Raw genomic sequence first — 121,896 nt, 5'->3', positions numbered from 1 at the left:
ATCTTCTGCCCTCAAGAAGTCTGCAGGCCAAAGATGATATTTAAAACTTCCCGCCAAAGTTTTTCAAGAGTGTGTGGTAGAAAGTAACAGCCATGACTATGTTTCTCTTTTTAAAATTTTTTTAATTTATGGATAAATCCTGTTTTATTACTCCTTTTACTTAATTATCTTGTGTCTATAGTTACATGACACAAATTCTTTTAAAGGGTCAGTTATCTTCACTCTGAGCTTCATAAAATGTTTGAAAAACACCCTTGTGATCAGAAAGTCAACCTTATTCACTCCATTGCCCCCTTGCTTCTTTTTTGGGGAGTTGGGGGAGGGGGGCGGCATGCCACATGGCTTATGGGATCTTAGTTCCTTGACCAGGATGGAACTCAAGTCCTCAGCAGTGACAGCGCTGAGTCCTAAATATTGTACCACTGGGGAATTCACCAGCTTGCTTCATCTTTGATCATACTGGTCTCCTTGTTATTTCTCTAATATGCAAACACCTGAGGGCTTTAGTTCTTTGCATTTCTCTCTGCCAGAAACTCTTTTCCCTTAGGTATCTGCTTGAAATCCTCACCCCCTTCAGGTCTGGGCTTAAATCACACCTTTTCAATGAGTCCTTCACTGACTACCCTGCTTAACAGTGTCACCTGCCTCCTGATCTTGGATGGCTGCCCACAGGCTGGCTGTACTCGCAACCTTTCACCCTGTTTCAGGTTTTGTGTTCATAGTCCTTATTCCTTTCTAACACATTATATATTTTTTTTTTAACTTTTATTTATTTATTTTTATTGAAGTATAATTGGCTTATAATGTTGTGTTCATTTCTGGTGTACAGAAAAGTGATTTTTTTCATATTCTTTTCCACTATAGGTTATTACAAGATATTTAATATAGTTCCTGGTGCTATGCAATAGGACCTTGTTGTTTGTTTATTTTATATATAATCATATTTTGTTTATTTCTGTATTTATTTTTGTCCCCCTGGTGCCTCCCCACTAGAATAAATCTCCATAAGGACAGGAATCTTTTTTTTTTCTCACATCTTGAGCACTTGACACAGTGTCTGGCATTTAGTAGGTTCTCAGAAACACTTGTTGAGTCAGTATATGAAGGATTATCACACTCACCCATCCCCCCACACACACTCCCCCACCTCCACATCAGCAGTATCTTGAAGTGGTTTTATAAATTTGTGGATATCAATGAATGTAATCGTTTTTGTTTGGAGCAACCAAGGCGAGGAAATTGGAAAATGAGTACTGAATGTGTACTAAATAAAAGTACGCATATGCGTGCATGCTCAGATGTGTCTGACTCTTTTGTGACCCCATGGACTCTAGCCCACCAGGAGCCTCTGTCCATGAAATTCCCCAAGCAAGAAAACTGGAGTGGGTTGCCATTTCCTCCACCATCTTCTTCCTGGGGAATCTTTCCAACCCAGGGATCAAACCCGAGTCTTCTGGAGTTTCTTTCATTGCAGGCGGATTCTTTACCTCTGAGCCCATCAAGGAAACCCAGTCATAAGGTGAGAGTGGGAGTTAAATACCATTTTGTTAACTATAACCATAACAGAATGAATTTGTCATTTTGCAGAAACTAAGAATACAAGTTATTAAAATGCAAGTGGCTGTATACCTTCTTTCTTTCTTTGGCTATCAACCCTTGGCTATATGTCAGGCATCCTTAGGGTGCTATCTTGACCAAGAGAGACAGCTGAGTGTGGGTGGACTAATACAGAAAGCTGACAGGTGTGTCAGGAGTGTTGCTTGAGTATTAAGAGTAGAACCCTGCCCCCTTTACTGAACATTCACTGAACTAGTATCTTCCAAGAGTCTCTTTAAGCAACTAATTTCTTCCAAATAGAGACACTGGGATGGAAATAAAGTTCATTAATCAGTAAACATGTTATTATCCGTATTCAGAAATATATTTATATATGTGTGTCTTTCTGTCTGCAAAGGTCTTTCTGTTTATAAAAGTTTCCCACAGCCTTTAGTCTCTGACTTGAAGGGAAAATACTCTCTGTAACTAATTCTGCTACTTTTTCCTACTCTGTCAAAGTCATCAAAGCAAGGTCTTTAGAGCTTGAATTTCTCTGAAGTGCCTTGTAATGAGCTTATTGTTAGGGCAAAGGTAACTTGACATTCCCATTTTTAATCAATAGCCAGCATTCATAGCATTGTTAGTTTTGAGTGTCTCTAATTGAATCTCCAAATGTGTCCTGCCCTGATCAGAAGCTTGAAAGACAGGCATGCTTCTTTCCTTCCTGCATATGGGTGAAATTTGGTGGAGTTGCTAACCTCTTCAAAAAATCAACTATAGGAGTCAGGCTGATGCCAACCAGTTGGGGAAATGATTAGTCAAAGAGAGTATGAAGCCTAAAAGCCCAAGATGAAGATAACAAGAGTCTCCTGAATTTAGAGAGAAAAACCAGTGACTTGAACAGAGGTTAACAGCCCAGCATGCTTGCCTTAAGAATTACTCACCAAGAAGCTGGATTATTATGGAGTCTTCCCCGATGGCTCAGCGGTAAAGAATCTACCTGCAATGCAGGAGACATGGGTTTGGTCCCAGGGTCAGGAAGAGCCCCTGGAGGAGAAAATAGCAATCTGCTCCAGCATTCTTGTGGAAAATCCCATGGACAGAGGAGCCTGGTGGGCTACAGCCCATGCGGTTGGAAAGAGCTGGACACGACTGAGCATGCACACATGCATGGCAAGCAGGCCTGGATTCCAACTCCTGCCCTTCCAGCTCCCTCACGAACTCTGAACCTCAGCTCCTCATTCATAAAATGAAGATGGTTGTGTATACATCATAAGGTTTGAGTGAGGAGATCACATCAGATAATATTTGGACTCCCCCCCCCCCCTTTACTAGGTCATCCAACTTGGCTCTTCATGATCACAAGAGCCACTGCCCTTTCCTGAATGTCCTCTTCATTCCTTTCAGTCATTCCTTCCTCTCCTTCAAAACTGATTTCTGGATTTCCCTGGTGGTCCACTGGTTAAGAATCCACCTGCTAGTGCTGAGGACGTGGGTTCTATCCCTGGTCTGGGAAGATTCCACATGCTGCAGGGGCAATTCAGCCCATGTGCCACAACTACTGAGTCCTTTCGCCCTAGAGCCCTGGAGATGCAACTAGTGAGAAACCCAAGTGCTGCAACTATAGAAAGCCTGGGCCAGCAACAAAAATCCATTATAGCCATAAATTAATTAATTAAAAAAAAAAAAACCTGATTTCTTCCAAGAGGTCTAACCCTAGACCAGTCGTTTCTTAATTCCATATTCTTCTAGATCAAGTTCATCTTATCTATTAACCTATCTAATTTAGAATGCATTATTCTGTCCTTGTTTATGAGTGGCATTCATGGCTTTGATTGCCTTTTATTTTCATGATTTACCTTTGAGGTTGAATAGTAAATACCTTGAGGACAACAACTGTCTCTTCTATTTGTCTGTTTGCATTTTCTGTCCTTTTGGGCCTATTACACTAGCTTGCACGGGGTAGATGATTCCCTAATGGGGTGGCCCTAAGCCCCACCACTGTCTTGGACACACATATATGAGGATTCCTATGTATTTCCCGTGGATGAGTACTAGGAATCAGGTGTTTTATAACAAATTTTAAGAGAAGTTTTGCCCTAAATTAGATCTTTCTCCCTTCATCTCTAATGAAAATTCAACTCCTTTCCTAAACGTTTTCTGCCCTTAGAGATTAGGGCCATTATCCTGCTTATTATCCCATATGCATGGTCTTGAAGAGTTGTTAAATTCAGTTTCAATCTTCTTTTCTCCAAGTGAAAAACAGTTTCTTTAAGCTTCTCTTAGAGGTTCTACCTTATAACCACTTATTAATGCTGCCATTCTTCCTCTCATTTCTTCCCTTAAGCTGTGATCCTGTTGAATACAGATCCCTGGGTAAGATCTGATCAGTGTCACATAGGAATTATTTATGCGGTGCTGAGATGGCTGGATGGCATCACTGACTCGATGGAGGTGAGTCTGAGTGAACTCCAGGAGTTGGTGATGGACAGGGAGGCCTGGCATGCTGCGATTCATGGGGTTGCAAAGAGTTGGACACGACTGAGGGCCTGAACTGAACTGAACTGAATGTAGCTTGATCAAGGATAGGTGATCTAGGATAGGCGACCATGGAAACCTATGGGATTAGCCCCCGTTTGTCTGGATTGGGAGAGGTACCTACCTGGCTGAGTAGTGCACCCCAGAAATCTGAACAGGATTGGGGGGCTGGGTTCTTGAACCCGGGAACTCACATGTTAAAGCATTTTGAAGGCTTTCAAAGAAAAGAAGCAATGTTAGAGTCACCTGTGACTGGGAAGTAATCTGTGACACGGAATCTGAATGCAAATAGAAGGGCGAGCACAGGGTGTGCGGAGGAGGCACAAGCCAAGGGAAGCCAAGGAAATGACCCCCGCCACGCTGGTGGAGCCATCCTAAATACCCCTCCTGTGGGCCTCAGTTTCCTCTTCTATATTACGAAGGGCTTGGATTAAACATTCTGTTTTGAGTCCCTTCCAATTCTGAATTTGTATTCACAAAATTGATTCAGAGAAAATGTGAGTATATCTGTGAAAAGCTACCAATGTCCCAAACTCAGACTGAACTGGGTGAGTGAGTGCTGCCCGGAGAGCCAGTCTGCTGGGTGGGCACTGGGGCTCTGGGGCTCTGGGGTCAGCTGGTGGCAGGTGCTGCTGGGGTGGGACTGGAGTTTCTTGCCTTCTGCCAGGAGCAATCCTTCTGCCAGGAACAAGTTGCTCTTCTTCTTAGAACTGCAAAATCTTCATTTGTAAAATGGGGAGGATACTAACGCATTTGGAATTGTAGATTTAAATTAGATAATGCAAGCAGAATGCTTGTATAATAATATCTAAAAGGTTCCATTTATCAAACACATAAGCAGTATTAATATTCTTGAAATGAGAATTTTTAAACTTTTCTCACCCTGTTATTTCTATCTCTATTAAATTTGTAGAAAATATTGCAACCAAATCAGGTAATTTGTTGTAGTGGAGTTTGTTTTTAAACACACTTGCCTTTTCTCGTTTTAACAGAATGAATCCTAATTCATTCAGCCTTCCTGAATATCCTATTAAGATACACACACTATCCATGCTTACATCTCTAGCTGCCATCACTCATTCTCTGTTCTTTTTCATTTGTGAAATAGAACCGAGAGAGTAATTATTTAGCAGCTCCCTTGTGCCAGCGGCAGCCAGTCGGGATTCCTTATTCCGTTGATGTCACCATTTAGATGCTGTTCTCTACACCTTGGCCTATGCCTCCGCAACTTCACTTTGCTCCTTTCAGCAATGTTTTCACGTCCACCTCGTCCTCCATCTGACTCGTCATGAGGCTGGATGCCCCACTCCCAGCTTCGCACCGGGTTGATACAGAATTCAGCTCCACCAAGCTGAGGGCGCGCCTCCCCGGGCCAGGGTGGGGCACCAGGTTACCAGCGGCCTCCTGCCTTTTGGGTTTACTTCCCCGCAGGGGACACCGTAGGCGGCTATGCGGTCCGGCCACTGTCCCCCACCCCTCGCGTCCGGCCGCGCCGTGGGTTGCGGTCTCCGTGGGGGCGGCAGCTCCTGTACTGGAGGTTTGCGCCTGGCGGGGCACCCCGGAGCCGCGGGGAGCCCAGAGGCGAGGCCAAGGCCGGGTGGGGCGCGTCCGGGCGGGGAGAGCACACTCAGGCAGTGCGGGGGGCGCAGAGGGCAGGGGCGGGCAGACGCACGACGGAGGAGCGAGCGGAACGAGGGCTGGCTAGTGCCGGGGCCGCCCGCCCGAGGGGGAGGAGGCTGCGCTGCCCTTGCCGCAGGTTTGCTGTCGAGCGCGCAGGAGGCAGGGACATGGGTAGGGTGCGGTCTGCGCGGGGCCCGAGCCCGGATCTCTTCCATTTCCCCTCTCACTCGGCCCCGGGCTGCGCCGCAGACGGCAGCAGCTCCCGCTCCGCCCCAGCCGCCTGACCGCGGGGCCGGGGTGCTAACCGCGGGGCCCGCCAGCCGGCCGGCCCGGCCAGCCCAGCCCAGCCCGGCGGCCCGCAGCCCCGCCGCCCGCCGCCCCCCGCCGCCGCCGCGTTGCCAAAACAAACGGGCCGGCCTATTTATTGGCGGCCGGCGAGCCGGGCAGCTCAGAGTCGAGGCGCCGAGGGGGACAGCGCGTCGCCACCAGCCAGGGCCCCGGGCCCCCGCCCCGCACCTGAGTCCCGCCGGCCGTGCGCCGCGACGCGCAGCCCATGGCGCCCCCACCTGGAGCCCCCAGGAGCCACCCGGACGCCTGAGCCCCCGCAGCGCTCCGGTCTACTCGTCCACCCATCAGCCCACCAGGCGTCCTCGCCCGCCGCTCCTCGGGGCTCCCCGGCCATGTCTCCCGCCCGGCTCCGGCCCCGCCTGCGGTTCTGCCTGCTCCTGCTGCTGCTGCTGCTGCTGGTGCCGGCGGCGCGGGGCTGCGGGCCGGGCCGGGTGGTGGGCAGCCGCCGGCGGCCGCCGCGCAAGCTCGTGCCGCTCGCGTATAAGCAGTTCAGCCCCAACGTGCCCGAGAAGACCCTGGGCGCCAGCGGCCGCTATGAAGGCAAGATCGCGCGCAGCTCGGAGCGCTTCAAGGAGCTCACCCCCAACTACAATCCAGACATCATCTTCAAGGACGAGGAGAACACCGGCGCCGACCGCCTCATGACCCAGGTGAGCGCGACCCGCCCTCGCAGGGCGCCGCCGCCGAAGCACCGCCACCTGCCCGGCCCTACCCGCCCCCTGGCACCTTTCCTTGACTGGCTGGCACGCCCCCTGGCACCTGCCCCTCTCGGCAAGATGGGCCGGCTGGGGTCCCGGCGGAGTGCTGGCATTCCCCGAGCCCGCCGGAGGCTGTGAGAAGAGCTCCCCTTTGCCAAGCGCCACAGCCCAGCGGGTTGGCGGTGGCCCCTTCGGCCCTGGAGTGCTGGCAGCTCAGGTCAGACGCGGCACCTGGAGGTACCTCTACCCGACTGCCTCCCGCGCCTGCAAGATGCACCAGTCCCTCTGGCCTAACCTTCCGCATGGCTGCGCCCCTTTCATGTCGAGGCGATTCGGCAACCCGAGAGGCGAAGCTCCGGGCGTGGAGGGTCCCACTGGCCTTTCCTCCCCGCGCGCTCTCGGTTCGCTGCGCGGCCCGCTCCGGGGTCCCGGGCAATGGTAGAGCCAGGAGGCGGAGGTAGGGAAGGGATCTTGCAGGGGAGCCCACGTGTCTGTCCCCAGAACCGAGCGGCGCAGCTGCAGTTGAAGGGTAGGGGTGCCGGGCAGCCGGGCTCTGGGACCGAACTTGGGAGAATCCCTGGATTTGGTACTGTGGATAGATTGAAAGAGAGGGGCTGGGGTGCCGGCTAGTCCTAAGTGCTCCGAACAGGAGGCGCGCTCAACCCAAGGACCTGGGGGAAGGGTTGGGTTGGCGGGGCGGGGAGCACACTTTCTTCCTTGAGGCCGAGCTCGAGGGAAGGGGACCTAGGTCCCTTTCCTCGGTGGGCCTCCACTGCAGGTATACAGCCTGCTTTCTAGATGCTTTGGGGAGGGCAGTTAGACCACGGCCCGCAGCACGCGCCCAGGCGCTGGGGCTGGCCCGCGGTGTCGGGCGAAGGTTGACTGGTGGCTGGGCCGGGCCGTGCGCCGAGGAATGCAGATAAGGATCCGGGCCACGGACTGGGCAATCATTGACAGCGCGTGCCCGGGCTCTGGACCCGAGTAGGGGAGGGGTGGGGTGGGGGAAGAGGGGCGGGGAGCAGGGGCCGCGGGACAGACATAGGTGGGTGGCTAGAAGCCTGGCGGCCAGAAGCACGCGGAGCTCCCTCTGGGGGCAGTGAGCGCCCCCAGCTAGATTGCAGCCTCGGAGGACCGACGGGGCCTTGGGTTTTAGCCGCTGTTGGCTCCTGGGAGACCGAGTCCAAGGGTTTGTGGAGACCCTCGGCTCTGAGGGGTGGAGTAGGTTGAGAGGTGGGCTGCCCACACCTGGCAGCTCCTGGCACCTCAGAGTCAAGGACTGTGGAAGGACCCCTCTTCCCAGGCCCCTCTCAGTCAGCTGCGGGGTTCCTCGGGCTCCAGGTAAGAAGAGAGCCAGCGCAGACGATGGTCTCTACCGTCCTCCCCGCAGCGCGGTTCGTCTCCCACTTCATGGGAGGCGGAGCATGAAGTAGGCACCCCGAGGTCAAACGCTCCGTTTCTCGGGTCCTTTCCCAGATAGGGGCGGCGCAGGGGTGCTGAGTGCTCTTGACTCAGGGAGAACGCTACTTGGTCTTTATCAACCCAGAGCCCACCCCTCGCAGCGGGAGACAAGCCGCGTGGTCCTCCATCTGGCCGGGTCATCTGGCCGGGTCAGGCGCTAGCCGATCACCAGCTCTGGTTCCCGGGCTGCTGCTTCCCCGGAGCGGGCGTGGCCGGTTTGGGATCGTGAGGGTCCCAGCGGGAATGCCTCTTGGCGCCGAGGAATCCCGGCAGGCTTGGGATTCCCCTCCAACACACCTCCCAGGCTGCCGAGGCGCTCCGCACCTGCCGCGCCCCGGCCGCTTCGCGGGCCTCAGCCCTGGGGCTACGGTGACACCTACTGGGCACCTCGAGCCTTGCACGCCTAGCAGGCCGGCCGCAGGCAAGTTAGCTCCGGTACGTCCTTTACCTTCCAGGCAGCAGGCGATCCCCTGCTGGTCCCCTGGTGAGACAGAAGGGCCCGGCGCTCAAAAGGTGCAGTAACTCCAACAAGAGAGAGAGAGAGCTTAGAGACAGGCCCCCACGGGTGAGAGGATGGATGCGCCTTCCAGATTTGTGGCGCCACTGCGCAGTCCAGATCCCGGTGGGGTCAGGGGATGCTAGAATGGAAGGAAGCACTTTAGGGTTCTGTGTTCCTAACAGAGAAGGACAGAGCACCCTCCCCGGTTTCCAAGCTCCAGCGAGTGCGGTAGGAGAGTAAGGGGCGGGGCTGCGCGCTCACCTGCACACGGGCCAGCCCCTCCCCCAACTCTGTCCCCTCCCCTCCCGCAGCGCTGCAAGGACCGCCTGAACTCGCTGGCCATCTCGGTGATGAACCAGTGGCCCGGAGTGAAGCTACGGGTGACCGAGGGCTGGGACGAGGACGGTCACCACTCGGAGGAGTCGCTGCATTACGAAGGCCGCGCGGTGGACATCACCACGTCGGACCGCGACCGCAATAAGTACGGCCTGCTGGCGCGCTTGGCAGTGGAGGCCGGTTTCGACTGGGTGTATTACGAGTCCAAGGCCCACGTGCATTGCTCCGTCAAGTCCGGTGAGCCGCTGCCGGGGGACTGGGCCCGGGGCCGGGGCCGCAGGGCGTGGGCAGGCGGCGCTGGGCCAGCGGGAGCCAAGAAGGTGAAGAGGCCCGCCCAGGGATGGAGGCGGGGACCTCGGGGACCAGGACGTCAGCGGCGCTCCCCCCTGCTGCTCTTGATCACCTGCTCGACCCGTGCCTGATAGTGTCATGGCAGGAGCCTAGGGAGACAGGGTCCTGTCCCAGCGATGCTGGGTGCTGACCAGGCGGTCCACAGTCCAGAGCCTGCTGCAAATGGTGCAAGACAGAGCAAGCTGGCCAGATGGAGAAAGCCAGGCTGACAGAGAGACGGCCTCCCCATACAGAGTGGTGCAGAACTGGGAGGTGGGGGTGGGGCCAGGGGCCAGGCTGTGCCCAGACATCAGCATGACTGACTGGGAGCCAGGAGCCCAGAGGTTCAGAACGCACAGCCTGGCTGCAGGTCAGGCCTTTTAAGGCACTATGTCTGCTCCTCTCAGGGGGCGCAGGCGTCCCCAGCCTCATCCCCGGGGCCCTGAAGCTGGACTTTGGGGGGCAAGGACAGCCGTGAGGGCAAGAATAAACAGAATGGACTTAATAAAGTGGATTTTCCCATATTGGCCGCTTTGTTGATCAGAATTGGCAGGCACTGGAACCTCGCCCCCTCCCTCAAATCTTGTCTGCATCCCTGCCACGTGCACTGAACCCGGTCATGGATGCTTCACATGGTTCCTGTGTGGACTGCCTGCGGGGTCCCCTGACTGCAGGCTCAGCCTTCCGTGCTGGCCCCATGCAGCGATCACACTCACAGACCTGGCACATTGAGACCAGGCTCTCTTTTGTTCCTCATTTCACCAGGCTCACAGTGGTGACCCCATCCGGACCTTTCCCCTCTGCACTTCCCTGTCAACTGTATTTACTTCAAGTCACATCGACCCCTCACTTGCAAACATAGAGGCCCGATGCCAGTTCCCAGAGGGGTCACTTCCCTGCATTACTACTGACTCCCAAATAGTATCTTGCCTCCCACCCACTGATGCCATTGTGTCCTGTCCCTACACAAGGACCCAGCACATGAACTGAAGATGGTGATTTCATCCTGGCCACTGAACTACACCCTGGCCTGGCCATTCACTCTGAGTTTCCCCAGGAGTCTGTGTTCTCGCCACTGACTGGCCCTCCTCTCGATTGGTATATAGATGCCAAGGGCCAGTTCTGGCATAGAACTTGGGATGTCAGTCCAAGAGGACAATTTGGGGGGAGCATCTGAGAAATGGGTGAGAAATAATGGGACATCCAGACCCCAGAAGCATGAAGTGACTTACCTTCTCAAGGCTGCAGCTTTGGGGTGTCAAATCACAGCTGGCCACTTCCTGACCCAGCTGACCCTCAGCCTCTCTGACTGCTTCAGTCTTATCAGGATTGGAAGCGGCGGGGGAAGGGCTTTACCTGGGCTTCCGAAGAACCCTTTCCCTCATGCTCCCTGGGCTTGGAGCCTCAATATGCTCCTCTCATGAGCAAAGCATTAGACTAGGGAGGAAGGCAGATCATACTGCGGGCTGGGGGTGGGTTCAAAGCTGCAGAGAAAGTGGGGGGCAGGGAACATGACATGGTGAAGGGGGAGCAGCCTGGGAGCAAGGGGCACCTTCTGGCTGTGCTGGGGAGGATTGCAGTGACTGGGAATCCAAACTCCACCCAGTAATGCCTTCATGTCCCTTCTTCCCACAGAGCACTCAGCCGCAGCCAAGACAGGCGGCTGCTTCCCTGCTGGAGCCCAGGTGCGCCTGGAGAGCGGGGCACGTGTGGCCTTGTCAGCTGTGAGGCCCGGAGACCGAGTGCTGGCCATGGGGGAGGATGGGAACCCCACCTTCAGCGACGTGCTCATTTTCCTCGATCGTGAGCCGGACAGGCTGAGGGCCTTCCAGGTCATCGAGACCCAGGATCCCCCGCGCCGCCTGGCACTCACACCCGCCCACCTCCTCTTCACGGCCAACAATCACACTGAGCCAGCTGCCCACTTCCGAGCCACGTTTGCCAGCCAAGTACAGCCTGGCCAGTATGTGCTGGTGGCTGGGGTGCCAGGCCTGCAGCCTGCCAGAGTGGCAGCTGTCTCCACGCACGTGGCCCTGGGGGCCTACGCCCCATTAACGAGGCATGGGACACTGGTGGTGGAGGATGTGGTGGCCTCTTGCTTTGCGGCTGTGGCTGACCACCACCTGGCTCAGTGGGCCTTCTGGCCCCTGCGACTGTTTCACAGCTTGACGTGGGGCAGCTGGACCCCAGGGGAGGGTGTGCACTGGTACCCCCAGCTGCTCTACCGCCTGGGACGTCTCTTGCTGGAAGAGGGCAGCTTCCACTCGCTGGGCATGGCCGGGGCAGGGAGCTGAAAGGATCCTTCTACTGCCCTCCCAGAACTGCCCACATGGGTCTAAAGGCCTCCCCACCAGGAGGGCATTGGCCTTGGAAGGGACCTGAGTGGGGACACTGGTTCCCACCATCTCCTCCACCACAAAGATACATCATTGAGACTTGTACTGGACGATGCCAGTGTCCCCCAGCCCCATCTTGGTGTAGTGACAAAGCTGCAAGCTGAGCTGGTGATGGGGGGGTGGTCTCTCCTTCTGTCCTTGAGGCCAGGGGGTCCCAACCCAGCCAGCCCTCACTACGATTTTTCATTCCTGCCTCCCCCAGTGGGGAGGGCCCATTCTATCCATCTTAGGCCCCTCTTGGGTGGGCTTGCACCTCAGTTGATGCTGCTAGATTCCCTGGGAGCCGGCAGGGAGCTGGCTGGACTCAATGCTGCCCAGAACTGAGCAGGCTGCAGGGTAGGGCAGCCAGCCTGGCCATCCTGAGGCATGACCTTCCTCTCTGGCCACACTCCTCGGGACACATCCAGAGACTGTTGCTGTCAGTACACAGAGCTGTGTGTTTCAGCCAATGTGATCACAGTGCCCAGGACAGGGGCAGTGGGCTGGATGTCCTGCCCAGCCTCTGCCCAGGCTATACATTCCCATTTCTGCTGAACCATGACCCCCACCCCCTCCTCCGGTCAGTCTCCCCCACCTTATTTATTGGCACCGAGGGGGAAGCCCATGGGAAAATTTGGGGATGTTTTGGTCTTTTCTTCCTTTTGTAATAAAAATTATTTAAGTTGTTAGAGCCCTGGAGTCCAGGACACCAAGTAGGGCTGATACACTGTTAGCCTAGAACCGTGGGTGGGGCCATCCAGGGCTGTGTACACCTTCCTCCAAAGACAAAACCTTCAGCGCTCCCACCCTCTTTGCAGGCCCCTTCTCATCCAGTAGGTCTGCCAAGTCGCAACAGAGGGCTGTTCAGAATGGGCTGCAAGGCAGATGTGAATTCTACAGAATCTCTTCATGATCCACAGTGAAAAGTTAGAGACTCATGCCCCGAGAAAGACCAGAATAAGTACGGAAAGCCCCTTTACTCAGAAACAAGGAGATGTTTCTAGATAAGTAAAGTGATCACCGAATTGTTAGATCAGTTCTTTCTCTGGTCTAACTGTGTTTAGGCAAACTTTGGGGTCAGCATGCAGAGGCCTTGCCTGGCCCTAGTTAAGGTGCCTTCCCTGCTGATTCTGGTCTTTCTCAGGGCCTGAATCCTGATTTGTGGTCCCACTTCTAGGATTCTTCTTTAACAGATCTAGATCAGGATGTCCCTTGTGATCCAGTAGATTAAGACTCTGCCTGCCAATGCAGGGGACATGAGTTCGATCTCTAATTCAGGAAGATTCCAGATGCCTCAGGGTGACTAAGCCTGTGAGCCACAGTTACTGAATCCTGAGCTTCTAGAGCCCATGCTCTGCAACAAGAGAAGCCACCATGGTGAGAAGCCTGCACACCAAACTTGAGAAAGCCCATGGGCCACAACGAAGACCCAGCTCAGCAAAAAAAAAAAAAAAAAGAAGATCCAGATCGAGGCCTAGGAACTTATTTTTACAAATACTCCAAATATGGCAGATAGTCCATAGCTTACACTTTGAGAAACATTGCTTAGTCGGAAGGACACCAGTTTATTGCCAAAACAGGATGACCCCTGTCTTCATTTTTTCTTGGTCTCTGCATCCCACAGCAAGTTTTTCTGTACTCATTATAGACCAGCTGAGATTCCCAGGTCCATCGATAAAATTGTTAAATAGTCAGGAATACTCTGAAGCAGTTGAAATAGGCCATAGTGGGAATATTTACACCATAGAAATTGGCATATGCTACAAGTAGGGCTCCGCTGACTGTGGAGAGCTCATTGTGAAAGCACACCCCTGGGCAGGTTCTAGCCTCTGATAGAGATTTCTGTCAGAAAGTGGCAGGGGGATGACTGCCCTGACTCTTACCTTACCATCCCCACTTCCATGGAGGAATGCTCTAGAGAAAACTTCATTGCTCTGGAGACTGTCATCTGGGAGGAAGAGGCTCCCACAGGCTGTAATGACAACTGCTATCATTTAGTGAAGACTAACCATTGTCAAACATTGTTCTAAGTGCTTTACATGTAGCACCCGCTTCATTTTCATAACAACCCTATGTGGTATATATTATGCATGCATGCTAAGTGGCTTTAGTCATGTCTGACTCTTTGCGACCCTATGAACTGTAGCCTACCAGGGATACAGTAATCTTTTGTCCGTGGGATCTTTTGTCCGTGGGATTCTCCAGGCAGGAATACTGGAGTGAGTTGCCATGCCCTCCTCCAGGGGATCTTCCCGACCCAAGGATTGAACCCACATCTGTTGTCTCCCGCACTGGCAAAAGAGTTCTTTACAACTATCACCACCTGGGAAGCCCAGTATATACTATATTCTTACCATTTTCCAGATGAGAACACAGAGGTTCAGCAAGCTTAAGTAACTTGCCTAAGATGATGCAGCAAATGACAGAAGCAGGATTTGAACCCAGGTGTCTGGCTTGCCTTTTCATACTGTTCATGGGGTTCTCAAGGCAAGAATACTGAAGTGATTTGCCATTCCCTTCTTGGAAGAAAAGTTATGACCAACCCAGACAGCATATTAAAAAGCAGAAACATTACTTTGCCAACAAAGGTCCATCTAGTCAAAGCTATGGTTTTTCCAGTAGTCATGTATGGATGTGAGAATGGGACTATAGAGAAAGTTGAGCACCAAAGGATTAATGCTTTTGAACTGTGGTGTTGGAGAAGACTCTTGAGAGTCCCTTGGACTGCAAAGTGATCCAACCAGTCCATCCTAAAGGAAATTAGTCCTGAATATTCACTGGAAGGACTGATGCTGAAGCTGAAACTCCAATACTTTGGCCACCTGATGTGAAGAACTGACTCATTAGAAAAGACCCTGATGCTGGGAAAGATTGAAGAGGGGAGGAGAAGGGGATGACAGAGTATGAGATGGTTGGATGGTATCACCAACTCAATGGACATGAATTTGAGTAAACTATGGGAGTGGGTGATGGGCAGAGAGGCCTGGCGTGCTGCGGTCCATTGGGTCGAGAAGAGTTGGACACAATGACTGACTGAACTGAACTGATCTGGTTCGCAGGTCCACTATTCTCACCAGAGGCTTTTCCTTTGGTAAACTTGGGTCCTTTCCAGAAGGCATACTCAGCATTTCAGGACTGGAAATCTGCTTTGTCAGGCCACTTGGAGTGACTACATGTCGCTTTGTGGAAGACACTCACAGACCAGGTCACAGGAACCAGAACATCTATGAACACATTTGCAGTGAGAAACAAAATGTCAAGGTCAGGAGGCTCTGGTCCATTCATTTGCACATTCTGTCTTTTACAGAAATTTTGCATGGGGGTGGGGGAGAGAGTGAAAGAGAGATTGAGGCTCTCCCTTATGGGAGGCCTACCTGCCCCTCTTATGGGGCCTGGGGACACTTTGTCCTGTAGACACAGAGCCATTTGGTGTCCCTAGACCTTCTGTTCTAAAAGAGCTTCCTCAGGAAATACACTTATCTTCAGAGACGGCTGCAGAGATTCAGAAAAGCACTTTGAATCCAGACCCTGGAAAGACCAACCTTGGGATAGAGGTGAGGCCCTGAAGTTTTTCAGGGAATCCTGACCCAGAACTGTGGTTGATGGTACCAGCTGGATGAGTAGAGTCAGCCTGGAAAGTTATCCTTCACTTCTGCAGTGCGATAGTCCAGTTCCTCCCACCAGAACCAGCTTGCTTATCCTCCTTAAGATGCCGAGGCCCAGAGGAAGGTCAAGCATGCTGCCCAGACCCAGGGAGCTACTGGTCCTACGCCTGCTGTTTTTCACAGGCCTAAGCTCAGCCCTGAAGGCCGTTGCATCCACAGTGGTCATTGCTCTCCCCCAACTCTTGCCCGTAGGGGCTGCCTGCAGAATGGCTTCTGACAGTGAGTGGCAATGTGCTGGAAAAGGCTGAGCCAGTGCAGCGGTCCTTTAGGCAACCAGGCCTGCTGTTGGCACTTGCAGCCCCAGGATGGGAAGTGGAAATAGGTGAGTGAAAAAGTGAAGTGCTAGTCGCTCAGTTGTGATTGACTGTTCGCAACCCATGGAGTATTGTCTGCCAGGCTCCTCTGTCCATGGAATTCTCCAGACAAGAATACTGGAGTGGGGAGCCATTCCTTTCTCCAGGGGATCTTCCCAACTCAGGGATCAAACCTGGGTCTCCTGCATTGCAGGCAAATTCTTTACTGTCTGAGCCACCATGAAAAATCTTAGTAAAATGCCCCTTCAGGAGATCCAACTAGAAAAGGCAACACTTCTGGCCTGGCACCAGGAAGTCTGTCTAGGAGAAAGCCTCACACCAAGGGCACTGAGCTCACAGAATGTCTGGATTTCAGGCCCCGCCCCCTTGCCTGCCCAGCCCTTGTGCAGTGTACAACTTGTACAGCCTTCAACTCTGGCCCCAACTGGTCTGAGTTTCTGCCAGGCTCAGACAGATTCTGCCAGTGGTGACAATTGGGAGAGAAGTTCCTACAGCATCACGCAAGAGGAAGTGGGGAGAAATAAACAGGGGTAAGGATGGGATGTGCAATGTCTGGAGACTTCCTGGAAGTGGTTTGGGGCTTGGCATAAATGATTTGGGCAAGAGGAGGTGGATGGATCATTGGGAACAGGTGTGTGGAGGAGATGTGTAGGGCATGCTCAAGGACTAGGAGCCAGTGTGACTGGGGCTTAAAGGTGCCAGGAGGGGAATGGAAGTAGGGGAGGAGAAACACTGCACCCCATAAAAGGGGCAGAGGTGAAGGCCTGGTGAGAAGTGCTGAAGCAGAAAACACCCCAAAGAAGGAATGGAGGCCCTCAGTGTGGAGCACAGGCTCTGCTGCCCACCTGAGAGGGTGTTCCTGCCACAGGAAAACTTTTTGGCAGGTATTGGTGGCAGCAGCTCTTCCAACCCATGCCCCATGCCCTCTGCCCCCTGGGTGGAGCAAGCCTCCTGGATCTTGGGCCCACATCCCACACCCCAGCCTAGTTCTCAAAGCCTCTTTGTTCCATTGGGCCAAGCTTCGGCCAGCCCAGATCTGATAACGCCAGGTAGAACAGATAACGGCCCCACCCTGCAAGCCTCAAGCCACACCCAGGCTGCCTCGCACGCACACATGCACGCACATCTCTTCTGCCCCAGAAGGGCCTAGATGCAGGGACCTTCCCACCCACACCAGAGTTGGGGAACCTCAACCTCTGGGCTGGCCTCCTCCTGCAGTCCATTCAAGACCCCTCTCATATGCATGCGTAAGCAGGATAAGCGAATTACCTCCCATTTCAGAGAGAAATAAATGAAATGTCCCAGAGGGAAAATGATTTGCCTGCAGTTATTTCTTCCACAATCAGGAGCATCAATTGCTAGCTCTGCTCTTTATGAAAGTGAAAGTGAAGTTGCTCAGTCATGTCCAACTCTTTCGATCCCATGGACTGCAGCCCACCAGGCTCCCCTGTCCATGAGATTCTCAAGGGAAGAATACTGGAGTGGGTTGCCAACCACCCCAGGGACCGAACCTGGATCTCCCGCATTGCAGTCAGACTCTTTACCCTCTGAGCCACTAGAGATGCCTCTGCTCTTTATATTATTTTTTAAAACCCTAACATTATGTGAAGTGAGGTTATTCTCAGTTCTTTTCTGGCAGAGAAGAAACAAAAGCCCAGAGAGGTGAAGTTACTTTCTTAAGGTCACACAGCACATTCCAGAGCAGAATTCAGATCCCCTGCAGCAGCAAACTGAGAGAGATAGGAACTGACGAGTTACCCACCCCAGAAGGAGAGGCATGCACTCCCAGCCTTCATCTAAAAGATCTGATGGGGCTGGGGGTGGCCAAGAATCTCCAGGAGGGTGGTCCTGGAAAAACAACACTCTAGATGCTATGTGTGTGTGTGTGTTAGTTGTTCAGTTGTGTCCAACTCTTTGCAACCCCATGGAGAGGATCTCATTTTTATGCAAGTGGCAATGTTTAAAATATGTCCATGAATTATTTGATACTCGTCTCCCCTTGAATCTGGCCTGAGACTAAGTTAGGAAAGACCATATAGCTTCTGTCTGGATCTACCCTGAGCTTGCCAAGTTTGAAAGGCTATGGATAGGTGTTCCCAGCCCTCACCTAGCTGAGCTCCCAGCCAACAGCCAGTATCAATTGTCAGCTGTGTGAGTGCACCATCTTGGATATCCAGTCCAGTGGAGCCTTCAGGAGGCTGCAGCCCTGGCCAACTCCTAACTGCAATGGCATGGGAGAGTCCAATTGAGAACTGCCTGGGCAAGCCTGTCCTGAATTCCCAACCCACAATATCACAAGCAAAATAAAACGGTTGTTTGGAATCTTGGTGTGCTTTCTTACACAGCAATGGTAACCAGAACAAAATGCAAAGAGGAAATGGGATTTGGTGAGGACAATTTTGGAGGCTTTCCAAAGCCTTTAATACACTTTTACATGAAAGCTTTTTAAAAAATGAAGTGTGCATGAGGCTGGGAGAGGGGCAGTGCTTCTCCATCTTCTAAAGGGGCAGTGTGAGAAGACACACTGACGGGATAAACTCGGAGCAGATAGAGACAAAGGGAGGGGCTGGATAAGCTCATCTCCACACTCAATTGGTTGAAAGAATGCTCCATACCTACTCTGGTAGCAGGTCTCTGGTGACAGCAAACTTGGAGGAGTGGAGAGCCTCTAGAAGGAAAGGAGTTTCTGCATGTGGGCTAGTGGGTAGCAAGGAGTCATACACAATTATAAGGAAGGCTACTAGAAGTTTTAAAAACCCAAATGTTAGATGCTGAAGAAAGTGCTCAAAGTTTGGGGCCAGACCTGAGAGAGGGGCTGGACATTCCCATGGATGGCTGGACGCTTACAGGGCCTTGACAAGAAGGTCCATGAAAATGAACTGAGAGGTGCACTGTTACCCTCATCAACTCCCCCTGTGTCTGCATCTGGTTTTTAACATATGCCTCTGAATGCCCAACATAAGAAAGCTACTCTGGGCATTCCCTGGTGGTCTCTGCATTTTAGGTGGTTAGAACTCTGCCCTTTCACTGTTGAGGGCCTGAGTTCCATCCCTGGTCAGAGTACTAAGATTCCACAAGCTGCATGGCATTGCCAAAGATAAAGAAGTAAGTAAAGGTGTGTGTGTAAAACTCAGAGGAAGGTGACCAGGCAGGTCATAGGGAATGGTATTTCTCCATGGAGTGATTGGAAGAGTATAGATGGATAGGTTTCTTGGTTCTGAACGCTTAATTCTAGAGAGGCAAAAGATAGGTGTGTTCAGAATCTAATAAAGAGGAGGAAAGTGCAGTTTATGGTACAGAATCCTAGCAGACACCACTCTAGTCAAGTGATCAAGCTCATCACCAGTAATACATGTCGACAAGGTGTACCCTCTGATACTATGCGCTGAAAAGGGCTTATAACTCTGTTATGCTTCCCAATAATGCACATCTTACCCTAATCACAAGAAACGAACCCAGATTGAGGAATATTCTACAAAATAATTGACTGTACTCTTCAAAAGAATCAAGATCATGAAAGACAAGGAAAGATTCAGGAAATGCCCAAGGTGGGATCCTGGATTGCATATTGAAACAGGAAAAGGACATTACTGGATGAACTTGTGAAACCCAAATAAATTCTATACTTTTCTTAATCGTATTATTATATCAATGTTAATTTCTTCTTTTTGATAAGTGTCCTATGGTCATGTAAGAGGTTAACCTAGGAGGAAGCTGGATGAAAGGTTTTAGAGAACCACCTGCACTATTCTTGTGCATGTCTAAAATTAACTCAAAATTTTTTAAATTAAAAAAAAAAAAACTAATAAAAAGAGAATCTCATGGACCAAAAAAGGTAGGCTTCCTTACCATCTCTAAGTCCAAGTCAACTTCCATAACCAAAGGAAGCCAGTTACACTAAATTGGTGGTCATGCTATAACATCTTTACTTGAGAGAGGGCTCTAGTCAGATAGGGATTGGAAAAGGGTTTGAGGAATTAAATAGGGTGGAAAGTCACAGAATAATGGTGTTCTTCATTTATTCAAAACATATAATGAGTCAGGCTCTGTGCTAAGTTCTGTAAACCTTTTATCCCACTTAAACCTCATGACCTTTGAGGCAGCTGTTAGAAGTTCTTGCTGTTTACAGAAGAGGAGGCTGGATCTTACAGAAATGAAGGAATAAGATCAGACAGCTGAGGGCTGATGGAGTTGGGGTTTAAATCCAATCTGATTTACTCCAGAGCTTGCTCTGAACCACTCCACTGTACTGTCTTCTCAGCTATTATCTGCATTCAAATCATGCCTCAGGGTTTTGCACTGGTGTGGGTGGGGGAAGAGGAGAGAGGAGGCAGGAGGAAGGGGATGACCTAGGATGGAGCTGTCCATGGTTCTGGACAGAAGGACGTGGAGCTGGGGAGCCTATTCGGAGACGGTGCTGAGGAAGACAGCTGGGAGATAGTGCAGAAAAGGAGCCTGCTCAGACTAGAGGGAAAGAGCAGTCAGACATGGTGGTAGCTACCAACAAGGAGGAATGAGAGAGAGACTCCAAGCTTTGGCTTAAAATAAATAACCACATATACAATAGCTGGTAAGGTAGGATTTATCCTCAGGTCTCACTTGCAGCCAATACACCAGTATTATCCTGTGTAGCTCTACTGGTTGTTAAAATCTGGAAGTACTGTTAGTGGGTGCCCTCAGTCGTGTCCAACTCTTTGTCACCCCATGGACTGTAGCCCACCAGGCTCCTCTGTCCCTGGGATTCTCCAGGTGAGAATGCTAGACTGGGTTGCCATTTCCTTCTCCAGGGGATCTTCCCAACCCAGGGATCAAACCTGAGTCTTCTGAGGCTCTTGCATTGGCAGGCAGATTCTTTACCACTGAGCCACCTGGGAGAGACCCACTTTGTTACTAGTTAGCAGATAGTCACTGACTTGAGTTCTCCACTACTGTGGCTGCTCTCCACACTTCACAACCTAACACCTGAAAGGTTAAGGCTGGCACAGTATGGGTTCTCAGGACCCAGCTCTGGCTCTAAGGCTCCCTGGTATCCATTCTCATAGGTCAGTATGCATACTGTACCAATTGTATTTTGAATACTGCCCCTGTTTGCCCCCTTTTACTGATGGGGAAAATGAGGCTCTGACATGTTTAACCATTTGCCTCAAATTGTTCAGTTCTTAAATGGTAGAATCAGGACTTGAACTTAGTCTTCTGGGATTGAGCCTCATATCCTTTTCCCTCCATCCCCCCTACTGTTGGCCTTGTGCCTATTTACCACTTGGTATGGGGTCGCACAGAGTAGGACACGACTGAAGCAACTTAGCAGCAGTAGCAGCAGCAGCAGCAGCAGCGGACAATGAGGGAGCAAGTTGAACAGGTTTTTTGGGTTGGCACAGGAGAGTTAAAAAACCCTATGGGGTCCCAGGCTCTTTCCTTTGAATTGTATTGCCATGTGGCATCTTCCCCAGCCCCTGACAATGTTGTATCCTGGAAGCCCTTTCAGGCTGGGGGTGTCATCAATCTCGATGCTCTCTCTCCACACCCAGCAACTTTAGGGGGCCATGGCAGCTTAAGTGAAGAGGAGCTAAAAAGCCTCTTGATGAAAGTGAAAGAGAAAAGTGAAAAAGATGGCTTAAAGCTCAACATTCAGAAAACAAAGATCATGACATCTGGTCCCATCACTTCATAGGAAATAGATGGGGAAACAGTGGAAACAGTGTCAGACTTTATTTTTCTGGGCTCCAAAATCACTGCAGATGGTGATTGCAGCCATGAAATTAAAAGACGCTTACTCCTTGGAAGGAAAGTTATGACCAACCTGGATAGCATATTTAAAAGCAGAGACATTACTTTGCCAACAAAGGTCCGTCTAGTCAAGGCTATGGTTTTTCCAGTGGTCATGTATGGATGTGAGAGTTGGACGGTGAAGAAAGCTAAGCCCTGAAGAATTGATGTTTTTGAACTGTGGTGTTGGAGAAGACTCTTGAGTCCCTTGGACTGCAAGGAGATCCAACCAGTCCTAAAGGAGATCAGTCCTGGGTGTTCATTGGAAGGACTGATGTTGAAGCTGAAACTCCAATACTCTGGCCATCTCATGCGAAGAGTTGACTCATTGGAAAAGACTTTGATGCTGGAAGGGATTGGGGGCAGGAGGAGAAGGGGACGACAGAGGATGAGATGGCTGGATGGCATCACCAACTCGATGAACATGGGTTTGGGTGAACTCGGGGAGTTGGTGATGGACAGGGAGGCTTGGCGTGCTGCAGTCCATGGGGTTGCAAATAGTCAGACACGACTGAGCGACTGAACTGAACTGACAGCTTAATGCAGAGAATGCTACATGCCTGCTCCTAGATGCCCTCTTATCCATAGTCTTCTCTTCACCTCTCAGGCTGGGCTTATAAGATTTACCCTACTAATTTTGGAGGTCAGGAGCTTCTGTGGGAGGACCTACCACTTCATTTCCTTTCCCAAATGTAAATACATCTTCTGATTTCAGAAGCAACACTGGAAACTGAGTCGGAGTTGTAGGTGAAGAAAAGTGGGAGAGGGCTCTTCAAGTACTGGAGCTGGCTGCTTTGCCAACTGGACAGTAGATCATCCTGGCATGTCTTTCTGTCTTTCTCTACCCTAGAGCCACAGGCAGCCTCCTTCTTGGAGAAACAAAAGAGGAGAATGTGTAGAGGAGACAACACTTTTGACCTCTCCTGTGTGCAGCAGAGAGACTGGGAGATGGGAGGAGGTGAGGATGCACAGAAAGCTGAGTAGCAAAATTATAGGGACCTTCCACTTAGCAGGGAAGCCCTAGTGGCTCAGTGGTAAAGAACCTGTCTGACAATGCAGGAAACACAGGAGATGCAGGTTTGACCCCTGGGTTGGGAAGATCCCCGGAGGAGGAAATGGCAACCCACTCCAGTATTCTTGCCTGGAGAATTCCATGGACAGAGGAGCCTGGTGGGCTACAGTCCATAGGGTTGCAAAGAGTTGGGCACAACTGAGCAACTGAGCACACACCCACTTAGCAAGTGACCTTCCAGTGTGTGTGTGTATATGTGTGTGTGTGTGTGTGTCTATCTCTGTTGACAAAGTATGCATCAAATACTTTACATAACTGACCACTCAGTCCCTATGTGGGCCTTTTGATAATTATCCCCAGGGTAAAAGATAAGGCTCAGAGAGGTCATGGGACCTGCCCAAGGTCACACAGCCAGTAAGTGGCAGTCAGTCTGCCTGATGAATTTATCTCAGATCTGTCTGATTTCTCAGCCTGAAGTCTTCTGTATTTCACGGGAGGGATATGGGGGGGAAAAGCTTAGAAAAGATATTTTTGTGTGTGCTGAAGCCCAAATCACTGAATGTGCTTTATCTTTATCACCCTTGGCTTCTAGCCAGGAGGATTAGAGTCTTCCCATCCTCCTTCCTCCCTTTCTTCCACATCCTGGTCTTCATCCAGGTACTGAATCATCACCTACCCTCGTTCACAGCCTTGAACAAAACAGCGCCCACCCTGTCGTCTTTCTTGAGTCCACGAAGGAGATGGTCCCCAGGACCCAGCACCCATTGTTCCCCACAGGTTCTGGAATCCTGAAATGAGGGACTTCTGAGGCAAGCCCAGCTTCCTCTCCCCTTCTCAGTTTCATCCATTGCCACACCCCTTTCCATGCTATTTGCTTCCTGGAGCTAAGTTCAGCTTGGGCCTTTCCCTGGGAGTCCACCATGCCGGTCAAGGTCACTCATCAGCAGAGTTCCCAGGAGGCAGGCAGAACCTTGTAGAAGTAGAGCCCATAAGGGACCAACCAAGAATTCCCTCTCACTGTCCCAAGCCCAGAAGCCACCACTGATTGGACAGACCAGCTCTGGAGGGACACTCCTTCAGTGAAGAGGCACAAGGGTGTGTGGCTCCTAGAATAAGCTTTTCTAGCTCTAGTCTCCTTAGGGTTTTCTCGCTGGGATTTCTGAGGCTACCACCGAGCCTTGCCTCCAGAGTTACTGCTCCTTATTTTTTTCTGGCCTAAGAATAGACAAACAGGTCCCTTTCCCTGTTCTTCAGGTTCAGCTGAGTCAGGCTGACCATTTCAAAAAGAGCTTAAAGGAAAACAAAAAGGAAATCATTATAGAAACCACAAACAACATAGAAGTGGTAATGTCCAAAGTGCAGGTTTCCTATTCTGAGAATAATGTTAAAACCAGTGAAAAACTCACCGAGTTCCACATTCCTCAATCCCAAGAAAACTCCAGACCTAATTGTGCTGGCATAACGTAATAGGCCCCTGGCCTGACCCTTCATTTCAGCCTCTGGCCATGTGATCTCCCAGGCCAATTAAGGCAGCATTGTCATCTAAGTGTATCTTTTACCTTTAAACTCCAACTTTCCCAAAATGAGAGTTTATTTTCTGGGTTTACCCCTAGAGTCTCTCCCTCTAACACCCAGCCTTCAGCACTGTCCTGGGTAGTGAAGCATCTTTAATTGCCCATAAATGATCTCAGATTTTCAGCTTCAACCACCTAAGGAGTCTTCACCAAATGAGACTCTTCCCTTCAAAGGACAAACGAACAAATGAACCAGTGGGCTTCCAAAAATCCATATTATGTGAAATAATGCCTTCTTCAAACATCCACCTTCAGATCCCTTCAAAAGCGTTAGCTTTGTGCTGGGCTGGAGGAAATGCCAGGAGAAAATGCCTAGGAGACATTCCCTTCCACCTGCAAAAAGAATTCATTTGCAATGCAAGTAAGAAATAACTACTGCTTTTAAGTTAACAATTGTAATCACAGAACGAAGTTCTCGGAGAGATTCTGACTCTGTCACCAAGGGGTATCACAAAAGAACAGAAACGACTCCCACTGCTCTGACAAGTCCTTGGATTACCCTCCTCCGAATTTGCTCGTCAACTAAAGCCAAGATTTCGGGGACGTCCCAACAACTGTTGCAACTGGTAGAAGACAGTTACAGCCAGCAGGGAAGTTGGAGAATAAAAAATAAGGGTGAACGTTGAAGTTGGGCGGGGTCTTCGCTTTCTCTGATCCATGACTCATGAGGGTAGCCGTCGTTGCCCTGGGAAACCAGGAGACGCCATGACGCTTGCGTCTTGTATCTATAGAAACGACAACATGGCGGCGGTGTGAGTTCTGAGCGTTGGTCCCAGCGACCCGGCGAGCTGCGCGAGTGGCCAGAGAAGGTATCTGTCTTAGGAGACTGTCTCCTTTGGGAAGTCGTGACGGGGTGCCCTCAGTGTCCGTCGGAGAGCCCTGAGGTACTAAGACTTGGGTGAGATCAGCCTGGAGATCTCTTAGAGGTTAGTGAAACCGCTCTAAGTATATTTTATTTCTTCTTGGCAACCCGCCACTTTTTACACTGGTCATCTTAGGAATTTTTAGGTTGGAAATTAGGCAAATAAAGGAAGCTGATGATTTTTTTAAGGTTCTCAAGATATAAAAAAGAGACGAAAAAAAACACCTCCCTTGCCCAGTGTCCTTGCAATGATCGCAGTCTTTGGAAGAGTAGCACATGCTAGTGTGGAAATTATCATTGTTAGTTATAGTAACATAGGTTTGCCTAGGGCTTTTTCAAATTCTCTGTTTCTTTCAAACTTAGAGTCAATTTTGTGAAATAGGATAACCTTCATTTTACAGGTGAGGAGACTGAGGCTTGAGGAGATGGAGAAACTTGCCCATTTCAAATGAATCGGAGCAGATGCTGGAACCCAACTTTTCTTGCTCCAGGACCAGTGCTCACTTCCCTAAGCCCTAAGCCCTGGTCTGGACCAGGGTTTTACCCTGTTATCTCTCTTTTTTTTCCAGAAATGTTGATCAGAGATTTTTTTTTTCAGAGTCCAGAGGCAGAGGCTGTTTGTAGAATGCCCTATGGTTACAGCCATTACTGAGCCAGGGAAGTACTACAAAGCCATCCAACAGCAGAAAAGTAATGGGGCCTTCCTCCCTGTCTCACCATCTTGCATCTCTTTGATTCCATCTGAATGTTCACTTCCAATTGAAGGTAGGAGCCTTACCTGTCCTGTCTGGGCTAGCACTGGTACATAGCAGGCATTCAGTAAATGTCTTGTGAATGAATGAATGAGTGAATGTAAGATAGTCCCCTGCAGAGGGTTTGGTTGCTATTGTTTAGTTGCTTTGTTATGTCTGACTCTTTTGTGACCCCACGGACTGTAGCCCACCAGGCTCCTCTGTCCATGAGATTTCCCAGGCAAGAATACTGGAGTGGGTTGCCATTTCCTTTTCCGGGGGTTCTTCCCAACCCAGGGATTGAACCCACATCTCCTTCTTGGCAGGCAGATTCTTTACCACTGAGCCACCAGCGAAGCCCCTAGACGGTTTGGACTTGTTGCCAGTTAGGAAAAGAGTACATCAACAGAATATTTTGGTCTGGATGAATGGTGAGAAGGGTATGGGAGAGTGTCTGATGGAAGTGTGGAAATTTCTAAAGGGTGACCATACAATTGTTTCCTAAAGCAAACTATGTTATAATAAGGGGCTGAACCCCAGACTTGAAAATAAATAATTTCAGGCCAAATAAAAGATGACTCACATCTAATCATAAATTGTTATAAGGATTAAAATACATGTGAAGGACTTACAGCACTGCTTGGCACATGATAAATTCTCAGTAAGTTTTCTTAGAAGTTGTTATTATTTTGGAAATTGTTATTCAAAGAGGTGGGGGAAGATACTGAGTAATCTTAAATATGCACATATGTTCAAAAAAGGAGTACATTAATGCTTTCAAATATGGTAGCCACACCAGGGTGTATGTGCAGAAGGAAGGGGGATTTGAGATGGAGCCAGAGCCAGTTTGGGACCCTTGTGTGTCCAAAGCAGGGCCAAGCACCCTTTTGAGCATTTGTTGAAAGCTGTGGACACTCTCCCTAGAAAAGAGCACATGCCCATACCCATGAAATTTGCATATAATTTGCCTATAACATTTGTATATAATTTCCAAACACAGACTGTGACTGGATCCCTCTGCTTTAGAGGTTGATTCATTTGTCCTTGGATTGAATCATCATTTCAGTGAGTTCAGTTCAGTTCCGTTGCTCAGTCGTGTCCAACTCTTTGTGACCCCATGAATCGTAGCATGCCAGGCCTCCCTGTCCATCACCAACTCCCAGAGTTCACTCAGACTCATGTCCATCGAGTCAGTGATGCCATCCAGCCATCTGATCCTCTGTCGTCCCCTTCTCCTCCTGCCCCCAATCCCTCCCAGCATCAGAGTCTTTTCCAATGAGTCAACTCTTCGCATGAGGTGGCCAAAGTACTGGAGTTTCAGCTTTAGCATCATTCCTTCCAAAGAAGTCCCAGGGCCGATCTCCTTCAGAATGGACTGGTTGGATCTCCTCGCAGTCCAAGGGACTCTCAAGAGTCTTCTCCAACACCACGGTTCAAAAGCATCAATTCTTCGGCGCTCAGCCTTCTTCACAGTCCAACTCTCACATCCATACATGACCACTGGAAAAACCATAGCCTTGACTAGACGGACCTTTGTTGGCAAAGTAATGTTTCTGCTTTTCAATATGCTATCTAGGTTGGTCATAGCTTTTCTTCCAAGGAGTAAGCATTTTTTAATTTCATGGCTTCAGTCACCATTTGCAGTGATTTTGGAGCCCAGAAAAATAAAGTCTGACACTGTTTCCACTGTTTCCCCATCTATTTCCCATGAAGGGATGGGACCAGATGCCACGATCTTAGTTTTCTGAATGTTGAGCTTTAAGCCAACTTTTTCACTCTCCTCTTTCACTTTCATCAAGGGGCTTTTGAGTTCCTCTTCACTTTCTGCCATAAGGATGGTGTCATCTGCATATCTGAGGTTATTGATATTTCTCCCGGCAATCTTGATTCCAGCTTGTGCTTCTTCCAGCCCAGCGTTTCTCATGATGTACTCTGCCTAGAAGTTAAATAAGCAGGGTGACAATATATAGCCTTGACATACTCCTTTTCCTATTTGGAACCAGTCTGTTGTTCCATGTCCAGTTCTAACTGTTGCTTCCTGACCTGCATATAGGTTTCTCAAGAGGCAGGTCAGGTGGTCTGGTATTCCCATCTCTTTCAGAATTTTCCACAGTTTATTGTGATCCACACAGTCAAAGGCTTTGGCTCATTTCATTGAAGGCTTCCTTTAAACCTGGATTAAAAGCAGAGACATTACTTTGCCAACAAAGGTCCGTCTAGTCAAGGATATGGTTTTTCCAGTAGTTATGTATGGATGTGAGAATTGGACTGTGAAGAAAGCTGAGCACCGAAGAATTGATGCTTTTGAACTGTGGTGTTGGAGAAGACTCTTGAAAGTCCCTTGAACTGCAGGGAGATCCAACCAGTCCATCCTAAAGGAGATCAGTCCTGGGTGTTTATTGGAAGGACTGATGTTGAAGCTGAAGTTCCAATACTTTGGCCACGTAATGCAAAGAGCTGACTCATTTGAAAAGACCCTGATGCTGGGAAAGATTGAGGGCAGGAGGAGAAGGGGGCAACAGAGAGTGAGATGGTTGGATGGCATCACCAACTCATAGGACATGAGTTTGAGTGAACTCCGGCAGTTGGTGATGGACAGGGAGGCCTGCGTGCTGCGATTCATGGAGTTGCAAGGAGTCGGACACGACTGAGCGACTGAACTGAACAGGTTGTGTACTGATAAGAGAAAACTCAGAAGCCCAAGAAGCCTTCAGTCTCATTTGCCTTTTCTTTGTTCCTTATTTCTCTTCTCAGAGGAGGCCAGCCATGTTCAGAGGCAACAAGTAGAGAGTAAAAGCCAGGTAAAAGCAATGCATATGCTTCAGTGACATGCACTGGGAGTTTACTGAGAAATGCCACGTGTGGCTATGGAGGGCAGCGCTGCATGGGCCTCATCCCCAGTTCCCTTTTCCAAATGGCCTTTCCTGAATGGTGAGCCTCTAGGCTCCCAGACGAAGCCCTGGGTCTTGTATTCAGGCTCGTTTCTCACGTGCCACTTCACACCTGTTGCCAGAGCTCGGAAGCAGACAACTCTCCATGATCACAGTGCCCATGGTGAGTCTTCTCCATTGATGTCTCTCTCATGCCCCTCCTGTCTCCTCTCTGGTCTCTTTCCAGCTCCTGACTGGCAGGAACTCTTGGCTTAGCCAGAGAGCTTCCTTCGGACTTGTGTTCCTGGCACCCAGTGCTCATTGAAGCAGCCCTCAGCCTCCTCATGAGGACTAGGGACAGCGGGGACTGCACCACGAACTCCGGATCATGCCTGAGTGCCAGCACGGTGGCCTTTCCCACCATCACTGGCAGCAGCATGGCCATGAGTGCCTACAGCAGCAGCAATGCCAGTGCCTTTGTGAGGACGCCTGTGGGGCCAAGTGGGGTGGATGGGCAGCAGGGCAGCAGGGGTCGGAATCTGGGAGCACCCCTCTCTCCTGTCCCAACCCCATTACTAGACGCTACATACACGGAGCCCCAGGCCAGCTGGAGCGGTGGCAGCTGTGAGCATGACGACGGAGAGAAGAATGTTGGGGAGATGGGAGTTTGCGGCTGATAAGAGTAGCCTGTAGTTCTCTCTTCCTTCGAAAAGCTCTTCTGATCTTGATGCCTACCTAGGGCCTTGCATTTGTCCAGTGGGTGGATGTTTGCATTTTTGCAGCTCTCAGGGTTCTTTCTGTGTGACAGCAGCGGGTCAGGGTGGCCAGTGCTCGTCTAGGGAGGTAACGTAGGGGTCTGACTGCGTTTTGTGCAGCACGTGTCTGTCATGTGGGAGTTCTTGGGTTGCCTTAAATGTGATGGTGGTTGCATTTGCCTCCCTGTGGACCATGGTCATCTCTCCCCTGCATCTGTGCCGTTCCAGGCCAGTTTGCACACAGATTCATTCACTGCCCTTCCCGACTCTGCTCTGAGCTGGCTGAGAATAAAGGTGGGAGGAGGGGAGAAGCCCAGATACGTCTCTTCTTCCCTCCCTGCTTTTGACAGTGTCTCGGTCGGCTGTGTCGCGCTGTGACTCCCATCGGCACCAGACAGTGCTCTGGGTTCTGAGACCCCCACCTACAGCAGCACCTTCTTTTTAAAATTATATTAATTAGTTTATTTCTTTTTGGCTGTGCTGGGTCTTTGTTGCTGCACGTGGGCTTTCTCTAGTTGCAGTGAGCAGGGGGCTACTCTTCATTGTGGTGCACGGGCTTCTCACTGCAGTGGTTTCTCTTATTGTGGAGCCCACGTTCTAGGTGCACGGGCTTAGTAGCTGTGGCACCCGGGCTTAGTTGCTCCTCGACATGTGGGATCTTTGTAGACCAGGGATCAAACCCATGTCTACCGCTTTGGCAGGCTGATTCTCAACCACTGGACCACCGGGGAAGTCCCTGGTGGCAGCTTCTTGATGTTGTTAACTTTGAGGTTACTTCACTAGCCCCTCGTTGTGCATTGAATTCCTTATTTTAAACACCCAGAGGGGCTTATGTTTTTCTGGTTGGACTCTGATCAATGCATCAACTGATGTTTATAATAAATGACCTTCGGCCACCCATGTCACCTTTCCTCCGTGGGCAGTTCAGGCCATCTGACATTCTGTATATTTTGAAACAGATGTAAGCTCCTAGAGAGAAAGGATTTGATGGTCTCATTCACTATTATAGGCCTGGCACTAACCTCTACAGTGTCTGGCGCATCATAGGTAGTGAAGCACATATCTGTTAAACACATACATTTATCCTCTGTTGTTGCTCAGCCATTAAGTCGTATCCCCACGGACTGCGGCATGCCAGGCCCCCCTTATATAATGATATAAAAACAACCCTTGGTCAAAGCTAAAGGAAAATGGCAGTGAATGTAAATTCACTGCAATGAATGGTATAAAGAGACACCTGGTTCCTCCTCCCTCCATCTTGCTGCCCCAGAAGTTGTCCATTCCCCTCCCTCCTCAGATAGTTAAGGGTTAGGGATCAGCCGGTGAAAAGATTTGCTGTTATAGACAGGGAGTGTTGGTACAGTAAACCTCTAGCATCCTTAGGAGCAGTGGTTGGAGTGGCCTCAAAGCCAAGGCATTGGGTGTGGGTTGGCCCCAGGCAAGTTGGCTCTGTCCTTTGCTCCACCAGCTAGGTGAGGGATGGGAGAGGAAATGGTGGAATATCCCTGTGCCCTGGAGAAGTTCCAGTGAGGGACGTCTTAGAGAAGTTCTCTACAGGCTTCTGTAGAGAAGGGGTAGGATGGGGAGGATGAGAAGGCAGCATCTGAATAGAGCAGTGTCTGAGGGCACACGGGAGACAGAACAGGCCAGCTAAGGCTGCTGAGTGTGCTGGGCTAAGGGGCCGATAGAGCGGTCCAGGGACGGCTTCAGGGGCAGTATCTCAGTGAATCTAGTTGGAAAACCATTCGAGTGACCTCAGAAGAGGTAATATCAGACTCCAGGGCCTCCCTGCCTCTCACCTTCTCTCTCCAGACCATCCCCCATGGGGCAAGAAGTGGTGTAATTCATTACCTTCTGGAGGTGGGGCGATCCTAGCCCATTCTCTGGGTCTTTGAATTCTTCTCTCCTTTCTCTCTGCCAACCGGACAGCCTGCCAGCTCCATGGACACTCAGTTGTGCTTCCCAAAGAAGCAGGACAAAGTGAAGAAGAGGGTCATCTGGGACATTGAGGTGGCTGAGGAGCTACAATGGAAAGGCTGGGTGTTGGGGAAGGAGATCACCAAAAACCTGGTTCTGAAAAATCTCTCCTTGAAAATCCAGAAGATAAAATACAGGTACCAGTATGAGGGATCAGAGACTAAGTCCCTGAGCCCTCAACCCCTCAAAGCAGCCACTTTAAAAAATAAGTCATACAAAACCAAAAGAGTGTGTAGAACATGTATAGTTTGAACAATTGTTGAAAGTGGAACCCGTGTGACCAGGTTAATTAATGGAGTAATAACAGTGTCTGAAGCTCACCTTCTCTCATCATGTGTCCCCCCAGCCTTGGAACACCTTCCCTACTGATAAAGGTAACCACTGTTCTGACTTTCATGATAATGATTTTCTTGTTTTTCTCAAAAGGGCTTGCCACTTATGTTTGCATCCCTAAATGATATAGTTTGTTTACCTTCTTATGAGCTTTATGTAAGTGGGATAACACGATATACTTTTGTTGTTGTTGTTCAGTCACTAAGTCATGTCTGATTCTTTGCAACCCCATGGACTGCAGCATGCCAGGCTTCCCCATCCTTCACTATCTCACAAATGCTCAAACTCGTGTCCGTTGAGTTGATGATGCCTTCCAACCACCTCATTCTCTGTTACCCGCTTCTCCTCCTGTCTTCAATCTTTCCCACCATCAGGGTCTTTTCCAGTGATTCAGCTCTTCACATCAGGTGGCCAAAGTATTGGAGCTTCAGCTTTGACGTCAGTCCTTCCAATGAATATTCAGGATTGAATTCCTTTAGGATTAACTGGTTTGATCTCCATGCTGTCCAAGGGACTCTCAAGAGTTTTCTCCAGCACCACAGTTCAGAAGCATCAGTTCTTCAGTGCTCAGCCTTCTTTATGGTCCAACTCTCACATCCATGCATGACTACTGGAAAATCCACAGCTTTGACTCTACTGAGCTTTGTTGGCAAAGTGATGTTTCTGCTTTTTAGTATGCCGTCTAGGTTGGTCATAGCTCAGTTATGTTCATAAGACTCATCCACACGCGTGTGTAGTTTATCCTCTTTCATCACAGAGTAATAGTTCAACGTATGCTTCTGTGTGTTTATGAATTCTTCTGCTGAGGGACGTTTCGGTTGTTTCAAGTTTGAGACTGTTATCAACATTGTTCAGCTATTGCACAAGTTCAAGTTTTTCTAGGGTAGCTACAAAGGAATAGAACTACTCTGACTTAGAACATGTACCCGTTTGCTTCTTACAGATGTTTGTACATGTTTGCCAAACTCGTTTCCAAAGTACTTATACCCATTTATATTCCCACCAGCCACATATGAGTATTCCCATTCATCTTTACCAACAATTGATGTTGTTTAAACTTAAATTTTTTGCCAATAATGCTAATTTGTTGTAGGTTTAATTTTCATTTCTCTGATTACTATTACAATTAAGTGTTTTTTTCCTGTGTTATTGGCCATTTCATTTGTGAAATTCCTGTTTAAGTCTGTGCTCATTTTTCTGTTAGATTATCTTTTTTCATTTTTCAAAAAGAATTAAAATGTAGCTGATTTGCAATATTATATTAATTTCATCTGTATAGCATAATGATGTAGTACTTTTATAGATTATACTCCCTTAAAAGTTATTACAAGATAATGGCTATCATTTCCTGTGCTATGCAGGATATCCTTGTTGCCTAACTATTTTATTTTATTATTTTAAGTTTAGGTTTGTTTATTTATTCTATTCTTGGCTGTGCTGGGTCTTTGTTGCTTTGCATGGGCTTTCTCTAGTTGCGTCGAGCGGGGCCTACTCTTCCTTGCAGTGCTTGGATCCTCATTGCAGCGGCTTCTCTTGCTGTGGAGCGCAGGCTCGAGGCACATGGGCGCAGTAGTTGCGGCTCGAGGATTCTCGAGTGTAGACTCAGTAGTTGTGGCACAAGGGCTTAGCTGCTCCTCGGCATGTGGAATCTTTCCAGGGCAGGGATGGAGCCTGTGTCCCCTGCATTGGCAGGCAGATTCTTATCCACTGTGTCACCAGGGAAGTCCCGCTTATCTATTTTAAATTTGGTAGTTTGTTTCTCTTAACCCCATACTCCGATCTTCATCTTGCCCCTTCCCACTTCCCTCTCCCCACTGGTAACAACTACTTTGTTTTCTGAATCTTTGAGTCTGTTTCTGCTTTGCTATAAACATTGGTTTGTTTTAGATTTCACATACAAGTGATATCATGTAGTATATGTCTTTGTCTGACTTACTTCACTAATTATAATATTCTCCAGGTCCACCCATGTTATGGATTTCATTATTTTTTGTGGCTGGGTAATATTCCATTGTGAGTGTGTGTGTGTGTATGTGTGTATGCCACATCTTCTTGACCCGTTTGTCTGTTGATGGTCGCTTGGGGTGCTCCAGTATCTTGGCATTGTAAATAGTGCTGCTATGAACATTTGGGGTACGTGTATCTTTTCCAATTAGTATTTTTCTTTTTTTTTTTTCCTGGACATATGCAGAGGAGTGGAATCGCTAGATCATATGGTAGTCCTATTTTTAGTTTTTTTGGAACCTGCATACTGTTTTCCAGGATGGCAGACCAATTAACATTCCCACCAATAGCATACCAGGGTCCCCTTTTCTCCACATCCTCGCCAATGTTTATTTGTAGACTTCTTGATAACAGTGCAAGGTGATATTTCATTGTTATGATTTGCATTTCTCTAATAATTAGCAATGTTGAGCATCTTTTCATGTACCTGTTACCTATCTTTACATGTTCTTTGTAGATTGTCTTTTTTTAATAAATGTTCTTATTGAAGATACTAATTCTTTATCAGTTATGTGCTGTGAATATTCTTCTCCCACCTTGTGATTTGTCTTTTCTTCTATCATGTATTTTGAAGAAAAGGCATTCTTAATTTCAAAGGAATCGAATGTACCAATATGTTTTCTTTTATGGTTGATATTTGCAAGTTCTTCTCTACCCTTATCTAGTTCATGAAGATTTTCTCCTATAGTATCTTCTAAAGACATTATAATTTTGCCTTTCATATTTGTCTTTTATCTACATGGAATTGATTTTTGTGAATGGTTTGAAGTAGGGATCCAATGACTTTTTTCCCCTCAAATCAATGTCCAGTTGTCCCAGCACCATTTATTGAAAATTTGATACTTTGCCTTATGATCTCCCTACCACTGATGTTTATCAAGTGTCCATACATGTAGGAACCATTTCTGAACCCTGTTTTGTTCTCTTGCTCTATTTGTCTCTCCCTGGGCCAATAAATATCATCCTGAATTGATTATTAAAGCTTATATATAAGTCTTAATTATCTTGTAGTGTAAGTCCTCCAACTTCACTCTTACTCAAGATTGTCTTGCTCTCATTGGACCTTTTAACTTTCATAAATAGCTTCAAATCAACTTAAATACATACAAGTAGACAACTTTTTGGAGAAGGCAATGGCAACCCACTCCAGTACTCTTGCCTGGAAAATCCCATGGGCAGAGGAGCCTGGTAGGCTGCAGTCCATGGGGTCGCTAAGATTTGGACGTGACTGAGCGACTTCACTTTCACTTTTTGCTTTCATGCATTTGGAGAAGGAAATGGCAACCCACTCCAGTGTTCTTGCCTGGAGAATCCCAGGGACAGGGGACCCTGGTGGGCTGCCATCTCTGGGGTCACACAGAGTCGGACATCACTGAAGCGACTTAGCAGCAGCAGCAGCAGACAACTTTTTAAGATTTTGTTTAGGATTTAGTTGAACATATAGATCAATTTAGGCTTTCCAGGTGGCTCAGTGGGGTAAAGAGTCCGCCTGCAATGCAGGAGACACAAGAGACACAGGTTTGATTCCTGGGTCGGGAAGATCCCCTGGAGGAGGGCATTGGCAACCCACTCCAGTATTCTTGCCTGGAGAATCCCATGGACAAGAGGAGCCTACAGTCTATAGGGTCAAAGAGCTGGACATGACTGAAGTGACTGAGCACACGGGCATACACACATAGATCAATTTGGGGAGAATCGACATCATTACAAATTGAGTCTTTCATGAACATGGTGCCTCTTTATATTTCTTTAGGTCTTCTTTCATGTCTTTCAATAAAATGTAACATTTTCTCCATAGATGTCTTACACATCTTTAGTTAGATTTATACCTAAGTGTTTAAAATTTTTAATGATGCTGAGTATGATATCTTTTAAAGTTGTTTTATTCTTCTGCTTATTGCTGGTTTTTTAGAAAGTCATTTTTTAAAAATATAGATGTTTTGTCCACACCGTTGTGCCCAGCAACCTTGACAAACTTTCTCGTTAATTCTAATGATGTGTTTGTTAATTCTGTTTTCCATGTACATGTTCATACCTTAAATGAAAATGGCATTTTTTTCCCTTCCTTTCCAATCCTGTATCTTTTCTTTCTTTGTCTTTCCTTCCTGCACTATTGAAAAGGAAAGTGCTGAACAGCAGTGGTTATAGAAGGCATCCTTGTTTTGCTCATGATCTCAACATGAAAGATTCCAGTGTTTCACCATTAATTTGCATGTTTCCTGTAGTTGTTGTTTTTTCTTCTTTTTTTAGACTTTATCAGGTTAAGGAAGTTCCCTTCTATTCCTAGGTTGCTGAGAGTTTTTGTCATAAACATATGTTGAAGTTTATTTAATGTTTTTCTTTATTGAGATGGTCATTTGTTTTTTTCTCTCTTAATTTGTGAATACAGTGAATTACATTAAATGATTTTTAATTTTCTTTTTTTTGACTGTACCACAGGGCATGTGGGATCTAACCTGTGCCCCCTGCAGTGGAAATTTGGAGTGTTAACCACTGAACTGCCAGAGAAATTCCCTGATTTTTAAAAAAGTTAATTAATTATTTTTTGGCTGTGCTGGGTCTTTGTTGCTGCGCATGCACTTTCTGTGAGCAGGAGGCTTCTCTTGTTGCAGTGTGCAGGCTCTGGGGCTCAGAGGATTCAGTAATTGTGGCCCACAGGCTTAGTTGCCCCGAGGCATGTGGAATCTTCCCAAACCAGGGATTGAACCCACGTCCCCTGCATTGGCAGGAAGATTACCAACCACTGGATCATCAGGAAAATCCATCCCCACTTTTTTTTTTTTAATGTTAAACCAGTGGTGTATTCCTAGAATAAGCCCCGCTTGTTCATGATTGAGTGTTCTTTCTATACTCATTGCTAAATTGTTTTTGCCAATATTTTGTTTATGGCTGGTACTGGCCTGTAATTTTCCTTTCTTCTCATAACTGTCAGGTTTTGATAACAACATTATGATAGACTCACAGAGTATTTTGGGGAGGGTTTCCTTGTTTTCTGTTGTTGGGAAGACAAGGCTAGAATTATCAAGTGCTCCATACTACTTGCTGCGAAGCCATCTGGCCTGGTCTTTTCTTTGTGGGATGATTCTTTGACTATTTATTCAATTTTTTGGATAATTTTAGGTTAGGGTGGCCACAAAATGTATAATTCTTGAGTCACTTTTGGTCAATTATACATTCCTAGAAATGTGTTTATTTTATCTCAACTTACTGGTATAGAGTTTTTGGCAGTATTGTCTTTGTCTCTTTTTTTTTAAGTAATTCTGTTTATTTATTTATGCACTTTTGGCTGTGCTGGGTCTTTGTTGCTGCGCGGGCTTTTCTCCGGCTGTGGCGAGCAGGCGTCACTCTAGTTGTGGTGTGCGGGCTTCCCCTCGCAGCGGCCTCTCTCGCTGCAGAGCGTGGGCTCAGTAGTTGTGGTGCTCGGCCTTCGTTGCCCCACAGCATGTGGGATCTCCCCAGGCCAGGGATGGAACCCGCGTCCCCCACGTTGGCAGGTGGCTCCTTAACCACTGGACCACCAGGGAAGTCCACTCCTGTATCTTTCCCTTCAGTGCTCTGACATCCTGGAGTGAAGGTTTGTAAGAAAAGGGGTGGCATGCAAGAGACAGTTCCTACTGGGGCATAACCCCTGTGTTTCCCCTTCCACAGTCCCACCAGCTGCTTAGCTTACCAGGGTCTCCCCTAATCCTTCTGTCTCTTCTAGTTTTCTGATCCCAAAGTGTTTATTCCTTGGCTCCCTCCCACAGGCCCCCCAAGACCAAGTTCTTCTTCACGGTCGTCCCCCAGCCCATCTTCCTGAGCCCAGGCCTAACCCTCTCACTCCCTGTCATCTTCCGCCCTCTGGAGAAGGTAAGGCCTGCCGTGGCGAGTGAAGGACAGGGAGGGACATGGGCACAGTGACCTCGGAGCAGAGGGCCAGGCCAGAGGAGTGAGGAGCCCCCACAACCCAGCCACCACACCCACATCCACACCCACAAACTTGGAGCCAAAACTCATTGGACAGAAGGGGCTTCCAGTTGGATGTGTGGGGTGGGGAGGGTGGGGCAGTGGGGAAAGCGGTGCTACTCTGTTAGCCATCAGAAAGCCCTGTATTCCTTGGCTTCCTCCTGCTCTCAAAATATTCTCCCCAAACTTTGCCCCATATCTCTGAGACCAAGATGGCGCTAGAGCTCAAGGAACTGACTTTGTCTTCAGAGACTGAGATGGAGGAGGGCCGTGGCCCAGCCCAGCCCTCCACGGTTATGTTGGGGGGATGGCCAGGGCCAGGGTGAGGTGGGTACCACCCGAGTACCACTGATCAGTCACTGCCTCTGCCTCTCCCCCCCACCGCCGCCTCCACACACCACAGAAGGAGTACGTGGACCAGCTGTGGCTCGAGAAAGCAGAGGGGATGTTCTGTGTGGACCTGAGAGCCACCCTGCCCTGCCACAGTCTGATCTGCCCACCATCCCTGCAGTTGCCCATGTGCGCCATGGGGGACATGGCTGAGGCCTGGTTCTGCCTGGAAAATGTGGGGTGAGGGCAGAGGCTGAGGCTTGGAGGCGGGAAGCGCGACAACTGGGAGGAGGATTCCTGGGAGCAGAAGAGACGGGCATGTGGGGTGTGGGAGTAAAGGGGGCATCTCTACCTGTCTAAAGCAGGGGCAGTGGTCAGAGGGGGCAAAGTGGCTCTGATCCGCATCCCCCCTCCCCTGCGCCCTACCCCCAGAGACCTGCCTACCTTCTTCACCTGGGAGTCCCCCAGCCCATTCCAGATGCTGCCGCCCATGGGGCTGCTGGAACCAGGCCAGGCCTGCCGGGTCAAGGTGACCTTCCAGCCCCCAATGGCTGTCATCTATGAAGCCCAGGCCACGTGCTGGTATGGGGAGGGCAGCAAGCAGAAGAGCAGCATCCAGCTGCAGGCTGTGGGTGAGGCCCAACCTCTCACCTGTCCCCAGAGCCCCCCGCTGCACCTCCCTGGGAAACAAAGCCTCCAGTGTGCTCCCCCCACCCCTGCCCTGGCCTGGCCCCCAAGGGACCTCCATCAGCCTCCCGCCCTTCGCCGAGCCCCACAGGCTTTGTCATCTCTTTGTTTCCCTTGGTGCCGCAGACCAGTGTTCCCCTGGGGACCCATGTTTTCCTTGAAGGGGCTATTCAGTTTGGGGCCACAGAGGCCCTGGTGGGTTTCTCCCCAAGGCTGTCCACTCTCTGCCCAGCCAAATGCGCCCAGCTGCTGGTGAGCATAAAGCAGAGGCGCCCGGAGGACCAGGATGCTGAAGGCTTCCAGAAAGTGCTGCACTTTGGCTCTGTTGCTGTGGGCTGCACCGCTGAGAGGCAGATCAAGCTGTATAACCCGTCAGCAGTATGTGTCCTGTGCCTGTGGGGGGAAGTGGGGGCAGGGCTCAGGGACCACAGCCCCGGGTGCGCCTAATACCCACCCCTGTACAGAATGTTGCAAGCCTTGCATACCTATGTCTGTTGATACACTCATGTCAGCAGGGGTCCCCCCATCATCTCAGCTGGGGGCTGGGCTGGATTATCCCTTGACTTCCCCCCAGAACAACCCCAAGAGCAGCCCTCAGGTGTCCTGATGCCAGGACCACTGCTAGCCTTCGTGGTACCTTTGGGACAAGGCAGAGGTACCCACTCTGGGCAGTCCCAGTGCAGGGCACATGGCTCAGCCCCTTCCCTCCTCTGGGCCAAGGCAGCCTTGCTCCACAATCAAGCTGGTGACTGAGGCAGAGGCAGGGCTTCAGCTGGGAACCTTAGTGATGACGGACCACCCCACCCTGTAACCGGACCCTTCCTGGCCCCGCAGGTGAGCGCCCCCTTCAGGATCGAAGTGGCCCCAGACATGCTGGTCAAAGACCAGGCCTTCTCGTGCCCCACGGCCCATGGCATCGTGCCCCCTGGAGAGAAGAAATTCGTGTCGGTGTTCTTCCGCCCTGAGACCTTGGACGTCAGGACCATGGACTACTTGTCCATCGTGCCCTCTGGCTGTGCCTCTCAGACCCTGCTCAAAGTCGTTGGTTTCTCTAGAGGTACTGGCAGTCCCAGCTCACTGCACTGCCTCCAGAGACAGGAGCAGCCCCTGCTTACAACTGACAAGCCTCTGCTGCTAGATGCCTGGGGCCTCCTTACCCTCAGCCTGGGTGTCTGCTGCCCCCTGGTGGGCTCAGCTAGGAATCAGTTAAGGTCACCTGGAGATACTGTCCCCATACTCACTCTCCGACTCCCAACCCCCCACTCCCAACCGCTGCCCCTCTACTACCCAGCCTGGTGGTCTGCTCAGGCCGCAGGCCGCTGGGGCGCCAAGCCTTTCCAACCCAATCTTCTGTCTCCAGGCAGCACCACCTCCCATCGGTGGGACCCTTGGAGACCCACCCAGGTGGCCAGGCCCACTCACAGCGACCCCCCACCCCCGCCTCCTCCACCCAGGTCCTGCCCTGTGGCTGCAGCACCACTGCGTTGACTTCAGTTGGGTCAACCTTGGGACCCGCTCAGAGCAGTCCCTGCGGATGGAGAACAAGTCGGACTGCACAGCCTACTTCCACTTTGACATCGACTGTCAGGAGAGCGTCTTCAGCATCAGACCTGCCTTTGGGACCCTGGTGGGCAAGGCCTGCATGACCCTGTGCTGTGTCTTCCAGCCCACTCAACCCATCATCTACTGGCGGCGGGTGGCCTGTCTCATCCACCACCAGGTGAGCTGTTGGGGAGGAGCGAGGCCGGGCTCCCCTAGGAGATGGAGGGGCCAATCCGAGGCCCAGTCATGAGGACAGGGCTCGGTGCTCAGTCACCTGTATTCTGGAACTTGCAGGATTTTCTCCTCCAGGGCCCCCAGCCTGGCTTTCGGAGCCAGAGGTTGGCTAGGGGCATGCAGAGGCTTGTTTTGAGCTAGGTGGGCGGACCGGTCTTGCTCTCACTGCTGCCAGCCCGGAACTTTGGCCCTCACCCGACGCAGCACGTGGAGGGCAGAGAGCCTTGAGGTGACAACCCCCACCCGGGCCCCCGGACCGGGTGGTACACACTGTGCCCTGACGAAGCCAGTCTCTGGCCAGGGTGGTGAGTGGAGGCTGAAATCTAGCCTCACACAGACAAAATGTTGTAGGACCCACTGTTCCTGGACCTGATTGGGACATGCCACTCAGAGAGCACCAAGCCAGCCATCCTCCGGCCTCAGCATCTCACGTGGTACCGCACGCACCTGGTGCGGGGCCTGACGCTCTACCCGCCTGACATCCTGGGCATCATGCTGAGGGAGAGGAAGCTGGAGCAGGATAAGAATGGCGCCCTGATGCTCCCCATCGAGGTTCGATGTGTCCCTCTGGGACCCAGGGGGGCCGTCCACCCTACCAGGTTCACGCCCCCCCTTCTCTAGCAATCCTTGGGCAGTCCTGCGCTCCGCAGTGCCATGGGCATCGTTCGTAGTCAGGGGGTGTGACATGTGCGGAGCTCTTGTAGCCTTTTCCGGAAAGGAGCACAGAGATGAGGGGCAGCAGCCAGAGAACTGGCCCCCACCCACCCGTCTCTCCCCACGCAGGACTCAGAGGACATACCGGCCCCGCAGTATCCCCTCATTCCCCCGATGACTGAGTACTTCTTCGACGGCACCAATGACGTGGCCATCTTTCCCCCGCCCGTCAGCATTGAGCCCGTCGAGGTGGATTTCGGTGCCTGCCCCAGGCCCAAGGACCCCAGCCCCATTCCCCTGTGCCTGATGAACCACACCAACGGCAAGATCACCGTGGCCTGGACATGCAGGGCTGACTGCCCCTTCTGGGTGACCCCAAACACCTTTGATGTGCCCCCTCTCAAGTCCACAGCCCTGCGCCTGCACTTCCAGCCGCCTCACCCCAACGGCCTGTATGCTGTGGAGCTTGAAGCCTTCGCCGTCTATAAGGTGTGTGTGGGCAGACGGGACAGGGGAAGGTGGATTCTCTGCCCTGGAGCCTGAACGGCAGGGTGCGGGGTCGGAGGGGAGGGTGGGGTGAGGTAGGACCTGTCCTCTCTGTGCCGGGCTCTGCTCCCTCCTTTCCTTGTCCCCTTGGCTGGACTTTGGCCTTGGTGGTCTGTCTTTCTCCCAGGTTCATGGCCTGCCTTGGCTGAGGGGCTTCTTGGCCCAGCTGATTATGTCTCCCTCTCGTGTGCCTCCCACCCTCTCTGGAGGGAGAACTCAGTGGGGCTCAAGCCCTTTGGGAAATTCTGGTGCACGTAGTTTCCTGGGCCTCCTGGCTGGGGGGCTCCTGACCTCTCGCTGGTCCTTGAGGTAGGAAGTGGTCCTTCTGAAAGAGCTGAGGGCAAGAACTAGGCCCCAGGGGGACAGAGCCTGGGGCACCCAGTAATTACGTGCATGTAGGAAGGGGCTTCTTGTCCATCTTCCCTTGACCAGGTGGTCAGTCCAGCCTATCAGCCCCAGACATGTTGCTCCCTTCACATTTCCAATCCGTCCTCCCCTTTCCCTCCTTCTCTGCTCTGCCCACCTTGCTGTTCTTGCCCAGTGGGCGAGTGCTGGGGCTCAGGGAAGAGCAGAGCTGTGCAGTCAAGATCAGAGTCCCTGACCAGCTCCCTTACCTTGGGCTCCTCCCTTAATGTATAGACCCCTGAGCTGTCTTTTCATCTATAAACTTGGGAGCATATCCAAACCTTTGAGAAGTTTTTCCAAAGCTGAGTCTTTAGTTGCCTCTGTTCTAATATCTTGGCTGTGCAGGAACTCAAAAGTTTGTAGGAATGAGGTTGTGGACATCTGGCTTGGCTGAGCTCATCAGACTTTTAGGCTACATCTTGCAGTCGTAAGCTGTCCAATATGCCAACCACTAGCCACGTGTGGCCACTGAGCACTTGAACTGTGTCTAGTCCAAACAGACACGCTGTAAAGGGAAGAGACACACTGATTTCTAGGACTTAGCACAAAAAGTATGCAAAATGCCTCCTGCCTCATGTATATATGCACCATATATGGTGATGCCATCATGTGTGTGCATGCGTGCTCAGTCACTTCAGTCGTGTCTGACTCTTTCTGACCCCATGGACTGTATTCCACCAGGCTCCTCTCTCCATGGATTCTCCAGGCAAGAATCCTGGTGGGTTGCCATGCTCTTCTCCAGGGGATCTTCCCAACCCGGGGATTGAACTCACATCTGCCTGCTTCTCCTGCATTGCAGGTGGATTCTTTACACACTGAGCCACCTGGGAAGCCCAATGCCATCGTCTATATGCATCATATACATATATATGTATATGTATGTATATATATATGTATATGATGGCATCACCAATGCAATGAACTTGGGCAAACTTCGGGAGATGGTGAGGGACAGGAAGACCTAGAGTGCTAGAGTCTAGGGGGTTGAAAAAAGTCAGATGACTGGGCAACTGAACAAGAATACATACACACACAGATATATATGGGCTTCCAAAGCGGTGCTAGTGGTAAAGAACCTGCCTGCCAGTGTAGGAGATGTAGAGAGGTGGGTTCAGTCCCTGAGTCAGAAAGATTGCCCTGAAGGAGGAAATGGCAACCCACTCTAGTATTCTTGCCTGAAAAATCCCATGGACAAAGGAGCATGGTGGGCTACAGTCCTGGGGTCTCAAAGAGTCCAACACGACTGAGTGACTAAGCATGCACACACATATATATGCATGCTTAGTCATTCAGTCGTGTTGGACTCTTTGAGACCCCAGGACTGTAGCCCACCATGCTCCTTTGTCCATGGGATTTGTGTATGTATGTGTGTATATTGGAGAAGGCAATGGCACCCCACTCCAGTTCTCTTGCCTGGAAAATCCCATGGACGGAGGAGCCTGGTGGGCTACAGTCCATGGGGTCGCTAAGAGTCGGACACGACTGAGGGACTTCACTTTCACTTTTCACTTTCATGCATTGGAGAAGGACATGGCAACCCACTCCAGTGTTCTTGCCTAGAGAATCCCAGAGACAGGGGAGCCTGGTGGGCTGCCGTGTCTGTGGTCGCACAGAGTCGGACACGACTGAAGTGACTTAGCAGCAGCTGCAACATGTGTGTATATATATATATATATATACACACACACATACATATATAATGTTGAAACAATACAATTTTGGATCTACTCAGTTAAATAAAATATACTGTTGAAATAAATTTTACGTGTTTTGCCTTGTCGATGTGGCTACTAGAACATTTAAAATGATGTTTGCGGCTCGCACTTGCGGCTTGCATTCTGTTTCTATTGGCCAGTGCTCTGTGGGCACATTCCTGCAGGATGAATGCTGCTTTCACTTCCCAGCCCCACCCTCGTCCTGCTGGGAGGATTAGAGAGCGTGTTTGCTGACTGCTTGGTGCTGCGTGTTCAGTGCGGGGCCTGGCGCACAGCAGGAAGGGCTGTTATGGCTGCGGTTCCCCCACTGTCTTCCCAGGGGGCCCCGTCCCCCTGGGCCCCATGTAGGGTTCCTGCAGTACAGGGGGCAGGCTGGGGTGCCCCACCAGGTCAGACACTGTGGTCATGGGTATGGTTGTCCCACAGGTCCTGCAAAGCTACAACAACATCGAAGAGGACTGCACTGTGTGCCCGTCCTGGTGCTTGACACTCAGGGCGCAAGGCCACAGCTATTGCCCTGGCTTGGAGCACCACATCCCTCAGTACACCCTGCACGCCCCCAAGGTGAGCATGGCCCCAGCCGCAGGGGAGGTGGGACAGAGGGCTTGGCTCTGCTGTCAGATCCCTCTCCCATCTCTGGTGGCCTCAGAAGCACTTCCAGTGCTCTCCCTGGCCGTCCCAACCTCCCCACCATCTGCCCCTGGGGCTCTGCACCCATCCTGAAGGACTATCTCCTGGACCGCTGCAGTGGCACCGCAAAGAGTCTGGGGCTTGGACCACTGGCTCTGGCCTGCTCCATCTGAAGTAGTTCCCCGGCCCTCTCAGGCTCAGCCTTAAAGTCTCCAGCTCCTCTGTGTGCATGTTAACTGAGTGCCTGCTGGGAATAGGACCTCCCAGGCCACGAGCCCCTGCCCTCAGGGATCAGCCAGCCAGCAAGTGTCTCAAGCCTGGCCCTTCAGCTTAACCCTGTCCTGAGGGAGTCATCATTCCCAGGTCTCTCCAGCAGGGCCCTTGGAGGCCCTGTCTGACCTGAGCCCCGGGATGACATAAGGTTGAGAAACACAGACTCTGGAGCCAGATGGCCAAGTGGCAGTTCTGGTTTCCCCTTCGATGCCTCTTCCCAGCTTCTGTTGCCATCATCAGTCTTTTCATCCAGCTGCTGCACCCTTCTGTCTCATGCTTGCTGGAAAGACATTATTTTTGCGCTGTGTGTTTGGGGGTGATCTTGCCCCCTAACTGTTACACTGCTGCTCAAGGGCACCCCTTCCCACAGCCCTCCTGACTTCCCTGGGGTCTCCTCATTGACCACCCCCAGCCCCCGCCCCTTTCCCTTGGCTGGTTCCTTACAGTCTGTGGCCTTTACTGAAATCCAGCAGAATTCTGGACCCATGTTGCCCACGTACCCCTCGCCCCCACCTCAAGCACCTGTGCTCTTTGTCCCAGCTGGAGGGGGCCCCCCGGGCCAGCGATTTCGGCTATCCATTTGGTAGCCAACCCAGCTCTTTGCCTCCTGCTGGCCACACCCTAGATGCCTGAGGGATGTTTGGGACTGCTGGGGCTTTCCCTTTCCCAGAGTGGGGCTCCCCTCTCCCCACTACCAAGGCTGCCTGCCTGAGAATAATCTAGAAGGGGCTGCTTACCCCAGAGCTTCTGCACCTGCTTCTATGAAACGGGGATCTCCAAAAGATTGTGGGCACTTTCAGAGCCCTGGTGGCTCAGGCGGTAAAGAATCCGCCTGCCAATGCAGGAGATGCAGGAGATATGGGTTCGATCCCTGGGTTAGGAAGATACCCTGGAGGAGGAAATGGCAACCCACTCCAGTATTCTTGCCTGGGAAATCCCCTGGACAGAGGAGCCTGGAGGGCTACAGTCTATGGGGTCCCAAAGAGTCGGACACAGCTGAGCAACTGAACAACAGATGAAAGAAACTTGCGGTGGTGGGGCCCGGGGTCCTCAATTTCCTGGAGCCAGTCCCTGTGGCCGCTCCATCTTGCCTGGAGGTCTCTGGAGATCAGAAGCATTCTGGGGGGCCCAAGCTGTGTCCCTCCATTCCCTGCCCCCAGGGTACTGACCGGGTTGTGCAAGGGCATCTTGGGCCTCCTGGGAGACGGCTTCACCCATGCCCACACAGACCACCTGGAGTGTGCGTGTGGGGTGGGGCTGGGGAGGGCGTGCAGATCTGAGCCAGAGCCCCTCCTCTCGCACCCCAGCTCTTTCCTGCAGTGCCCCCCAGCGAACCCTCCTACCGCAGCCTGCTCCTCGTCAACAAAGGCTCCATGCTGCTCACCTACAGCCTGGGCCCCAAAAGCAGCTTGGACATCTCCCTGCGGCCCTGCTCGGGCCTCCTGGGCCCTGGGGCCCACAAGGTCCTCCTCACCTATACCTACCCTAAGGGCAGCTCCTGGAAGCAGCACATTTTTTACCTGCAGTTCAATTCCTGTCCCCAGTATCTCAAGGTAGGTGGTGGGCGTGGGGACTGGATCCTTGGGAGGGGGCCAGAGTCTGGGGCTTCCCTTTTCAAAGCCGCATACTGGGACTGGCCTTTAAAGCTCCCCTAAAATAGCTCAGGGGCTGTTCCCCGTCCAGGCAGTGGCACGGCAGGGAGAGGATCCCTAGGCCATGTCTGGGAACAGCTCTCCCCAGGACCCTGCCTGTCCACTTATAGGATCCGGAGCAACAAAAAGGTGTGCAAAGGTCCCCAAGGAAGGAGTGAGGGCAGCCCAAGACTCATGACTACAGATGGTAGAAGGGTGTTTGGGGCCAGGCCAGGGAAAGGGTCTGAGGTTTTTAGACTCACTTCTGGCCAATGAAATGGTCTGTACATCCTTTTTCGGTCCCTGACGTCTTTTCAAGAACCATCTCCTGTTCAGTCACTACATACGTACTCTGCCTTTGACAGAACCTTGCCTGTACCCAGGGCCCAGGGTGGGGCACCTTTTGCTGCTCTCTCCTAGGGAGCAAAGCTGCCCACCTGTGATCTTTGGGGGAGCCAGGGCCGCAGGGTGATGTCAGGGCATTATCCTCCCTTCACTGGCCCCAGGAGGTGACCATGCAGAGCCGCGAGGAGCCGCTGCAGCTGAAGCTGGACACCTGTAAAAGCGTCTTTTTCAAGCCCACCTGGGTGGGTTGCTCCTCCACCAGCCTCTTCACCTTCCGAAACCCCTCCCGTCTGCCACTGGAATTTGAGTGGAGGGTCTCCCAGCAGCACCGAAAGATGCTGGCTGTCCAGCCCGCCAGAGGGATTATCCAGCCCAATGAGAGCCTTGTGAGTGCCCTGCCAAGACCAGTGACCCCAAGACTGGAGGGAAGGATACCCATCATCCTCACCTTCGCAGCATCTCTTACTCACATCTCTCTGGGGCCAGGCTCACCCCTCCATCTAAGCCACAGTCATTTCTTCCAGCTTTATGCGTAGCTATGACTGTTACCATCATCTTTACCCCCATTTTACAAAGAAGAATTGAGACTTGGGTTGGGGGAAAACCATTTACTAAGACTGTGAATTAAGAGGTGCAGAGCTGGGACTTAAACCCCGGTTTCTGATGTCAGTGCCCAGGGGCAAGTCCATCCTTCGTCCTCAATCCCCCAAAGCTGGGAGGTGGTGCGGAGCAGCTGGATTTGGGGCTAATGGGTGGCTATCATTAAGGAGTGAGGAAGGGAGCTTCTGGAGGTCAAAGTCGTAGGTCCTTGGAGCGGGGCATAGGTGAGACCCAAACTAGCAGAGCCCCAGCCCTGGTTTAGGGTCTTCTAGTCTAGGAGGCCAAGCTTGAGCCGAGAACCACCAACGCATGACGTCTGTTAGAGCCCAGGGATAGTACTCTGTAAGGCGAGTGACCACACAGACTCTGGAGTCCAGCCTCAAGAGTTCACATCCCCAGCTCCCCCCAAGTGCCCTCGTCAGCTGTGTGACCTTGGGGGAGTTACCCGGCTTCTCTGCATCTCCAGTTTCTCATCAGACAATGAGACACTAAAATAATACCACTTACCTCTGGGGATAAGTGGTTGAAGGCCCGAGGGAAATGACAGAGTACACAGTGCGTGTAAGTGCCTGGCTCAGGGAAACACTCGGAAAGGTTTTCTATAGCTTGATGTTATGCAGTGAGACCTCAGACATCCAAGAGCTGGGCGGGGGTTCCCAGAGACCCCCACGTAGGGATAATGTCTGTGACCCCAGACGCTGACCTGGACCTTCAGCCCCCTGGAGGAGACCAAGTACCTGTTCCGAGTCGGGATGTGGGTCTGGGAAGCCGGCCTGCCCCCAAACACCAAGCCCTCCGCCACTACCCACTACATGCTCCGGCTGGTGGGCATGGGCATCACCAGCAGCCTGTCCGTGAGTGGGAGGACCCTGGTGGGTGCGGGGAAGAGAAAGGGAGGAGGGGCAGGGCCCAGATGGGAGGGAAGGCCCCGGAGTACCTGACCCCAGGGGATGGCAGTCTTCTGGCCCCCTGGCTCTCCTTGCTGGATCCGCTCTTTGGGGACCCTCTGAGGCTGGAGTGGGGGGCAACATATGGGGCCGTGGGCCTGGGGGATCCCCCACCCTGGGCTGGCTGACTCTGGCCCTCAGGCACAGGAAAAGGAACTGGACTTTGGGAACATGCTGGTGAATGGCAAGCAGACCAGGATGCTGGTGCTCCTGAACGATGGCAACTGCACCCTCCACTACCGCCTCTTCCTGGAACAGAGTAACCCCATGGCTGTCGAGAATGGTCCCCTCGGTACTCAGGCCTGGGCAGGACTGGGCCCCCGGGGCAGGAGTGAGGGGCACGGGTTAACCGGACCATTGTTTGGGGACAGGGCTTGAAACTGGGTGCTTCCACTTGCTAGATGTGTGGGGTTGGAGGGTGATTGTCCTCTCTGAGCCTCAGTTCTCTCATCTGTAAAATGGGGCTACTGGTGGTGCCTACCTCCCAGGGCAGCTGGGTGGAGCAAAGTGCTTAGCAGGTGCCAGTGACCCCAAGACTGGTCCCCACTGTCTTGGTCTGGAGGAAGCTCTCTGCTCCCCATTTCCTGGCTCAAAGCCTGCTTTCTAACCAGAGCTCTGCTGGCCCAGAGGAGAGTGTCTGGGACTGGGTGAGAGGAAAGGCCGGGCCTCTCTAGGCTGCACTGGGGGCCTCCTCTGCTCCTGACCCCACCTGGCCGCCCCTGACGGCCACCCCTGAGCAGCTCTGCAGCTGGACCGCACAGAGGGGAGCATGCCGCCCCGGTCCCAGGATGCCATCTGCCTGACTGCCTGTCCCAAACACCGGTCCCAGTACTCCTGGACCATCAGTTATGCTCTCGTCTCCCACAGAGGTACCTGGGCCATCTGCAGGGATGTCAGGGCCAGGGAGGAAAGGCGGAGGGCTGTGTGTGCAGGACTTGGGGTGGGAGGATGCCAAGGGTCCAGACAGAGCTGGCAGGATGGATGAGAATGTGCTAGGATGTGCTTTTGGGTGTCTAGTGTACATGCTTCATACCAACCACATCTGTCTATGTGGGTGTCCACATGTGCGTGCCTGAGCTGTGGGGGACTCAGTGTGAAGAGTTGGGCACTGAGTTTACCTATTGAGGGATCTCAGGTAACTCCTCAGCTGCCTTGGGTCTCAGCTTCCTCCCTCATAAAACGAGGTTGTTAGCAGCCTGCCCCGGGGCCACTTGGTGGGAGTCCAGGACAGTACAGTCAGGGGAGCACAGGAGAGTGAGTGGCTGAGAGTGTGGGGTCCCTGGAATTGGATCCTGGCCCCAGCAGGATGTAACCTCAGCAAAGTTGTTTAACTTCCCTATGCCTCAGTTTCCACATCAGTAAAATGGGGATAATAATGGTGCGCTGGCGAAAAATAATAAAGCACAGACGCATGTTACCACAGGGGCAAACCTCGAAAACATTATGCCGAGTGAAAGAAGGCGGTCACCAAAAGCCACACATTGTATGATTCCATTTATGTGAAATACCCAAAATAGGAAAATCTAGAGACAGAAAGTAGATGAGTGGTTGCCAGGGGTGGGGAGAGGGGTGAATGGAGAGTGACAGCTACTTAGTACTGGGTTTGTTTTGGGAGGACTGAAAATGTTCTAAAATCAGTGATGATGATTGTGCAACTCTGTGAATATACAAAAAAAAAAATCGCTGAATTGTGTGTGTTGAAAGGGTTAATTTGGGGGACTTCCCTGGTGGTCCAGTGGTTAAAGCTTTGCACTTCCACTGCAGGGGGCACCCGGTTCGATCCCTGGTTGGGGAACTAAGACCCCACATGCCACATGAGGCAACCAAAAAATTCTTTTTAATTTTTTGGCTGCACTGCATGGCATGTAAGTTCCTATTTCCCTGACCAGGAATCGAACCGATGCCCCCTGAAGTTGAAGCACAGAGCCTTAACCACTGGACTGCCAGGAAAGTGCCCCCTAAAAATGTTTTTAAATGGTTAATTTTATGGTATATAGATTATATCTCAATAAAGCCATTAGTAAGTTTGAAAATGAATAAAAACACACATTAAATGCAGTGGTGTTTGCCAAGCGCTTAGGACAGTGCTTGGTTCATGTAGAAAGTATCAGATAAGGTTTGCTGTTGCTGGAAGCGTCCCTGGAGTCTGCTCCTGACTAGGGTCCTGGGGCAGGTTCCCCAGGACCCCTGCACCCACAGTGTGCACTCCCCTCGCCAGGGGAGCTGGGAGGTGAGCCCACCCCTCTCTCCCATACCCCCACAGATAACAAGGCTGGGGAGAAGCAGGAGCTGTGTCACGTGTCCCTGACGGCCGTGTACCCCCTCCTCTCCATCCTGGATATCTGCTCCATGGGCAGCGCCGAGGGCATCACCCGGAAGCAACTGTGGCACCTCTTCTCCCTGGACCTGCTCAACAGCTACTTGGAGCGTGACCCCACACCCTGGGAACTCACCTACAAGGTGCCCACCCGGCACAGGTGAGGTGGGCCTGAGGGAGAGGCAGAGCCTGTCTGGGAATGTTCTTGGAGCAATGTTCCATTCATGCCCCCAGCACCAGGCCCTGTCCAAGAAGGGGCTCCCTATCTGCCCCCCACCAATGTCTGCCCATCCTTGGTGGGGCCTGGAGAAGGCTGAGATTGACTTGAGGTCTCAAATGCTGACCCACCCCTGTGCCTGAATCCCAGGTTCTCCAGTTCCCCACCGTGGGGAGATGGGTGCCAAGCCAGCCACCCCTGGACTCCAGCCTGTCCTCAACCCTGTCCCAGACCGTTTTTCTGCTCCACACAGCACCAGCCAGATCCCCCCTGTCTTCACCGCTCTGAAGCTCAATTTCAATTTTGGGGCAGCACCGATAGATGCCCCACCCTCCGTGGTGCTCTTGGCCCTGAAGAACAGTGGCATGGTGCCCCTGGACTGGTACGGAGTGGGGTGCTGGGGGACAGGGGCTGGAGGTGTTCTCTTGTTGGTTGTAGCCCTGGCTGCCTGATGTCCATGAAGTGAGCCCCCGACCCCGCGCATCGATTGGATGTAGACGCCAGGGTGGGACTAGGGTCGCCCAACAGGACATCAGATCTGGCTGAGTCGTGTCCATAGGCTCAGAAGTGGTAGACTCACCCTGATGGAGACTGGCAGTTGTTTAGTCACTAAGTCGTGTCCGATTTCTTTGCAGTCCCATGGCCTGTAGCCTGCCAGGTTCCTCTGTCCATGGGATTTCCCAGACAAGCATACTAGAGTGAGTTGCCATTTCCTTCTCCAGGCGATCTTCCCCACCCAGGGACGGTACCCCCATCTCCTGCATTGGCAGGCAGATTCTTTACTGCTGAGACTGGCAGGGGCATCATCATAGTTTAGCGAGTGAGAAGTAGCCACCACGCATGCGCCACAGCTGGCCACTCGGACCCTCTTCTCCGAGTCTCACACCAAGCCTGTGAAAAAATCCTCCTCCACTGACTGTCTCACAGATGGGAGGCTAAGGACTCAGCCAAGAGCTCTCAGCCGTTAGAGGCAGAGCCAGTTCCCACCCAGATCTGTCCAGGTCCAGAGCTCCCACCTACACAGGTTAGTCAGCAAGAAGCTACAGGGTACCCTGATCTCTGAGCTAGATAAATGCTCGGGCAGCCCTGACAGAGCCCCAGGCCAGTGGGGGCCGGGCCTGCATGGGGCGAGTTGAGGGTCTCTGGCAGGTTCTGCTGCCACCGCGTCAGTGTCAGGGAGATGGCTGAGCTGAGCAAAGCCACGTGGGGCTGCAGGAAGAGTCGGGGCTGGACACAGAACAGCTGCGCTTCCCGGTCACATGGGGCCCAGGCCTGGAGACCGGAGTCTGCCATGCTGGGCCCCTCCTGTGCTTGGCTTAACTCCCACGGGGGCCCCAAACTGGTGCCCAGTTAGCATCCTGTCTCCGTGCCAGCACCATTTCTTTCTTTCCTCCTGCCTCTGCCACGCGCCTTCATTTCCCAGTAAACTTCCTTTTGATGACTTCCAACTTTGCTTGGCTAGACGGAGGTGAGAAAGAAGTGTCCCCATCCGGGTCAGGCTTGGGAGGGGTGGGAAGAGAGCCAGGGGCCCAGCCTGGGCGTGGCAGTGGGTGGATGAGAGTGGACATATGCCTCTGTGATCTCAAGAGCCTTGGGGTGCATGTGGGTGAGACTAGCGGGGGAGGCTGTACTGTCCCCGGTGCAGCGGCCTCCCCTTACTCTCTGGGTTGTCCTGTCCCTCCCTGTGGTGGAGGAGGGGGAGCTGGTTCATTAAGCAGCTTCTGTCTGAGAAGGGCCGAGACTGTGAGTAACTAAGGGCTCCTGGCCCTGAGTGACTGGGAAGCTTGGCAGGCTACAGCCTGGTGGGGAAGGCCCGGGGCCTGCCTGGAGCGCTGCGTCAGCCATCCACTGAGCTGTTTGAGTGGCCAGGAGCCAAGGCCCTGCAGGGCTCAGGAGTAGGGGCAGGAGAAGCGGCCTTGGCTGGTGTCCTGGTGTGGAGCAGTGTATTTTGGTGGACTGTTTGTGCAGGAGCACGCCAGCTCTCACTCTCAGTGGAGAGGGTCCAGGTGGCTGGAAATCGGGCAGGAGGAAAGCCAGGCAGAGTGCCCACTGAGCCAGGCCCGTCCATCAGGGGATCGTCTGAAGTTCAGGAAGGCAGTCCGTGCTTCTTCCTAGATTCCAAACGCAGGGAACCTTCCTAAGAACACTTGACTCTCCTCGGCTTTTTGCGTTGTTGTGTTTCCTTTCAGTTTCTTAGAGGGCTATTTTTGAAAGTTCTAGCCAAGTCTCTGCTAAACTCATAAGGAACAGACTGAAGGTTTTATTCCTGCCAAGATCAGTAAAAAACGGGGAGTGTGGGCTTGGCCTGGAGGCAGCAGCAGGCAGGACAGAGAACCCCAAGTGGGTTTGGGGGGAGCATTGGTGGGGAGCTGGGAGCCATGCTGCTGCCATGCCCCCACCAAGCCTCCTCTGCTGCCTTTGCGCTTGGCCCGGGGAGATGTTGAGCCGTGCGTTTCAAGGGTGATTTGTCACAGGTGTCAGGGGCACAAATTAACGTCGTCTGTTCCCTCATTCATTCATTAAGCCATTGGCCAAACGTGGACTGGGGCTTCCTTGGTGCAGGCCTCAGGCCCGGAGCTCAGAATAGGAAAGCTGACGAGCCTAGGCCCTGCCCTCCCGGTGGGCAGACCGGCCTTGTGGTGCATGGTGAGTGACATGCTGCGAAAGACCCTTGTGCAGCGTCAAGAGCTACTTCCCTCGGATTTAGAAGTGGTAGGAGGGTTTGCGCACCTCAGAAGCACTTCCTGGAGAACGCTAGACCTGTAGGCCAGGGAGCAGAGGCAGAGAGCCTTCAGAGAGCCTTCTAGATGGGGGCCTGGTGCAGACATGGGTAAAAGAAAAAAGCACAGCGTGGCTGTAACGCTAAGGACGTGGGCAGGGCCTTGGAGTCCTCTGGTGGGCATGTAATTCTTCTCCTTCTGAGGAGGATTAGCGGTTCGAGGCAGGGGGACAGGCTGGCAGGTTTCCACAGTCCCAAGTTGGGGGCCCACACCAGAGGACGGGCAGGGATTATTTGGCCGGAGTTGGGGTGAGAGCCGAGAGGGAAACTCTGAGCAAACCTGAAGTAGCAAGGTCGCCAGCTTTACTGCAGATCAACATCCTGCAGATAAAACGACAGAAGCACGTAACAAGTCTGGTAACACGTCCAACGACACAAGGGTGATGGAAGAAAAGTAAGAACCCCGACCCCCACCCCGCCAGCTCCCTCTCCAGTCGGCCCTGGTGGGCTTGGCATGTGCTTCCACTCTCAGCACTGGTACAAGGCAGGGACACGTGGACACAGTTGCTCTTTCATTTTTTATTACGATAATGGCATGATGTTACATGTATTACTCTATGTTCAGCATTATAACAATAACATTGTCACTCAGCCTTATGTCAGTAACATTCATTTTTAGATCAATAAAGATCAGTATATAGAGATGTAACTCATTCATTTTAATAGTTGCATAATATCCTGTAATATGAATGGACCTTATGTCTATTTTGGTTTGTTAATTTTTTAATTGTTTGAGCATGCCACATGGCATGTGGGCTCTTAGCTCCTCGACCCAGGATTGAACCTGTGTCCCTTGGACTGGAGGTGTGGAGTCTTAACCACTGGACTGTCAAGGAAGCCTTTACGTTTTTAAACCACTCCTTTCAGATGACACTAGTTGTTCCCAGTGCTTTTGAATGTTGTTTTTGCCATCACTAACAAAGTTGTAATAAACATCCTTGTGTGTGTGTGTGTGTGTGTGCGCGTGCGTGCTTACATTTTTACCCCTGCAAGTTAATTCCCCCAAATAGAATTTCTCAAAGGGCATTTTCTACTCTATGCACTTTCTATTCTAAAAGATGCTATCAAAATTCCTGCAACAAAAGGTGGGAGCAATTCCTTCTCTCCCTGTATTCGAGGATGTCTGTCCTTCCTAAATTTACCAGCATTGAATGTAACCATTTTTCACGATTCAGATGTGAAAATACTTAAGATTGATTTGAGGGAATTTTGATTTGCATTTTCCTGAGACTCTTCTTGAGTCTTTTCAGGTGTGATGCCCATTTCCCCCCACTTCTGGCTATTCCCTGTTCATATACTCTGCCCAGTTTGAGGCCAGTTCATCCCTCTGAGAGTGGATGGAGCCTTCTTTTCAGATTGTGATCTTGGAACCCCTTTGTCACTTATTTGGGCACCTTTTAGAATGCAATATCTGCTTTACTGGTGCACCTGGCATCACAGAGGCACTGATTCTATGCCCAGCCTTGCTTTGGACTCAAAAGTGCCAGTCTTCTTGGGGCCCCCTAGTTGGTGCTGCTGACATTCCTAGGTGCCTCAAATGGCCCTTCCTAAGAGCTTTGTCACACAGACCCCTCCAGGGTCACTGCCAAGCTCAAAGTGGCCACATATACAAGCAGCCCCTTGACCCCTGGTACCCACAATGGGAGCCCCAATTTCCATTCTCCATTTAGTCACTGCTTCTGTTCCTAGGTTTGGGGGCCATTTTTAAATGAGAATCCACAACCTCAGTGTTTGCTCAGCCTTGCATGGGACAGCTTGCCTAATGGGGGAGAAGAGGGGGAGGGAATAGAGGAGGCCTCCACGCATCCCAGCTGGAGCTCAGAGCTCCTGCCTCTGGTCTGACCGAGAGGCTCCTCCACCCCTTCTGTTTTGCACCCCTCCCCCAGGGCCTTCCTCTTCCCGAGTGACCAGCAGATCGACCTGGAGCTCTGGGCAGAGAAGGCAGAGTTTGACTGCACCGAGCTGCACCAGATGCGCGCACAGGACAATTGCATCTTCTCCATCAGCCCCAAGGCTGGGAGCCTGAGTCCCGGGCAAGAGCAGATGGTGGAGCTCAAATACAGGTGCTGCCCCCACTGCTCACCCCGCCCTTCCAGTCCTGAAGACCTCCATTCCCCCAACTCCTGGAGGAGCCTGGCCTTACACTGTGTGACTCCAGGGTACCCTGAGTGGCCACCACCCTGAGAAGGTGTTGCCTTCCCACCTGCAGGGGAGGTTTAATTTTCCTCTTGCCTCATCCCAGCTCAGGGATTTCCACATAGCCAGCCCAAAGCCACAAGCGTGCCATGACCCTTCATTCTTCCACCCACACCAAGGTTCAATAAGTCATCCTGGACTATCTCCTCCCTTCCAGCCATCTGTTCATCGGCACTGATCGCCTCCCAGTGCTCTTCAAGGTGTCCCATGGCCGGGAGATCCTGGTGAGGTCCTGCCCTTGTCCTGTCCTGGAAAGCCTAGAGAGCGGCACAGGGAGTGCCGTTCCCCAGGGAACTGGGGTCCACATCTCTCCACTGGGTACTTCAGTTCCTCCCAGGGAAGGATGCTACTCATGGGCTTTCTATTTCCAGCTCAATTTCATAGGTGTGACGGTGAAGCTGGAGCAGAAGTATGTGCACTTCACCTCCACCAGCCATCAGTTCATCCCTGTCCCCATTGGCGACACATTGCCCCCAAGGCAGGTCAGTGGTCTACGTTGTCCTGGTCACCAGGATGCTTAAGTGTTGTTCTCTGTGTGTCTGCATCAGCCCATGACAGGATGACAAGGCCCCTGTCCTCACTCAAAGAGGTGGGGTTGAACCTCAAGATTGGGCAACTGGGAGAGACCCAAGGCGAGAGGCTTCAGCTTCTAGGGACTGGTGCTAAGCCCTTTGCCAGGCCCCACTCCTGTGCAAAAGCAGGGGGTTCCTTCCTCTAACACAGGGCTTTTCAAACTTGACCATGAACCATAGTATATTTTGGAAAACCCAGTTCATACATACACATCTAACTGAAACAAAAGTATCACAAATCAGTACGTACACCACTACATGCTGAGTGCTCTGATGTTTTCTTTTTTATTCTGTTCTACTTTTTAAATGCTGGACATGACCTGATAAACTGGTTTCAGTACACCTGCTTATTGACAGTCACATCTTGAAAATCACTGCTCCAAAAAGGGCATCTCTCTGGAGGCTGAAATGCTAGAAAGTGAATCCTCATGAAGCTACAGAATTGTCTTTATTAATTGGAGGGAACCAGGGTCCTTCATTCTGAAAATGTACACTGGAAATCTCCCAGAGGGAGATATAGAATGTTTCCAAACATTTCACAGCTCTGAAATTTCTAATCATTTAGAATCCCTTGTGTTTCCGGGCAGGGGCCTCCAGCCACTCAGCCTGGAGCAAATTAAAAGGGCTTCCTAGACCTGAGAGAGGTTCTCATGGTCCCAGGCTCTGCTCACTTCCTTATACAACCCCTCTACCCACTGGCTTCCCAGAAGCCTCACCCAGAAGCCCAGACCCTTGAAAAGAAAAGCAAAGGCTCATATGCTTCCTGGAGAGCTTTCCAGAGAGACCAGACCACTCCCCTGTGACACTGAACACAGTGGAAAATGGACAAAGGAGAAGACCAACGTGTACCTCCAGCCAAGCCACAACTGCAGTCAAGCATCTCCTTTCATTCATAAGATGATAACAGATGGTGGCCGGAACCTGTAAGAAGGCAGCAGAAACAGAGTGAATGAACAGATTTAATCTACATTTTGAAGACAGAATCACTGGGACTGGCTGAGGATTAGATCTGGAAAGTAAGAGAAGGGGATGGAGGAAAATGTATTGGATTCCTACTTTGAACTCCTGGGAATATGTAGGTGTCATTTGCTGAAGTGAGATACACTAGGGGGAGGAATAGGTTGTAAAGAGTTTGGTCTTGGCCAAATGTAAGATGCCTATGAAACAACAAGGAGTCATCAAATAGAAGTTGGATACCAGGTCTGAATCTCAGACAGCAGTCCATACAGGGAAAAAAAGCACATTCAGGAGTGGGTGCTGAGAAAGATGAGGGGGCTGAACCTAAATCCAGATAAACTCTTTATTCTCACTGTCTTCTTTCTCTCATCTCTAACATGGAGTCTTGGACCAGAAGACCTCTGGTTTCAGGCAGGATGTTCTGTGACTCCCCAACTTCAGGGTTAGTCTTGGGGGACCTCATACCTTCCTTCTGCTCCCTTTTCTGCCTTTAAGCACAACTGCCTCTAATGGCAGAGGTGGAAAGTGGCAGCCTCCCAGGTAATTAGAATGAGAGCCTAGAAAACCATGAAGGGTCCGGTTGGTGAGTGCATGGACGTTTCCCTAAATTCCAGCAGTATGGACACAGGCATTAGTGTCCCCTTACGCTGAGGGTCGGACGCAACTGAGCGACTTCACTTTCAGTTTTCACTTTCATGCGTTGGAGAAGGAAATGGCAACCCACTCCAGTGTTCTTGCCTGGAGAATCCCAGGGACAGGGGAGCCTGGTGGCCTGCTGTCTATGGGGTCGCACAGAGTCGGACACAACTGAAGTGACTTAGCACCAGCACACTTAGGTATGTTAAGAGCAAATAATATAAAGATTACATATTATACTAAAATGTTACAGGCTGAAAATACAGTTGTATACTTCTTGGGTGATCCAGCCAGAAGGGAAATCAGAAGTTTTTTAGGGGAACTCTGGGACTATAAGGGTGACATCATGGAGATCAACCCACCCTCCCACAGTGAACACACAATCCCAGGCTCCCTGCGTGGTGGCCTTGAGCAGGTGTGAAGATTCCTCAATTCCTTCCCCTGCAGATTTATGAGTTGTATAATGGTGGCTCGGTGCCCGTAACATATGAGATCCAGACCAACATCCTGTCACAGGTTCAGGAAAAAAATTTTGATCACCCCATCTTCTGCTGCCTCAACCCCAAAGGGGAGATCCAGCCAGGCACAACTGCCCAGGTCTTCTGGATCTTCTCGCCTATTGAGGCTAAGACCTACACGGTGAGCAGAAGCCCCAGCTCACACAGGGTGGGGGTTTGGAGGTGGCTCCCTCCCAGCAGGCCTTGCTCTAACCAGGGCCTGCACCCACCTTCCTAACCTCCCAGGTAGATGTGCCCATACACATCCTGGGATGGAACTCAGCCGTCATCCGCTTCCAGGGAGTGGGCTATGACCCCCACATCCTGGGGGACGCGGCCCCATTCCACAACCTCTCCTTGTGGGACAACAATGCCATCCACTCAAGGCTGATGGTACCTGGACAGGTAAGGCAAAGGGAGCTGGGAAGGCCTGAGGCCTAGGGGGAGCCTGAGGGCCCGGGGGGCTGGTGCAGCGGACGAGGAAGCTGAGAAGGAAATGACACAGAGTTGAAAAAGGAAAGGGATACAGAGGTGAAGTCTGGAACCGACCCTCCTCCATATTTAGGTTGCGGCACCAGCTCCATGAGAGGCTCACCCTGCCACCTAGTGCCCACAGGTGTTCCTGCTCAAGGCGCTCCACCTGCTGTGAGGCCCCCATCCACCCTCACCTCGGGGCATTTGGGGGGCACTGGGAGGGGTAGAAAGAAGCCTGTTCTAGGGCTGAGATATTATCTTCATACAGAACAGCCTCTCCCTTGGAACTAGATGGATTTTGCTGAAAGATACCTAGGGTCAGTAACACTACCTTTAGTTCACACACTTCTCACTGTTTTGAGGCCTGCCACATTCATCCCTCCACCATCCATGTGTTTCCCCACTGACCCACATGCCCATTTACTCATCCCCGTATCCACCTATCCATCCATCCAGCCATCCATGCACTCGTCCAGTCACTATCCACCAATACATCTGCCTGTCTACTCTTCCCCTTCCCCCCATTTGGACTCTTACTGAAGGGTGAGTACCATGGAGGACACAGTTTTGGGGATACCGAAAAGTGCCAGACAGAGTCTCAGCTCTGGAGGCACTCAGGGTCTAGACCAAGAAAATGCCCCTTCCATGGCCTTGCTCTTTCCAGACACCCCTACCACACAACTTCTGCTCTGTGCCCGGTGAAGATGCCAACAGCTGACCACCTAGTAGTCCACAACTACCCTTCAGAGACTCAAATTATATTGGCCTTGCTTCTGCTTTTTCTAAGCAAATTCTGATTTCTGAGTCCTTTCAAGCCTGTTTTTAATGGTCAAAACCATAGGCTTTAGAGTGATACTGTCTGGGTTTATCCTAGAGATCTTTGGAAATTATTTATACTCTCTGAACATCTGTAAAGTGGGGACAATAGTGGTGCCTGTATCCTTGGGCCCCTGAGAATTAAATGCCTGTCAGTTGCCGGCAATGGTACCTGGCCCGTTGAAAGCACTGTGACTGGTACGAGTGGCTAGGCTTAGTATTTCTTCACCTCCCAAAGTTGCTGTTGCGTTGTCTCCACCAACAGAATGTCTTCCTGTCCCAGTCACATATCTCCCTGGGAAACATTCCTGTGCAGAGCAAGTGCAGCCGCCTGCTGTTCCTTAACAACATCTCCAAGAATGAGACAATTGTCTTTGCCTGGCAGCTGAAGCCTCTAGACTTTGGGGAGGTGAGAGTTCCCTGTGTTTGCAGGGAACCAGAACCTTCAGAGGGCCTCTAGATTTATCCCATTCCACCCCATCCCATCCCACTCCATCCCATCCCACACTACTCCATCCCATCCCACCCCATTCCACTCCATCTCACTCCATCCCATCCCATCTCATTCCACTCCATCCCATCCACAGTCCTTTCTACTCCATCCCATTCAACCCCACTCCATCCCATCCCATCCCACTCTACTCCATCCCATTCCACTCCATCCCATCCCATCCCACTCCATCTCATTCCACTCCATCCTACTCCATTCCATCCCCACTCCATCCCCTCACACCCCACTCCACCCCATCCCATCCCACTTCATCCCACCCCATCCCATCCTGTGCTATCCCATCTTGTCCCGTCCCATCCCTGTGAAGCTCCAGAGAGACTCCTTCCCCAAATATAAACAGGTGTCCGTGAGTCCTATGAAAGGAAAGGTGGCTCCCGAGGAGACAGTCCCATTCATGGTGACCCTGAAGGCCTCAGTGCATGCCAGCTTCTATAGCATGGACCTGGTATGCAAGGTAGGACCACCCTCAGAGAGAAGCTGGGATGGCACACAGCTCCCGTCTTGAGGGGGTGCAGTGGTTTGTGAGATCCCCAGATTCCCCCCAAGGCCCCTCTTCCAAGGGCCAAACTCAGCACAGGCCCAAGCCAAGGCCCTCCAGACCTTGCCTTCTCTCTCCTTTTCCTGAGCCACAGGTGTACCAGCAGGAACCCCTGAGGCAGTATCGTAAGGAACTGCAGGAGTGGAAAGACGAGAAGCTGCGGCAGGAAGTGGAGTTCACCATCACAGATAGGAAAGTGAAGGTGAGGAGGGCAGGGCGGGCTCTGAACGCCACAGAGCCTTCTGATTAGCCTTGCCATAGGGGACAGAGGTGGTGATCCGAGGTGGTCCTAAAAGCTGACCAGCCTGACATAAGAGATGAGATTTCTTTTATTAGACTAAGCATAGCCCCTCCCAAGAAACTGTGGATACAGAAAGCTGGCTGACCACTCCCTGCCTCATGTTGCCTGTATTTAATGAGTGGCTACTGGGTGGCCACTGGGGATCTGGGGGAAACAGGCAGAGCTCACCTTCTGGTGGAAGGGAAGGTGGCATAGTGTTTTCAGGTGGAGGCTCTGGAAACAAGTGTCTGGCTTAGTTTTCCAGCTTCGACGGATCTTAGCCAAGTTATTTAACATCTTTAGTTCCCTCAACTATATAATGGGAGTCATATGACATCTGAGATTGGCTTCAAGATAGTCTAGATGAGAAGATTGCCATAAACTGCTAATTGTTGAAGCTGGGTTGGCGGTAATGGAGAACTCTTTGTAGCATTCTCAGCACTTCTGTATACTTTTTAATAATATGTATTTTTATTTATTTATTGGGCTGCACCTGGTCTTAGTGCTAGCACATGAGATCTTTGATCTCCATTGTGGCACATGGGATATTTAGTTGTGGCATTTGGGGTCTAGTTCCCTGACCAGGTATTGAACCTGGGCCCTCTACATTGAGAGCATGAAGTCTTAGCCACTGGACCGCCAGGAAAGTCCACTTGTGTATACCTTTGAAATTTTCCATATTAAGAAGTTTTAGAAAGGGAATTCCCTGGTGGACTCATGGTTAGGATTCTGGGCTTTCACTGCCATGGCCCAGGCTCAGTCTCTGGTTGGGGAAGTGAGATCCCACAAGCTGTTCAGGGTGGCCAAAAACAAACAAACAAAAAAGGTTAAAAAGAAAAGTTTTAAAACTTTTAAAACATAAATGATCCACTTTGTGGCATTGGTGGGAGGATTAAATGAGTTGATGCTTATAGATTACCTACAACAGTGCCTGGTACCCAGAAAGCCTCCACTCAATATGGGCTAATATTAGTATTTATGCAGGGGGGCTGGTAATAAATGAGTCAACATGTCCACCTTGCTTCCTCCTCCCTATGGTGGCACTCTTGCACCTTGATCACCCCTGTGTCCTCCACACTGAACCCCTAGGGAGGCACTGCTCCCCTCTGAGGCTCTGGCCCAGCTCTGAAGGCAAATCATGTTTTGAGGGCTTTGGGAGAAGGGATTTCTCCCATAGGAGAATTAAGGCTTAATATGGGAGGCTGTTTCCTCATCCCACTAAACGACAGCGTTCCTGGGCACCAGGGACAAGTGGTGTTGGAGCAGCCTGCACTGTTTGGTGGCATCTCCTTTCCTTCCCTTTAGCTAGGTAGCCAGATTTTCCTTGTCTGTAGGCAGCACTTCCTTGGAATGCTCTGGAAGAGGGTGTGGCTGGGAGTTGTGCAGGACCAAGAGGGCAGCAGGTGGTGGCGCTGACCTCAGGCCCTCTGTGGGTCGGCAGGAAGGGCAGGATGAGGGGAATCCCTCTAGGCCTCTTGCATCCTAAGCAAGTGTCTCTTTGCTTCCACAGAAAAGGGCGTATTGTACAGCTTGTGAGCCTGCGAGAAAGTACAAGGTGAGGACATAAGCCCAGGCCCATCTCCTTGGGATGTCTTGAAAGGATCCTTGCTTGCTCCCCAGAGATACCTCCAACCCCCAGTCCAGCCTCCTGGAAGGGAGGGATGAAAGTACTGATGGGTGGGGATGAAATGCCAGAGGTGTCGCCAAAAGCCTGGTTGGAGGACTAAGCACCCATCAGTGATGGGAGTGCAGTCCCCAGCCCCTGTCGTCCGTGCCTCCACTTTTCCAAAGACTCTGCCTCCCATCAAGAACCAGCAGGATCTCAACCGGCCGACCAGCTGGAACCTCAAAATGGCAAAGGAGGAGACATTCTGGCCATGCCCCCAGCCGCCGTCGCCAGGCATGCTCTGCCTAGGCCTCACTGCCCGTGCCCATGCCACCGACTACTTCCTGGCCAACTACTTCTCTGACTTTCCCCGCCACTTCTTGCACTGGTGAACTCTCAGGGAGGGAGGGAGGGGTCTCCTTTCTCTGCTCTCTGCACCGCCCCTCCCCCACACACTCCAGAAGAGGGGCTACCCAGACCTAACCCTTGCTGAGGGCTTGGAGCATGTGCAGCCATCAGCGGGACTACTGGGGCCCTGCTGGCCCCGAGATGCCCCCACTACCGTCAGGCCCTTATGAGGAGGGGCAGAAAGCCAGAGCCCCCCTGGGGAACCCACCTAGGCCTCTCTGCCTCCCCTCCTCCCTTCTCTTTCCACCTTGGAGCGTCTCCAAGTCCTGTGCTGACTCTGAGAGTTGGACTTGATTCCCAAAATGCAGCAGCACTATGTTTGGATTAAGACTAGAGGCTGCTGCAAGCTCACCTATGTCCTCATGACCGGGCAGCCACCATCACTGCTCCTGCCCCTGACCCCAGTATGGGGGCTTGCCCAGGCCACTCAGAATGCTATGGCCTGCCCCCCAGGGAGCTGCCAAAGAGGTGCCCCAAGGTGGCGTCGGAGGCTGGTGAGGAAGAATCCCCTGACAAGTGGGCCTCTGTCTCCAAGCAGGAGAAGCAGCTTCTGATTGACTGCCTCTCCGCCATCATCAGGTGAGCACCCTTCCCAAAACCCTCACTCCTCTGTCTCCCTCGTGAGTTCGGTCAACTCTGGGTCCACCCAAAGCCCCGCAAGTCGCAGCCCTTCCTTTCCCCAAAGATAGAACTTCTTCACAAGATCCTTCCACGGGTTGCTCCAGGCCCTTCTGGAGGGTGACCTGGCTGGAGGGATCCTCAGGGCTGGGTCCCAAGTTCTGCCTTGTTGCGGCTGGTAGATGGGGTCTGGAGCTGGGCCACTGTTTTCCAGGGCTCCCACCCTCATCTGGGTACCTCTGATCTCCTGGCTCTTCCACTATCATATAATGATCACCTTTAAGAATCTGAGGGGGAGGGGGACCAGAGGTGCCTTTTTCTAAAGAAGGAACGGCAGGAAAAGCAACTGATCAGCCCCCCTCCAGCACCTGTTTGTGGCCACAGTAGTCAAGAACCACCCCTCGGGGAACCCTGAAACCAGAGTCCCCCGCAGGGGGCTGCAAGACCTCTCAGTGAGGACCTCCTCCTCCTCCTCCTCTGCCCCCCCCAGGGGCCTGCTGGAAGACAAGCTCTTCCATGAGGCTGTGGGACAAAACCTGGTGGAACAAATGCCTTACTTCGGCCAGTTCTGGAATGAGCAGTCGGCCAGGTTCGTGGCCCACAACAGCAGTCTGCACATGGTGCCAGCCCTGTCTCAGTCCTCCAAGAGCTCAGAGTTCAGCAAAGAGAAGGAGGAGGAGGAGGAGGACAAACGGAGGCTGGGGAGTAAGGAGCAGGAAGAAGAGGAGGAGAAGGAAGAGGAAGAAGAGGAGGAGCTGGAGGAGGAGGAAGAGGAGGAGGAGGAGACGGAAGAGGAGGAGGAGATGGGTGAGGAAGAGCTGCGAGAGCAGGAGGGGGAAGACAAGGGGGAGAAGTTGCCCTGGACAGAGGTGAAGCCCACGCTGCAGCCCACATCCCAGGAGTCCCTGAAATGGCAGTGGCAGCAGCAGATGAAGGCCTTACTGAAGGAGAGGCAAGAGCAGGATGAGAAGGAGGCCATCAGCCGGTGAGCAGCCAGGCCCAGGTGAGGGTTTGGAGAGGGGGCTGAGTGCAGAAGGGTCCTAGGAGGCAGTGGTGTGGGCTGCTACCTGTGTCGGCTTCTCTTTCCAACTCCGGGTTCATTGACAGCGCTGCGGGAAGCTTAAGGCCTCAGGGGGCGCTATGTACAGAATGGCGATCTGAGCTTTTATTTTTCTTCTCCAAGAGCAGACTATTAACATTTACCATCACACCACTTCCAGCAGGGTGATTATAGTCGTCAAAGCCACTTAAGTGATTTTCTAGAGCCAGGAGCAAAGTACCACCTCTTCTTGCACTGCCGTTTCCCGGGGCTGCTCTGTGGCTTTGTGTCCACGGTGGGATTCCCTAGGAGCTCCTTCTGTGCAGTCTCATCGCTCAGTACCTTTCCCCAACCCTGGTCCTGGGATGGGAACCCGGATTGTCCGAGTTCGAATCCCTCTCCGGTACCAACAGCATGACATTTAGCACCTTGGTCTCTTTGAGTTATGGTTTGAACGTCTGTAAAATTGGAACGTTTCGTAGTGTTGGGAGGGCGGGGACTTAAGTGAGAATCCACCTAAAGCTCGGGGCAAACGGTACAGCACAGAGGAGGCCAGTGGAGAAGCCCAGCGCAAGTCGGTGACGGCGCTGACCCCGGCGCTCCCGCCTCCCGCCTCCCGCCGCGCAGGCTCCCGGCTTTCGCTATCCTGCAGGAGGCGCTGCTGGAGAACATGATCCAGAACATCCTGGTGGAGGCGAGCCGCGGGGAGGTGGTGCTCACCTCGCGACCACGCATTATCGCCCTGCCGCCGTTCAGCGTTCCCAGGTGGGGGCGCCGGGGCCAGCGGCCGCCGGAGGGCGCGAGGGGTAGCACGGGAGGGCAGGGGCGCCGGGAAGCTTCTCCTCCACTTCCCCTACCTGGGGCTTTCTGTATTCCAGGATTCTGAGTCCCGAGTCGCTGCCGGCAGCGGCCCCGGGGCCGCAGCAAGCGGAGATGCCCGGCTTGTTTGAACCGCCCCCCACCGACTGTTTGCAGACGCAAGCGCCCACCTCCTCCGACTTGCATCTGTAGATTCCTCCCTGCCTTTTCTCCATCACCCCCCAGTAAAGCATCTAGCTCCCCCCCCCCCCACACACACACATCTGCCTTCACTTTATTTCCTCGTAAACGACAAGAACTCGCGCGCAGTCTGAGGCACAGGCGGTGGAAGCGGCCAAGGTGGACCGCACTGACTCGTTGGAGCTGGGAGATTGAGTCTCTCCTCTCCACTAGGCAGCTGGGCGAGAGTTCTGCGGTTTGGCCAGTGGAGGGCGCTCCGGATGGTTTCTGGCCGGCTTTTGCCCTAGTAGAGCCGGGTGGCCTGGTCTGCACAGCAGGTGGCCGCGGAGCAAAAGGGGCCATCTCTTCCCTTTCTCCGCCGCACCTACTCCGAGGTTCGGCCCTTCCACTGCTAGCTTTTACTCAGCATCTGCCGGGCTCCCGGGGCTCTGCGGAGGTTGAGAGGAAGGGAAATCGAGGCACGTCGAGGAAGGTCAAGAATTTTACGCTGGGACGGGGACGGAGCGCATCGCTAGGCCGCGGTCCACAGACCCTATTAAATATGAATCCGAATCCCCCAGGCCAGGGGATGCCCCAGTTTCCCTAGGACACCCAACCTCCCGCTCCCCCTAACCTCCGCCTGGTAGCCTCTGTCCTCGGCTCCTCCCCACCCCCTCCCCGAGGCAGGTGGGTGGAAAAGTGACATCTGGTGTTGTTCCAGAGGCGCCCAGGTCCCCGACACCCCCCTCCACCCCCACCGCCAAGGCCTCGGAGGAGCTCCGGCCCCGAAGCCTGGGCGAGGGCGGGGAGAGGGGTGAGGGGGCGCTCCGCCTCCTCTGAGTCAATATTTGCCCCGAGCAAACGGGCGCCAGGACAGGTGTGAGTGTGTGTGTGTGTGTGTGTGCGCGCGCGCGCGCGTGTGTGTCTCTAGGGGCGGGGACTGAGTAGGCCGTATAAAGCGCGCTGAGCCGGGGCTCCCGCACAAGCTGCGCGGTGTGCGCTGGGGACCAAGCCAAGCAGGGCCCGGCCGGGTGGAGGGTGGCCAGGAAGGGAGGGGCGGGTCAGGTGCGCACCTGCAGTGGCCGCCGCGGCCGCCGACGTGTCAGCCGCAGATGCGCGCAGGTGAGGGCGGCTCTCGGGCGCGGGACAGCACGGCGCTTGCCGAAGACCAGGACCAGGAGACCGCAGAGGGCCACAGCCAGGCCCCGGACCCGCCGCTCCCGCCCCGCGACGAGCCCCTCGCACAAACCGGACCTGAGCGTTTTGTTCGTTCGGCTCGCGTGAGGCAGGGGCGGCCTCTCAGCACCCGCCCGGGGGCCCGGGCCGATCGCCACGCAGGCACCTGTCGCCGCCGCCGCCATACGGGTCGGAGAGGCTGTGCGCCGCTCCCCAGGGACATCCGGCTCCCATCCGGCCCCTCCCGCCCTGCCCTGTCCGGCCCGCTGCTCAAGGGCTGCCCGCTTTGATTCCGGATAATGCGGGCCAGCAGAGCCAACTCCACCGGGTGGCGTAGGGGGTCTGGGGGCCAGCTTAGGCGTTCTTCCGGGAGGTGGAAACCCGGGTTTCTAGTCTGGCTCTGTCCCAGTGACTTCTGTGGTCTTGGGCAAGTCATTTCCCGGCTTCTCCTCGGATTTTCCCACTTGCACAAGGAGAGGGGGGTTAGTCTGGCCTCTAGTGTGGAGCCCACCAGTCCCTGTGTTCTGGTTTCTGGGCTTTCAGCAATGATTTTGAGCCCCTTGACCTGGGCAGTTGGAGGCTCGCGAGGAGTTGGAGCAACAGCTATGAGGTGTGGAAAATCTGGGTTGGGGGAGGTAGGGTTACACTGGACCAAGTTCAGTTCCTCCTCATCTCTTTGGTGCTGACATTCTGAGGGTTCACTCCCTGCCATCTCCTTGGCCCATCTTGCAGTCTCCCCACCTCCGAACAGATTGCTTGAGAAGGACAAACACAGGGTCTGGTAGCCCTTGCCTGCTGGGGGTCCCAGGCCCTGAAGCTGACCGCCTCTCCCAGACTTGATAATCACAAGGTCTCTTGTTTCAGTCAGCTGAGTGTGGGGTGGGTCTAAGTGGCCCTCAGATTAGGTGGGAGTTCGTGGGTCATTAGCTACAACCCAAACCTAGGACAGGCTGCCCCCTTTTCAGTGACTCAGAGTGTTAAGGTCTGACAGGAGGGAGAAAGGCGAAGATTGCACTAGACCCCCGCCCCCTGCTTGGAGAACCTAGAACTCAGGCCTGGGGTCAGTTGAGTCCCTGTCCTTGATTCCTGGTGTCTCCCGTTCCATTCTTCCAGAACTGATGTCAATGCTAAGTCAACCCTAGAGAGAGGGGCTAGTTGTAGGTCAGAGGTGGAAGGAAGGTTCCTTGGACAGCAGTAAGGAGCTCCCCAATTTCTCCTAAAGGTGAGGAGACATCGTGAGGAGGGACTGTACCCCCACACATCTAGGCCGAGGAAGCCCCGAGGGGGATGGGAATGAGGGTCAGGAGTCGCTGGTCTCTTCCCACTCCAATTTAGAGGTTCCTGGGGGTGCTGGCTTTCCCCCTCTACCTCCCCTCCACTTCACTACCACCCCTCACCCAACTACCCGCAGGTGCCACAGGCTCTGCTGAGTCTTGGCACAGAGAAAGGGAGGGGGAGGGGATGAGATGGTGCTGACAGATCCCAGGCAGGGCTGGGGAGAGGGCGGACTGCAGGCTGGGTCTACGTGCAGCAACCCTGGGGCAAGAGGGTGGGGGGAGGCCCATGCATGGGTCCCGGGCTGGGTGTGCACGGCTCCCATCCCGGCCTCCCTGACCAGGCTTCTGTCCTGGGCCCAGCCCTCTGCTCCTTGCCTGGCACTGATTGATCTGCCTGTCAGGGGCCTGGTCTGGCCCTGGCACATCTTCCCTCTTTCTTTGTGGGCATCCTCTCCCCTCCCCCAATCATGGAAGTGGCTCAGAGCACTGCCCCCCTTCCTGGGATTCCAGGCCCTAGGGCTGCAAGACAGAAAGGTCTCCCCTTGGAGTGAACCCCGCCCCCCCACAACATACAGTGTTTCACCAGTGGACTGGGGTCTGCCCCTGTGACAGAGAGCCACTGACTCTTCCCCTGCTCCCAGGGAGGGGGGACGGTGTCCGCAGACCTCCACCTCCCCATCCTCCCAAGACCCGCATTTCCTGGATGTGGCTGGGATCTGGCCTCTCCTCCCGGTCCCTCCTCCCCTGCTGGCCCAGGGGTGGAGTCTCCAGGCGCCAGGCAGGCCTGCAGGTGCTGGGCTTGGGGAGGGGGGTGCTTAGCAGCTGGTGTTCGAAGCAGGGGGGGCACCCCTCCCCCTGCCTGCTCAAAGCCGGAGCCTGCTTCCTGTCATCCCTGTCAGCACCCTGGGCGGGGGAGGGGACAGGTAATGGAGGAAGTGGAAAAAAGGAAAGAGCACTTGGAGTGCGGCTGTAGGGGGAACTGGGAAATCACCGATGAGAAAGGGAGAGGGGAGAAGGATGCGCAAGAGATGGGGGAATCCAAGCAGGAGCACTGAGGGACAGACCATGGGTGCAGCCCAGTGGGTGTGGAAGATTTCAGAGTCCAGAGAGGCTGTATCCACCACCACCACCCCCAACCCCAGACTTGTGAAAGTGAGAGCTGGAGAGAGGCCAGAGACACAAAGAGGCAATGTGAGATAACAAGGGATGTACACTCCAGAGAGATGGAGGTATTTGAAGATGTTGGGTCAGAGGTCAGGGTAACCAGGGATGGAAGCTACCGTGTGTGTGTATGTGTGTGTGTGTGTGTGTGTGTGTGTGAGTGTGTGTGTGTGTAGGAAGGGGAGCTATATGAAAACAGCCTCCATCCCAAGCTGTGTCATCGGGATGGGGAGATGCTACCCACAGCAAAGGAGAAAGAGGTGACTTCTACCTGAGCTGCAACTGTGATCCAGGGCTGGGGTGGGGGGAGGCGACACTCCTCTCTCGGGGACACCCGTATTGCCCCAGTAAAGGGCAGAAAGTGAAGAAGGGCAAAGCTCAGGCCACAGTGAGGAGTGAGGGGTGTGGGTCTGACTTTATCCCTCCCACTTTCTCTCTTGGCCACCGCTGGATAGACAGCTGCGGCAGCTGCCCCTGGCCCCACTGCCCACGTGTGGATTCTGCCCAGCCTTGGAACTTCTGGGTGTGGAGGCCGCCCAGGGTCTGTGTGAAGTGTGGGGACCCGGAGTAGAGGCTCTGGGTGGGTGGGGGGGGGGTGTTGTACACAAGCGCTAATCCCCAATCGGGCCAAGGCAGAACCAGAGCCTCACTGACCTTCTAGGAGATTAGTCCCCATGACAACAGTGGCAACTCGCCCCCTCATTCTGGCTAGGCCAGGTGTGTGTAAAGGGTGGGGAATGGAGGGGCAGGCAGAGGCTGGGGGAGGAGGGAAGGGAGTCTTCCTGAGGCATCACAGGATCACAGGAGTAAGGGTTGGGAGGCCCCTCCAGGATCAGCAGTTAGCTTAGTTTTCAGGTACAGAACTGTGGCCCCAAAAGGGGAAGTGACCCACCCAAGACCACATATGGAGCCAGGAAAAGCACTGGGACCACAAGTCAGGTCTCTGGTTCCATCTGGAGAGCAGAGGACTGAGCAAAACAAAAGAAATAGGTATATTCCCCACCCTCCCCCCACTGAGCCATCATTAGAGTGGCTCTAATGGGGTGAAGCAGGAAGGCTCCCCATTCTGAGAGCCAGGCTGCCTTCCACAGGGCATGTATTGGATGGGGGGACATATATGGGATGCAGAGGGGGATGCAGCTAGGCTCGCTGCCCTGACTCCTCCCCACAACCCAGCCCCCCCAGGAGCAGGGGGCACGGAAGGGGAGCAACAGGACAGCAAAGCCAGTTATAACCACAGCCACCACAACGGGAATAGTGAACATTTATTTGATACGGGTCAGTGCTGGGTTTTACATGCATTTAAATCTTCACAATTTTAAAGGGAAAATTTGAGAAGTACAAGTTCATCCAGCTTATTAGCAGGGGAGCTTGGATTTGAACCCAGGACACTGCCCACGCTCTTAACCCTCCAGTATGATCATGATGGGGTGACTCTGATGACCGTGGAGTGGGTGGTATGCACAATGAAAGTCTGGGAGGCACCCAGCATGGTGGCTGAAACACCGTACATTTGACCAAATATTTAAGGAATAAAGGAGCGAACAAAAGTCTGCCGTCTGCCGGTAAATGAGCATGACTGTTGAGCCTAGGAGAGACTGTTCACATGGGACGCATGTGGGATCCGTCTGTGTGAATGTGTGCACGTGTGTGCCCTCTCCCTGCAAGCCCCGCGGTTCTGCTTCTGGGTGAGTGGGTGGTGGTGAAAGCTGCTTCCCACCTCCCTGGATGGGGCCAGTTCTCCCATCCCTCTGAGGGGTAGAGAAGAGGCGCTCTGCTTATTGAGGGACAGGATGAGGAGTCTGTGTGGGAGGGGCTCTCACCCCTTCCGGGCCCACCTCTTTCAGGCCCAGCTGTCAGACCCAGCCTGAGCTGCGCTAGTCTCTCACCCGTGTTATCTCTGTCTCCCAGGAGACTAGCCCTCACAGCCCCGGGGAAGGTGCTCATTGCCTGTTCCCTGCTCCCTCCCGATCTTGGGTGGGGGTGGGGAGTGGAGGAGCAGGGCTGCAAAGGAGGGGCTGGTGACAGGATAGGGTGGGGGAAGGCACCATTCACAGAATTTGCATCTGCAGTCACCAAAGCCCTGGCTGATTTGCCAGGGAAATGAAGGAAAGGGGTGGGAGCAGGCAGACTCGAGGACATTGGCCACCGGGCAGGGGCCCTCTAAGCTGCCCAGCAGTACTGTGAAGTGGGGCTGTTCAAGGGATGGGGCCCTATGTGAGGAGGGTGTCACTTCTCCAGGGATTCTCAGCACCTTTACCTGGGATGGAGACCTCAGTGAGAGTCCAGGGTTGCATTTGAGGGTTTCTTCGCCAGATCTACATTTCCCTGTATGGGATGGGCATCTGAGTGGGATCCAGGACCTCACTGAGGATACAAAACTGAGTCTTAGGGCTTCTCTGTGGGATCTTAGGGTGCTTCTGAGATGAGTGCTTTAGTAGAATCATGGAGAGGAGGAATCAGGAGGATTTCTTTGTGGGACCAAAGAAATGAAGGACTGGATAGGGTGGCAAGTTCTCTTTAGGTAATGAGATCCTGATGAGATCTTGAGGTCTCTTGGATGTGTATACCTGAGGACACTTTTTTTTTTTTTTTTTTTTTGTCTACCTAGCTCCCTCCTCCACCCCTTCCCCATGAGAGGCTGTGGATGTGGAGGAGGTAGGGGTGATGGTGCTGAGCTGGCAAACAAAGCCACCTGTGCATCCATCCTTCAGGAAGCCCTGAGCACAACTGATCTGGGAAAACAAACAGGACCAGCTGCTGGGGGGGGCGGGGGCGGGGGCGGAAGACGCTAGGAGAGGAGTGGGTGGGGGAGGCTTGGGAGGCTGGAGATGGATCAGCTGGTGGAGGAAGCAGGAAGGGGGTCCCCAGTACCAGAAAGGGACAAGGATCCCAGAGCCCCATTCTAGCACTCCGGGCAGGGCTGCCCGACAACCCTTTTTCCTCAGGGGTTCATTCTTCCCTTTCTTGATGACCATGAAGACCACCAGAACCAGAGAGGGGTCTGGAGGGACGTGAGGAGCCTGAGAGAGGTCTAGAAATCCAGGCAAATGGCTATGGGCGGTGTTGGTAGCTGTGCCCATTTCTGAGAAAACCGGTGAGGACAGGTAGAACTGAAAGCCATTGACTATAGTGTATCAGTAGTGGGACCTATACACCATTTTCCTGATGAGAGAACTGAGGCAGAGGAGGGAAGAAGCCAGCTAGTGCCTCACAGCCACTTAGTGCAGAGCCAAGACTAGATTTTAGGACTAGGAGAGAAGCCATGACTATTCTCACACACAGGTCTCCATCGCAAATTCCAGCTGGAATTCTAACTTGGATCTCAACTGTGTTATCTCCCCCCAAGCCTTTGGACACACACACACACACACACACACACACACACACACACACACACCACCCATCTCCTGTGGAATATGGTGATCCCACCAACACCTGGACTGGAAATTGCCCTCCCAGCCCCAGCTCCTGAACACACAGTGACTGGCCTCTGACAAACACCCCCGCACCCTCGGGACTAGCACTCACCGTCCGCGTCACTGACCAGCGCAGACGCACAGCCTGACGCACTCGCCTCCCGCGCCTGCTGCGCCTCCAGACCTCAGCCTCCCATCAACTCCCACTTCCATTGCCCGCGCTGCTCCGGCCTTTGCGCGGGCGTTCCACCCAGAGCGGCCCGCGCGCGCCCCCTGGTGGCCGAGTCCAGACTTGCTGGATAGAGACCGGGGAGGAACAGAGAATGTAGAAGAGAGATTCTTTCGATCCCTCGCGTGTCACCATTGCGACAGCCCCACTTGTGAAACCGAGACCAAGTGCTTGGAGACGAAGAGTCTAGGACTGTTTCTTGCCTCTTTCGATAGTGTGCGTTTCCGTTTTCTTGGCTTGGGAAAAGTATACCCTATTTGACCACACCCCCTCTAGCACAGGAAATCAGGGGACTGGGCATGGTTCTGACCTCACCTGCAATCAAATTGGGGTTGTCCCTGCTCTGATTCCAAAACTTCCAAACTGGACTTTACTCCCTGTGTTTTAGGGCCTTGTGCTTTTGGCCTTCACCTTCACACGCATCGGGATCCTGGACAGCAATTTCTCAACAGTGAAAAGAGAGACTCAAGGGGGACCCCAATATCCCCGTGCCTGTTCTCAGCACGCCAGAATTTCAAGACTGAGAAGGTCGGCAGAATGGGTGAAAGATCACCCCCAATTCACGGCAGCATTTCCTCTACACAACTTTCCCCGGGGACCTTTGGCCCAACCTGAGCACCCTGTCCACTCACTCATTTGAGACGTTTTATTGAGTGACTTCTATGCATCCTGCACTGTGCTAGGATGGAGAGAAACAACTGAAAACAAGAGTTACACAGCCCCTGCCCCTTTAAATGGAGCTTACACTCTAGTACAAAAGGAAACACTCTGTATAGCCATCCACAGAAGATGAAAAAGACAACTTTACAGAATAATAAATGCTATAAAGAAAATAGGGTGATGTGAAGGACAGTAAATGTCAGGAACAGCATGACCCAGGTGATGAAAAAGGAGCAGCAAAAAAGGAGCCAGCACACCAAGACCTTGTGACTAAGACACTCCAGGTAACAGGAACCGCCAGTGCAGAGGCTCTGAGGCTGGAGTGAGGATGGCAGTTTTGAGAAAGCGTGGAAGACAGTGTGGTTAGACTTCTGGATCTGTAGCATCGGCATCTGGCCTGTGAGCCCCTTTAGCCACCAGAAGTTGGGTGGCAAAGCACTCCAGTCTTATCATGCTCTGACACTGGCTAGCTGTGTGGATTTGGAAAAGGCCCTGTACCTCTGGGAGCCTCTTCCACATTTCCACATGGTAAGTTCATCCAAACTTACCATGTTGGACTGTTGAGCCTATAAGGGAAGCACTTGGTTCATGAGCAAAACGAAGTACTAGTTCCCTTCTTTCTCACCCCTACACTTCTTCTGGCATATCCACTTCATTAAGGAAAACACAGTTTTGCCAGAAACGTTTGTGGCTCGACAGCCATGGTGGTTAGGAAATTCTGCTGCAAGTTGTAAGGAAATTTCTTCCCTGGAACTTGCCTTGGGGCTCCAAGCCTTTCCCCTTAAATTTCTCCCTCCCCAGACCCTACCTTTCCCCTGCCACCCTCCCACAATGCAGTGGGTTTGGGGTTAACAGCCTAGGAGGCCTAGTCCGTGCCTAATCCCTGGAGTCAGACTCTTTGTGACCCCTCAGACTGTAGCCTGCCAGGTTCCTCTCTCCATGGGATTCTCCAGGCAAGAATACTGGAGTGAGTTGCTATTTCCTACTCCAGGCGATCTTCCCATCTTAGGGATCCTACCCTATCTCTTGTGTCTCCTGCATTGGTAGGTGGATTCTTTACCACTGCGCCACTGGGAAATCAAGAGCCTAGGATCTATAGTCAAAACGGAAACCCCAGGGTCACACTTCAGCTGGGCCACTTCTCAGTTGTGACACCTCCTGGACTGCGTCCAGGTGTTACCCTCTGGGCCGCAGGATCTTCTGTGAAACGTCAGCCAACAGCAGCGTCTGCCTCAACAGATAGGTGCGAGAATTAGTTGAGATCACGCACGTAAAAGCTCTGAGCGGAGGGTGTGACCCGACCTAGGCGCTCAATAATCAGCGGCTGGCTCTCAGGCTGAAGTTGGGGCCGGGGGTCCCAGACCCAGAAGCTCTGCCTGGTGGCGGGCCGCGTCGCAGTTCCAGCCGCGCATCAGTCGAAAGCGTTTTTACCTACCTACTGCAGCGCATCACTAAGCAGGCAGCATCACTAGGAACAAAGCTCGTGGAGATCGTGATGGAATTCCAGCTGAGCTATTTCAAATCCTAAAAGATGATGCTGTTAAAGTGCTGCACTCAATATGCCAGCAAATTTGGAAAACTCAACAGTGGTCGCAGGACTGGAAGAAGTCAGTTTGCATTCCAATCCCAAAGAAAGGTAAAGCCAAACAGCGTTCAAACGACCGCCACTCCCTAAATGTTTTGTAAATCCGTGCCTTCCCCCGGGCGCTTCATTCCCTTCGCTCAGCGCCGTCTTGCGGCGAGTCTTGGTCATCGTCTCTTCTCAGCACCATCCTGCAAGAAAACTCTGGGAGCTCTGGCGCGGAGTCTGGGAACTCAAGCTTGAGAGGAGCAGGGCCGCGATGGCCCGCCTTCCAGGGAAAAGAGGGCTGAGCGTCGTAGGAAGGTCGCTTGTGGGGAGACTTGTCTACTTCCTCCCTAGCGTCGCCCGAAAGAGAAGCCTCGACCTAGGGCTGAAGAAAAGGTGGAGTTTAGACGCTGGGAAGAGCTTCAGCATCTCGAGTCGGGATAGCGCGGTTTTCGCGGGATGGTCACAGGGTGGCCTGGCACCTCTATCCCTGAGGGTCTGGGCCAGTGAGGGTGCGCCTTGCCTGGCTCAGGCCCCCCAGAAAGAAAAAGCGGAGTCAGCCTCGGCTGTGGCGGGCCCCGGACGTGTATCTCAGCACTTTCTATTGTCATCCCCGAGGGCTGGGGCCAGGTCAGCGGCTGCGGGAAAGGCCTCGGCCCCACCCCCACGCCCGGGGACACCAGAGCTGACCGCAGCCTGCCCGCTGACTCAGCTCCCCCCACCCGGGCGGGAGAGGATGCGGGGAGGGGACGAGGCCTGGTATAAAGCCCCGCACGCCCAGCCCTCGCGCAGCCTCTCCATTTCCGTCGGTACCGCGCTCGCCCACCTACCTGGTGAATATTCGGAGCTGGGGCGGGGTCTATTCGGGCGGGGAGGGCGAGATGGAAAAGAGCTGCTAGCAGCTCGGGTCCAAACCGCGGGTCCTTCACCTCCCACCGGGATCGGGCGGGTCTGGGCCGGGAGGGGACTCTGGGGACGCTGAGCGCCTGGTCCCGTCCTTGTCCACAGCGCCATGAGCAGCGCCCCCGCGCAGGGTCCCGCGCCCGCCAGCCTCACGCTCTGGGATGAGGAGGACTTCCAGGGCCGCCGCTGCAGGCTGCTGAGTGACTGCGCCAACATCGGCGAGCGCGGAGGCCTGCGCCGGGTGCGCTCGGTCAAGGTGGAAAATGGCGCGTGAGTGATGCCCCCGGCATGGTTGGGCTGGGTTGAGAGGAGCCAGGCTCCCCTGGCCCAAGCTCCGAAACTGGGACCTTGACTCCCAGCCCTCCATTCCCCAGACTGTAGAGAAACCCTGCCTGAGAGAGACCCACCAAGATAGAAAAACCCTAGGTGTCCTCAAAACTCCCCACCAGCCCCAAGACAAATCACGAGACAGACTGTATCCTCGTGCGAGCCAAAGGGATAAAGGCAAGAAGCAACACTTGGCAGGACTCCGTGAGGCCAGCTTGAGCCCTGAAGGGGTTAGTTCACAGCATAGTTTTGTCCTCTCCAAAGTTAGATGTCTCTAAGCTTCTTTTAACAACAACAACAAAAAGCCAAGTCCCTTCCACTCCCCCCACCCTGGCTTCCTAGAGACTGGGGCCCTTGGGAAAGCTGAGGTCCCAGAGCTATTACAGTTTGTTGCTATCACAGGTTGCTACCACAGGTTAGGGGCTTCCTACACCTACATTTGCAGGGACCTATCCTTGAGGTAGACATGTTTGTTCGAGTGATTCTCATAGACTGGAAAATTCTTTCCAGCCTGGGAGCCTTGTGCTGGAATCCTGGACCCCTCCAGCCCCAGATAGCAGCCGGCTTTGGGTTTCTAGCCTCTAGAGGGACTGAGTTGCCTTGGGATGAGAGTGTCAGGGGAAGGGCCTGGGGTGGAGGAAAAGATTGGTTTTCCTAGCAAGCAAGCGGGTGTGAGGCTGGGAGGTGGGGGTTGGGGAGAGAGGAATGAATGATGCTGGAGCAGAGGCCTCCCAGCTTCCCTTATCTTCCCCCAGTTGGGTGGCCTTCGAGTACCCTGACTTCCAAGGACAGCAGTTCATTCTAGAGAAGGGTGACTATCCTCGCTGGAGTGCCTGGAGCGGCAGTGCCGGCCACCACAGCGACCAGCTGCTCTCCTTCCGGCCAGTGCTCTGCGCGGTAAGCACAGCCCTCCCCCTCCTCCCCTGCAGCCTAGCTCCAGGTCCTGGCTCCACCACAGCACCTGGGAAAGACCATCCACTCACTGTACAGGGGTGTGTAAACACAACTCCTAGATGGGTAGTAGCGGCATTACTTCTCAGAACCAGAGAGTTCTCCAAAAATTTAAACTGTGGGCTAAACCAGGCGTCAGAAATCAGCACCATGGACAGTGCCACAACTGTGACCGTCTTGGGCTCCATTTCTCACTTCCAGTCGTCCACACTCATCAGCGAGCGCTTTTGTTTTCACACAGCCCTGTGAGGTTGGGGTAACTGTTGTTAACCTTATACATTGGTGTGGAAATGGGGCTCGAAGGGCAAAGTGGTTTACCTCTGCTCACAAAACTTAACATGCAGACAAGACTAGAACTCAATCAGGGATCAAGTTTGGAAAAGGGATGGTCTGGGTGTGTATGTTTCGGGGAGGGGGGGAAAGGGTTGTTAATGAATCAAATATACTGGAGGGGAGGATCTGGGGCTGTGGGGTGGAGGACAGAGAGCAGGTACTGACTCAGGCCAGGTTCTCCATTCCAGGAAGCCAAGGAGTCCTGCAGGGAGAAGGTCCTGGGACAAGGGGAGCCCAGACTCAACAAACACTGATGATTCTGCCATCACTCTTCGCTGGGTCCTACCCTATGAGTGGCTATGCCCAGGGTCCTGGGCAGGGGAGTGGATAGTCAATGAGACCTTTGGGAAACTGTCTTGCATAGTGGACCAGATTTCTCTTAGGACCTCTAATTTTCCTCCTGCAAAACAGGTCCATGTCACAAGATTCTTTATTTTTGACCTGGAAGGGTCTCTGGAAATCCCCCTTCTAGTCTCAACACCCCAATCCAAAGCCATAGAAGGGACAAGGCTTGGGACTTCTGAGCACACCAGCTTCCCAGACTGATATGGAGCTGATGGAGTGAACTCTGGGTGTGCTTGTAGACCCTGTCTTCACTGCTTGTGTTGGGCAGGAGGACTGGAGGAGTGGGGCTGAGAATGTATCCATTAGCACCTCTTTGGAGGGTCTGACCTGTCCACTTCCCCTTCTTGTTCCTCAGAACCACAGTGACAGTCGTGTGACACTGTTTGAGGGGGAAAACTTCCAGGGCTGCAAGTTTGAACTCAATGATGACTACCCATCCCTGCCTTCCATGGGCTGGGCCAGCAAGGATGTGGGTTCCCTCAAAGTCAGCTCTGGAGCGTGAGTCCTGGGACTGCAACAGGGGAGTAGAGCAGGGAGGCAATGGGGACCAGGGAGGAGGGTGAGGAAAGGTGACAGTGCTAAGAGACACATGAACATACATGTTGGGGGATGGGGGATTGGAGGAGTGAGGTCGTGGGAGACTTAGAGGCAAGGGGAAGTGAGATGATGGAGAAGATGGGGAAGGCGGGGGCAGGTAATAGGAGACTAGGAGTCAGGGGAGCAATGTGGGGTAGAGGAAGGAATTGAAAACCTGAGTGAGGAGGCAATGGAGGGTGGGAATAGGCAATGAGATGAGGAAGGTGTTAGGAAGACCTGGAGCAGTAGACAGGGCAGGGAGAGACCATGTAGGGAAAACTGAAGCCATGATTTTGGAGGTGGGAATTGGGAGCTGAGAGGACCGGCAATGGAGACATCACTGGGGGTGGGGGCAGAGCCTACTTATCACCCCTGTGCCTTCACTCATCTAGGTGGGTGGCCTACCAGTATCCGGGCTACCGGGGCTACCAGTATGTGTTGGAGCGGGACCGCCACAGTGGGGAGTTCCGTAACTACAGCGAATTCGGCACGCAGGCCCACACCGGGCAACTGCAGTCCATCCGGAGAGTCCAGCACTAAGTTTCACAGCCCCAGCGCCTCCCCTGAGGACCCTCAATAAAGGCTCCTGAACCTGCCTGCCCCTCTTGCCTCCTTCTTGGTGTCTTGCTTTGTGACCTTCACCCTCATCTTTCTAAGAGTCTTTCTCTGCCATAGTAACCATTCCCTTGGGCTCCAGGATCCTTGACTATGGAGCCTACACTGGCTTAGGATCTAAGTGGCTGAGATGGGGCTGAGATGAAACTGCTGCTAACCATCCTGAGGAACTTGTTAAATGCAGCCAGCCCCACACCTCTCCATGATAGAGACCTATCAGCTTGGACCAGGGGGTCCTGCTAGCCCAGATAGTGCCTTTGCCATCCCCTGGTTTGAGTGCACACCATGCCATGGCAGGGCTCATAGCTGAATTTCAACCTTCACACAGTCCCCCTGGGCCAGGCACCATCATACAGGGCAGGGCGTCCTTAACTCTGTGCAGGAACCCCTTTGGGCTCCTCTTTAACCCCCACCCCTCACAGGCATTTCCAGCCTTTCTCTTCATCCTGGCTCCCTATCCAGCCTGAGGGAAATTTGCACCCACTTCCCAGTTATGTAGAATCTCCACCAGACAGAGGAGCAAGGGTGTGAGAGGGGTAATTGGTGGGAGGTCCCACTGCCTTCTAGGGGAGACATCCTATCTCTAAGCTGAGCCTCAGACCCTTTAAATAGCAATCCTTCATGTGGTAGTGAACTCAAGCATTTTACAAAACATCTTCATACCTTGCCTCTCGGCTGTCTCAAACAACTCCCTCCTCATTCTTCCTTCCCACTCTTCAGAAGACCAGTGAGCTGGAGAGACCACCCCCAAGTCACTGACCGCAGTGGGCCTGCGTTCTGGGGTAGATGGTAGAAGCTCATAGCCATGTTTTTGGGGCTGAGTGTGGTAGCAACCATTAGAGTCCGTGGCACCAGTATAGCTTCTTCCTAGTTCCTTCTTTGACCCAGTTTATGATCATCTCAGCCCCATATAGGCAGGATATTCAAGACCCTTGGGATGCCCTTCATCCTGTCCCTCAGGGATGCTTGAGTTTTCAAGCCCCTAGTGGATATAGCCACAGGGAGGGTTGGCCCAGATCATTGCCTCTGTCTGGGAGAGTCAAGGCAATGTTGAAGAAAACTCAGACTTGGACCTGGGCAGTTCCAGGGGCCCAGCTGGGCAAAGTTAGGCATCTGCTCCCTTGGGAAGACTCCCCAGACCAGAAGTCAGAACACCTGGGGCCCAGCCACATAACATCCCCTAGCCTCAATTCCCTCACTTGGAAACTGGAGCTACAGATTCCTGCCTTGTCTCTCTCACAGGACAAGGATTGTGAGGATTCAAGGAGAACCCCCTGAAAATGCTTGTAATTCAGAAAAGCACTAGGACAGTTACCATAGACCCTGCCTTCCCCCATGGATCTCAAGGTTGGGTCAGAGGACCAAGAACAGAGTTCTAGATAGAGTATGAATTCTGCTTTATACCTGGATGGGTTTGAGAGTCCATGGCCCCTGTTGCATTTAATCCTCCTAACAGCTTCCATTCTTCACCAATTTCACCAATGCAGAAACTGGAACTCCTCAGAGAAGGAGAAGCCTTAAATGGATGAGGTTATCTATTTAATTGGTGACAAAGCCAGGACCTGAACACAGGGCTTCTGACCCCAAATCCAGGCTGTTAAGTGGAGGCTGATCTGAGCTGTGGTCAAAAGCCTCAGGCCTCAGCAGAGCCCCAAACCTCTGTGGCCTCCAGAGGAGTCTGGGGTTCCTGCATGGTCACAGGCTCCTACCTGTGACCTATTACCTCAGGGGTTGGTAATAGTAACAGCTACATATATGCAGCTTTATCTGAGCACTCAGCATGTTATGTAAGCCTAATAATTCTGTATAGTTTGTATTCTAATCCCTATGTAACAGATGAAGAGACTAAGGTACAGAGGTGATGTAACTTTCTCCAAAACCACACAAACTAGAAAATGGAAGAGTTGAGCCCAGACCCAGGCAAACTGGCCTCATGGCCCAGCAAGTCATCTCCCCCACCACCTGCTTTGGGGCAGGCAATGGGCAAAGGGAGATCTGGTGTCCTCCATCAGTTGAACTGCCCTCCCTCCAGGAAGGTCCATGGTTACCAAAAACACCCAGCAAGATGCCTTCAGGAACGCAGTGTGACACTGATCAGGGTGCACCCTGTCTCTAGGTCTCAGTGTCCCCACCTGTACAATGAAGGAGTTGGGGGAGCTAATATTTGTTGCAGCCTTTGCCAGCATGGATGGACCTTCTAGGTTTTCTTAGACCTTGGGGTCCAACTCTGCCCTCCACACCAGCAACTAAAGAGAAAGAGGCACAGATGCCAGGCTGGGCCTGGGTGTTTTCATCTTGCGTGCTTAGTCCTTCAGTCATGTCCAACTCTTTGAGACCCTTTGGACTGCATCCTGCCAGGCTCCTCTGTCCATGAAATTTTCCAGGCAAGAAGAGTGGAGTGGATTGCCATTTCATTCTCTAGGGATCTTCCTGATCCAAGGATTGAACTTGCATCTCGCAGGGATCCATGTCTGCCATGTCTCTTGCATTGCAGGCAGATTCTTTACCCACAAAGCCATCAGGGAACCACCTTCCCATCCTCCTGTTCTGGGCAGGCTGATGGGATGTGCAGAACCCTGTGGGACCCACACCCTGTCAGGTGGGAGGTGATGGTGGAAGCTGCCTAGACCTGCTCATTGGTTGCACTCAGCCAAAGGTCAAAGGGGATGGAAAAAGTCATCTCATTGCTAGGGACGCGGCCAAGATCCACATGAGGTCGGGGCTCACCCCTCACTCCCTCACAAACTCTTCTGAGAGCCCACCCATGCCTTCAGCCCCTCAGTCCTCAGGGAGGTGAGGCAGAGCCTGAGGTGTTGGTTCTTCACCAGCTTGGACCTGGGATGTCTGGACAGACCTCCACTCTAAGTGCCTCTCCTTTCTCCCTCAGCCTTCTGCTGAGACCATTAAATGAGTGAAACTTTCTGCCTCCCCACTCTTGCAACGCTGGTCTCCTGCTTCTCATATTCTATCTGGGGAAGTGACAGAAGGCTTGAAGGAGAGGGAGTAAGACTTTGGCCCCACCCTCAAGATGCTCTGCTCCTTCGAAGCCCTGAATTTTGTCCCCAGCCAGCATCCCAACCGCTCATCTTTTCCCCACAGGATTCCACCTCCACATCCTGAAGCCTCCATCTGTATCCCTTGAGGATCCTCTAGGGTCCTGGGATTCCCCCATTTCCTCCCACACTCCTCCTTGGCTCCTTCTGATTTTTGTACCCTCCACCAGGAAGGAGGAACAACCCAGCAGTCACAGCAAGTAAAGAATGCACAGGGTCCCCACCTCAAGCTGGACTTCCCAGCCATTCTCAGTCAGGCATCCCAGGACCAGGGATCTTACAGGTAACCTGCTCGCTCCAATCCAAGTGCCCTGAAGTCCAGGCCTCCTGTCTCCTCAAGTCAAGCAGTGGGAAAGAAAGGCTTTGCGTTTACCAGTTCTGCCTGGAGTCACCAGGTGCTGTATGGCTGCAGGTGGTGCTCCGGGCCCAGAGCCTCAGTTTCAGCCAGCATCCCTCCAGATGCACTTCTCCAGAGCCAGGAAGCCTCACCTGTACCCAGAGACTCCAGGCCACCACCTGGAACCACATACCCGCCTTTGTCCCTTTTCCAGAGTGGATTTACTTCCACTTTCCCCGGGTTGGGGGCCTTGTACAGTACACCTGTTTTCACTCCTCTTCTGCTAGAGCAAGGTGTCAATTGTAGCCTAGTTCAGGGATAATCAGGAGTAGTTGTTAGGGTGGATGGTTAAGCTGGGATGACAAGAGATGGGCAGAGATAGGAGAGAAGTGGTTATGGTGGGTGGGAATGGAAGGAAGATCACGAGTCTACCATATGCCATAAATTAGTGGGAACAAATCAATGAGAAAAGGAAGGGAAAGAGGTAGAGAGGAGACAGAAGGGGGGATGGGGAGAGGCGGAGGAGAGACTCGGTGAAAGAAGGAAAGACTTAGAAAAGGAGAGGAAGGGCAACCCACTAAAAGTTGTAAGGGAGACACCCCAGTGATGGCCCAGGGGCCTGGGAGCCCTGGAAAGACAGGAAACCTGGGGAAACAAGAGGGAATCAGTGAAGGAGATCGGGTCTTTAGGGAAGAGCAGAGAGTGGAGGAGGAGGAGGCAGAAGAAGCGAGGATGGAGGGGGGCAGATAAAGAGAGCAACGGCTGCCGACCCGGAGCGCAGAGACAGGCGAGAGGGAGGGAAGCGGAAATTTAAAAGTGAAGATGCAGATAACGCAGCCTGGAGACGGGAACCCGGGTAGGGGTGGGGGGAGGAAGGGGAGGAGAGTGGAGCAGTGAGGTGGGGGGAATGGATGAAGAGGAGTGAGCCTCCTCCTCCCCGCGTTGTGGCCCCGGGGGTCCGAGGTGGGGCCGGGGTAGTCCACCCCGTTGCTGTTTGCTCAAAGTCAGGGAGGCGGAAAAGAAATGGGCTCCTGACCCCTATCAGAGCGCCAGGCCCAGGCCCATCCCCCGCGCGTCTCCCGGGTTGCGGGGTGCGGGGGGCTGCCTGGTGCGCTTGGCTGCCGCGCGGCACGTTGGAGACTTTATTGCGATGGGGCGATAAGAGGGGCGGGGGCGGGGTCCGGGGGGCCGAGGCGGCAGCTCTTTAATTAAAACGGAAATTGCGGCCCCTGCCCGCGCTGGGGGCCGGAGGGTTCCGAACAGCCTGGTAGCTGGGAGCGTCGCTCCAGGACCCCCCTCCCCCGCACCCCATATCCCCCGCCACACTCGGGCAGCCCCCTCCCGCCCGGCCCTGCTGGACCCAGCGCCGCCTTCTTCTCCCTGTCACCTCGGTCGCCTCGGGCGGGGATCTGTGCCCCGGAGCTCAAAGCCTGACGCGATCCCCCCCTCTCCCATTCCCACCCCCCCCCCCCCCACCTCCCACCACCCAGTTCCTGGCGGCGATGAGACAGAGCGGCGCCTCCCAGCCCCTGCTGATCAACATGTACCTGCCAGGTACCAGGGACCAGCTGGGGGCTGGAGGCACCGGGACCCGGGGCGGGAAATCTGGGTTAGGGCTTGGGACGGGGATGCTGGGGTCCAAGGGAAGGGGGCGCGGTCCAGAGACTCGGATCGCTGGCAGAACTGAGCCAGCTAGGGCATCAGGAAACCTTAAAAGCAGGTGGAGCGCTTTGAGGTTTAAGTGTGAGGTCTAGAGGACTTGAAGTGAGCACACTGAGAGCCTGGAAAGCCAGGAGCTCCGGCTGGGGGCTGAAAGAGCCTGGTAGGGGAGCAGGGGTCTTCAGTGTAGCAAGGGACTGAGTGTGAGTGCAGTGTTGGGAGGCTGTGGTCAGCCGGGCGTGGCCCGAGCGCCCTCGTGGCTCCTCACCTCCGTGCTCCGAGCGTTCTCACCAGCCCAGCCTTCCAGGCGTCCTCTCATCTCCGGTGGGCTCTGCGCGCTCCAGATCGGCTGGCGCAAACCCCGCTCGGCTTTATAAGGCTCCCGCCGGCCCGTTCGGAAAGCGGATTTCCTTTTTCCTGGACGCGTTTCCTGACTTGGGCGTTATGGAGGGGCTCCGCGCGGCGCGCGCCGGGGCCAGGCTCCGGGAGGAGGAGCCGGACGGATAGGGCCCCCAGCCTCTCGCCCGGGAACCATGGCACGCCCCTCTTCCTCCTTGAGCCTTGGCCTCGGGGTCTTTTGGTCAAGTCGGCAACCTCCGCCTGGATCCGCTTGACTCTTCTCTCTTGCTGCCACAGATCCCGTCGGAGACGGTCTCTTCAAGGAAGGAAAGAGCCCGGGCTGGGGACCGCTGAGCCCAGCGGTACAGAAAGGTGAGTTGGCCGCCGGAGTGTACGGGCAGAGTCGAGGATGGGGTCCCGGGGCACCCACCGCATACAGACAGGCGCCACTGTCACCCCAACGGCGGGTGGGAGCGATGTGGAACGCTGGGCTTTGGGAAACGGCGGGTCCGGGCCTGGTTGTGGGGAGGCTGGCGGGGATGGTGGTGAACATTCATTTGGCCTTTGGCTCTGGTACCTTCTGAGACCCAGTGTTGACTCTGCAGGCCAGGGCAGGCTGAGAAGATCCTGCCGCCCCCACCCCACCCCGCCCCACCCCTTTTCAGCTGGGAATATTTCTCTCCTGCTCTGGTGCTTGGTGTCCTTTCCCTACTGGCAGCAGGAGCACAAGGCTTGGACACCACCCAGCAAGGTGACCCCGGAGAAGTACTCTCAGGCCACTCCAGGCTGAGTCACCATTAGCACCAGGGCCAGCGCCCACCTGCCTCACTGGCCTGGCCAGCCGGGCTCTGTGAGCCAAGTCCTCTAGGCCATTTCAGTTGATTTCCAGCTTCCGCCACCCGCCCTTGGCTGGTCGCTAAATTACCCTTGGCTTTGCCATGTTGGCAGCAGGACCTGGCTGACCTACCAGGTAAAGCCTCCCCACTGGTCCCTGCCCAGTTGGTACCCTGTGTGTAGTCACTCAGTCATGTCTGACTCTTTGTGACCCTTTGGACTATAGCCCGCCAGGCTCGTCTGTCCATGGGATTTTCCAGGCATGAATTAGTGGAGTGGGTTGCCATTTTCTTCTCCAGGGGTTCTTCCCGAACCAGAGACTGAACATGAATCTCCTGTGTCTCCTGCATTGCAGGCAGATTCTTTACCAGGGGAAGCCCCACAGTTGGTACCCTAGATCTCATCAAGTGACCAATAATTACCATGACCAGAAAAACAAGGCCAGCGACTGCTTTATCTAGAAGGGAACACAACACCCAGCCGGAATGAGTTTCCAAGCCTCTACATCTCTCAGTACCAGATGCAGATTTCCCCCACCCCTTGCCATGCTTCTGACCTTAAAATTCAGTGCTCCTGACCTGGAGCCAGGGAGCCCCTCCCAGAGCTGGTGTGGAAGGATTGGGGTCGAAATTATGTGGAGGGCAGCATCTGGGTTCTAAGGAAGTCACTGAAAAAAGAAGAGAGCTTCACCAGGCTCAATTTAAAACAATAACCAGACAACTTCAAGGAAAATCCATTTTATTCTAAAACTGTGTGTGTGTATATGTGCCGGTAGGTGCAAGGACTGGGGTGGGTGGGGGTGGGCTGGTGGTGGGGGGTTAATTCTATCAAGATTTTTCTCTGCTTGTCTGACTGAGGCTCCAAGACAGAGAAACAGGAGTTCTCACTACCCACTTATCTGGGAAAACCTCCTGGCCCTTTCTAGCAACCCTGAAAATCTGGACAGGGCAGAAGGGCCTGGAGATTGGCCAAACATGGGCCGGAGGCAGGGAGCCAAGCACAGAAGCGTCTGGGTCTCCTCTCTTGAGAGCTGTGTATCATGTCCCCAGGGAACTGTGACACCTTGGTACCCTGGGAATCCCGCCTGTTTCGAAAAAAAAAAAAAAAAGGCTGAACTGGAGTAGCCCCAGCACCAGATGCTGGCAAGGGTGGGAGACTTTAGAGGCTGCCGTTCCTCTCACACTTAGGGAGCCACTGTCCCCATCCCAGTCTGACATGGTATGGCAAGGAAGCCAGACATCACCTCTTCTTCACTTCAGGCAGAGGGTCCAAGTCTCTTGGGCCGAGTGATCCTGCTGCAGGCCGACTTCTTCCCTTTGGATCTCTGGACGTGGTCCAGCAGGATGTGGCCAGCTAACCGCCTATGTAGGCTACCCCGAGCGGTTGTGCAGGCTCTGCACCGAGTAAGGGCTCTCAGGCCGAGGGTCTGACATTCCGCCTTCACTTACCTCCAAGAGTCCCTGTGCCTTGGAGTACCGCTGCCCCCACATGGAACAAGTGATGCTCTCCCTTCGCTCTCTAATTCTTACAAAGCTGTGCGCCCTGGGGTTGTGTTTCCATTGTGCAAAAGCGCGGTACTGCCTAGGGACGGCTTTACTGATCATCTCCTCCCTGGTCAGCCACTCAGCTGGACGTGCCCTTTTCCTCCCTGACACCGGTCCCCACATCCGACTTGCGGGGGAGGGGGGGGTGAATGGTGTGTTCTCACACCCCACCTCTTCCCCGCTGCTCGCCTCCCTCATTCCGCCTGTGGTTGACCGCCCCCTTCCCCACAGGCAGCGGCCAGATCCAGTTATGGCAGTTTCTGCTGGAGCTGCTGGCTGACCGCGCCAACGCCGGCTGCATCGCCTGGGAGGGCGGCCACGGCGAGTTCAAACTCACCGACCCGGACGAGGTGGCGCGGCGCTGGGGCGAGCGCAAGAGCAAGCCCAACATGAACTACGACAAGCTGAGCCGCGCGCTGCGCTATTACTACGACAAGAACATCATGAGCAAGGTGCACGGCAAGCGCTACGCCTACCGCTTCGACTTCCAGGGCCTGGCGCAGGCCTGCCAGCCGCCCCCCGCGCACGCCCACGCCGCCGCCGCCGCCGCCGCCGCGGCCGCCGCCGCCCAGGACGGCGCGCTCTACAAGCTGCCGGCCGGCCTGGCCCCGCTGCCCTTCCCTGGCCTCTCCAAACTCAACCTCATGGCCGCTTCGGCCGGCGTTGCGCCCGCCGGCTTCTCCTACTGGCCGGGCCCGGGCCCCGCCGCCACGGCCGCCGCCACCGCTGCGCTCTACCCCAGCCCGGGCTTGCAGCCCCCGCCCGGGCCTTTCGGCGCGGTGGCCGCGGCCTCGCATCTGGGGGGCCATTACCACTAGACCAGGCGCCCCGGGAGCCTCTCCCAGCCGCCGGGAGCCTCGCTCAATCCCACCCGCATACGGGAGAGAGGGCCGGGGCCTCCCCTCCGTTCTTTCCAGCTCAGATTTAATTCCACCCGCTGCACCCAGCCCCGGGGGGAAGGGACTGACGTCGCCTTAGTCTTCCTTTACCACGGGATTTGCCCCCGCCTCGTCCCTCAGCCCCCGAGGGAGGGTGACTGTGCCCCCACTTCTAACCTTCTAGACCCCAGGTCCCTGCGTCTCTCCGGATTTTCCCTCCCCTCCGTCTGTGCTTCCCTCTGGCTCCTGAAAGCCCCTTGGATATGACCCGTCTCTCGAATTCCAAATCTTTTCTCATGCCAACCCCCCGCCCCGGCCCCTCGATGCCTGGCTCAGTCCACCTTCTCCTCTCCCGGCACCTCACACACTTCTAGGTAGCTTCCAGGCCCCCTTCCTCCCCACCCCCAACCCTCCCGCTGGACCTGAGGTGTTTCTATTCCTTTCCAGACCTATTAAAGCTCCGAAGCTCCCCGCTGCCTCCTCTCTCTGTTTGTAGCTGCCCCAGAAACTTGGGAAGGGGGGGGGGGGCGGATAGGGGCAGGGGTAGGGGCAGGAAGATAACCAGACGCCCAGCTCAGGCGTGCGCAGAAAGGCCTGGCAAGGAAAAGCTCCAGAGAATGAGGGCCGGCAGCCTTGGGTGCTACTGGAGGGAAGTGCAGAGCTCCTAGTGAGTGGGTTCCAGCTGCAGCCCCCCTCCTCCCTCGCAACTGACCCCTCCTCCGCCTGCCTTGCCCGGCCTTCCGCTTGCCCCTTCTCACCTTACCCCATCCTGACTTCTCCCATCGCACCCGTCCTTCCACAAGTTCCTTCCCTCATTCTAACCTCCACCCCAACTTATCTTGTCGTCTTCACATCATCTCAACCATCCCTCAGTCACCATTTCATCCCCTTCCCCACCTCCCCTCTCCTCCCTATCCTACCCTCACTCAGATTTGTTTTCTCACTCCCACTCACCAACCCCCGCCCCCGCCCGCCGGCAGCATCTCCAACGTTCTGTTTTTCTCTGGATCTGCATTCTTTTTCAGAGGGGAACGTCCCCCTCTGCGCCGGTCTCTCCCCTCCGGGCTTGCGGCTGCAAACCTCCTTCTCGCGGGTGGCGCGCGCCCTCTGCTGGTCCGAGGAAGACAAGCCAGAGCCGGGTTTTGCAGCTAAGCTGAGGATCCGACATGCGTGCGTGCGTGCTCAGCCGCTTCAGTCGCGTCGACTCTTTGCGACCCTATGGGCTGTAGCCCGCCAGGCTCCTCTGTCCAGGGGATTCTCCAGGCAACAACACTGGAGTGGGTTGCCATGTCCTCCTCCAGAGGATCTTCCCGACCCAGGGATCGAACCCTCGTCTTTTATGACTCCTGCATTGGCAGGCGGGTTCTTTACCACTAGTGCCACCTGGGAAGCCAAATTTGGCTTTCAGAGAGGAGGGCAAAGGAGCCCTGCATCCCAGGTCCCACCTCGAGAAACCTGAGAAGTGGATCAAGTGGATGGTCCTCCTGGCTGGGCCATTTTATTCACCACCTGAGGCTTTTCTGAGTACTGTGCCCACCGGGGCCCACAGCTCTTACGCTTTCTTCAGGCCTTTTACAAAACGTGTAGGCAGGAAAGCTGCCTTAAATGCGTTCCCTTAGACGGAAGCAACACAGAGGGCAAGCCCTTCTCCGTGGTCCTGGTGTTTCTTTCCCAGGGGCCATATCCCTCCTGGACCAAAGGTTCCTCATTTGTTGCCTGGAGACTGCCTGGGCTCCCACAAGGCAGCTGAGGAGATTTCCCTGTGCCCTGTGGGCAGGAAATGCAGGTCAATTATTAATAGGTGCAGGGAGAGCCTGAATGCCCCTTCCCAAAGGGAATGAAATCGAGGTCCATCTAGGGAAAGAGTATTTCTTTTCATCTTCACTTTATTTTTTTCTGGTTTTCTAAATAACACACTCAGCATAGAAAATTTGAAAAATAGACAAGGCCTCCATTAAATACTAGTTGAATGAAATATGTAATGAAGCACGGGGAAAAGTCACCTACAGTCTCATTACACAGAGGTCACTGTTTATAACCCTTTGTCATAATCACCTTCCTTTTTCTCTATGCCCTTTGGAATTAAATGGTGCCTGCTTTAGTCCCTTTCTGGAGAAGGAAATGGCAACTGGCTCCAGTATTCTTGCCTGGAAAGCTCCATGGACAGAGGAGCCTGGCAGGCTATAATCCATGGGGTTGCAAAGAGTTGGACATGACTGAGCAACTAACACACACTTAGTCCCTTAACATTCTGGCATCAGCACGTTCCATGTTGCTATGCTCTGCAGACCTCATGAGGTGGATGGGTGGGATCATGTATTTCAGGCAGCAGATGGCCAGGGGAGGAGTCTAGCCTGGTAAGGAGCTCAGTGACTCCGGGGGAGAGGCAGAGGGCCTCTCTGCAGAGAGTAGAAGCTGGGGGGAAAAGAATACACAGGGGAGACAGAACCAGGTTCCAGAAAGATCTGGGCTGCTAAGAATTATGGGTTGAAGGTAAAAAGGTGAAATTTCCTGGCAAGGAGTGTGAGATCCTCTACTTAGATCTCTAAAGGCCAGAGTGTGAGATATGAAAGGGTGGGGCTCAGTAGAGCCTATGTGTAAATGAGTGGTGTCTTAGTTACAATGTTACATGGGAGACTGTAAGCTAAATGCAGAAGAACCATTGTAATCTGAGGATGCATTGATGCAGCTATGGACACACTAGAATGAAGGAAATGATCCACTTGCTGTAATGATTGTGCCCCCAGGACTTCCCTGATGTTCCAGTGGTTAAGAATCCACCTGCCAATGCAAGGGACATGGGTTCCATCCCTGGTCCAGGAAGATTCCACTTGCCGAGGAGCAACTAAGACCCTGCGTCACGACTACTGAACCTGTGCTCTCGAGCCCACAGGCCACAACTACTGAAGCCCACGTGCCACAGAGCCTGTGCTCCACAACAAGAGAAACCACGGCAACGAGCAGCTCATACACCACAACTAGAGAGTAGCCTCTGCACGCTGCAACTAGAGAAAGCCCACATGCAGCAACTAAGATTCAGCACAGTCAAAAAATAAATTAAAAAAAATGATTGTGCCCTCAGCATGTTGTACACGGTGTTATTAATAGATAACACTTTCAGGAGAAGATCAAATGGAGAACAGATAGAATAGTGGACCCACCAAATGAAGAAGGAAGAATGTTGGAAAACCAACCATGGGAAACATGGTCTGGGAAATCACAGTAAGGAATGAGGCACAGAAGCTGTCCTCAATTATTCAGAGAGCTTCTTGTGGCAGAGCACCCAGATGCATGTACTGGGAGACGTGGTGGAAAACTACAGTGAGGCAAATATGTCAACTTGATCTCATGAAGAACCTTCTGCCATGGACCTTGATGAGGAGTGCTTTGTCACTGGACTACTAACCTTCCTTGGAAGGTTGAGAGGGGAGGTGGGTTAGCTGACTTTGAGATTCAAAGTCCTGTGAGTGAGTTGGTAAAAGAGGGATTTGGGCATCATTGGGAAGCCAGGGGAAGTGTTAGATTAGATGGTTTTCTTACCTATGGCCTTCTCTGGTGGCTCCGATGGTAAAGAATCTGCCTGCAGTGTGAGAGACCTGGGTTTGATCCCTGGGTGGGAAGATCCCCTGGAGAAGGAATGGTTACCCACCCAGTATTCTGGCCTGGAGAATCCCATGGACAGAGGAGCCTGGGCGGGCTACAGTCCATGCGTTCGCAAAGAGTTGGACACAACTGAGTGACTTTCACTTTCGCTTTCACTTTTTCTTACCTATGACATCACATCCTTAGAGCTCACCCTGCCCCTCTATTCTTTCCTTCACACAAGCCAGTTTGGGAAGCTTATAGGATTGGGCATTAGAAAACCTGAGTTCTGGTCCTAGATTGGCAACTGACTTACTATTTAATTCTCAGATAATTCTTCTGGGATTCCATTTACTGTGGTCTTGGATTGATTCCATCCCACCCAAGCCCTGATGGAGCCACACTCAGCTTCCTGATGACCCAGGCCTGTCCGTACTGACCCTTAATCCCTTGGCCTTTGGCTCTCCAAGGTATTGATCCCACCATTGCTTCTGTCTCCCAGTCCAGGGTGCAGCCCCTCTTTCATTCCCTGAAGGTCTGAGCCTTTTCTCTCTTTCTTCACTCATGTCACTGGTGAAAATATGGCTCACTCACCACCCCAGCCCCTGCCATGCACTTGCGCCTTCACATGCATTGATTTATTGATCCTGTCCAGGGTCAGGGAGGAAGACAGAGGGGCAGAGATGGCTTTATCCACTTGGAGGATAAGTAAACCAAAGCCTAAGATGTTGAGAAACTTGGGCAAAGTCTCAGGGCTTGTCCCAGGACCAGGTTCCTCACCAGGCCTTCTCCCAGTGCTCTGAGTGGTTTCTCCATAGTCCCAGGTGGCCTTGGTCACCGTGTTGTAGGATCACTCCCCCATCCTCCCAGGATTACACAGATCGATCCCTGAGTCAGGAAGATCCCCTGGAGCAGGGCACGGCAACCCACTCCAGTATTCTTGCCTGGAAAACCTCATGGACAGAGGATCTGGGAAGGCTACAGTCCATAAGATCACAAAGAGTCGGACATGACTGAAGCAATCAGAAGATGATCGGTTATAATGGACAAGTTGATGACTTGTCTTATGAATGTCTTTGGTTAGTGAGGGCCTTGGTCTGATTAAAAAAACACATCAGACTGCTTGGTTGCCCCACTGTCTTTTGTAAGCCTTCACTTCCTTGTGTTTCTACAGCCTTTGAGCGGATCACTGTATTGTGGGGTGGGGCTAGGGTCTGACTACAACTTGACTTTGGCGGCAATTCCTACATCCATTTGTCAGTTAAATTTCCCCTGACACTCCTCTGTCCTGGGATGGCAGATTGGGAGGCCAATGGCCCAATGTCCCACTGACTGAGTTTGTTTCTGTTTCTAAGACTTCTCTCCCACTGCATTTTCTTTGCTATCTCCTCTTTTCCTTTCTTTGTAAACGAAAGGTGACATAGCACAGTAGTTAAGTGGCAAGGGCTCTGAGGCTGGGATTCCTAGCTTCCAGTGCTGGCTGTGTCACTTACTAGCTTTGTTACTTACTTCTTTGTGCCTCAATTACTCTATCTGCAAAAATGGATATGAAAATAACAGACCCTCCCTCATAGGGTTGAAAGAATAAATGATCATGTAAGAAACTTTGTACACGTATCCGTGTTAAAAAAAAAAAAACAAACAAACTCCAAACAAAGAAAGCTCTGGCTCTTCCTCTCCAGTCCCAATCAGATGCCCTCCACATACCCTGGGAAGGAACTTGAGTGGCTACACCTACTTTTTGAGGCCAGTCACCCACCTGGTGAGCTTCACCAAGAACCCGTCTCTTGAATGGTTATATGGCCATAACCATCACACGGGTCAGCCTTCTATACTTAGTGCATCCTCCGTTTCTTTATGGGGCAACTGGACAACGTACTGAACTTAAGATGACAGGGTCTCAGCTAGTTCCCAGCTGTGTGACTTCCCACTGGGAAGCCTCCTGGGAATTCACCTGCTATGACTAGATAAGTGGATGGAGTACACCTGATCTGGGCAGGCTGCAGGTCACCTCCACACGAGGAAGAGGCTTTCCAGGAAGGCCCAGTGAGAGAGGAGCTGGTGTGATGGGTGAGGACTTGAGCTATGGGGTCACAGGTTGAGCCAGTCACTCAACTTCTCAAAGCCTCAGTTTCCTCACCTGAAAGTGGAGATAACCATCCCCACCTGGCAAGGTGTGGCCAGGGCAAAGAAAAGACCACAGGTAAGACCACAGATCCACACCATTCAGAGACTTAGCTTTCTCCTTTAAAATATGGGCAATAGTAATGTTTATTTCCCATGGTTAGTATGTGGATTAAATAAAAATAATATTAATAATAGCACTTAACATATTTCTTGCACTTAATAACACATTTGATAATATCCTAATAGTTCTCTCAGTGTGGTAGACACAGGCAGCTCTACCCCTCCCTGCAGCCTACGCTGCTCCTCACTTCAGGCAGTGGAGCTGTCAGTGAAAGGTGATTGCCCAACCAGGGACTAACTTTCCAGCCCTCCTTGCATCTTGGTGGGAGCTACATGCCTTGTTTTAGCCAACAGAATGTGAACGAAAATGGCAGTGTATCTTGTGCCCAGGCCAAGGCATTTAGAAGTGGGTGTGCCCTCTCCGTGTTCTCTTACTCCCTTTGTACCACCTGTGGTCCACCAGAGGACCGCTAGTTCCTAAGAGACGGCAGAACTCCATGATGAAGGGATCCCAGCCCCTTAAACATCACATGGAGAGAAATCACTCATATATTGGTCTGTTACTTTTAATTTGGAGGTTTTCTTGTTACAGCAACTAACATTACCACAACTAATATTTAAATCACATTTAATCCTTACAACAATCCTCTGAAAGAGAGATTATGATTTCCCCCATTTTATGATATGAAAACTGAGGCACAGAGTATGCGTGTGTCAGTCACTCAGTCGTGTCCAACTCTTTGCCACTGCATGGACTGTGGCCCGCCAGGCTCCTCTGTCCATGGAATTCTCCAGGCAAGAATACTGGAGTGGGTAGCCAACCCCTTCTCCAGGGGATCTTCCTGACCCCAGGGATTGAACTCGAGTCTCTTGCATTGCAGGCAGATTCTTTGCTGTCTGAGCCGCCAGGGAAACCCACTGAGGGGTTAAGTCTGAAGTCACATGGTGAGAAAGGGCAGAGCAAAATCTGAACCCAGTCTGATTTCAGAGGCTTTGAGTTCTCTTAACCACTAGGGATGTGAAAGAGCTTTATATGCTAAGGTGTCCTAGAAGTAATAATAATAAAGGCTAATACTTATTGAACATCTATGTGTCAGGCATTATTTAAAGAGCTTTACATTCATTCGGTCCTCACAACCCTTTGGAGTTGGGTTTAGTATTATTCCCATTCTATAGATGAGGAAAACTCGAGACACAAAATATTAGATAAATTGCTTGCAGTCGCCGTGCTGCTAAATGGTAGCAAGGTGATTCAAGCCCAAGAAGCCCAGTTTTCACTTCCTTCCCCATCCCTTATTCCCCTGATCCTTTCTCATGGAAAAATGAGCAGATTCTGAGAAGCCCAGGAAGTGGCAGGACAATTTCCCCAAATCTCAGCCCAATCCTAGGCTAGGTTCCCAATTTCAGTACTCGCCTTGATTCCAGACAGATTACAGAGTGAGAAATACATTTTATTTTTGTTTTATTTTTTAACACCAAAAACATTTTGTATTGGGGTATAGTCGATTAACAATGTTGTGATAATTTCAGGTGAACAGTGAAGGGATACATATACATGTATCCATTCTCCCCTAAATCCCCCTCCCATTCAGGCTGGCACATAACATTGAGCAGGGTTCCATGTGCTATACAGTAAGTTTTTGCTGGTTATCCATTTTAAAAATAGTCGTGTATGTACATGACCTTGCCAAAGTCCTTAAATATCCCTTCCCCCCAGAAACCATGAGTTCATTTTCTAAGTCTGTGGGTCTCTGAGAAATACATTTTGGAAATCTGTGGCCAATATGACCCTTGCATTTATCTCACATGGCATGATAGAGTAGAGGGAGTCCAGGAGGACATGGATTCAGACGCAACTTCTGCCTATCCCCTGTAGGAAAGAGAGGGCTACTTGCTCTCTCTGAGCCTCAGTGTCCTCATCTGTAAAATGGAAACACTGGTTATATCCACCTTGTTGGTTTGCTGCCATGGGCAGAGCATTTGCCTAAAGATCCCAGCACTGAGGACCATTCCATAACTACCATCCCCCAGCACTGACCAGCCCAGAACAGCCCCCTGCTCTGGGGTCTCAAACCACCTCCTCCAGTCTAGTCCCCACAACACTGCACCCAACTTCTTCCATGAGTCAGAGAAGCTTCTTCTGTGAGGTTGGGGGAGGAGGAAGTAGCTGAGGGAGGCTGGAAGGCCAGATCCTGGGTTCCTTTTTCTGAGAGAGGAGGCCAGGTTGCTTAGCAACACAGCAGGAAGTTGTCAGGGAGGCTCCAGGCAGGGCTATCTTCTTCTATTCCGCAACATAGAGAATCTGGGGTGACATTAGCTGGGGAGATGAATGGGGAAAGCGGGGAAGGGTCCCAGGCTCTGATAACCTCTGGGCTTCATTCTCCGTTTCTATGATCACCTTTCCAGTTCTTCAGTTCATTCCCCCTTGTTTTTTACCGTTGACAAGCAGAGACAGAGAAACAAGTTCTAGGATCCATCCCGTATACATGTCTGTCCACTGGCCATGTCTGTAACCATGTGCCAAAAGGGATCACTTTATATGTGTACTGTGCTTTGCAGTTAACAAAGGACATCCATATATATGATTTCACCAGATACAATAGCCTCTTCAATTCCTATATGACAGACGAGGGGGAAAAGTCTGAAGGTCCCCCCCTGAGGAAACAGCAGGGCCCAGATTTGTTGCAAATCTCAGCACATTTCCACTACATATCGCAGCACGGATGTTAGTACAGGCATTGGCACCACTGTTGTGCCTGCTATTCCATGTGCTCACAGTTTGAAGAGTCTTCATGCCAAGTGTCCTGAGGTGCCCTCAATGAGCATCTTTCCCCACCCTTCATCAGAAAGCAGGTGAGTGGAGGAGGCAGGACCAGCTGTTCTTCCCTGCTGGGGCAGGGGGCATCCTTGGAGTGGAGAGTCCCATGAGAGGCCTCGTCTCCTAGCCCAAATGCCTAGACTCAGGAATGCTGCTGGGCTGGGCCAGGCTGGCACAGGCATCTACACGCCAGCAGCTGTAGCAAGTCCCCTGGCTGGCATTCTGGAGAGAGGCATGTGGGTCCACTGGGGCCGGGGCCTGGCAGCAAGGAGTAAACATATATCACCCAGGTCACAGATTGCTCATGGGAGGCCCAGGTCTCTAGGGCTCCCTACTGCCTTGGGGGCCAGCAGAGCTGGTCAGAGCAGCTCAGGGTTCCCTTCCGGACCCTGTCTTGGTCCCTTGATCCCTCTGTCAAAATGTATTAATAGTGCTGACTACCATAGCAATGGTTGTTACCCCCAAAACAGTAATATTATCATTCTTATTATAGCCATTTGATAAGACATCACAAATCTGAGTTTCTTGTTTCTATCTGATAGATGAGAAAACTGACATTCAGAGAGGTCAAATAACTGTCTTAGATCAACTTTTAGTAAATGTAGAGTAGGCACTCAAACCCCTGGCTCCTAGTCTTTTGTTCTGTACATCATATAACACTGCTTTCAAATGTCAGGAGGGAAAAAGCAGTCCCACAGGGGCATTCAGCCACTTTATCCTCTGTCCCCAACTTGTACCTGCCCAGGATCATGGCTCAGTTGGTGTTCCACAAAGAACAGGCAATTTGAAAAATTATTTTGATTAAAGCTTTCAGTTCAGTTCAGTTCAGTCACTTAGTTGTGTCCGACTCTTTGCGACCCCATGAATCGCAGCACGCCAGGCCTCCTTGTCCATCACCATCTCCCGGAGTTCACTAAAACTCACGTCCATGGAGTCGGTGATGCCATCGAGCCATCTCACCCTCTGTCATCCCCTTCTCCTCCTGCCCCCAATCCCTCCCAGCATCAGAGTCTTTTCCAATGAGTCAACTCTTCGCATGAGGTGGCCAAAATACTGGAGTTTCAGCTTTAGCATCATTCCTTCCAAAGAACACCCAGGGCTGATCTCCTTCAGAATGGACTGGTTGGATCTGCTTGCAGTCCAAGGGACTCTCAAGAGTCTTCTCCAACACCACAGTTCAAAAGCATCAATTCTTCGGTGCTCAGCCTTCTTCACAGTCCAACTCTCACATCCATACATGACCACTGGAAAAACCATAGCCTTGACTAGACGGACCTTTGTTGGCAAAGTAATGTCTCTGCTTTTCAATATGCTATCTAGGTTGGTCATAACTTTTCTTCCAAGGAGTAAGCGTCTTTTAATTTCATGGCTGCAGTCACCATCTGCAGTGATTTTGGAGCCCAAAAAAATAAAGTCTGATACTGTTTCCACTGTTCCCCCATCTATTTGTCGTGAAGTGATGGGACAAGATGCCACGATCTTCGTTTTCTGAATTGTTGAGTTTTAAGCCAACTTTTTCACTCACCCTTTCACTTTCATCAAGAGGCTTTTTAGTTCCTCTTCACTTTCTGCCATAAGGATGGTGTCATCTGCATATCTGAGGTTATTGATATTTCTCCCGGCAATCTCGATTCCAGCTTGTGCTTCTTCCAGTCCAGTGTTTCTCATGATGTACTCTGCCTAGAAGTTAAATAAGCAAGGTGACAATATACAGCCTTGACATACTCCTTTTCCTATTTGGAACCAGTCTGTTGTTCCATGTTCTGTTTTAACTGTTGCTTTCTGACCTGCATACAAATTTCTCAAGAGGCAGGTCAGGTGGTCTGGTATTCCCAGCTCTTTCAGAATTTTCCACAGTTTATTGTGATCCACACAGTCAAAGGCTTTGGCATAGTCAATAAAGCAGAAATAGATGTTTTTTCTGGAACTTTCATGCTTTTTCCATGATCCAGCAGATGTTGGCAATTTGATCTCTGGTTCCTCTGCCTTTTCTAAAACCAGCTTGAATATCTGGAAGTTCACGGTTCACATATTGCTGAAGCCTGGCTTGGAGAATTTTGAGTATTACTATACTAGCATGTGAGATGAATGCAATTGTGCGGTAGTTTGAGCATTCTCTGGCATTGCCTTTCTTTGGGATTGGAATGAAAACTGACCTTTTCCAGTCCTGTGGCCACTGCTGAGTTTTCCAAATGTGCTGGCATATTGAGTGCAGCACTTTCACAGCATCATCTTTCAGGACCTGGAATAGCTCAACTGGAATTCCATCACCTCCACTAGCTTTGCTCGTAGTGATGCTTTCTAAGGCCCACTTGACTTCACATTCCAGGATGTCTGGCTCTAGGTCAGTGATCACACCATCGTGATTATCTGGGTCGTGAAGATCTTTTTTGTACAGTTCTTCTGTGTATTCTTGCCACCTCTTCTTAATATCTTCTGCTTCTGTTAGGTCCATACCATTTCTGTCCTTTATCGAGCCCATCTTTGCATGCAATGTTCCCTTGGTATCTCTAATTTTCTTGAAGAGATCTCTAGTCTTTCCCATTCTGTTGTTTTCCTCTATTTCTTTGCATTGATCGCTGAGGAAGGCTTTCTTATCTCTTCTTGCTATTCTTTGGAACTCTGCATTCAGATGCTTATATCTTTCCTTTTCTCCTTTGCTTTTTGCTTCTCTTCTTTTCCCAGCTATTTATCAACTTCCAAAAAAATGATTTGAGAAGACTTACTATATAGCAGTATACACAAAACAGAATATTCAGTTCTAAAAGACAAAAAAGCAATTGGTGAAATACGAGAAGCATTCCCATAAGTCTGGGACAAGGTAGTGGTGTCTTTTTTACCCCTTCTAACCTTGTCATCATTGCTACTACTGAACATTCTACTGGAAGTCCTAGGCAACACAATAAGACAAGAAAAGTTATCTGCTATACGCAAATATTAGATAGGAAGATTTCAAAATGTCCTAGTTTGCAGACAATATGATTGCTTCCCTAGAAAATCTAAGAGACTCAACTGGAAATCAATTAGAACTAATGAAAATAGTATATCCAGTAAGATACAAGATTAATACACAAAAACTGCTTTTTCCATACTGTGTAGAAATAAGGAAAAGAATTGGGAATGACAGATTGACAAGAGCAATAAAAATACATTCCCAGCTACACCTAGTGAAATACATGAGAAATATCCAAATGGAAAAATAAAACTATAAATCTTCACTAAGGAATATAAAAGAAAACCTGGATATATAGACTACTTAGCATGTTCCTGGGTGGAATGACTCATTATTGCAAAATGTCAGATCTGTCCAAATTCATCTATAAACTGTTAAGTCTCAGTTGAAGTCCCAAGATTTTTTTCCAAAGGAATTTTATGGAAACTGACAGTTTTGGCTCTAAAGTTCTTCTGGATGATGTGTTTGGGGGACTTCCCTGCTGGTCCAGTGGTTAAGAATCTGCCTTCCAATGCAGGGAATGTGGGTTCAACCCCTGGCTGGGGAACTATGATCCCACATTCTTTGGGTTAAGTAGGCCTGCATGCTGTAGCTACTGAGCCCAGTGCCTCAACTAGAAAGCCCACAAGACATAGTTAGAAAGAAGCCTGCATGATGCAATGAAGACCTGACACAGCCAAAAATAAATAAATATTTTTTTAAAAAGAATAGCCAAATTGAAATACATATAGTATCATATATGAAATGAGTCGCCAGTCCAGGTTCGATGCACGATGCTGGATGCTTGGGGCTGGTGCACTGGGACGACCCAGAGGGATGGTATGGGGAGGGAGGAGGGAGGAGGGTTCAGGATGGGGAACACAGGTATACCTGTGGCGGATTCGTTTCGATATTTGGCAAAACCAATACAATATTGTAAAGTTTAAAAATAAAATAAAATTTTAAAAAAATAAAGGAAAAATAAATAAATAAATAAATAAATAAAAACAATAAAAAGAATAGCCAAGACAGTTTTGGTAAAAAAACAAGGAGCCACAAAACTACAGTGATTTTATTAGAGGTGTGGTTTGGCACAGCAGTAGTCACATAGACCAGTGCAACCCAGGAGCGTCTTGAAAACAGACCCATGGACTTGTGAAAATTTCATAAAAGATAGAGATGGAATACACTGTAAGAAAAGGAAGACTGCTCAAAAGTTGGTGCAACTTGTTATTCGTTTGGGGAAAATAGTTCTCTCTCCTGGTGGCTCAGAGGTTAAAGCGTCTGCCTGCAATGCAGGAGACCTGGGTTCGATCCCTGGGTTGGGAAGATCCCCTGGAGAAGGAAACGGCAACCCACTCCAGTATTCTTGCCTGGAGAATCCCATGGACGGAGAAGTCCAGTGGGCTACAGTCCACGGGGTTGCAAAGAGTCGGACACAACTGAGCAACTTCACTTTCACTTTCTCCTTCTCACTACATACAAAAATAAATTCCAAAATAAATTAATGAAATAAAGACACTATAAAACATACTATAAAAATACCAGAATAAAATTCAAAAACAGAACAAATCCTCATCTCCAAATCCAGCATAAAACAAGAACATTCAAAAAGAGAAGAGGAATATTAAACATCTGGGAGGAGTTATAGTTACCACAGTTGTGTTCTAAAATATATTTAATTGTATACTTGTTGACAACCAAAGCAAAACATGGAAACTGTCACTATTTTTGTTCATTTAGCCATTTCCCATTTATTGAGATCTACTGTCAGTCCATTTCAGTTCAGTCGCTCAGTTGCGTCTGACTCTGCAACCCCATGGACTGCAGCATGCCAGGCTTCTCTATCACCAACTCCCGCAGCTTCTCAGACTCATATCCACTGAGTTGGTGATGCCATCCAACCATTGCATCCTCTGTCGTCCCCTTCTCCTCCCGCCTTCAATCTTTCCCACCATCAGGGTCTTTTCCAATGAGTCAGGTCTTCACATCAAGTGGCCAAAGCACTGGGGCTTCAGCTTCAGCATCAGTCCTTCCAATGAATATTCAGGACTGATTTCCTTTAGGATGGACTGGTTTGATCTCCTTGCAGTCCAAGGGACTCTCAAGAGTCTTCTCCAACTTTACAGTTCAAAAGCATCAATTCTTCGGTGCTCACCTTTCTTTATGGTCCAACTCTCACACCCAAAAATCATAGCTTGGATTAGATGGACCTTTGTTGGCAAAGTAATGTCTCTGCTTTTTAATATGCTGTTTAGGTTGGTCATAGCTTTTCTTCCAAGGAGTGAGTGTCTTTTAATTTCACGGTTTCAGTCACCATCTGCAGTGATTTGGGATCCCAAGTAAATTAAGCCTGTCACTGTTTCCATTGTTTCCCCATCTATTTGCCATGAATGATGGGACCAGATGCCATGATCTTAGTTTTCTGAATGTTGAGTTTTAAACCAACTTTTTCACTTTCCTCCTTTGCTTTCATCAGGAGGCTCTTTAGTTCCTCTTCACTTTCTACCATAAAGGTGGTGTCATCTGTGTATCTGAGGTTATTGATATTTCTCCCGGCAATGTTGATTCCAGGTTGTGCTTCATCCAGTCCAATATTTCACATGATGTACTCTGCATATAAGTTAAATAAGCAGGGTGACAGTATACAGTTTTGAGGTATTCCTTTCCCATTTTGGAACCAGTTCATTTTTCCATGTCTGGTTCTTTATTTATTCATTTATTTATTTTTAAAATTTTATTATTACTTTTTTTACTTTGCAATATTGTATTGGTTTTGCCATACATCAACATGCATCCGCCACGAGTGTCCATGTGTTCCTCATCCTGAACCCCCCTCCCACGTCCCTCCCCATACCATCCCTCTGGGTCATCCCAGTGCACCAGCCCCAAGCTTCCTGTATCCTGCTTCGAACCTGGACTGGCGATTTGTTTCTTATATGATATTATACATGTTTTAATGCCATTCTCCCAAATCATCCCACCCTCTCCCTCTCCCACAAAGTCCAAAAGACTGTTCTATACATCTGTGTCTCTTTTGCTGTCTCACATACAGGGTTGTCGTTACCATCTTTCTAAATTCCATATATATGCGTTAGTATACTGTATTGGTGTTTTTCTTTCTGGCTTACTTCACTCTGTATAACAGGCTCCAGTTTCATCCGTCTCATTAGAACTGATTCAAATGTATTGTTTTTAAAGGCTGAGTAATACTCCATTGTGTATATGTACCACAGCTTTCTCATCCATTCATCTGCTGATGGACATCTAGGTTGCTTCCATGTCCTGGCTATTATAAACAGTGCTGCGATGAACATTGGGGTACACGTGTCTCTTTCAATTCTGGTTTCCTCAGTGTGTATGCCCAGCAGTGGGATTGCTGGGTCGTATGGCAGTTCTATTTCCAGTTTTTTAAGGTATCTCCACACTGTTCTCCATAGTGGCTGTACTAGTTTGCATTCTCACCAACAGTGTAAGAGGGTTCCCTTTTCTCCACACCCTCTCCAGCATTTATTGTTTGTAGACTTTTGGATCACAGCCATTCTGACTGGTGTGAAATGGTACCTCATTGTGGTTTTGATTTGCCATGTCTGGTTCTAACTGTTGCTTCTTGACCTGCATACAGATTTCTCAGGAGGCAGGTCAGGTGGTCTGTTATTCCCATCTCTTGAAGAATTTTTCACAGTTTGTTGTGATCCACACAGTCAAAGGCTTTAGCGTAGTCAATGAAGCAGAATTAGACGTTTTTCTGGAATTCTCTTGCTTTTTCTATGATTCAACAGATGTTGGCACTTTGATCTCTGGTTCCTCTGCCTTTTCTGAATCCAGCTTGAACATCTGGGAGTTCTTGGTTCATGTACTGTTGAAGCCTGGCTAGGAAAATTTTGAGCATGACTTTGCTAGCGTGTGAGATGATCCACTGTCAGGTGCTGCGCTAATTCTCATTGTTTAAAGAAAAGATAGGAAGAAGCTAATGTGAAGATTAGCTTTATTGTTTGTATAAGTAACAATGGGTGTTCCTCAGCACTTATGTGAAAGATAGAGAAATGTTCTTTAAATGGCCTTGGATGGATCCTTGTAAGAGTGTGCACGTGTGCATGACCATGCTGTGTGTGCTGGTACTACACATGTGTTGTGCATGTACACACACCCATGCCTGCTGGGATAGATGGGGGTCTCCCTTCTCTTGTCCAGCAAGGGACATTCTTAAATCCTAGGGATCTGGAAATAGCTTGAAGAGGAGGAAGGGAGTGAAGTGACTTTGGAGACATGTGAAAGAGGGGGTGGGCAGGGCTGTAGCTGTGTGCTTCTCCTTTCCCAGACATGGAAAAGGAGGGTCACTTTTTTTCCCATTTCCTTCCTTCCTTTCATTTATCATCTATCTCTTTTTCTTTATAATTTTTCTTCTTTTTTTAGGTAATAACAATAGTTTAGATTGTTTTAATTAACTAAAAAGCTCAGAAAAGTATAAAGAAGAAAGTAAAACTGGTCTTTTAAAATCCTCCCACTTATTGAGAACAACTATTAAAATTTTAGGCTTCCCCAATGGCTCAATGAGTAAAAAAAAATCTGCCTGTAATGTAGGAGACACAGGTTCAATCCCTGGGTCGGGAAGATCCCCTGGAGGAGGAAATGGTAACCCACTTTAATATTCCTGCCTGGAGAATCCCATGGACAGGGTCACAAAGAGTCAGACACAACTGAGTGACTAAACAGACAAAAATATTCTAAAACTTGGCATTGCTGCACATATACATACACACAGATTCAGTATATATCTGTTGATTGAGGGCAGGAAGAGAAGGGGGCAACAGAGGATGAGATGGTTGGGTGGCATCACCGACTCAATGGACATGAGTTTGAGCAAACTCCAGGAGATGGTGAAAGACAGGGAAGCCTAGCATGTTGCAGTCCATGGAGTCGCAAAGTCAGACACGACTGAGAGACTGAGCAATAACAATTGATTGCCTACTGCCAGGTGCCAGGAATCTAGCAGCGAAAAAGATAGGCCATTTATTGACAGGATACAAAACAAGTAACAAAAAATTACCAGGCAGGAAAAAATGTCATGAAGAAATCAATCTGAGGTATGTAATGAGGGGTGACTATGGGGCAGATTGAGATGAATTCATGCAGGAAGAGGTAGCTGTTAAGTGGAGGATCTGAATGATAGGAAAAGAACAGCTATTTAAAGATCTCTCTCTCTCTCTCTTACACAAATGGGACCACATTATATTGTTTTCAACCTGCTATTTTCACTTTGTCATGGTCATTTCTAATATAGATTAATGTACCATTTTTAATGGTTCATAATATCTCAATGAATATTGATTTGTCACAGTTTACTTCGTCTCCTACTGATGCATCCAATTTTTTATTTTTATAAACAATGTTATGATAAGTATCCTTGTATCATGTCTTTTTCCACTTATCACCTTAGGGCAAATTTCTGGAAATGCAGTAGTTGGGACAATAAGTATACTGCCTTCCACATTTTGATCCACAGCCAAGTAGCTCTCCAAAAATACTGGACTAATGCATATGGCGACAATAGAGCAAGGAAGTGCACATTTCCCCATTTTTTTTGTCATGGTTGGGATTTTCTACTTTTATGATCTTTGTCAGTGATGCAATATCCAACTACTGTTTTGACTTGAGTTTCTTTAGTTAATAGTGAATTCAAGTATCTTTTTTTTGTGCTTATTGATTATCTATATTTTGTGTGAATTACCTCTTCACAGTTTTAACTATCTTTCTATTAAAAATATATTGTGTTGCAATTATGTTCTCTCAGATTGTCACTTGTTTTTCAATCTTGTTTATGGCTGTTCTTTTTCTCTGTATCTCTAACATTCAACTTAAGTGGAATCAATCTTTTTCTTTAAGATTTCTCCATGTCTAAAAAGATGTTCTCTACCCAACCCAATCATGAGAAACGTGGGGCTGGAAGAAGCACAAGCTGGAATCAAGATTGCTGGGAGAAATATCAATAACCTCGGATACACAGATGACACCACCCTTATGGCAGAAAGTGAAGAGGAACTAAAGAGCCTTTTGATGAAAGTGAAAGAGGAGAGTGAAAAGGTTGGCTTAAAGTTCAACATTCAGAACACTAAGATCATGGCATCTTGTCCCATCACTTCATGGCAAATAGATGGGGAAACAGTGGAAATAGTGGCTGACTTTATTTTGGGGGGCTCCAAAATCACTGCAGATGGTGATTGCAGCCATGAAATTAAAAGACGCTTACTCCTTGGAAGGAAAGCTATGACCAACCTAGACAGCATATTAAAAAGCAGAGACATTACTTTGTCAACAAAGGCCCATCTAGTCAAGGCTATGATTTTTCCAGTAGTCATGTATGGGTGTGAGAGTTGGACTATAAAGAAAGCTGAGCGCCAAAGAATTGATGCTTTTGAACTGTGGTGTTGGAGAAGACTCTTGAGAGTCCCTTGGACTGCAAGGAAATCCAACCAGTCCACTCTAAAGGAGATCAGTCCTGGGTGTTCACTGGAAGGACTGATGTTGAAGCTGAAACTCCAATACTTTGGCCACCTGATCCAAAGAGTTGACTCGTTTGAAAAGACACTGATGCTGGGAAAGATTGAGGGCAGGAGGAGAAGGGGACAACAGAGGATGAGAGGGTTGGATGGCATCACCGACTCAATGGACATGAGTTTGGGTAAACTACAGGAGTTGGTGATGGACAGGGAGGCCTGGCGTGCTGCGGTTCATGGGGTTGCAAAGAGTCAGACATGACTGAGCGACTGAACTGAATTGAACTGACCCAACCCAAGATGCAATAATTATAAGCACATGTTTTATTCAAGTATTTTATTTAATATTAGATTATTATCACATATTAATTACTATTTTCTTATTATACTATTATACTATATACTATTATATTAGTATAATAATATACTAATACATTTTTGTTGCAAAAATTAAACTCCCTTAGACAACATCAATCCCAGTTCCTTCCCAGAAGTCACTTAATAAGAGTGATCTGTATCTTTCTTAAGCTTCTATTATACACACACATACACACAGAAATTAGTTTGTTTTGCTTTTGCATAAATTATATGGTACTATGTATATTGCTATGCAACTTTTAATGACACTACATGTTTTGGAGATCTTTCACATTGGTATGTACAGTCCAGTCCATCCTTTTAAACTGAATGTTATATCAAAGCATTTTAAATTTCTAACCTACTGGTGGATATTTAGGTTGAGTTTTATTATGTCTGTTTGTACATTTAAGTACTTCTCTAGGGTTAATACTAGAAATTGGAATTCCAGGGTAGAAAATATATGCATCTGAATTTCTAATAGGTACCTTCAAATTGTTGTCTCTTCTAAGGCTTTTATAATTTCTTAAAAATGTTTTCATCAATTTGGAATTTATTTGGGGGCTAAGAATGAGAAAGGATTGATCTTTTTTCTTCTTATAAATGACTATCCAGTTGTCCTGAAAGCATTTATTGACTAATCTATCTTTTTTCCCAATGGATCTGAAATGGTGCCTTTATCATCTATTAAATTCCCACCTCTGCTGGAGTTTAGTTTGGGATTATCTATTCTGTTCTATGGATACATCTGTTCCTACATCAGTGCCTTATGCTTTAGTGACCTTAGCTCTTTAGTAAATTTTAATATATAGTAGGGCAAGCCTTCCATCATTAATCTTATTTCTTATGCCTTTCTTGATGTCCTGTGGTTTTCTGGGATAATATGTACATTTTTTAAAAAGGTGTAAAATGTAGAAAGGTTATAAAGAAATATCCCTTTTCATATTTACATTGTTTATCATCATCCCTCCTTCCTTTTAGATTGTCATATATAAAAATGCATGCAGAGAGACTAATTTTATGATGTATGATCTTGAAGCCAAATATCAGTCACAGGAGATTATGATCAAGGGAGGTGAAGAAATGGGGCAGGGGAAAGTTGTAAAAGGGGAGTGACTATGGTGGGCAATGTCACCAAGTAGAGAGAGATCTAGGGAGCAGCTATCTGCTAAAGAATTAGAATCCAGGGGAAAAGAAATCCCCTGGAAGCCCAAAATCAGTTGGGAGAATTTTAAGCCAGAAACTAAGAGGTTAAACCTGAATGCCTAGGAAAAAAAGGAAAGTGGGGTGCTAGAGTACAAAGTCAGACAGCCAGTCTGCAAGTGTAAAAGAGAGATCGCTTCTAAAAACCTTATCAAAATATTAAACTCAGGTCAAAGGAACTTGAATCCTGAGACTGTGCTCTGCAGTTTATCTGTCTTATACCCAATCTTTAATCACACTGAACTAAAACACTTTTTGTATGCCTTAGTTACACACTGAACCTGTGTGAGTATAGATGATCTTCTTGGATGTCTGACAAGATGCTGAAAGGGAAGGTAATGGTCTTTGTGTGTGTGTGTGTGTGTGTGTGTATAATTTATTTATTTGACTGTGCCAGGCCTTAGTGGTGGCATGTGGGATCTAGTTCCTTGACCAGGGATCAAACCCTGGGCCAGCTGCCCTGGGAGCTTGGAGTCTTAGCCACTGGACCACCAGGAAAGTCCCGGTAATGGTCTTAAAAAGGTCTTTAAAGTTTAACCTCTGTTGTCTTGAGGCCACTCATGGCAAGTGCTATTTATGTTGTATAAAGGGGTCAGGAGTTGCACTTAAAGTGGGACATATGAAGGAGGCCAGGCCCCCAGACCTGGCTACCAGATGTCCCTGGTCATGGTGGCATGGTCAGAGGGGCTGCTTTGGCAGCTTCTGTAGTAGAAATCTTCTGGAGATGCCCATCTGGTGCCTGTGGCAGAGTCCCAGAGGGTAGAGGCCACAGGATGTCCCCTTGGATACTGCCAGATGCTCTGGTTGCTGAGCACCCTGCCTGGCAGGCAAAGCAGTTACCATGACAACCACCACCACACACACACACACACACACACACACACACACACACACACCTGTGATTTTTTTGTGTTTCTCCTTTCCCATTAAGTACTACGGTATTCCAGGGAGAGGCAAGCATAGCTCTCAGAACAGAACGTCCTCTGCTCCAGGAAGCAGGGCAGGGAAGGAAAGTGGAGATGTGTTTATGTTATGATTGAATGATACTTCATCAGTTTAAATGCCTATGTACCTGCTTCTGTGTTCAAATGTGTTGTATAACAATGTATGTATCAGCATGTATCATGCAAGTGGTGAGATCACAGTTTATCTGCCCATTTTCTTCCTACTCCCCTCCCCTCTCTGTTGCCCCTGTGAGGTAAGAATCACCCCGCCCTCCAACCTTTGCTGAGCATAAGTGCTGAGTCATGGCTCCATCTGGGTTTCTGTCTCCTATCCTCCATCTCCATTCTTTCCTCAGCCCACCCCTCCCTCATTCCTGCAGAACTTTCTAGACCTCTGGGCCCTCTTCACCACCTCTGTCCTAAGCCTGGACTTATTTTCCCAGAGGTTCACTTCTGGGCAATCAAGAGAAGGTACGTCACTCTGTTTCTGCATTTACTCCCTTCTCACTTTGCCTTCTCAAAAGACTGCTCCGAGTCCTTCTCTTAATGACCACCTTCTCCCTGAGAAAACAGGAATCTGACCAAGTTTGACCCAGGAGGCTAATTCTTCCGTGTATTCATGCTGATCCTCCTCCAGTCCCTCACTACTTAATCGGATTATGGCAATGTCTCATGCCTGGGGCGTGGCAAGGAAAGTGAGATTTAATTTGCCACCAGGCCCTAAGGCTTTTTTCTCATTCTAGGTCTCCAAATGCCAGACCACAGGTTCTTGGAGGTAAGCGTGCTGTCGCCCACCTGTATGTGTGTGTGTCCCAGTGCGCATAGGAGTGTAGTAATAGAAGGGCGCTGTGTCTATGAGTTCTGGGGCAGAATCTAGAGCCCCCTCCCCCAGGATGTTTGAAGGTCTCTGTAGGAGTCTCTTTTCCATCCCCGTTGGGCTCTTCTAACACAGAAATCCCACTCAGTCTCGATAACTAGTTCCAAATAAGAGGGACCAGGATTGTTCTCTGCAACCTCCCCGCCAGAGGGGAGAGAGTGGAAAGGGCACCCTCCTCCCCTGCCCCGCCGCACCCCGCCTGTTCAGTCTGGTTACTATGGCGACAGCCGCGGGGTGACCCAAGTGCTCCTCCCTCTCTCCTTCCATACCTAGAGAGATGACGGCACCGCGCTGACTGCGCCAAATTCCAGCCAATGGGCGACTGCTCCCGCCTTTCCTTCCACCAGCTCTCCCCACCTCCCTCCGGCAACTCGATTCACAAATCTGGACTGGGGATTTCCGGCTGCAGGCCGGTTGAAGAGGGAGCTGGGCAGAGTCCGGGGAAGAGTTGAGATCTGTCTTCCTATGAGGACAGTCTTCCTGAGTTCTTGGGCCAGACTCCTGTGACTTACCACCAGAAAGGATCACATCTACTCCCAAATAATCCGGAAAACCTGACTGAGGCCGTCTGCAGCTCCTCCTACTCCAGCATGCCCTCCCTCACCCTTGTCGAGTGCGCCCCGTCAGTACCACGGACAGCGAACCAGGGCCTTTCTACGTGGGCTTCTCCCTCTTCTCTCTCCGAAAGCTTCGGAGGTCTCCGTGGAGACCAGGGTCACAGACGCCAGCGCTCCACTGCAGCCAGGGCCTCCTCGGGCCAATGAAAAACTGAATGGGGCGCTTAGCTAAGTGGTTAAGAAGGCAATGGGGACCAAAGAGGAATCTCAGGCTAAATAGCTTACTTTTCCTCCTTCAACCCCAAAGAATGGCTCCTGTCTTCCAGACTGCCTGTGTACTAGCCTCCCTGGCGATTAAGGGCTAGGTCTGAATCTCAAGCAGGGATGGACCTCCCAAAGCTGCCCTGGGTAGGCATGTGGCTGAAACAGTCTTGAAGCAGACCCATGGGTAGGGGAAAGAGTATGGGGCTAAGTGTGGCATTCGGGCCCCACCTGAGAGTGGTGAAGACAGACTTAGTCAGGCCTGACTGAACTCTTGACAGAATGAATGGCAGGGAGAGGCGGAGGAAAGAGAGAAAACAACAATAATTAACTGATGCTGCCTCAATGAGCCACTCTGTAAAAGGAGAGCAACTTCCGCTGTCCTCATCACTTATCCCCTAAATGGCCTGGGCGTTAATGCGCAGGTGGTCAGAAAAAATGAAGGCAGGGGTGGCGGAGGGTGGGGTGGGGGGACGGGGTGGGGCAGAAATTCAGCCTTACCACCAGGCCTCATCCTTTGGCTCCCTCACTTTGCTCTCTGTAAGATGGAAGTCAGTGGGGGAGGGGTGACAGAAACAGTAGCCGTTCTCAGGGACTCGACCCTCCCCACTAGGCCCATGGGGGCCCGAGTGCCCTGCCTGTGATAGTTCCACTCCCGCTCCCTCCCTCCCAAGGCCCAAAAAAAGGCTGGCGCAAAAACATCTGCAGGCGCTTCCAGCGCTTTATAGTTCTCTCCCGGACAGACGGACAGACAGACAATGCGGCCCGCACCGTCGGCCCGCATCATTGGCACCTTGGACACGGCACCAGGCCCAACCCAGTCCCTGGTACCCTCCCAGGAGAATTCTGGTCCGGCCTCAGATCAGCACCTCAGACAGTTCCGGGCCCACCCTGCCCCTCCCCCCTCCCTCCGGAAACAACCAAATAAATTAAACCTGGGGAGTGGGGGGGGGGGGGGGGGGAGGACAAAAACACCTAAGGGCAAGGAAGAGGGGTGCTCCTCCCTCAGAGTAAGAAGAGTATTCTGTCTCCTCCCACCCTTCTGCTGAGGCGCCGCCGCCACCGCCGGGGTGACCTCCTAGGTTGATTTTTGCTCCCAAACCTCAGCCTCCAGTAGCTGGCATCCCCCTGCCCCCAACTCCCGGCATGCAACACGTTGGAAAAGGTGGGGAGAGGTGGTGGGGATGGGGCGAAGGACCAGCCTGGTGATTATCTGGGCTCCCGGGGCTGCAGTTTTTGCTGTACCTCAGCCGATCCCAATCAAGAATTCATGTTCCCTTCGGTCTGGGGAGGAGAATACGGGGTCGCAGTCGAAGAGAGAAATGCAAGCTAACACAGGCGGAGAGGGGGGAAGGCAGATGGGAGGGGAAAGATGGTGACACATGCCAGGAGCGAGGAAAAGAGAAGAAGGGGAAATGGGGACAGAGGTGCAGAAAGAGAAACGGGGCAATGAGAGAGAGTCAGGTAGTGGGTAAGATGGAGACAGAAACACACACCCAAGGAATGGAAAGTGGAACTCCAAGGAGGAAGGTGGGAAGGCAAAAGATGAAGTAAGGAGGGAAGGTGAAGATACAGGAAGGAGATGAAGAAATGGACAAGTCCAAGGGAGACGGACTTACACAGAGAAGGGAAGGGGGTGACCCGGGCAGAATTGGAGAGATGAGGGCGCAGACAGACAGAAAGGGTGAGGTTGGGGGCTCCTCTCCCGCGTTCATCCCCCACCCCCACCCTGCGCCCAGCAAATCCAAACGCCGAGGCCTCTGGCATCCTGGCCTCCACCTTCCCCTGCGGGGCAGGGGCGGCTCCTCCTCCGGCCACGGCGCGGAGCGGCGGTAGCAGCGGCGGCGGCTTGATGGTCCCGGGGGCTCCGAGTGTGTGTAAGGGGCTGGGGCGGGGGGCGGGCGCGGCCCTGGGTTATCCCTAGCGGTCCAAGTTCATAGTCCAGTGCTTGGCTCCAGTCGCGCAGCTGTCCCTGGAGGCCGAGGAGGAGGAGGAGGTGGAGGGGGCCGCGGGCGCGCCCCCGTTGGGTGGACCCCCGGCGCTGGCGGAGGCCTCGCCCTCGTTCTTGAGGTCTTGGAAGACCTGCGTGAAGAAGTGGGGGTCGGCGTTGAGCCGCAGCATCTGCGGGCTGAGCCGCTGGATGAGGCGCAGACAGCGTTGCCAGAAGCGCTCCTTGTCGGGCTCCACGAGGAAGGGCTTGAGCGGGTAGGAGATCTCGTTGCCCATGTAGGAGTAGGCGAGGTAGAGGCAGGTGAGGAAGGCGGCCTGCAGCTCGGCGGCCGACGCCAGCTCGTCCCCGCGCAGCGACTCGCGGCACAGCAGGTACACGAACACCAGGTTGGCGGGCGTAATGAAGGCCTGGTCTTGCCAGCCCTGCAGCAGCAGCGAGCGGTCCACTCCGCGGAACCAGCCCACCAGCTCGCCTGGGCTCAGCTCCTTGAGACGGTAGCAGCGCCGGCACACGAAGTCGCCCAGGCAGCGCAGCAGCTCGCCGGTTGAAGCCTGCACGATGACCCGCCGCGGCGAGCCACCAGGGACCGGCGGCGCCGCCTGCGGGGCTGGGGGCGGCGGCGGCGGCGGCTTCCCTCCGCCCGAGCCTGGCGGCGGAACGCCGGCGCTGCTCCCCGACGGCGGCTCGCAGGTAGCGGCGGCCTCGGGCACAGTGGGCACGGGCACCGCCAGGGGCTTGGCGGCGCCGCTGCCGTCGGGGGGATCCCGACCTTTGCGGAGAAGGTTCTCGCGGTTGCGTTGCTGGACCAGGGGGTCGGGGCCGGTGGACGCTGGCTTGGGCGTCACCTTCTTGCTGCCTTTCTTCTTTTTGGCGGACGCGGCCACAAGGCGCTTCCAGGTGAGCGCGGAGATGAGCACGGACGGCCGTTTGAGCCGGCTCTCGCCTTTGCCGCCCTTGCCCGCTGGCGGCGCCCCGTAGCCCCCCAGCGCCTCGTCTCCCGCGGGCGGCGCCTTCTTCTTCTCCTCGGGCAGCCCGCCGGGCCTCCGGCCCTTGGCCGAGGAGGCGGGTGAAAGAGACAGCACCGTGCCCATCCTGCAGAGCGAGGCCGGCGCCCGGGCCCCGGCGGGAACCGCGGGCGGTGCCCCTGTCCGCCGCGCCGCCGCCGCCTCTGCTGCAGCCCCCGGGGACCCGGCGGTGGGGGCCCAGCCCCGGCCCGGGCGCGGGAACGGGCAGTAGAACGCGGCTGCTTTGGCTTTTCTGCGCCGGCTGCTCCGGGTCTGAGCTGCGCCAGCTGCAGCGTCAGCCCCACCCCTTGGGCCCTGTCTTCGCCGCGCCACGCCCCGTCTCACGCAGCCAATCCTTGCCCAAGCTGCCCTCCTAACCGGCAGCTGCGCTGACCAATAGAATCTCTCATGCCAATCTCAAGTTCCGCCCATCCCCATGCCTTGGTCTCTGGTCCAGTCCCTTCACAAGAAAGGCGAGAGGAGGAGGAGGTGGCTGGTTCGAGGACCTCCTCGGGGTCAGAACCGTGGGTGGGTGGGTGTGGGAGGCTGCTCCCACCTACCCCTACAGGTCCTAGGGCCCTGAATCAACTTGTTTTGATGCATTGGTTCGCGATAGTAGAGATGCCATGGGAACACCCTCCCTCCCCTTTTGATTATGTGCTGGGGTGGGGGCGGGTAGGCAGCGTGGGCAGCTGCTTCATCAAGGCAAGTGCCTTCATCAAGGCGCCCAGGCCCCAGCTGGGTCGCACTGCACCAGCTCCTCCAATCTAGCAGTCGGTGGATTCCCTCTTAACTCTCCTCCCCTCCCTTCCCCCATGTGGTCACCAGGGAAGACTGCAGCAGGTGTATTCTTGCTCTGCCTGTGATGAGGTGTTGGCTGGGCCCCGGTCTGCCTGAAGGTCGCGACCCGCTTCCTTAGAGGCCTTTACTCTAGGGGTGGTAAGACGCTCAAATTTGTCGCTGAAGCCACGGTTTGCCGACCTGATTCTCTGCTGCTGAGTCTGTGGTAAGAGGCCCTGAGCTCTGGTCCCTGAGCGACTGCTCTTGTGCTCTTTGCCCCTCTCCCCTCCAATCACACACATGGATTCCCCTCCCTGATTTCACACTTGGGTGGATGATGGGTGATTGGTCCCTGGGGAAAGTTTGGAAATTGTTCTGTCCAGCCTCAGATAGCAGACCGGCCTTCTGTGCAGAGGGTTGGTCCCACCATGGCCAGTCCTGGGTCCAGGCTGAGATGGGTTTTTATTGTCACATACTCCCTTCCATTCAGGTCCTAGCTGACCCCATTCCCAGCTCCAGGCTATTAGGCTAGGTCCTACCCATTTCTCTCTGGGTCTGTCTGTCCTCTCCTCGGCACCCATAAGGCCTTTGTCCTGGATTTGGTATTCTCTAGGCCTTACCTGCAGGTCTGGAGCCCAGCTGGTTTTGGGCTGTTCCATCTGCCTTGAAGGACTGTGTCCACCCTTCTCCTGGCCTGCTCTCTGGCTCCCCAGCACAGGAGTCTTCTGGCTTCTTAAGTGGACTTTGGAGGTAGGTATGGGTTTCATGGAGGAGAGAAGCCTTCACCTATCCCTGGTGGGTCAGATAATAAAGAATATGCCTGCAATGCAGGAGACCTGGGTTTGATCCTGGGTCAGTAAGATCCCCTGGAGAAGGAAATGTCTACCCACTCCAGTATTCTTGCCTGGAAAATCCCATGGACAGAGGAGCCTGGTGGGCTACAGTTGATGGGGGGTGCATAGAGAACACACACATGGATTCAGCAGAATTCTCAGACTTTGCCCCAGAGTCACCTCTATGCTCCTCAGAGACCACCAACCCAGCTCCAAGGATCCACTGCTGTCGGGGCTTGTGTGTATGCACGTGTATACCTAGTTCATTGCAGAGAGGCTATTTCAGAATCCCCTTGGGCTGCCAACAGAGGCACCAGCTTTTCTCAGCTATCCCACAGGCCCACCCCCACCCCACCCCTGTGGGGGCCTGTGGTCTAGCTGTATTGATTCCCTACCATACACCACCTTACACAGGCCAACTTGTACCCTTCCCTGACTCAGCACTCAATTGTACTTTCTCAGTGGGGTCTCTCCTGTTCCCTTAGATCTGATCTTTGTTCTCTCACAGCTCAAGCTGACCTGCCCAACCTCTCATTCTCCCCATAGTTACTGAAAAATGTTCCCTCTTTTCAGTTTCTGTAATTGGTCCTACTTCCTCCTACAAGGCTTTCTGAGTCAGCCTTTATCTGACACCCAAGGAACAGTTGGTTCACCAGTAGTTAAGGACAGGCCCCATAGAGACTGAGTTGCACCAGCAGAAACACCAGGCACATGGATCTGAATGGCACGTGGATCCTCTGCTCCCAGGAGTCCCTCACTGACGTAAGGCCTGCTGCTGGTGTCATTCAGGACAAGAGTCTATGCAGCCCCTACAGATGTCACCACTACGGGATCCCCATTCCAAGCCCAGAAGTGACCTGCTGTCCTTTTAGAATTGAGAGTTCCCTCCTCTGCTTCAGGTGCCTTAAAACATCTTATTTCCCCTTCTCATCTTCATCTTGCCCTGCCTCAAACCCCCTCTCTTGGGTTCACATGATCACCACCCTCGTAGTCTGGTCATCCCTCTTGAATCTCTGAGCTCCTATCACTGGGCCAGGACCCTCCCTCAGACCACCAATCTGCCTTTGTCAAGCTCTTGAAATTCCATCTCCTCCAAGAAGCTTTTACGGACTGACTGGGAGGGACCTGATGCCCTTCCTAACATCAATCTTTCTAACCTCTTCCCCTGCCAGCAGCAGCTGCTACATAACAACTCGGTTAAGGGCTGGGCTCTGAGTTCTCAGTCCAAGATGTGCAAGAAGAATATGGATGGAATTTTAAAGGACAAGAAAACAAAATAATAAAAGCAAATCTATAAAGAGTGATGGCATTTCTGTTACCAAAAAAGCTTGCACTATTAAGGGAGGAAAGAGGGAGTTTATGTCTCTACAGGGTGGAGGCCAAGGAGGATAACCACAGTGAAATTGGAAAGACATTCTGAGAAGGTGGGCTTTATGGAAAGATAGTGGACCACCAGGGAATTCCCTAAATGAGCCCCATCTTTAAGGGAACATCCAAAGGCAATGCTGTTCAAACTCTTCTGCCCTTTGGCTGCTTTTTATCTTTTTATCTGATAAGTCATAGTCTAGGATGCAGGAGTTTTTAGTTCAATTCAGCTCAGTTGCTCAGTCGTGTCCGACTCTGTGACTCCATGGACTGCACGCCAGGCTTCCCTGTCAATCACCAATTTCCGGAGCTTGCTTAAACTCAGGTCCATCAGGTTGGCGATGCCATCCAACCATCTCATCCTCTGTCAGGAGTTTTAGTCCACAGCTTATTAATTGTATGAGCTGGGGAAGTCATTTCAGCTCTCCCTTCATACTACAATGCAGGAATTCTACATATTTTTATTATCAGGCCAAAAAAAAAAAAAAAAAAAAAAAACCACTGAAGGAGGAAGATATTATCTTGGGATTGAACTTAAAAATGGTTCTTAAAGCCTCTTCTAGCTCTCCGAATCTGTTTCTAAATAAAACCTGCCCTGTGAATCTGTTTCACTTTCTAGCTCCAGTCCTGACTGGTTCTCTGTGTTTCTGCCTGATGGGCTCAGGCTTGTGTGCACAGCATCTATGTGAGGCCTGCCCTTCGGCAGTTCTACCCAGGAGATGAAGGGGAGGGGTGCGCAGGCTCTCAGCAATGTAAACGTTCCTACATCCCTCCAAGCTTTAGGGGAGGGGAGCCTGAAAGATGGTACAACAAAGGACAGGATGCCAAGATGGCCAACTTCCAGGGTCTCCCCAGTAAACATCAAGGCGGGAGGTCCTGGAACTCAAGGTCATTGCATCCCATGTCTCCAAGAGGCCCCTACAAAGGGGCTGATGACAATGTAGGTTCTTAAAACAGCCAGAGAAGAGACTCAGCCTGGACATCTGAACGCCTGGATCCAGCTGCCCCCCTACCCTGATTCAGTCCTCCCACCCGGAGGCCTCGGCTCCTGAGGTGTGCAAAGGGAGAGCATATGCACCAGCCCTCCCTCCCTCCCCAGAGGACCTTATCCCGGGGGAGCTGGAGTGGGGAGGCCTTGGAGGGAGTAGAAACCCTGCCTCCTCCCAGGCAACAATGGGGAGTGTAGAAAGAGATGGAGCAGAGAGAAGAGATGGACTTGACAAAGGAGGTGCTGCTAGCTGCCAAGAGGGAAACCCCATGTTCTCATGCCTTTCACTTTCCAGCAGACCCCTTGCTAGGAGGACTTAATTGAGGAGCCCAAATAAAGGACTTATAGGAAAGAAAATAGGGTTGATAGCACAGTTGCGGAAGTGGTGCTCCAGGACAGGAAGAGAAGAGACCAAGGCTGAGAGGCTGGAAGGCCCAGGATTAAGGGTCAGGGGAGGACAAGGGCGAGGCTGGGGCTCTTTTTCCTTGTTCTAAGCTCTGCTCCCTTAATAAAGCCTTGGTCTACCCTCTAGGTTACTGATGCCAGCCCTCAGCCCTCTCACATCCTCATACTTCTTCATACTTGGACCTTCTCTCCCTGGCTCTCTGGCTCCTGCTTTCATCTCCCTTTGTTGCCCCCTAAAAACAGTTCTCTCTACCCAATCCTCCCAGCAATATATATATATACTCTCCAATTGCTTTATTTCTCAGTTCATCTTCTGCCTCCACCAAGCCCATTTTTTTGCCTCCTCTCTTTCACCCCCCAACCCCAGCCACAAGCATCTCTGTCTCTTCCCTGCCCTGCTGGAGCCCAGCATAGCACTCCAGATGCAGGAGCAGATCAAGAAGGGTGGGGGTGGTGGCTGTTGCTTTTCTGGGATATTCTTAGCCTGTCTGGGGGCTGGAGCTGGAATCAGCGTTTCCATCTCAACCAGGCAGGTGGCTGCAGGAAAGCTGCTGCTGTGACTGGGTCTTCATGTAGCTGCCTGTCTCCTTCCCTGTCTCTGTCCTCTATCTTGATTCCACTCTAGGAGCCCTACCTTCCCATCTTTGTGCCCTGGGATGGGAGAGGGGTTCTCTCTGCCCTGGCTTGAGACCAGGGAGGTTTGAAAACCCTGTCTTGGAGACTCTCAGGGAAAGAAAAGAGGCTTTGAGAACTCTAGCTCAGATATTCCCTGGGTTCCCACACAATCTTTGCCTCTGCCCCACTTTCATCTGCCCCAACAACCCCTGTTGTTGTTCAGTTGCTCAGTCGTATCTGACCTTTTGTGGCCACATGGACTGCCAGGCTTCCCTGTCCTTCACTATCTCTCAGAGTTTGCTCAAACTCATGTCCACTGAGTCTATGATGCCATCTGACCATCTCATCCTCTGTCACCCGCTGCATGGAACTTGATCCCTGAACTCTAGGGATGTTCAGATCCCTAAACTCATGACCACGAGAGCCTTTCTAATCTTGACTTAAATTCAACCTGGAGTTCGGGGGCTGCCTCCTGAGAGAGGCTGAGCCTGCGTTACAGTCCTTCTTTTTTTTTTTTTTTTTTTTGGAAAGTTTTTTTCTTTAATAGACATAAGTCAAAAGAATGTATTTTTACACACACACAAAAACAGAATATTCTTGTTTTAAGTACTAAATAATAATTTTCTAGCTATGTTATTAATTTTAAAATGAATTAAAATAGATTGTCTCAGTTCAGTTCAGTTCAGTTACTCAGTCGTGTCCGACTCTTTGTGACCCCATGAATCGCAGCACGCCAGGCCTCCCTGTCCATCAACAACTCCCGGAGTTCACTGAGACTCACGACAATCAAGTCAGTGATGCCATCCAGCCGTCTCATCCTCTGTCGTCCCCTTCTCCTCCTGCCCCCAATCCCTCCCAGCATCAGAGTCTTTTCCAATGAGTAAACTCTTTGCATGAGGTGACCAAAGTACTGGAGTTTCAGCTTTAGCATCAGTCCTTCCAAAGAAATCCCAGGGCTGATCTCCTTCAGAATGGAACGGTTGGATCTCCTTGCAGTCCAAGGGACTCTCAAGAGTCTTCTCCGACACCACAGTTCAAAAGCATCAATTCTTCGGTGCTCAGCTTTCTTCACAGTCCAACTCTCACATCCATACATGACCACAGGAAAAACCATACCTTGACTAGATGGAACCTTGTTGGCAAAGTAATGTCTCTGCTTTTGAATATGCTATCTAGGTTGGTCATAACTTTCCTTCCAAGGAGTAAGCATCTTTTAATTTCATGGCTGCAGTCACCATCTGCAGTGATTTTAGAACAGTCTTACGGACTCTGTGGGAGAGGGAGAGGGTGGGAAGATTTGGGAGAATGGCATTGAAACATGTAAAATATCATGTATGAAATGAGTTGCCAGTCCAGGTTCGATGCACGATACTGCATGCTTGGGGCTGGTGCACTGGGACGACCCAGTCCTTCTTTAGGACTGAACAAGGAGCTCACTGTCCCAGACTCCTTTGTTAGCAGAGGGAGGGGCCAGGAAGAGATCTGATTCATTCACAAATAGCACTGAAAATATTTGTCACCTTAAAAAAAAGAAAGACAGTGTGGGGGTTCATACATGAGTTCTAGAGTCATGCAGGTCTGGATTCAAGCCTAGCCCCTCCACTTATGAGCTGAGGGACCTTGGGCAAGTTTCTTAATTCTTCTGAGGCCTGTAAAGGTGGACCATCATAGGGTTGCTGTAAGATTTTATTTAATCTCACAATGCTCCACAATGCTTGTATATTATATGTGCATGGTGCTTGGTGTTACAAAATGTAAGTTATTACAGAATTCTCCAGTCATTGTTTTTACAGGGCAGGAACAGTTTGTCTGACCTGTACCACTAGCATTTTTTTTCTCTCATTAGAACATTCTTCATTAAAGGGCAGGGGCTGTACTATCATTTCTTTTTGTTTGGACTTTGAGACCTGAATTTAGAGCTATCTTTTCTTCTGGGCCATTATGCTGGCAACTATTGCAACTCAGACTGTTCCTGGGTGGGGGGTTATTTGATTTGATTCCTGAGGTCACAAAGACCTGCCAGCATATCAAGCACTGGCCCCTTCTCCAGTCCACTGTGGGCCTCATTAATTTTGTGAAGCTGTGTGTGCCTGCCATGTGTCCAGCACCATGCTGGCCCTGCATTCTGACTGCACTTTTCAGAGGGCATTCTCTGGCTATTCATCTCACACCCTGCTGTTTCTACAAAGCTCCAGAGACTCCATGGAGGGTCAGATCTTCTTTTCAAGAGTTTTGAGAAAATGTTCTGCAAAATTATAAAATCCATGATAGCAAATACTATTTGAGAAACTGTCAGCTATAAAGTACTGGGTTAGGGGCTGGGAATAGAAAACAGAATTGGGGCAGGGGTGACCTCTGGCCTTCAAAGAATATACAACAGAAATTACAGAGAGATGAAAATAATAATAAATAGTAGTAAGTTGATCCATGTCCTCTGGTGAGTTACAGAGAATGGGACTGAACCACTTGACCAACCCTGCCCATCCCCCTTCTACCTTTGCAGCTAAACTAACTCCAGTTTATCCTGAAGTCTTGCAGCTAAGCAACCACTGGCAGGGGGATAAAATCAATTTTAAACTGAGGTCCTGTTCCTCCATCTGGTATTGTGTCCCCTCCAGTCCACGGCCTTTCCTCTCCACCCTCAAGCTGTGATAAATGCTAAGCACCTTTCCCAAGGCAGAGCCAGGCCTCAGCCACTGCCTGCAATGAGGGTTAGTGAGTAAATGCTTGTAAGAGGAGCCCTGGTGGACCTGCTTAAGACTCAGCACTGGAGAGGAGCCACTTCCGTTTACCTCCTATTTGTCCAGGATTAGGGGCTGAGGGGGGATGGGGTTTGTAACAGATTCGTTAATTTACGCTTTCATCTCTGTGGTCTCAAAATATAAGATCAACCTTTTATTTTTATTTCCTTTAAGTAAAAACTCAATCCTGATTTTATCACCTAGAGCTGCACGCACACTTACTTTTTAAAAAATATTTTTTTATTTTTGGTTGCACTGGGGTTTTGTTGCTGCGCATGGGCTTTCTCTAGTTGCAGGGAGTGGGGGTTGTTCTCTAGTTGCAGTGTGCAGACTTCATTGTGGCGGCTTCTCTTATTGCAAAGCACAGGCTCCAGGCTCATGGGCTTCAGTAGTTGTGGCTTGAGGACTCCAGACAGCGGGCTCAGTAGTTGTGGTGCAGGGGTATAGATGATTCATGGGATGTGGAATCTCCCTGGACCAGGGATCAGATCTGTGTCCCCTGCATTGGCAGGTGGACTCTTATCCACTGTACCACCAGGGAAGTCCCAAACTCACTTCTGATTTGGGGTAGGGAGTGGAAAATGGCAATCCACTCCAGAATTCTTGCCTAGAGAATCCCATGGACAGAGAAGCCTGGTGGGCTACAGTCTATGGGGTCACAGAGTCAGACATGACTGAGCAATTGAACAAAAAGGCAGCGGAGAAGTGTAAGGAGGTTGTCTGCTAGGTTAACTGGTAGCTTCTAAACTACTCTGCCTAGCAGAGTCATCTGAAGGAACTTTGTAAAAATATAATTTCTGGGACCTATCTCAGACCCATGGAATCATAATTTCTTTGGGTGGTCTTAAGAGAAAGAGGAAAACTTGGGGAGATGGCTGGGTCTCACCTGTTTCTTCTGTTAAGCACCACTGCTCTTGCTGCCAGAAGAGCATCCAGCCTCCCTGTAAGAATACCCTAACTTGTTTTTGGGAAATTAATTCTCCCACACTCTCAATTCATGTGGTTTACGTGGGGCAATGGGCATGTCTTTTCCATATACCTAATGGCCAGACCTGTACTGAATACTGTGCTTTACAGCTTACAAAGCACATCCTTAGACAAGATCTCACCTGATACTTCCAACAGCCACGTTAATAGTTATGTATCTGACCATCTACCTCCCCAGTCACAATGGATCAGAGATGGGCTGACAACCAAAGCCAATCTTAACAAGATGCAGTTCTCGGAGTTTTATTAGAACTACTGAGAATGAGATGATTCAGTTCTTGGAGTTTTACTAGAACTACTGAGAA

The 121,896-nt window shown here is 51.6% G+C and overlaps 4 protein-coding genes across 11 annotated transcripts; 3 read left to right on the top strand and 1 right to left on the bottom strand.

Moving 5' to 3' along the window:
- Nucleotides 1-6,098: 6,098 nt before the first annotated feature.
- IHH (Indian hedgehog signaling molecule) lies at nucleotides 6,099-12,429 on the top strand. The gene is made up of 3 exons (XM_006059012.3): nucleotides 6,099-6,692; nucleotides 9,009-9,270; nucleotides 10,999-12,429. Exons 1-3 carry the CDS (start codon nucleotides 6,375-6,377, stop codon nucleotides 11,655-11,657), a joined length of 1,239 nt encoding a protein of 412 aa, XP_006059074.1. The 5' UTR covers nucleotides 6,099-6,374; the 3' UTR covers nucleotides 11,658-12,429.
- A 12,376-nt stretch (nucleotides 12,430-24,805) lies between these two features.
- Nucleotides 24,806-79,049, top strand: LOC102405737 (beta-crystallin A2). 8 transcript variants are annotated; one of them, XM_044937817.2, is made up of 37 exons: nucleotides 24,806-24,995; nucleotides 25,530-25,696; nucleotides 28,417-28,463; nucleotides 28,780-29,011; nucleotides 31,217-31,401; nucleotides 37,348-37,450; nucleotides 37,950-38,116; nucleotides 38,309-38,508; nucleotides 38,796-38,941; nucleotides 39,398-39,620; nucleotides 40,018-40,283; nucleotides 40,691-40,891; nucleotides 41,123-41,482; nucleotides 44,086-44,223; nucleotides 45,870-46,115; nucleotides 46,700-46,924; nucleotides 47,834-47,992; nucleotides 48,227-48,377; nucleotides 48,826-48,954; nucleotides 50,349-50,562; nucleotides 50,873-51,001; nucleotides 55,285-55,461; nucleotides 55,752-55,818; nucleotides 55,966-56,076; nucleotides 58,207-58,398; nucleotides 58,503-58,661; nucleotides 59,812-59,955; nucleotides 60,398-60,511; nucleotides 60,690-60,797; nucleotides 62,386-62,430; nucleotides 62,667-62,869; nucleotides 63,343-63,468; nucleotides 63,998-64,492; nucleotides 76,022-76,186; nucleotides 76,999-77,140; nucleotides 78,228-78,370; nucleotides 78,841-79,049. In XM_044937817.2, exons 4-37 carry the CDS (start codon nucleotides 28,877-28,879, stop codon nucleotides 78,986-78,988), a joined length of 5,916 nt encoding a protein of 1,971 aa, XP_044793752.2. In that variant the 5' UTR covers nucleotides 24,806-24,995; nucleotides 25,530-25,696; nucleotides 28,417-28,463; nucleotides 28,780-28,876; the 3' UTR covers nucleotides 78,989-79,049. The 8 variants fall into 8 exon arrangements, 6 of the variants coding, with proteins under 6 accessions (XP_044793752.2, XP_044793753.2, XP_044793754.2 ...); XM_044937818.2 differs by lacking the exons at nucleotides 76,022-76,186; nucleotides 76,999-77,140; nucleotides 78,228-78,370; nucleotides 78,841-79,049 and adding exons at nucleotides 65,174-65,311; nucleotides 65,425-65,623; XR_006548954.2 differs by lacking the exons at nucleotides 76,022-76,186; nucleotides 76,999-77,140; nucleotides 78,228-78,370; nucleotides 78,841-79,049 and adding exons at nucleotides 65,199-65,311; nucleotides 65,425-65,623.
- Nucleotides 79,050-83,934: 4,885 nt separating this feature from the next.
- FEV (FEV transcription factor, ETS family member) lies at nucleotides 83,935-88,072 on the top strand. Its single transcript, XM_006059014.4, has 3 exons — nucleotides 83,935-84,007; nucleotides 84,749-84,823; nucleotides 87,061-88,072. Exons 1-3 carry the CDS (start codon nucleotides 83,956-83,958, stop codon nucleotides 87,645-87,647), a joined length of 714 nt encoding a protein of 237 aa, XP_006059076.3. The 5' UTR covers nucleotides 83,935-83,955; the 3' UTR covers nucleotides 87,648-88,072.
- Nucleotides 88,073-110,625: 22,553 nt separating this feature from the next.
- Nucleotides 110,626-113,110, bottom strand: CDK5R2 (cyclin dependent kinase 5 regulatory subunit 2). Its single transcript, XM_025278278.3, has one exon. The coding sequence runs from the start codon at nucleotides 112,962-112,964 to the stop codon at nucleotides 111,843-111,845; it is 1,122 nt and encodes a 373-aa protein (XP_025134063.3). The 5' UTR covers nucleotides 112,965-113,110; the 3' UTR covers nucleotides 110,626-111,842.
- Between the last annotated feature and the right edge of the window lie 8,786 nt (nucleotides 113,111-121,896).

This window comes from Bubalus bubalis, chromosome 2, assembly GCF_019923935.1.
Source record: "Bubalus bubalis isolate 160015118507 breed Murrah chromosome 2, NDDB_SH_1, whole genome shotgun sequence".
NCBI classification, from domain to species: domain Eukaryota; kingdom Metazoa; phylum Chordata; class Mammalia; order Artiodactyla; family Bovidae; genus Bubalus; species Bubalus bubalis.
The sequence above is the reverse complement of the archived record's forward strand: the minus strand, read 5'-3'. Positions and strand labels throughout refer to the sequence as shown.

Excerpts from the sequence above, each read along its gene's own strand:
- FEV (XM_006059014.4), top strand. The coding sequence starts at position 83,956 with ATGAGACAGAGCGGCGCCTCCCAGCCCCTGCTGATCAACATGTACCTG. Across the intron at positions 84,008-84,748 it reads GATCAACATGTACCTGCCAG|ATCCCGTCGGAGACGGTCTC; the intron begins GTACCAGGGACC and ends TTGCTGCCACAG. Across the intron at positions 84,824-87,060 it reads GAGCCCAGCGGTACAGAAAG|GCAGCGGCCAGATCCAGTTA; the intron begins GTGAGTTGGCCG and ends CCTTCCCCACAG.
- CDK5R2 (XM_025278278.3), bottom strand. The coding sequence starts at position 112,964 with ATGGGCACGGTGCTGTCTCTTTCACCCGCCTCCTCGGCCAAGGGCCGG.
- LOC102405737 (XM_044937817.2), top strand. The coding sequence starts at position 28,877 with ATGAGGACTAGGGACAGCGGGGACTGCACCACGAACTCCGGATCATGC. Across the intron at positions 55,819-55,965 it reads CCCATGGCCGGGAGATCCTG|CTCAATTTCATAGGTGTGAC; the intron begins GTGAGGTCCTGC and ends TTCTATTTCCAG. Across the intron at positions 58,662-59,811 it reads GGCTGATGGTACCTGGACAG|AATGTCTTCCTGTCCCAGTC; the intron begins GTAAGGCAAAGG and ends CTCCACCAACAG.
- IHH (XM_006059012.3), top strand. The coding sequence starts at position 6,375 with ATGTCTCCCGCCCGGCTCCGGCCCCGCCTGCGGTTCTGCCTGCTCCTG. Across the intron at positions 6,693-9,008 it reads CCGACCGCCTCATGACCCAG|CGCTGCAAGGACCGCCTGAA; the intron begins GTGAGCGCGACC and ends CCCCTCCCGCAG. Across the intron at positions 9,271-10,998 it reads GCATTGCTCCGTCAAGTCCG|AGCACTCAGCCGCAGCCAAG; the intron begins GTGAGCCGCTGC and ends TTCTTCCCACAG.